General features: G+C 35.4%; 3 protein-coding genes across 10 annotated transcripts; 1 reads left to right on the forward strand and 2 right to left on the reverse strand.

The window, feature by feature from the left end:
• The first annotated feature begins 1,285 nt into the window (after window positions 1-1,285).
• Window positions 1,286-99,202, forward strand: LOC128982140 (YLP motif-containing protein 1-like). 7 transcript variants are annotated; one of them, XM_054401189.1, is made up of 26 exons: window positions 1,286-1,500; window positions 3,390-3,524; window positions 4,464-4,493; window positions 5,267-5,364; window positions 5,819-5,843; window positions 6,711-6,806; window positions 7,210-7,320; window positions 7,673-7,780; window positions 9,250-9,534; window positions 10,318-11,763; window positions 16,664-16,697; window positions 19,016-19,049; window positions 20,701-20,772; window positions 26,910-27,076; window positions 29,338-29,463; window positions 30,349-30,564; window positions 31,739-31,928; window positions 32,110-32,187; window positions 32,767-32,917; window positions 37,607-37,726; window positions 38,976-39,152; window positions 39,408-39,575; window positions 40,333-40,425; window positions 45,823-45,883; window positions 46,723-46,844; window positions 47,915-48,674. In XM_054401189.1, the coding sequence occupies exons 1-26, from the start codon at window positions 1,297-1,299 to the stop codon at window positions 48,053-48,055; spliced, it is 4,488 nt and encodes a 1,495-aa protein (XP_054257164.1). In that variant the 5' UTR covers window positions 1,286-1,296; the 3' UTR covers window positions 48,056-48,674. The 7 variants fall into 7 exon arrangements, with proteins under 7 accessions (XP_054257164.1, XP_054257168.1, XP_054257163.1 ...); XM_054401193.1 differs by lacking the exons at window positions 45,823-45,883; window positions 46,723-46,844; window positions 47,915-48,674 and adding an exon at window positions 98,540-99,202; XM_054401188.1 differs by lacking the exons at window positions 45,823-45,883; window positions 46,723-46,844; window positions 47,915-48,674 and adding an exon at window positions 61,559-62,019.
• On the reverse strand, window positions 69,117-97,676 carry LOC128982142 (uncharacterized). Of its 2 annotated transcripts, XM_054401195.1 has the most exons (8): window positions 97,640-97,676; window positions 75,638-75,911; window positions 74,801-74,914; window positions 74,081-74,209; window positions 72,245-72,328; window positions 71,429-71,560; window positions 70,782-70,903; window positions 69,117-69,790 (listed from the first exon to the last, which is right to left on the reverse strand). In XM_054401195.1, exons 2-8 carry the CDS (start codon window positions 75,908-75,910, stop codon window positions 69,664-69,666), a joined length of 981 nt encoding a protein of 326 aa, XP_054257170.1. In that variant the 5' UTR covers window position 75,911; window positions 97,640-97,676; the 3' UTR covers window positions 69,117-69,663. The 2 variants fall into 2 exon arrangements, with proteins under 2 accessions (XP_054257170.1, XP_054257171.1); XM_054401196.1 differs by lacking the exon at window positions 72,245-72,328.
• A 5,180-nt stretch (window positions 99,203-104,382) lies between the features above and the next one.
• LOC128982143 (uncharacterized) lies at window positions 104,383-117,648 on the reverse strand. The gene is made up of 8 exons (XM_054401198.1): window positions 117,501-117,648; window positions 115,116-115,333; window positions 114,385-114,564; window positions 112,615-112,699; window positions 111,880-111,969; window positions 110,457-110,704; window positions 109,853-109,978; window positions 104,383-104,982 (listed from the first exon to the last, which is right to left on the reverse strand). Exons 1-8 carry the CDS (start codon window positions 117,646-117,648, stop codon window positions 104,689-104,691), a joined length of 1,389 nt encoding a protein of 462 aa, XP_054257173.1. The 3' UTR covers window positions 104,383-104,688.
• Window positions 117,649-132,793: the final 15,145 nt, after the last annotated feature.

The following is a 132,793-nucleotide window of genomic DNA, read 5'->3' on the forward strand; positions in this document are numbered from 1 at the left end:
TTCTATAATCATTGCCCTATCAATCTAGGCTCTTATTCTGAGTTTTATGAGGTTTATTGTGATAGTTTTTTGTTTACAGTGCAAACCATGAAATACATTCTTTTATTATACCTTAAAATCTATCTTTGGTTTTGTATGGTAGGTAGCATAAATAAGTAATCACAGTAAGATTTAACAAAAACGTACTATTATCAAGTTAAGTAGTACAGTTAAATTTTGTTTCTAAATTTGGCATTTGGAAAACCATTTGGCATGTTTCTAAGAACCAACATTGTCTCTTTTGCATACTGACCCCGATGCAAGGCCCGGGTATAGCTGCTAGCAAATAGAATAGTAGCGCTGATTTGCAGTAGCTGTTCAAATGGCGCTACTAATTGCACCAACGATAACATTAGGTTTAACGAGTACCTAGGTTTGTGCTGCCTACAGGGAGGGCAACGAAGTGTGATTTTAAGGAACATATCATTAGCTTACTATGAAATAAATACATTTGCCAAGTTTGATAAAAATTGATCCATAAACAAGCAATATTACAACAGTTTACTTATCCTACTAATATTATAAGTAAGAAAGTTTGGATGTATGGATGGATGGATGGATGTTTGTGACAAGTAAACGCGAAAAATACTAACGCTAATTTTAACCAACTAGCAACAAAAAGTTGTGGTACACAATGAGAACTTAACTTTTTTTCATGGTTTAGGTGCAGTGGTAGAAAATTAGGGCTATATGGTAGATACTGTAGGACACTATAGGATACCGTATAAATTAAAAGACAAAATTTTCTTAAACCGTGTCCTCTCCCATAACTACAATAAGCATTTATACTTATATGCCAACCCCGTACGAAGGACGGGTACTCTGCTAGTAATATTATAAAGATATAATTATATGGGTGTAAGATTGTTTTTTTCCATTTTTTGGATCCGCGAAAAAATAAAGTTTTGTAATTTCTTTCAGGATTATTTTTTACACAAAAAACAAATAATTTAGTATACCCTATAACTTCTAGTAGCCTTAAGCGTTGTTGGATGCTTAACGGTTGGGTAAAAAATAACTACATTTTTAATCCCTATAGGCCTTTATTATATTATTTTTATGGAGAATAAATAAACAGGAGGTTAATCATTTACCTTGATTTTATCTAGTGACTCTTAACTTATACCTTCCTTAAAGGGTGGATGAAGATTTTTAGCAAATCTGTCGCCTACCTACTTCACAGATCCTTGTCAAGGATATCATTCTAGAATTAAACTTCAGTTTTTTACTTCTTTTGTGCAGAGTTTATAAATCACTATGAACAACTGGGGTCAGTGGGGGGCTGCTGCTGCGGCCACCAATGCTGCCACCTATCCAGCATCAACATTTCCCACTCCACCAGTGCCGCCTGTTCCTCCAGCTGCTGGTGCATCTACACCAGCTGCAACTTTGCCAGGGTTCCCCATGGGTCAAACACCAATGGGTTATCCCTACTATGGAGCTGCCGGAGCTATGCCTGGGGTAACTGTTTTTATTTTTTGTTTAGAGCTTTAAAATCATGTAGTTATAGTCTTGCAGAATTGTTTACAAACTACAGCATAAATGATTCCATTAATAATTATAAAAGGGGTGTGCAAAGGATCAAAAAACTATAGAAATTCCAATTTGATTCTACTTGATGCATCAAATCAAGATTCAATTATATGGTGATTAAAATATTATTCGATTCATAGGGGAAGGGGCTGATAATTGGGAAAGGCATACTCTGAGACATTGTGTACTAGTTAGCCATATAAGTTATTTATATTAAAGTATGCGGAACTATTAGACAGTTTGTTGTAAAATTGCCTTCATACATGCAAATGGCTGTTTATTATGACAATGCAGCACCCCTAGTTCTAGGAACCAGGAACTGAGTTTAACCGTTTTTGGCCAAGAACCCAACAGTTATAAAATGGAACCGACACATCATTAGTAATAAGATTCAAAATCATCACTAGTCATTAACACCTGGGAATACATTATTAATGTAATTGTTCTTTACCTTACTGAAACAAGTTACTACTTGGGAAATACCTCCTCTTATTACTTTTTCGATGAGCATAAATTGCTCATAATCTACAAGTAAATCTAAATTGATAGATGTCATCTTTAAACACGGCAAATACTTTAATCTGAAATGGTGAGGCAACCATACAAATGTTGGTATTTTAAGCAAAGTATGAATGGAGAAGAGTGTAGTATGAGTGGGGCGTGATCTTTTAGTCTTGTTAGTGACTTAACTAAGAAGTCTTTCCTGTACAAAACAATTTAGAAACAGCTCTTTAAGCTGTCTATAATTGTTTAAGTTAATTTAGTCAATAAAATAGTTAAATAGTCTTAGAGCCGGTAGCTGAGCTCGGGATTAGCTAAGTTCTAGATTTAAACCGGCTTTAGATTCTGAAGTCTAAAAAATGGCTTGCTGAGTCAGGGCGTTAGCGAAGTCCAGAACTTTAGACTCTGGAACTTATTTGGCTGGTTAGACTCTGGATTTTAAAATTTGACTTGCCGAGTCAAGGATCTATAAGTCCAGGCCAGGACTTAACTTAAGATTCTTGTTTCTTGCTGAGTCAAGGATTTATAGTTTGTAGGTCTCTGATTCTATCCTCTTATTCTCTCGATGTGAACCAATTGAAAGTTTTGTCCACACCAAATTATATCTTAAGGCCTAGTTGTAAGCAGGGTGGCTAGTGAACATGGATACCGAATAAACTAAGAATCGTACATAGATTTTGAAACAAAAATTGTTGATTCAGCCTATATATGAATCTTTTTGGGACTTTTAAATTTCATATCTTAAATAATCTCCATAAAATATGCCATTAATCGTCGTTTGTTCTCATTTTGCTTTGTTGGGTCGAGAAAGTTAAAGGCTAACAATTGCAGGGAATGATCAGTGATATTGCCTTAGACACGGATGTCACAGCAATTGTGAGATATTGCCAGATTTTCCATGATAAGGAGCTCACCGTTGCCGTTGTTGACTTGTACCATTACCGTTGTTTTTTTAACCAATGGTTCATAAAACAGCTGCTAAGAAACAAAAATTATGATTAGGCCTACTAACCTAATCAACTAATTTATTTCTATAGCCCCAAGATAGTTTTAAATGACAAACCCATTTTTTGTTGTTGACGAAAATCAAACACAGTTGTACGTTTATCAAACAATGTAGGTGCCATTGTTTGATGTTCAAAAGGGATTTATTTACCATTTTGTTCACACTACAGAGTTAGAGTTTAGCCTTACCCAACAGCTCTATTAAAAGCCATTTAATAACTTTCTAACTCTCTTTACATTGCTGGATTAGTTTGCTCGAAGGCTATGTTAGAAAAAAATTTTAATTTCTCTCAAACTGTATTTTTTTGTAGGCAGTGCCAGGAGGATCTTACCCACCAGCACAATGGCCAATGACAGCGACCACTGCAGCGCAGCAACAGCAATGGCAGCAGTGGGAGCAATGGCAGCAGCAGTATGCCCAATGGCAAGCACAGTATGGTGACAAGGTGAGTTTAACTACACTGTGGTAGTCGATTTATTGGTGTTATGTCCTTTGGGAGTTATAAGCAGTCAAGGATCAAGTGTAAAATGCTTGAAAGACATTAACACCTGAGAAATCCCCACAATAATTGCCTAGAATTTAGCCCATTAAAATTAAAATAACCGTTGACAAGAATTTTTGTGTACTTAATCATCACTAGGCTATTGTTTATTTATCATTAGGCTGATTTTAAATCGATGCTTTCTCATTGTGGTTAAAATAATGCCACTATAAGGAATATCATTACTGAAATCATCACCTAATGTTATCAGATCACCTAATCTTGAGGATTTCCAATCGTAGGCCTAACTATTACATCCGTTCTCTTGCATCTTCCTTTCTTCTTACACACATGACCGTGACATCACATTCCTTTAGGTCTACTTATCACAATCATAATACTATGGTATTCAGTACAAGTTCCTGAGACCTTTATATTTCAGTATTTTCCATTCCCGGTTTTTATATGTCCTTTTCAGTAGGTCTACATTTGTACTAAATGTTATTAACTGAGAGTCTTCAGTTTGTGTACCTTGTTATGCACCAGAGCGTCGGTTGTGTTCTGACTTTCTCAATTATTATATTTCCTGAACAATTTTTTACCCTTAAATTAGTTTACAAATTAAAGTAACTTACTCAAAATAACACATTTTTTCAAGTTTACCACCTCCTGAAAGGAAGACAAATACATAACTTAATATCAGAAACGTTAAAATGATATATTATGGAAAAATTGGAACCTCATTTTCAAGTTATCTGGGTATATTTTCAATAAGCTAGAATTACCTCGACTGATCAGATCTTTTGTTACTGTATTGTGTTGATTGTCTGTGTGAGTGATGTTGTGTTGCATGTGTTTTGTGGTGTTTTGAGTTGTGTGTTTTGTGTTGTGCATCCACACCAGTGGACTCCTGAGATGGTTAAAAAGTTTAAGGTGGGTTGCAGCTGATTTTATAACTAGTTTACATTCTGTAGACAACCCTAGGTAACATTTTATACTGGAGTTTCAATAGTAAAACTACAACCAGAAATTATCACTATATATACTTACATTTTGTCAAGTGTTCCTTTTAAGCTTAGAGATTGTTTAGGCTTGTAAAAATCAAGCAATGATGTTGTCAACAAAGTCAAACGAATCTTTTGATTTGTGCTAAAAGAATTGCTAGAAAGAAGGGTAACCCGTAAATTTAATGGATTCTTAAATGTTTCCAATAAAATTGTTTAATCAAAATTGCAACTTCTTCCATCGTCAAATCCTTAAATACTTTAAACCCAATGCAGTTTTTTAGTGGTCTAAAACCTTTGATTTGAACTGATCAATGACATTAGTGGACTGATCCCATGATTTTAAAACCTTCCAATATCAATTGCATTATTTTAAAGTTATTATTCTGGAACGCTATAAAAGCCTTACAATATAAAACATTGGCAAAAAAACTTCAAGAAAATTTGCTTGCAGCTAACCTGTACTTGTATTTTGTTTAAAGATACAATTCTTACTAACTGTAAATATACGGAGATCTGAGAGAGTTAAATGGAAACAGAACAGTTAAATTAGAGAGAGGGAGAAAGAGGTATTGATTGAAAAACAAGTATTGATTAAAGACAAACATGGTCTGAAAATATTAAAAATTAAATATATCTGAAATGCCATTTATTGTGAAAATATATATTACCTCCTTCTAATGGCATTTATTTTGTTGGCAGTACCAGTCCATGATGGCGATGGGAGGTATTCCTACAGCTGCCGGAGTGGCACCCTTGACTGCAACTGGAGCCCCTCCCCTCCCAGGCACAGATAAGGGGTAAGTGATGCTTTTACAATATCAACTTCTGTACACACATAGGCTAATTTGTTTCCAAGATTATTCAGTTAGCCTACATAATTGAGTTTTATGAACTGAAATCTGAAATTTATATAATTCATGAAAGTACAGTAGTAAAACATGACATTGTTTAGTTCTCATGTTCCATTTTATAAACATGTATCATCTTACTCTCATTGTAAAGCATAGGCCTACTATTTAGATGAATATCAAACTTACTCTTTTATTTAAAGAATTATCATTCTGTATTACATTACTAGATAAAAAAAAAAAAAAAAAAAAAAAAAAAAAAAAAACTGTTTTAGTGTTAAGGCCTATTAATAACTATAGGCCTAAACAAATTCATAACTGTACAGAGATTATCTCATTTTAGTTATTTGATAAATTTGTTTATTAAAACAAATAAATGTTAAAATTATTTTTGTTTTTACAGAGCGGCTGGAGATTCTTCATCCCAGGTAATTTTTAAATTTACCATTCAAAAGTGTAATTTTTAATCATTTTTCTTGCAACTAAAACTAAAAGAAGTTATTAAAATCTGATGAAAGCTCAGTAAATATAAGTGCATTTTATTTTAAAATCCACAGTATATTCTTTCCTTTCATATATTTGTGCTCTTGTCTTAGTTTATAATAAGAAAATTAAAAGTTAAAGCCTTGATATAAAATTAATTGATAAAAACAAGGTAAGAATCTATGATAAAATTGTTTGTCTAAACACTCTCTAAAGCCGAAATTAATAGTTTGACAACATCTTAACAAACCATTTGAATACGTAAATGTGTGGTCGTCTGTAACTGAATTGTATTAGAAACTCTGTAGGCCTACCTATTGTAAAACTTGACAATTCCTTTAACTCACCTAACCTAACATAAACTAACCTAACCAACCTAACCTAACCTTACCTAAGTTAAGTTAAAGGATTGGTCAAGTATTACATTCTGGTTTACATTATCTGGTTTACATTTGGTTTACATTTTCTGGTGGTACATTATTTGGTTTTACTCCTTAATAGCCAAACAACATTACGGTTTTCCTATTTTAAACCTCATCCACATGTTGCTGCATCAGTGGTTTTATACTATGGCTTTAATCAACATTATATTCTAATCACTTTCTACACTGTGGCCACTTGATCTACAGTTTTGTTATACGGTACTGCAATAAACTGACACAAGATTACCCTAGAATACAAGACCATTGAGAATAATGCTACAAGATTATTTGCTAAAAGTCCTTAAAATAAAACATTCTGTTAGAGCTTAAGTTGTAAAAGGCATACTAAAATATTATTTGCAAATATTAAATGTCTGTTGTAATGTTTAGGACAAAAGTAATAAGAGAGGATATGAAGGAGGCAAACCTGATACTGACACAGCCAGTCCTCAACAAGCCAGCAAAAAAGCCAAAAAAGATACAAAGGTAAATCCTTTCTCTACTGTGACATTTAAATTATGTCTACTTATTTTTTGAAAAGTATAATGTATTGTTCAAATAAACATGATCTGTATCTTAGATTTCACGAGGTAATCAGATCTGAATTATAGAAACTCAAACTAGAATAATGAAAAGGAGACAGAGTTTAGCTAGCTTACCTGAGCAAGTTAGTCCAGCCTGGGGCTAACAGATACAAAATACAAATCAAATTATTTTTTTAGTTCCAACTCACAAAATTTTTATGTATCATAATATTTTATAGGTATGTAAGCGCTTTATACTGATATATAGTTTTCAATTTCTAATATACCTTTTTTAGTTTGATAAATAAAAAATGTAAGGATCAGTCTTAAACTAAATATTACATTTGATTAATATTCTTCTTTAGGAGACTTTGGAAGAAATGGCTGAGCAAGAAAAAGCTTTTGACGAACAGTTCAAAAACTGGGAAGCGCAGTTTATGAAGTGGAAAGAACAAAATATAAATCACCCTGATAAGGTTAGTATTAGGTAGTGTTAAGAGGCAATAGTGATAATTATTATAACAACTGCAAAAAGCTAGCTCTAGGCAGGCCAGTAAAGATGATTTAGTTGAAGATACTTGAGCAATCTCAAGTCTATTGGTACACAAAGAGGTAACAATGCAAGAGAAGGGTGATTGTTGTACAATGGTAGTGGATCTTTTAACTAAGGATCGGCTTTTACCTTTTCTTTGCCACTATTTACCATTCTAATATAAATCTTTTGGGAGGTTTTTAAAAATGTTGAACATATTACAACATACAACAGTTGTCATCAAGCCACAAGTGTTAAAGGATTTGAGTTGTAATCTGTTACTGTATGTTTGACAGGAGCAGTACAAAGAGTACGAAGCTAAGTGGGAGAGTTGGAGGGAACAGCTTGTACAGCGAAGGGAGCAGATGAAGAGGAAGAGGGAGCAAAAACTAGCAGAGGAGAGGGTAAGATACAACTACCTGTAGACATCCTGCACAATCAATTATGTAACATAGACACAAGAACCTAGGTTAGCCATTAACTGGTATGGTCTGGTTGTGATTGAGTTATTTTAATATCCTTGAGAGTGCAGGTCAGTAGCATTTTAGGTACTCTTCCGCCTTACTTGCACCCAGTGTCAGTTGAGAATTGACCTTGACTGTTGTATGTTGTTATTGTGTATTTGGGTCCTAAGAGCCATACTTTGCAGCCATACTACTAATGTAATTTTTCGTTGTTTATTTGTGACCTATCTATACTCCGCTACATACTGTGATTATTTAATAGTGGGAAAATAGTTTTTGAGTTAAGAGTTTAGAGGGCTGATATGATTGTTTCATTAGTGCAAAAAAAAATGAACGATGAACAAAGTTATAATTTTTTTTAAGATGATGTCCATTTGTTCTGACGCTCCATTATATCACTCGGACTATGACACAACCAGTGAGGAAAGTGCTACATCGTCCCCTTATTGGACATGATGATATAGATGAAGTACATTGTATATTGTACATGGTCGAGGACATGATCATGAACGAGGAAGTGGGAAAGGGAGAAGTAGAGGACAAGGTGTAGGAAGAGAAAATGGCAGAGGACAAGCTGATGAGACCTTTGTTGATGATGATGATTTGACAATTTGACTATGGAAAAAATAGATTTTAGTAGGCTAAGGCAGCTCCTGCATTGAGCCGAACCCAAGCTTCAAACATTATGACACAATTTTGAGGAATCATAGGCAACGCAAAAGAACAAAAAAACTATCAACCCCCATTGATACTTGGAGAATTCTTATAACTGATGGATGATTTGTTGGACAAAATCGTATAACATATTAATCAGAAGATAACACAGATGGCTTCTTGCTAAAGAGAAAATGCCTTCGATTGCCAGTTTACGAATCATACAGATAGAGTTGAAATGAAGGCACTCATTATGCTACTTATCAGGTGTATTAAAATAAAGCCACGAGGATGTGCAATCCTTATTTGCTACTGATAGGACTGAACGAGACATTCAGTTTTCGTAGTACTATGACTTTAAATGATTTTTGTTTCTCTTTTGTGCCATACGATTTGATGATGCTGAAACTAAAGTGTAGAAAGGTTTACTGATGGACTGATGGCCTTGCACATTTTTTATTTGTGTTCAAAGTGTTCATTTACAGATGTGAGTAATAATATACAATTGACAAAATGCTTGTAGGCCTACGTGGAAGATGCAAATTCTGTATGCGTATGAAGTTTAAGCCTGCAAATAAGGAATAAAGCTATTCCGCTTATGTAATGCTAAAACACACTGTCTTTCGATTGCATCTGTAAGGGACAGGGTGTATACCAAATCCAGATAATTTGTTAATCCTCACACTAGTATAGTATGCAATAGATATATCATATGGCAATTTCACTATTTAAATGTGCACGGCTGTTGATTTCAGGCTGCTCAGTTGGCAGAAGCTACTAACACCGCAGCAGCAGAAGCTTCCAAGAGTGCCGCGAGTGTGACCACCACTCCTGCAACTGCGGCTAGTCAGATGTTCCCCACCATGGGCTACCCTCCACCCTCTATCATGCCTCCTGCAGGCTTCCCAGCACCCTTCCCAGGCCCAGGCTACCAGGGCTACGGCTTCCCAGGGATGATGGGAGTGCCTCCTGTGGGAGGGATGGTGGGAGCGAACCCTGACCTGGTCAACCATCCACCAGTCATGCCACCAGACTTATCTGTGAGTGAAATAAGCTCTTCAAACCATTTGTATACATAGCATTTGTAAATAATTGTGGCTTTAGCCGCCTACCTGCTTGTGGAGATTGGAACCTTGATACTTGGAAAAAGATTTTTATTATAATGATGATAATGATGATTTATTTGCACATAACATACAAATTTGTGAAAATCACACGTACAGGTGCTTCGTCTTGATTTATTGTCTGTCCTTAATTATTCTAAAACATAAATTAGTTCCCAAGATGTTGATCACAGTCTTAAATTTAGTGCTACAATACAGCATATTCAAACATAACAAGGTATAGAATTTGTAAATCTACCGGTAACAAAATGGCAACAACAAAATTAACAGAGAATAAATATATGAACTATATACAATAATATACGATTTTGACACAAACAAATAATTCCCGTAAAGTGTTTGAATGTGATAAACATATGACAGTAGATAATATAAAACAAAAAAAATTATGTTTGGTTTATGTTTAAAAGTGAATAAAAAAAACTAAGGAGCTGTGTAATAGACTTAAAGAAGTAGTTTTTATTTACAGTAAGAACAGGTTTAGTAAAAAGAGACAAGACTAGTTTGTTTTTATAACAGGCATCAAAAAAAAAAAAAAAAAAAAAAAAAAAAGTAACAGGTTTATAACCACTATGTTTTGAAATATAATATAACTCAAATATTTAACTGTTCTACCAATGTGAATCTGTATAATGTATTGCAATAATATTACCGTATTAGTTCTCTACTGTTTAGTTCATTGAGTAATTTTAATTACAGGTCCCAGACCAGAATGCACCCCTTAAAATGAATGAACCTCCGCCAAGTTTCCAAAGAGCTCCTCCTAAAGGTATTCCCGGCCTAGATCTTCTTGCTGGAGGAGGTGGAAGGTCAGCTGAATCACGAGACAACCAAGAGAGGGGCAAAAAACCTCCCCAGGTGCCTGTGACTGAGCCGTTGATGCACTCTTCTGACGACAAGAACCCGTTTAACTTTCCTCCACCCAGTCAAGATAATAGCCAACAAGGAACAAGGAATTACCAGTCAGGCCCTCCAGGATATCAAGGGAATTTTCAAGGCCCGCCGAACAATTTTCCATCAGGGCCCCCCAACTTTCAAGGTGGACCGAACAACTTTATGCCCCCAAATATGCAAGGACAGAACAACTTTGGACCACCAGGGTTTGGACCGAGGGGTGGTCCTCCCTTCATGGGTCAAGGACCTCCAAACATGCAAGGACCTCCAAACATGCAGGGACCCCCTCCTGGTCCTGGGAGCAACCAATTCAATAATCGTCCACCATTTAATCAGAACCAAGGAAACTTCCCGCCAAAACCAAATTTTTCTGAAAACAGAAATGAGCCAAGGAAAAATTTTGGTCCTAATAACCAAAAGAACTTGCCAAGTTTAATGGACGGTTTTGATCCAGATCAAGCCCCGCCAAACTTAAACCTAGAAAGAAAAACTCAAGATAAGCTTAAAGAGTGGGAAAAATACTACAGTGAAGAAAATGAATATGAAAATGATCCGTTTGCAGAGAACAACGACGAAGAAAAGTACAATGACTCGGAGGATAGATACGGAGGTCCTCCTAATTTCAAAGGGGGTCCCCCTGATAGATTCAAAGGAGGTCCATTTGGATCTGGTCCTCCAGGCAGAGGATACAACAACATGGGGCCTGAAATCGATGACAGAGGGGGTCCGAGGGGAATGGATCGCTTTGACAAAAATGCAGGAGATAGAGGCAAGTTTAGGGGCCCACCTGGAAAATTTGATGGACCTCATAACAGGTTTGACGGCCCACCCAGTCGTGAGTTTGGCGGTCCTCCTGGAAGAAAACCAGATGGACCACCCGGGAGATACGATGGCCCGGGGCATTACCCTGGTGATCGAGAAAACGATGATCCGTTCTCAAACTATGACAGGTTTGGTCCTGATGGTGAGCGAGGACCAAGGTTCGGTCGTGATGGCAGAGGGGGCGGAACTGACCGAGGACGAGGAAGCTTTGGTGACTTTGATGAACCTGAAAATCCTGACTTTAGAGGACCTGACAACTTGGGAGGTAGAGGAAGCAATAGAGATGATAGGTTCGGTCCTGGTCCACCATTTGGTGATGACTTTGCAGGTCCCGGAGGAAGACCTCCAATGGACTACGGTGGCAGACCTCCACCAGACCATGAAAATAGGAGAGGACCACCAGGCAAAGGCCCAGGGATGTTCCCACCGGTGAGTAATACAAGTAGTATCAAGTGTATGTAACTAACGGTTAGTAAATTAGTAGGTAAGGATAGCATTCTTACCTAAATTAGGAAAGGCGTTGGCGTTAGGAAGAAAATGCTTATGTAGTAATTGTTAAAATATTTTACTGTCATTGATAGTACCTTTAGTTAAGCATGCTATCCTGAACTGTTAAATACCTAGACTTAAAAGCACATATCTAAATCACTTAATACTCTCCTCAACACTATACATTTATTAAATATGCGGTGTTTACTTTATAAATCTGTTGTAATTTTTGTAATATTCACCAACAAAATTGCATACCCCATACATTTATTAAACTTATAGAGGTAAGCTAGTGAGCAGCTCAATTTTTGAACGTAGTTGAGCCTAGCCTACATACAAGCTTGAGAGATCAAGCACAAAGATGGAAAATTGAGCTCAAGCCCAGCTTTTACGATTGCAAAACGCGTCTGCGTTGTGACAGGAGATAGGCTATCTATGATTTTGCCGTGATGGCGGATGACAATGATAACATTTCCATGACTGCAGAAGACAATGATAATGACCACACGACCACGTGAGATATTCAGGAATTTGCCATGATTTCGGAAGATTGACGTTTCCGTGACCACGGGAGACAACAATAATGTCTTCAAACGGCAGGAGATATTCAGGATTTTGCCGCTATTGCAGGAGACAGTGATGGATGACGTTTCTGTTACTGTGGGAAATACATTATATTTACCGTGATCGCGATAGACTTACTATTTGTAATTACTAGGGGTGTGCGATTACTACTTTTTCTTTTCGAATCGAATAGAGAGAATTTCAAATTGAATACTTTCCCTCGAATAGTATTAGAATAGTGAACATTTTTTATCCGAATACTAACCCTCAAATAATGAAAACTTGAAATCAATATCAAGTCAACTCTCAATAACTTAATTACTAAAACTGTTGGTATATTTTTTTCAGAATAAGTGTAGGTTGTAAATGTATCTTTTAGGGATGGACGGGATTGAATTTTTAGTTCGGGACGGGACGGGATTTTTATTTCCTTCCCGATTTTCGGGACGGGACGGGATATTTTTCTGTGCATAAAAAGAATGTCTTGAGTATTGCAGTTACCAAAAAAGACATACAAAATCAATTTTTACCGTTTGTGGCACTGATTTATTAAAAACCAAAAAATGGTTAACAATTTACAGGTACCTATAGAAACTTGTGACTCGCGGTCGAAATGACTGGCGGTCACGGTGCGATCGTCAAAATGACCGGTGGTCACGGTGCGGTCGTCAAAATGACCGCGGTCACAGGGTGATCGTCGGAATGACTCGCGGTAACGGGGTGATCGTCGGTATGACTCGCGGTCACGCCATGATCGTCGGTATGACTCACGGTCATGGCGCGATAGTCGGTATGACTCCGCGGTCACGGCGTGATTGTCGGTATGACTCCGCGGTCACGGGGTGATCGTTGGTATGACTCGCGGTCACGGGGTGATCGTCGGTATGACTCGCGGTCACGGCATGATCGTCGGTATGACTCACGATCACAGCACGATCGTCGGCAACTCCACGGTCACGTCGTGATCGTTGGTATGACTCGCGGTCACGTCGTGATCGTCGGTATGACTCGCGGTCACGGTGCGATCGTCGGTCCAATAGTCGCGGTCACGGCGCGATCGTCTGCAGGACTCCACGGTCACGTCGTGATCGTTGGTATGACTCGCGGTCACGGCATGATCGTCGGTATGACTTGCGGTCACGGCGCGATCGTCGGTATGACTCGCCATCACGGCATGATCGTCGTTATGACTCCGCGGCCACGGCACAATCGTCGAAATGACTTCGTCTCCTGCGTTCGCAGACCTATCGCTCGCAATAGCGGCGTCATCGGCACTCGCGAAGCGGCAAAATCGCCGACGATCGGACCAAATCCCGTCCCGAAAAATTCCCGAATCAAAGGTAATCCCGTCCCGATAATCAGGAATATTTTTTTCCCGAAAAATTCCCGAAATTTCGGGATCCGTCCATCCCTAGTATCTTTTGTTTATTTAATTTAGGCCTAGTTTAATTCAATAGGTAACTGAACTTAGATTTATAATAAGTAAAGGTACAAACCTGAACCAAGTTTTATTAGTCAAAATTATAAAGCACTACCAATAACAAATTTTGTAAAACACATTCAACCAATTGGGCAGTGATAATCATTATAACCAAATAAAAACGCACATTGTTTTCTTTTACTAAGTAGGGATTTAGGCCTACAACTTACTGTCAGCCCTAAGTTTATGTTTTAGAACATAAACTTTAAAAAGGTATGCCTAAAATAAAACTTGTTGTCATAACTTAACATAGCCTAATCTCATGACTTGGTCTTAGGCTACGGGACAACTAGGTTTGAAGGTACAAGAACCTAGGCCTTATATTTAACCATTTACAGTACCTAGTTTAAATCTTCGATTGAAATAATTAAGCCCCTTTTAGCCTAAATGTACCGTAGGCTAACTTAAACTTAAACTTAAACTGAGTTCATTAAGTTACATAGGAAATGTATAATTATTAACTTTTAACCTACTTTTAAGGACTTTTTACACGTGTTGCATTCTGCAACAGAGCCCTTTTTGCAAAAAAAATTCCAAATTATTATTATTATTATTCAGGGTGGCTAGTGACCTGGAATACCTGGAAAACCTGGAAATGTCAGGGAATATTAAATATCTGGAAAAGTCATGGAAAAGTCAGGGAATTTTGTCATAAGTCAGGGAAAATTGTAAAAGCTTTAAAATAACTTTAATAATTGTTAGGAAAGGTCGATCTGGTGAGAGTACGTGTGCCATGTGGGTGGAAACTAAGAAATATGTCTGTACAAATCAATTTTGTGTTTTTGTACAAATTAAATTTTGTTATAAACTGCGTATCATCTTATCAAACCAAGTTTAATTTTATTAAGGTAAGTTGCAAAGTTTGAATATAAGCTAGCCTGTATCTATAGATTTTATGTATGTTTTTGTTTTTCATATAAACAAACATAAGATATTCTTCAGATAAAGATTAGTCCTTTTGAAGAATTAGTTAGTATTAAAATTGTAATGTTGAATTTGTCGATCAGGGAAAGTTTAAATAAATCATGGAATTGTCAGGGAAAAGTCAGGGAATTTTTCAATGTGATTTCACTAGCCACCCTGTTATTATTTTACCTTCCAACGGTCAAGAACAAATTTACAATATGTTGTATACATGACTTAATCTAACTTAAACATATACATACAAAAATAATTTTTGACAAAGACATGCAGTAAGTAAATACAATTTGAGCAGTAGGCTATCAAAATAGACGTACACAAAGCAGAACTTTAAATAATAACCAATGAACAAGAACAACAAACAAGAATAGTAAGTGAAAAAATAAATGAACGACAAACAATAAATATATGAGTTTCAACAATAACAATAAATATAGGAGTTTTACAATAACAATAATATATGAATTTCAACAATAACAAAGAAAACAAGATTTGTAAAAAGAGAGAAACATTCATTGGTTTGAAACAAATATAATACAGTAATTTTGGGTGGTAACTATGATGAGCGGTGGAAGTCAGCCAGTACCCTCTTCCGGATTGTTTTTTGGCTGTCTGTGAATTAAACTCCTTTACTTATTTTTAAAATTCTTGTGATGATGTTGAAGGCACATTTAGGCCTAAATCGGCTTCTTCATCTGAATCCGTCTGGTTTCATTCAACCAAACTTAAATGAAGCCTAGGCCTACAACTTTTAGGCAATATCTATCTGTATAAAAGCAACTGTTGTCAAAATATACACCAATTTTTACTAAGTTTAGCTGAAATACTTAGCGCAGACGTGCTAAACAAACTGTCTCTAAACTCCAACCTCAAAACTTCTTGTCTTGTAACACAGCTTGCGCTAATGCAATAGAAAAAAGAAAGAACAGAAATTGTTGTCTGCTAGAGAAGCAGAAGAATAGAAGCAGACTTCCATAGCAAGTGTGAATTACGTTTTACTCTGGGATCACGGCAAATCTATCAAGCAGACAACATTTGTTTATATCATATTTCAAGTTTATAAAGGTGACGGTGCGTGTTTTGGTACCATGTATAATAGAACTCAGTATAATTTGTTCCGGTATCTTATTCGCCATCACTTTTTCAGTTTTACTTCCCTTGAAATAGTCACATCAGTGTCGTATGCTAGATTTATGGAGGTCTACCGTGATCCCAGAACAAAACGTAACTTGAACCCGATTGCCATCGCCAAGAACAATGAAGGCGGATGAATGCTAATGTAGTGTTTTGCAGCTCATAATGAGTTTAATAATGTTGAAAAATAATAAAATAATATATAAGTGAGTTTTAATTAAATATTGTATTGCATTTTTATTTAATCTGAAGCAGCTTAACAGTTTTTATTTATTTTCAAACCAAGTTAGAACGGAACTATTTTACCGACTTGTTTATTTGGCTAATGGCGGAGGACATTATTTCATCGGAAACTCACGACACGATTACACAATTGTTGAAAATGAAACGTTGTCACTCGATAGTCGATAGAAACTGATTACTATTCGTATTTTAGCCCGATGGTAATTTTTATTAATTACTTGAAACACCTTTTTGGCCAAATTGATTTGTTTTATGTTTTCCAAAGCTCCAACTAATTATGTGACCAGATGCGAAGTATTCGAAAAGGTCCGAACTATTCGACCACCGTCAAACTATTCAAAAAATCGAATACTCGCAGATAGAACGAATAGAATTGAATAGATTTTATTGAAAATCAAATCAGGCAAATGGAAATTTGCTTAGTCTGTAGGCTTGCTTATGTGGGGGTATTTTAAATTTATTGTGCTTATCTTAAAATTATTGGTCTATTTTTTTCAGAGAATGGATGGGATGGCTGATCCAATGTCAAAAGGTAAGAAAGAAATAAGAATGTAAATAAATAAATAAACATATAGCGTTCACATAACGTTTTTTTTAATCATAGCATAGCTAAAAAACAGATGTCATAGTCACGATTAAAAACTAACCTAAAATATACAATAATATGTCTTATGCACTAAAATACATTGAAACAAGTTGGAAAAATGTTCTTAACAGTAAAAGTAAAAAATTATTTTCTATGGGTAGTAAGATTAAGAGAAATAAGAACTTTGTACAAAATAAAAGTCAGATTTTTTTTCATAGTTTCGATAAGGTACTGTATTAATCTACACTGTACAGTAGAACCTCGGTTAACCGAGCCTCGCTTAACCGAGACTCCGGGTTAACCGAGGCCGTCCTCGAACGATTTTTTTTATTTAAAAAGCAAAAGAAACACGCACAAACTACGTACAGTAATGAGCGTTTGGGTGCTCCTTTTATCGCAATACGCACGCTAGCCTGCAATGCGTTAAAACTACTGTACAGTAAAATGTTGGCAACTGTTGTGTTTCCTCGGCCAAATATTTGCGTAGCTTAGCGCTTATCTTTGCCGAATGCATACGGCACTGTCACCCGACACCGCTCGCCAGAGCAGCTGCAGGTGTTGTAACCCGACACCGCTCGCCGCCGGACCAATGCGAACTGTTTCAATGCCGAGACGCGACTGAGCCACTCGCTCTCCCCACCACCCCGATTCGACAAAAGTTTTTTTTACAGCGATGAATCTGATGGGGCGACTGAGAAAATATCACATACAGAAGGTCTAAGAATGATCGAGGGAGCACTGGCATCACTGAGCTATAATTCTAACTGGAGGTAGCACTGAATGTCAAAGATGCGTGTCGCCAGCCGCCATGTTTGCGTGAGGTGTGAGTTAAAATGAAGCCATGTTATTGGATGAAAAAACTCACTGCTATGCAAACCTAGTTATAGAAGCCATGTTATTGGATGAAAAAACCTGCTGCTATACCAACCTAACAAAATCAGCGACACGCTTTTGACAGACTTCTGCAATGGCAGTGCTACCTCCAGTTATAATTTTAGCTCAGTGACTGGCATACATTGAACAACAAGAAACCGCAACAACAAACGATTTAGTTTGGCTGCGACGCTGGCGCAACAGGGCGGCTAGCCTAAGATCCTCTAATCTAAGTCAAAAAACAATAACTGATTTCTTTGGGAAAAAAGATTAGCTTACTTTGTTTATTTTTGTACAATGTACAGTAAATTAATTTTCATTTCTTTGATTTAATTTTGTAAACAGGAATACTGTACTGTAACTAAACTTCTGTACATTGTGTAGCCTATATCATACGTATTCAGTTGTGCAATAAATTGAGTGTTATATTAAAACAGTGTTTAGTATTGTGAGTGTTACCGTTTCCTCTCACGTTTTATTGCGTACTAATAACATTTCTTTTACTAATAAACTAAACAACAGTTCAGTTAATAACTTTTGTTCATGTTTTAGTATATCTTGAGCTATTTTTAGCCCCGGTAACGATTTTTAGGTTACGTTCCGTGTTATCCGAGGTTCGCCGTATCCGAGGTACCCTCGGTCCCAATTACCTCGGTTAACCGAGGTTCTACTGTAATATTTTTTACTAGTCTGAAAATCAGCAAGGCTGCTTTTAAAAGATTTATTATGAATTAATAGTTTTTAGAGTTGTGGTTAGTTTATTAAAAAGCTTTTACCCCATATATTTAGGAGTTTTTTCTACAAGCTTCAGTCTTTTCTACATCGGTGTCTCGGGTATTGGAAAGTATACTTAAATCTAGTGTTATAAATGTGGTCAAAGTTTTCACTAATATAGTCATCAAAATTTGACTGCACTGCTAACAAATGTTTTGTAAATTATTAAATTCGGAATAGTCATAATATTCAATTTTCTAAAAATTGTTTTGTATGAAGACCTCCATGGTAAAAAGGTCATAATTCTTATAATTTTTTTTTTCAATTTTAAACTCTTCAAAAATTTCAGAGGAAAATCCCCAAGAATAAGAATACGTTTAATGGAGATGTTTGAATTGTCAGTATTGTGAGTGATTACAAGATTTAAACAATTAAAATGTATTATGATTGATACAAAGTTAAATCCATTGATATTACAATGTTTACTTTTTAATTATTAATGCCCACTTCTTCTGATGCAAACATATTTTTTTCTGTTCATACAATTCTTCTTTGAAATTGTAGTTTAAAATTTAATTTTTGTTAACATTTGTAAATAATTTGATTTTTTATATCTTGAACTTTTAAAACCTAAATAATTGTTAATCAAATTTACAATATTTATTTCATATTTTCAGAATTCCCACGTCATGGACCACCTACAAATGATGGGTGAGTGATTAAATATTGCTTAAGAATTGTTTTGATTTTATGGTTATTTCTATTTCAAAATTGTGGTTTTGGTATGATTAATATTTACTTGTGGTCAGTTTGTAGTCAAATGCTGAATAATTGCTTCATATAAAACAAATCATTAGTAAATAATTAGGGATGGACAAGATTGTATCTACGATTCCGTTCAGGACGGGAGGGGAGGGATTTTTATTTCCTTAACAATTTTTAGGACAGGATCGGATTTCCCCCCCCCCCCCATGAAAGTGTGTTAGATTTAAAATCTTGAGTAAACATTTTGCAAATAACAATTATGAATCACAATCGAAATCAGTTTGCAGTTTTGGTGGCGGTTTTCTGTAGAAAACCTATAATGAGTAAAAATATACAGGGTAAGAAAAACTGTTACCTAAAATAATTTAATATTTGGTTCAATTTAACTGTGAAATGTTGGACTAATTGGAATCTTACATTATAATTCTAATTAGATGTAAAACACTGCTAGCTAACCATAAACAGGTATTCAACAGACTATCACTGCATGTTTAAAACTGTGTAGGGTTTAAGGCCTGATATGGTTACCAATAGAAACACAGTATTAGTTTTAGTAATCATAAATTTTCTAATGTACCGTCAACATGCCCCGCGGTCACGACGCCATCATCAACACATCTCATGGTCCAGGCGCCATCTTCAACATACCTTACGAGTTGTATTGCAGCGCGCAGTCGTGAATATATCACTTCATTGTAGAGACTCTTCACTCGCAAAATTGCTGACAATCAGAACAAATCCCCTTCTGAGAAAATCAGGAATCAAATGAAATTCCGTCCCGATAGTCTAAAGTTTATGTTCCCTATAGTTCGGGACTTGTCCATCTCTATATATAATAGGCAAGCATGTATCTTTAAAACCCTTTTTCTCAGCTTGTGTGCATCACATAGAAAATCTACGCATACTGTTAGAAAGATATTTGCCTGTAGATGTGCAGAATTGTTTTATAAATTAAAATAGATTCAAAAACAAGCAAAAAATTTATTAAAATAAAAATAAAATTAACATGGACCTTATGGGTTGCTGGTGACGAAATATAAACAGAAAATCAAAACAAATGGAAGAAACTCCAATTACATGTTTTATTTATTGGGTGGGGTGAAAATAGAGAAGTTTTCATTCAAGAGTTGACCTCAAGTCCCTAAATAAATAATTGAACTAGTCAGTGATTTTTAACTACAACTTGTCCCAATTTTATATTCTTATAGCTTCAGAGTCATACTAACACTTCCTTCTAGCTTGAGATCCCTTTTTGACAACATTTAAAGTTGTTACAGTATTGCATGTTTTAATGAAGATGGCATTTTCCCCTTTTAATAGATTTTGACCAAATGTTTCATAAGCTTTTCACCACAGCCACAGCTTTGCAGCTTATACCACTCAATAAAACACAAATTTAACATCAATAGTATGGCCTTTCAGTAAGAAACTTTGCAAAATGTAATATTATAAACTATAATCAAGTAAAATATTAACAGATTTTTGGCTTGTATTTTAAAATTAGATTTTTAGAAAGTGGACCTATCTCATTTCAATTTTATCACCCATAATTACGTTTTTTATGAATCATTTTTGACATTTAATTACTCCATTCCAGGAATTCCTGTGTTGAATCACAAATAGAAACTAACACTAGAAGAAATGACAAAGGCCCTGAACCTAACCCAGAGTAAGCTTTTTCATAGTTGAGCTGTTCAGTCTTGTGTATATATATTTTCATTCTACAGTCCCTCTTAAACAGGGTTTCCTTAGTTCCTATTAACCCTGTATTGTTTATGGCGCAAGACTCATATTGTCTGTGAAAGTAAAAAGGGTCAATCCATTTCAAGAGGTCCAAAGGTGGTTGCTTCATGATTTTTGTTTTTTTTTTCATATTTTTATCCTTGAAAGTACATATCATAAGAAGTACAAAAATACAATTATTTTATTTTTATTATTTTTTCCAACCGTATGGCGGCCATTTTCTCTTTGCTCGAATGCCCGTTTTCAGCGATTTCAGAGTTCTGCGTCAAATTAAATATCTCCGCTTCTACAAATCCTAGAACATTGAAATAAAAACCAATCTCTTCAGAAAGATCTAAACTTTAATATGGTAATATAATTATGCACTTTCAACTAAATATGTAGGTCTAATTACCTGTTTGAAGTTTGATGAGACGGCGTTACGAAAATTGATTTTTAACATTTTTTTTTACATAAAGGCAACTGACTATGTGTTTGTTATTTTTTTATTTGATAGTTGTATATGTGTACTCCAAATTCTCAAAGTTTCAAGTTGTGGACTTGCATAGGGTCTTAAATAAAAAATTTCAAAATCTTAAAATTTTTGAAAATTTCAAATTTTGATGTTTAATATCTCTGTTGGGCATGAAAATAAAAATTTCAAATTTGGCTCAGATTTAGTACTAAGTAAGAGCATTATCCTGTAAAAATTTTATTTTGTGGACTCAACTGGTTTCAAAGTTGTGAAACGTTGAAAGTAGTACTAAAATAAGCATTAGACCTGTAATAGCGTAGGAAGCATATAACACACTATCGAAGTATTTTTAATAATCTTATATTTAAATAAATATTATATTGCCCTGTTGTATAGTTTTCCATGAAAAATAAACTCAACCTTAGTAAGTAATATTAAAAAAAAAGTTCCCTAATTTGTTATGTAAAACCAGACAATTTGTTTTTAGCATAAACCCATTGCTTTGCGTCTTGAAGGCTATAGAACATCATTAAACTTTTTTTATCCAAACAAGTCAGTCACAAGTACTAATAGCTGTGTCAGGACATAAAAGTTGTATGCAGGGACATGAAACTATCATGCAGGGACATGAAACTTTCCTGTCTGGACATGCAACTTTCGTGTCTGGACAAGTGTAGTCTGAGCTGTGCTATGATAAATAGTCAGTCTCATTTAATCTGCCAATTCATTAGGATGTGTAGTGCCATTTAGCTTGAAACAGATTTTTTATGTCTTGGTTAATTCTTAAGTATGGAGTGTTGTGTTGGAAAATATATTAAAGAAGAGTGTCATAAGAGTGTCTATGGAGATGTACCTAAAGAAATCAAAGCAATTAGTGACTATAAAAGTTCAGAACAAGTAATAGCCTAGAAAATATATGTAAGTACCATGAAATCAAATTTTTAGACAAATACTTTCATCTTTATGGCAGAACATGTTGTGATCCCGTAAGACATCATAAAAAACCTGTAAAAAAGTGCTTAACGGAAATAACTTTATCACACTTATATAGACCAAAAAGTACTGAAGTGAACCTCATACCAGGGAAAGCATTATGCTCAACCTGTAATAAGAAACTTTTTAAGATCACTGACAATGGAGATGAAGACCCTTTAGACAGTTTAAACGATCCAAATTTTGAAAATCCAGAAACGATTCATGTTCTTGATCAGACTTGTTCTGCTTTAGGTATATCACCAGCCTCTAAGATTAGAAAATTAAGTTCAGACAAAAGGCCAAGTGCCATTGAAGCCAAAGTAGGTAAAATTTCCGAAACTTTAAAAAGGAAATTGTATGCTAATCTAGATGAAGACCTTGAGTGTTTAGCTGACCCTTTACAAATTCAAAATGAAAACCAATTTGACTGTAATGAGTGTGAGGAACTTATACTTAAGTTGAAAGAAAAATGTCAGGTTTCCAACAAAGAAGAAAAAATTAAAATAATAAGTTTATTACCACCTTCATGGTCAAGGAACAAAATTAGCGAAGAATTTAAAGTTTCGGAACGTCTGGTCAAACTTGCTAGAGACCTAACTAAAAAGCAAGGTATTATGCCTGACTTATCTAAAAGAAAAAGTAGTAAGACTCTTTCTTCAGAAACAATCAGAAAAGCTACAGAATTCTATTTGTGTGAAGAAAATAGTAGAATTTGTCCAGGTAAAAAAGATTGCGTGGCTGTTCGTATTGATGGAAAATTGGAGCATAAACAAAAACAGCTCCTTTTGTGTAATTTGAATGAGCTATTCGTTAAGTTTAAGGAAACTTATCCAGATATTAAAATTGGTCGCTCCAAATTTTGTGAGCTGCGACCCAAGTGGTGTATAATAGCAGGAGCTTCAGGAACACACAGTGTCTGTGTTTGTTCCTATCACCAAAACATTAAGCTTATGATAGACGGAGCAAAACTTAATGTTAATTACAAAGATTTGATGGAAGCATTAGCGTGTGATGTAAATAAGTATGAATGTATGATGGGTGAATGTGAGGAATGTGGAGATGAAAACGCACTTGTAAATACATTTTTAGAGTCAGATGAAATAAATGAAATGCCTGATGATATAGTTTACAAACAATGGGTCACTGTTGACCGTGCAGAGATGGTCACAGTGACAAAGCCTCGAGAAGAGTTTTTTGAATCACTCGTAAGGAAAGTGAATGAGTTAAAAGCCCACCACTATGTTTCCAAAATTCAGTCAGCCTCATTTAAAGACACAAAGGGTTCTCTGACCAAGGAAGAGTGTGTCGTTGTAGCCGACTTCTCTGAAAATTTTAGTTTCGTGGTACAAGATGAGATCCAGAGTTTTCACTGGATTAACAAACAGGCTACCGTACACCCCTTTGTCTATTACTATATTGATGAAGACTCTGGACTGGTAAAAAACCGTAGCCTTTGCGTCATAAGCAACCATCTGCAGCACAACACGGCAGTAGTCCATACGTTTCAAAAATATCTTATTGAAGACATAAAGAATAATGTGCCTGCCATCAAAAAGATTATATATTTCACTGATGGATCAAGTAGCCAGTACAAAAACAAAAAAAACTTTCTAAATCTATGCTACCATGAAAATGATTTTGGAGTTCCAGCTGAGTGGCATTTCTTCGCTACTGCACACGGAAAGAATGCTTGCAATGGTGTAGGCGGCACTACAAAGAGGGAAGTGACAAAAAAGAGTCTACAATGTACTACTGACAACCAAATTTTGAATGCAAAGGATATGTTTGACTTTTGTTCAAAAAGCCTTAAAGGTATTCAATACGTTTATGTAGACAGTGAAGAAGTGGTAAAAAATGAATTAGAGCTACAAGTTCGATTCAAAGGATGTTTACCAATTCCTGGAACACGATCCTTTCATAGATTTGTACCTGTAGCGGAAAACAAGGTAGGCCTAGAGTGTTTTAAAACATCAAAATGCTTAAAATCTTTTGAGATGCTGACATCAAAGAGTGTTTCATTTCATTTGGAGGAAGACGATATTGTTGCCTGCATATATGATAAACAATGGTGGATTGGAAAGATACAATCTGTAAGCCTGGAACACAATGATTATTTTGTTCACTTTTTTGAACCTTCTGGACCACGAACTTCATTCAAATTAAGCATGAGAGATGAAGCATGGGTCCCCTTAAGTAATGTATTGAGAAAGCTCACACCATTAGAGCTAACCACAGCAACAGGGCGGACCTACAATATTACACAAGCATTGTGTGATGAAATTTCACAGCTCCTCAATGCCATGTAGATATAAAAATGAAAGTAAGTTAATTATCATGTAATACTACACTTATTTTCGTATTATAAGAGAAGACATACTGAAAATATGTGTATATATAATATTACAGCGTTAGGTTTGTTATAATTGTTTTAGGACTTTTCAATGTTTCATAACTTTGGAACCAGTTGAGTCCACAAAATAAAATTTTTACAGGATAATACTCTTACTTAGTACTAAATCTGAGCCAAATTTGAAATTTTTATTTTCATGCCCAACAGAGATATTAAACATCAAAATTTGAAATTTTCAAAAATTTTAAGATTTTGAAATTTTTTATTTAAGACCCTATGCAAGTCCACAACTTGAAACTTTGAGAATTTGGAGTACACATATACAACTATCAGATAAAAAAATAACAAACACATAGCCAGTTGCCTTTATTTAAAAAAAAAAAAAATGTTAAAAACCAATTTTCGTAACGCCGTCTCATCAAACTTCAAACAGGTAGCCTAATTAGACCTACATATTTAGTTTAAAGTGCATAATTATATTACCATATTAAAGTTTAGATCTTTCTGAAGAGATTGGTTTTTATTTTAATGTTCTAGGATTTGTAGAAGCGGAGATATTTAATTTGACGCAGAACTCTGAAATCGCTGAAAACGGGCATTCGAGCAACAAGAAAATGGCCGCCATACAGTTGGAAAAAATAATAAAAATAAAATAATTGTATTTTTGTACTTCTTATGATTTGTATTTTCAAGGATAAAAATATGAAAAAAATAAAAATCATGGAGCAACCAATTAATTTATTTCTGGACCACTTGATATGGATTGACCCAAAAGCCAGTAAGGGCTTTAATGTCCAAAACAAATATTTAAGCTGTTACATAATGTTCACAACTCAATATTTGGCTGCTGAATTTTGCATAACGCACATCATTGGACACTGTGTTATTAGGACCCTTTGCCTCAGTCAAACATTCAACTTTTTTACTTTATGAGCAGCTTACATTTTGGTTGCAGACATTGTGACTCGTGCACATGCAATACTTCCTCATTAAGGAAAGCTTTTTCATTCTGTGATTTAGCAAGTACTGTAGTGATTGAAGCAAGTTTATATTCCCAGCTTGGAGATTTTATGATGGTTAGTGTTTTCTCTGCTTAATGCACAATGTGCTATTGTACTGTTAATAATTGTGTATTTGTCTACAAGTTTTCTTTTATTAAATTTTGATAGCGTAATTATTGCTAGGGCCAATATACAGTATACGATGATATTAGTTTTTGTCGTCTGCTCTAAAAAATAATATTCAATCATACACACCAGAGCCCCATTTGTACTAGACCCTGTTTAAAAATTATAAAATTTGTTGGATTAGCTAAAAATACGGAAAAATTACATAAAAAGTAAAAGAATACATTTTATTGACTGTAGATAGCCATATTGCTTCTGCTAGCAGCTTTACTTGCTATTAAGCTTTCTAACTTGTAGCTTAGCTGGAGTGGAGGGCCCTTCTTAAATCAACGGTGGAAGTTGACAGAGTTAGTGAGGTTGCACACAACACCTGTTTTGCTTCTTTTATCTTTTCTTGCATTGAATTGGGATTAAATATAGACATGTTGTATTGAAATATTTGTATTGTAAAACACTTAAAACCATATAGCCTATCCTAAAAAATTAAAATGGCCAGATAAAATAATATTCCTTTATGCCGTAGAACTCCAATTATCCAAACTCCAACTATCCGAATCACCGATTATCCGAATTGCTTACAGCTTACAGAAATAAGTTAAAAAAAAAAAAAAAAAACCTTGCGATTGTGTTGACGCCATCATCGTCTCCCGCTGTCACGGTAACATCGTCATCATTTTTCGCGATCATGGTAAAATGTTTAATATACCCCACGGTCGAGTTGACACTATCATTATCTCCCTCGGTCACGTAATATCAATCGTACTCCGTGATCGCGGCGTTAGTTTTCCGATCGCAAAATCGTTGCAGACGCAATAGTAAAAGCTCAGCATGTTTTCTCTAAAAGACTCAGAATTTCGGTAAAAATCCAATTATCCACATTTTTTTATTATGTGAATGGGGCCCCGTCCCAATTGATTAGGAATATTCAGATAATTGGAGTTCTACTGTAACTGGTTTTGCTGTTATAATTTATTTTGGTATTTAATTTTTAATTTCAACTTTATTGCCAAATTAAAGGGAAATAAATCCAAGAAACAATTTGCTTATAATAATAATAAAGTACAAATATTAGCCCCCTATAAACAATATTCAGCATTACAAAATAAATGCATGTTAGTCAGTATTTGTGAACAATCAGGTAAATAATTTGTTTACAGGTTGAATAAAGGGGGTCCTCCGCCGTTTCCTCATGAACTGAAGCCTACCCTGATACCTGGTGGTGGTGGGCCGCCTGCTGGTCCCAAGTTGATCTCTGACGCCCCAGGAGATGTCACTGTGATAGACTACTCTCACAGACCAGCTCCGCTCAAAGCTAATGCTACAGGTGAATCAACATGCTCATACTAGCCTCATGATATCAAAATAGGCAAGGAAGGACAAAATTCAAAATTTCCGAGAGGCGAAAATTGTACATTAGTTATAGGCCTAAGATGGTGGAAGTTAAATAAAACTTTAGAATATTCCAGTACATACTTTCAATAATTAGTCTGTACATTCAAATTAAAAGGTGATAGTAAGTGTTTCATTCTAATTCTTATCCAATCAAAATCCCTGAACCAATTAGGAGACTAATTAGTGTTACCTTGGTGGTTTTTAACCATAATAGCTGTAAGTTAGTTTAACGTCGTGCTAGGGCAGACCGAACACACTTGTACTGGTAGCGTTCACCCATCTGCCGCCTGTCTAGTTATTTACATTTCACACAACCTTAAGGCCGAGCCACGCAGCAACTGCTGATGTTCTTGGCCCTACCCGCTGAAGAAATAGTCAAATAATGTAATTAGAAAGATAATCATTTGTTGTGTTCATAAATACAATAATTTTAATTGTAAAGAACCAATTTATCAATCTGTAAGAATCAATTTATATTTTGCTCTGTAAACCATATTTTTGTTACAGAGAAAACGTGAAATGAGAGAAACTTCAGAAAGGAGCAATAATACTTTTGAAATATTGAAAGAATATGAGAGAGATAATGCACACACTTTTACAATATTAACAAGACAACAACGAACTGTTTAATTTTTAACACAACATGTGATTTTAACAATAATATAAAACAGTGACCATTTACATTTTTTTTAAATATGTGTCTATGTAGAGTACATTTTATAAGCCAATTAAACCAAAGATCATGAAACAAACACTTTTAATTTAGTGAATACTCTGTTTCTGTTAAAGAAATAAACTACAGTTCTGAACTTGTGTGTATTCCGTGTAACTAGTTAGATTATGATGAAACAAGAGTTGGGTCTGTGTCAGGTTTCAAACGTTAAATTCCCTTAATAATTACACTAAGTCTGCTTCGTGGCCCACCTTTTTTCCTATTTTGGGCTTTTGTTTTAGTTTTTGCAGGGCCTCAATTGTGGTGGATAGATTCTTTATCCTCATGTTTCAAATGAGGAAACCGTCAACTATTTCTGGCAATACACATTCTTTAATGTAGAGTGTAGAGCTTTACTAGATTTGGTCGTACTTTCGCTCAGAAGTCCTCATCAATAAGGGCCTTTTCTACCGAAAACAACAAAATATTACCACAACCATTTGGACATGTTTAATAATTGACCTTGAACTTGATGGAAGAAGTCATGACTTAAGTTAGTCAGTCTAAGTTTTCTGCTGACGAGTTCCAAACATGTGGTTTTGTGAGTTGCTGAGTGGTCTTTGATAAACGTATCCTTTATTGTATGTAAGTAAACATTTGACTTCTAACATTCCATCAGTTCAACTAATCCATCTGGGCCAGCCCTTATGAATTGATCAGTTTCGTCCAGTAGTTGTAAAGTTTTCAGTGTGAGAACACTCATCATTTTCATAGTAAAAATATGGATCGCCTATCAATTTATAGGTTATTAGGTTCTTTAGAAAAAGCAGAGTGTGAACACCGCCGATAGCGGTAAATCATCACAGATGTTGCCACTATTGCTGGAAATCACAACGAATGTTGCTGCGATAGCGAGAAATCATCACAGATGCTGCTGTGATTGCTGGAAATGACAACGGATGTTTCTGCGATTGTGAGAAATGACCAGGAATGTTGTTGCTATCACATGAAATCACTACGGATATTGCCGCAACTGTGGGAAATCATCACGGATGTTGCCATCATCGAAAGATATGATCATTGAGGGGCTGCTAACGCAAAACATTATCACAGAATTCGCCAAAGAGTTTTTAATATAATTGGAGGTATGAATAAGAATCACAAAAAAATTTGGCTTGTTGCAGCAAACCTAAGTAATCGTTAAACTAATGTTATTTAAATATAGAATAAGTATGACATTTTAAAGGAGATTTTTCAGTGAAAATATAATCAGGCAAATGGAAATTCAATTAGTCTGTAGGTTTTACACGGTAGGGTTATTTTTTTCTTGACACAATTTCATGTTAGGAGTAAATGGTTAATGTGTGGTAATTGATGATAGGGAACCATGAATGTTGGATATTATCCATCTTCATGTTAATATTAATATATCAAAATAGCAAAACTTTAGTAGTTTGTACCAACATTGTTCCTTTAGGTAACAAATTATTGAGGCCTTTTTTAATCTAAGTTTGAGCACTAAATAGTTGAATATTTTGCAGACTTGGACATTCCAGTGATGATTCAGCCGATGCACATGTTTGACTACCAACACGGGGCTAACCCTGGTCCTCCACCGTTCATCAAGTCCTCCTTCCTGCCTAGAGGCCGAGACTTTAATGACATTGGTAAGCGATCATGTCAGATTCAAGACTTTTGAATTGTGCTTGTTTTAAATATAATTTTAAATTATCTACATTAAAACAAAGTTTAGACATTAATATTCTATCTTACTCATTACTCCTTTGGCTATTCATACCAAAGAAAGTGTTAGTAGTGGGGTTTACTGACATAGTGGAGTGGCAAGGCTAGAGCTATGCTGAGTGGGTTTAAAATAACACATGTACGAGGAAGGTAAAAGTATGTCGAGCCTCAGCAGTAACATTAATAAAATTATAATAAAAAGATGTATTAATTTAATTGTTTAGTTGTTGTAATAACATAAATTTAACAAACATTTCTGTTTTTGTCCCATCGGTGGCGAAGACAATATTTTCTCCCCTATCATTTCCAAATGGCCCAACTCTTGCTTTAGTTTGGGCTTCCGACATAACATTATATATATTATATCATAGATAAAACATACTCCCTTAGTAGATTTCTCATCCTTATGTAACAGTTTAAGACAATTTTATTGTTAGCTCTATATGGTTTATGTAGAGGTCATGTTTTGTTTACAATTTGTTTCCCGTTATTACAGTCATTTAAAACATTGTTTAACCAAATAATACGATCTAATCAAAAAACAATAACTTGTCCCCTAGTTATATAACCAAACACTAAAGCACAAATCAAGAAATTAGCCCTAAAATAATAGAAACAAAATTTCTTTGACACTAGCGCCCAGTGTCACCGAACATGAACTAGACATGACAAAATGTGCTTCAAAATTTACAATGGGATGAGAAGTCTACTTGTGTTGGTTAGTCTATGATTGATTATATATAGTAGTTGTACAATTCCAACAACTATTGTCTCTCTTTAACTATGATTTGTTTTGATTATTTTGGCAGAACGTGACCTGGATAGGGAGAGAGAGAGGAGTGACAGTAGAGGCAGAGGTCACAGCAGGGAGGACAGGTTTCCTGGCAGACAGGACAGACGGGACAGGGATAGGGACCATGACAGAGGCAAGGAGGACAGGTTCAGGGACAGGAGGGATGACAGAGACAGACGAGACGACAGAGACAGACGAGATGACAGGGACAGGCACGACCGAGATAGAGATAGTAAGTAACCTACCTTTTGTCTACATGCATACAATAGAACCTATTACCTTAGACTGTTCGTAGAAGTAGACATCCCATCCTCATTTTAAAGTAGTTGCCAGTTTTAGAACAATAATAAGGGCAATTGAATTGAGCCAAAGACTGAGTGTGTTTATCTTAGGTTACTCATTTCTGTTGCATAGCATATTCAAACTTTAAACCAGGGTATGGGCTGGGATGAAATTTCCTTCAGCAAAATGCTACAAACTCTCACACAACTGTAGCAAAAATATTATTCTTTAAGCATTTAAAAAAAAAATTTCTAGCAATATTATATGTTTGAACATTACATCTTAAATTTTATTCGTAGCAAATTTGCCATAGCCTGCAAAAACAATGTAGCATTTTTAGGTTGTGTATAGCAAAATGCTAAAGATACTATCGCAGCTTAAACCCTGCTTTTAACAAAGCCAAACTTAAAGGCGAGTGTTGCTGTTCTGAATCTCGGAAGGTCTAATCAGACCTTCGGCACACATTTTGCGTTTAGTACTTGTTGCTGAGGGTCTAAACGGGCAGTATGCAGAAGGTCTAACTCCCGGAAGGTCTAAAAGTACAGTCAATGCAGAAAACTTATCCACTGATACTGTTTTACTTTACTGTGATTACTGTTTTTAGACCTTGCGGGATTTAGAACTTGGGCACACAACCTATATTTTGTAAATAAATGTTTATAAAATGAGACTTGCTGAAGGTCTAACCCGGAAGGTCTAAAAATGTGGGCATTCTGTCACCAGAGTTGAAGGCTATACACACAGTCAATAACGCAACAACTCGTAGAGCTGTAATTATTCTCAGTGATAGTTTTAGTAACTCTCACATCTATTGTTTTGCTAGCTCGTTATTACGAGTACAATGGAGGTAGTAAAATAAAAATAATCTCCATTTATATTATATACAAATCGTTCAATGAAACCCCACACTTGCACATAAGAAATAATTGATCGTATGACTGTGTTGAAACACAACTGCTTCTCACTGAGTGGGAATTGATTGCCATTAATGTCATGTAATGTTTGACAAATCTCTTTTGTTTCTACATTTCTTTAGTTTATAAATTAAATTAATGATGGGTGTGAAAAAATAGAGTTTGGTTACTGCCCATTTTTGGATTATAGAATACAATTTTCTTTTACAGATGACAGAAAAGATGACAGAGACAGCAGGGGTCGTAATGACCGTGAACGTAACGATCGGGAACGCAACGATCGAGAACGTAACGACCGTGATCGTAATGACAGAGAACGTAACAACAGAGACAGAGAACGAGAAAGAGAGAGGGAAAAGGACAGAGATAGAAGGAATGATGACAAGTCTAACGACAGCAGGTATGACAAAACCACTAAAGCCTCTACTGTTAATCTATATTAGTACTTAAGATATGTTTTATTAAATGTTAATGCTTGTCTAAACAATAACTTACAGGTGCCTTTGGTAAAATGACCCAATTAAGTTGATAGTTGATTTCCTTTGTTGAATTGGAGTACTTATTGATTTTATGTTCAACAGGAGTAAAGACCAAGGGGACAGGCGAGGGGTCAGGGATAGGTTTGATAACCTAAAGCCTAAAGACGACAGACCATCAAGGTACTGGTAATTTTTAGAGTAATTAAACTAGTCTAAATTATTTACTGTGAAGTTTGGATAGTGGTTGGATTATTTTAGTGGTGTAGTGTAGTTTGGTGTTCTTATTGTTGTGTCAAATTGTTGTGTTCAGTGACAGTTTACAAACTTTCTTCCTAAACTATAAATTTTTGTTTATCATAAAATTTAATCTGAATGGGTCAAGAACGCTAGTTCAATATCTAGTACTATGCATAGGAAAAAACATCAATAACCGATTCGGTAATGAAGTTGGTGATTAAAATTCAGTTGTTTTGACTCTGATATAAATCAGGTCACATTCATGAAGTAAAATTACTCTTTGTTGTAGGAAATGCCATTCTTAGGGTTGGTTGAAATAATTGTTTGTGGTTTTATTATTCAGACCTAATGACAGGAAAGAATGCCTATGATGTTTCAGAATTCAAATTTTGTTTTAATCTTGTCTTAAACGTTTAAACAATTTCTCAAGAGACCTGTCTTTAGCAACTTTATTAGCCATGATTTAAATGTGGATGTATAGATGTAGCTTGGCAAAATTCTCAAATGTGTGATGTCTGGTAGGGAGGAGCCGCCTCCAGCCAGACAACACCCAGCTGTTCTAATAGAAGATATCCTCAACACCCCGGGGAGAGACAAGAGACCCAACAAGATACTAGTCATTCTACGAGGACCACCAGGCTCTGGCAAGAGCTTTGTGGCTAAACTAATCAAGGTTTGTTCACACCTGACTACATTCAACTATTACTTACCAATACAGTCTAACCTTGATATAACGAACCTCGATATAACAAATTCCTTGATATAACAAATTTTTTGTAATCCCCTAGAACTCTCCATAAGACACAATGTATATTTTACCTCTACATAACGAACAAACCATAACAACGACCTTGATTTAACAAATTTTTTGTGATTTCGGCTAAAATATCAATCAATCAATCAATCAAAACATTCTTTATTCATTATAGTTTCACATTACATGAACTTGAATAGAGTCATAAGCTAAATTCAAAATTGCTTACTGCTAATTAAATACATAAAAAGAGTACAAAAATTACTTTACTTGAACTTTTAACAAAACCATGACTTTAAGGATAACAGTATTTGGCATTCAAATTAAGTTAGGCCTAACTGTTTTTTACTAATACTAAAGAATTCTGTTACTGAGTAGCAGGGAGTTCTTAAAAAATATTCCTTTAAGAGCTTCTTGAATTTATTAAATTTTGTTTCTTTTCGGATGTGAGCTGGTATAGACTGGAGAAATTTTAGCCCTATGTAAGATGTCTTTTTAGTGTAAAATTCGAGATTATGCCGAGGTAGGTTAATTTTTAATCTGGTGTTATATACTAATTGTTCTGTTGAGCTGGATGATAGTTGGATCTGTTTTGCATAAATTATTGTTTCATAAATATAAAGACTATAAACTGTTAATATTTGTAATTCACGAAAGATGCTCTTGACTGGCTCTTTCTTTTTAAGATTTTTCATCACCCTGATAGCTTTTTTCTGTTTAATTAGTACTTTATCTAAATTAGTTTTTGTTGTTGCCCCGTATAGAACAATTCCATATGAAATATGTGAATGTATTAATGAGAAATAAACAACTCTTAAAGTGTCTAAACTGCATACTCTGAACATCTGTCGCAGCGCATGGATACCAGAAGATACCTTTTTAACCACATAGTTCACATGGCCCTCCCAAGATAGATGTTTATCGATAATTAGACCAAGAAATTTTGTTTGCTTTACTTGGTTTATTCTTTCTGATTTTATGCAAATGTTTGGTTCAAAATTTTGTCTATGTTGTTTAGTGGAAAATGATATAAAATTGGATTTTTCTGTGTTAATAAGCAGATTTTTTCGGTCAAGGAATTCTTTTATGGATAAAAGACTCTCCTGAGAAAACGTTTCAATCTGTTCAAAATAAGACACCTCAATACAAAAAATTTATCATTGTCAGAACCTCTACATTGCAAATTTAACCTCTGCATAACGAATTGTCTACGTCTTTCCCTCGATATAACAAATCCCCCACCCAATTATTGTTTTGGGAAAATCTGTTTCTTTATCAAATGAAATGGAAAGGTCACGTCATCGCTTGTGCTAACATTCGTCTGCTCCGTTTTACATCTTTGTCTGCTGTCGCTGCGCGCGCTATGTTGCAACTGAGAACTGAACTGATTTCATTCACTGAGGACTGATGACGACGTAATGTTTAGTTTAGTAAGCTGTGATTGGGCGATATGGGATAACTATGGTGAATTGTACAATTTTTGGATAAAGAGAAACCTAAGAAAGAATATAAAAACAAAACCAAAGAGAAAGAATAGCAACATCGTTATTTTAACATTCCTTTTCCGAGTGTTTTTATTATCCTATGATTATACACTTTTATAATGACTTATCTAATAAGTTATTGTTTTCAATACGATTTGTTTCGTTTCAACTAGCAACACCAATGCTATAGTTAATGATTATTATTGACATTCCTCTGTTCTGTTGTGATAAATAAGTACTGTACTGTAAAGTAGCCTACCGGCCTATCGCGAGCAGTAGCTTACTAAACTTTTTACGTTCTTTGTTTTGTTCTTTACACGGTTTATGACTACACAATACACAATAGTGTTTGGCTAGGTTTTAGGAGGGTTAGAACAAGCTGTGATTTTAAACTTACAGTTTTTAACCTGTACCAAGGTCAATGCCATTGTCATGATTGCGCAATATTCAGATCCCTCCCCTTTATTATGCCGGATAATTTAGGTTCTACTGTGCAATGTAAACACTGTACTGTAAAGAATTGTAGCCTTTGCTACTTTAATTGTATTTTAATGAGGTCAAATCCCGACCTATATTGACCGACGCTGGTTCTGAACCTCGACTTAGCGAAATTCCTGCAAACCTAACCTCTATATAACGAACCTCGTTTTAACAAAATCCTTGATATAACGAATATTCAATTCGGTCCCTTCAGATTCGTTATACTGAGGTTGGACTGTATATTTCAACTGATCTGAAATAAGTCAATTGCAATTTAAAATATTAAGGTTTTAGGTTACTTCACCGAGCGGAGGTTTACAAAATAACTCTTAACTACTACTGTATAGTTTAAGATATTTTAATTAATAAAAAACCAAAATAAAGCTCATTTTCTGCTCTTTGAGACTTAATAATTGTTCATTCAATGAAATAGTGGAATTATAAGGTTTTTATTTTCTTTAGAATTTATAATAAAGCTGGGTTTTCCGTTTTCCCTTGCGGAGGTTAACAGAAAAGTGTAACTCCTGAACCGTTTGAGATATTTTGATAAATAAAAAATCAAAAGAAAGTAAAGAAAGCTAATTTTTCTCTCTACATTCCACTTACCGCAACATCAAGTAATATGCAGAGGAAAACTACAATAAAGGTGGTGGGGGGTATATACTTGTACAGTACTTGTAAGTGTACACCCCAAACATCATATTACAAAAAAAATTCTCAAAAACGCAAAATTCATATTTATGACAAAAAAAACACATATACAAAACATTTCAAAGAATAAGCTCAGATAGTTTGATTTGTATAGCACCTACAAACGTTTTTAATCTGTAGTCAAAGTTGTACTATGTGATTTGGGGCGTACACTTACCCCACCTGACCTTATCTATAAGTGTAAAAGAGGATGTTTGTATATATATTTGTTTGTTTGTTTGTTTGGCAGTGATAAACTCAGACACCGCTGAACCGATTGCCACGAAACTTGGTACATACGTGTAGAATGTCATGGAATAGGTTTTATTGTTGATCATTTCATGTTAAGTATTTAATTATTTTAGGGTTAATTGTTATGAAATCAGTTTTGTTTTAAGCGTGATTGATACTCACTTGGTGCATTCTCACTGTTATTTTAGCAAAAAATTAATTGTTTGTTACACGTAAGAAAACATTGACGATGTCTATTGTACTGACCTGCAAAACCAGGAGTTATGCGGGATTTTTTTGAATCGAGAAAAATTGGGAAGTATGCGTGAATTTCATATTTTATAGGGAATTTTCAATTTGCCGTGATAGCGCATGAAGATGACGTTTCCGTGACCGCGGGAGACGATGATGATGCCCAAACTCCTAGTTTAATTTTTATATTAAAATTACTCTTTATTTGTACAATAGTTTAACAGCCGTGATTCTTTAGTGATTTTGTCGTGATTGCCCAGGCCGATGATGGCATTTCCGTGACCGCGGGAGACGACGATGACATTCCCATGACTGCGGGAGATGACGATGACGTTTCCGTGACCGCGGGAGACGATGATGATGTCTAAACGGCTGCGTGATTTGTTAGTGATTTATCCGCAATCGCCAATGACGTCGATGGCGTTTCCGTGACCGTGGGTGACAACGATGACGATTCCGTAACCGCAGGAGACGACAATGGCGTTTCCGTCTGATGATGTCCTTAAAATTATTGCTCGACGTTGATGACCGCGGGAAATTATTAGAATTAAGCTACCATTGCGGAATATGATGATAACTTTTCTGTGATCGCGGGAGATCATTATTATGTTTCTGTTACCGCTGAACAATGTCAGGATTTCGTCACGACAACAGAAGACAGTAGTGATGTTTCCGTTACTGAGGGAGATATTAAGGATTTTTCAGTTATCGCGGAAAACGATGATAGTGCTTCTACGACAGTGGTAGATGATCACGATATAACCTCGAGGTTGGAAAGTTTAGTACAAAAAGTACGACATGAACTACCTGGAATTACTCATGAATTTTTCTGGTTAGCCTGGTGGACACCCTGTTGTAATACTTGACACTTGAAATATATTGAATCTTGAATACTAGTGAAGTAACACACCAACTTTAAACTGCAAGTGCTTTAAATAGCTCAAGAATAGAATTTTTAAGCACTACAGATTTGAATTTTTCGAAGTCGTCCGGTTGAAGAAGGATTTGCCATGTCAGCGTTGCCAGGGGTGCGCCCGATTGTGATGTCGTTCATAGCGTGTAATGGTCACAATCTTCGGGACTGTGCATCCCACGTCTAGACCAGCCTTGCACATTAGATGATCTTTTACATGCGAATGACAAAGCCATATCGGTAGCTAATTTTTGGAAAAGCAAAGTCTGATTTCCGGACATGGAAAGTAAGTATTTGAATTTTGATAACAAATTGTCAGTAAAAAGACCGGTGCTCTCTGCGCTGAGTGACTTGCCCTTTCACTTCTCCTTATATGCACACATGTCTAGGCTAGTAAACTGTGTCAATAGTTTTTAAATTGTCACATATATATATGTTTTTATGTATAAACAATTAAATGGTACTTTATACCCTCCACTTGAGGTACCAGTTATTGAAAGTATTCTTGCCACAGGACATTCTTCTGTGCAATGTTGAGCCAATAACACTTGTTTGCAGGACAAGGAAGTAGAGAATGGAGGCAACGCGCCCAGGATAGTCTCTCTGGATGATTACTTCATGTGTGAAGTAGAGAGAGAAGAGGTGGATCCCGAAACAAAGCGCAAGTTTACAACCAAGGTGAGTTACTCATGTGTTAGATCTTACTAGTTATGTGTCAACTTCAATTTTTATTGATTCTGTCTCAATTTGGGGAATGTTGTTTCTGAGTTTGTTTCTTGGTTTGAAATAGATAAAATTACCATCCACTTATATTTTTGTCTGAGGCACGCTAATCATTTTTCTTTGATTGAATTTTACTGTTAGTGATGGTTTAAATGTTTGATGAATTTTTGCAAGTGGAACTTGAGTTTCAGTAATTGATGGAAAATGTAAGCAATAACAACAATTAAAACTACTCATAATACATTATTATTTTATCCTAAACACTCTGAAAAGCTTTGATGTTTTTTAATGCAAGTCTGTATGGTTGACAGTATAAAAAGTTCTAGCTTAATACTAATCATGAATTTGTTGTGTTGTTCATTTATCGTCATCATAACTTGAATTTGTGATCATCTTCCACGATAGTATAACGAACCATGATGTTCCACAATCCTAGCGAAATTGAGAGCATCTCCCTCCTTGTCTCCCGCAATCAGAGCAAAATTATTTCATGACATTCCGATATTTCCACTAACTCTTGGGTTTTTCTGCTAAAAACCAGCAGTCTACAACACACAACGGACTCAAAAAATCAACCCCACCCTATATCTTACCTATTTGAATCATATAACAAAATTTGCTTAAAGATAAAAGAAATTGGTGACATATCTGTCTAGAAAACGATGGATGGATTTAATCAACCTGTAAAGGAAAAATGTTACTCCTCCAGCCTACCCTCGTTATTGATTGACTTTCTATGGAAGGAGGTATCCATTTTATAATTGACAAAACCAGTTTCTTCATTCATAGAAAGTTAAATAAAAATTATACTCTTATCTTATAGATTGTGCAACTCTCAAAATACTTTTTTATCCTTTAGTTTTTACACACTACAGGGTATGGTTAGTTGATGGAGATATAATAGATTCAATTAACAACCCCTTTAATAGCAGACAAAACTGAGCAAAACACTTAAATTGTAGGCCTAATCAAGAACTGTATATACATTTTACTTAAGCATAATATTTTTTTAATAAAGAAATACACTAATTAAATTGGGTGTACAATGTATTTTTATTTTTTACAATGTTGGAAATCCAATAGAGCTCAGTTTTAACAAATTCTCAACGTAATACAACTTTCGCACAAAGATTGGGAAATCTATTCTATCTATTCTAAAAAAATCCTGAATTTTTAAGTCCTGATCAACTTTACTGTTCATCAGGTAATGGAGTATGAGTATGAACCAGAGATGGAGTCGCACTATCGTCAGTCTCTTATCAAAGCTGTCCGCAAGAACCTGGCCGACGGCTACTTCCCTTTCATAATCCTCGACTGTATCAACAACAAACTGGAGCATTATGAAGAAATCAACACGTTCGCCAAGCAGAAGGGCTTTCAGGTATATGCTAACTGAGGATTAAAAACTCTTGGGTTTTTGTCTTTTTATATAGCTAACTAGCTTTTTATATAACTCACCTGTAAATATGACGCTGTACTACTCTCAACAAATATGTTGATAAAGAATATAGTCTATTGTCTAGTACATATAGTAGAACCTTACTTTACTGAGATCTGAATTAACTGGAAAGGTTAAGAAAGAACAACAATTCTTTTATCTTTCTTGTTGACTCAATTGCATTCTTGTTGTTTACAGGTATTTATCTGTGAGATGGACTCTGATGTAAATGTGTGTAGCAAGAGAAACATACACAAAAGAACAGAAAAGGAGATAGCGGAAATGGTGAAGAATTGGGAGCCAACCCCCACATCTCAGACACTACTGGATGTCAGGAGCTTACTGCAGTCTGCTGCCATTACTGAGGTAACGTTTAGTATTAAGAAGCTAACTCGGTGATAGTCATTGGCGTAGTGTAGTGGTTTTTGCTGAATCTCAAATCTCACATTGAGTTACACTTGCTGTTTACTGTTGGCCCACACTACCATCCCTTCTGTGTTTGTTTCGGATAACATTTTTCTTCATGTCTCATTTTCACATTTAAGGACGCTATTCTCTAGTCCAGAACATTTTCACACATTACTTCAGGCTAGGAAATAATTCATGGTCCTAGGAATCTAATCAATAAGTTGCTTAGATCGTGGGAAATAATCACGAATGCTACTGGGAGATTATCTTAATATTACTCTCAGATTCTGGCATAGAACACAGTAAATAGTAATGAGACTCAATTTCTAAGTAAATCCATATTACAGATTCTTTATTTTGATTCTAGAACAGGATTAAACAGTTGCTTTGGGATTTTGGTTTAATTCAAATTTGAAGATTCCTGGATTTTGTCATCACCTAAACAAAAAAATCATTTATCCAACTGAATTAGAATTTCTTTTTATTTTGTTTCACTGAAGAAATCTTGTCATTAGTATTAGAACATTATCTTTTTTTTATTTGAAAACTTATTAGGTACTTATTTATTTAACTACGCTAGTGCTTTATGTCCTAGTTTTTTTTGTACAAGTATCCCTTTAAAACCTGTTTTATTTTTTTAGTAGGATTCCATATTTTTCCCCAAATAATTTGTTCACTTTCAATAAGTTGTGAAACAAAATCTTTGTGTTCACAGGTTGAGATGGAAGATGCTCCGGCAGAAGAGGAGAAGAATGAGAATACAGACAGTGGAGACAAAGAAGAGTCCAAGGTGGAAGATGTAGAAGAGGTAAGTGGGCCTTTGATTGTCCGAGTGATAGGTTAAGCTCCAGTGTCGGTCGCCGACCGTATTTCCTCAAGTCTAAGACGGAATGCTTTCAGCCCCAAACTACCACAGGTAAGCGACAATAATCAGACAGGTTTAAGTTTTTATTTTTTCCCTACAAATACTTTAAAATAATATATATATCCTATATGATTTTATAAACACATAAAACTAGTTTTGGATTAAATATAATCATCGAAAGTATAATTTTAGTACATTAAAATAAATTGGTTTTTATTAGTTAAATACATTTTTACCTTATGTAAATCCCACAATAACACTTAAGAATACAGTTTCCTTAACTAAAGTTCATGTGTTCATGTGTTAACTAAGATCATGTGTGGATCATGTGTTTGTAGCCTTGACTAAATCCTAAACCCACATAAAATATACATAAAGTTTTAGTGTTCTGAGTACTTTTCCATCAAATCTTTATTTTACTAATCTTATTGGACAGTTCTAGAGAATTATAGGCATACAAATGAGTGTAGCAATGTCATACTCAAGTACAGTATTAGAATAGATTTGTATGCAATATTCTGCATTTATAACGTGTCTTTATTCTTTAAATAATTATGTGAGTACAGTAAATAAACAGACGTCAATTTTTTTCTTGATAATTCACATATTAATTACCTCAGTTAGCCTTTAAAACCCATGCGGAACCTTTTTCTGTATCACATAACAAAATAAATTTTTCATTTTCATTTGATTTTGTTATATGATTTTGCAGTAAAATTTTGACTAAAACTATAAGGAACCAATTTATTTTAACCCTTCATGGTTGTCTTTGATTTTAAAACAATATCGGTGACACACAGAGTTTTTTTGGGGGGGTGTTGAAACATAAGACAAACAATGATTTTTAATCTTATATTAATACAAAAACGTATTTAAACCATGTATAATTAATAAAACTGTACATAAATAACTATTTTTCTAGAAATATTTCAAAAACTCTAAAGATTTATTAATAGTTTAATGGTTTTTAAGGTCAGTGTTATGAAAGAGGGATTTGTGAGCGGGGATTTACAATCATCTAACAGGATGGATGTATTTGAAGAAATTTGCAAAGTAAACTGTAAAAAACTAATTATACAATTTATAAATTCTATGTGATATGTGCAAACAAATTCATCATAAGATAAAAACGAAAAACTGTGACTGGACTTAACCACACTTACAAACCCATACCTGAGTTGCTGAACTTAGGAGAAGGGTGGTTGTAAAAATTGTTTTGATGAAATCCAGGAATGCTGCTTAAGACACACGGAGCCGGACGCAACTGGCGCGCCAACTAAGTAGTTTTCTTTTTGGAAAAATCTTTACACTCTGAGCTTAACTTCACAACTGCCCCCCCCCCCCTCAAATTGGCGTGAATAATTTGTTGTGATTTGACATTGAATATAATTTTTTCAACTGTTTCTACAGAATTAAGGTTCGAACGTGGTTTTATGCGGGTCAGCCAAACACCGTTAGGAAAACTTGTTACATTAAAGCCAGTTTGAGGTTTTGCACCGGTAATTAAACTAATTCCCACACTTGTAATACCCAAATGCTGGAATCTTCTTCAACAAAATTAATTTTGAATCCTCCAATGCCACTAGAAAAATTAAATGTTGTAAGATAAGGAATACTTTGTCAGCCGCACGTTAATTAAAAATCGTCTTTTAGTATCTGAGTAGATAGCGACTTAAAATTATTGTATATGTGGTGATTTTCTTATGGTTAAATTGTTAATGCTGTATATAGTATGTAGAAACTAAAATAAAGATCCTAGTTTTCTAAATGTTTCTGCGTCTTTTGACCTGAAAATTAAAATATTACTCACTATCTATCAAATAAGTGACCCCTATTAATTACCTCCTAAGTTAATTTGTTTCTTTATCCATCGGTCAGTGATTATTTTCTCTACTGACGATTATTTCCTTGCCCATGTTAAATGGTTAGTTACTTGGATTAGCATAATTAGTAGCCCCATCGTTGATCTGTTGAGAAAATTGCTATGTATTGAACATATATTTCAGTGGTTGTGTGACTGTAAGTTACATTTATTTATACATATAATAGGGAAGGTTTTAGCAAATTGTTATATAGCACATAAGCTATTTAATAACAGACTGATTGTGTTGACTGATCATTCGCTGCATGATCTGACATATTTTTGTAACTGCATTGCTGAAATATAAATTTTTAGTGTGAAGTTTTATCGATAATTCTTTAATACTTTTCAATGATATGGCGACCATACAAAGTAGGTATTTTAAGCCAAGTATGAATGGAGATGAGTGTAGGATGAGTGGCGCGATCTTGTAGTCTTGTTAGTGACTAAGGCCGACATTCCTTAGACACAGCTGTTAATTAATAACAGATGACTGCTATTATGGACTCGGCTGCTCTGGTATTGATGTGGTTTTGTTTCATTGTAATATGATTGGGGGTCTTCACTTGCTAATTTTTTCAATAGCTTTGCAGAAGCACCTAACCTATCCTTTCTCCCTGTTCACCCCCGAACCCACTGAAGTTTTTTTATTTCACTGCTAATTTCTCGCAAAGTACCTTGACAGAACTACGCTATGACATTTTCACAGTATGGATATTAACACAAAAACAAATCATCAAACTGCACTAGCCATTAAAACTCGCTATGTGTGAATATAGATTAAATTTTGCTGGCAAGTAGGAGCTGCGACTAATAATAACGGCGACTAAGTCACGGCGAGTTGGATGCCATGTGTGAACTAGCCTTTTAGTTAATTAGGTTTAGGAGTTTTTTTTCATAAATAAGTCAATCAGCTTGCTGAGATTAGTCATTTGTTAATTTTTGAAACTCTTAGCTGTGGCTCTGAATTACCTGATTTACAATCATTGAATCAGCATAGGCTATTGTGACCTGTTTCAGTTCCCTTGATTTTATTCAGCGTCAACTGTGTCGCCAGATAAAATTCAATGTCAGATGTTTTTCCCTAACTGTGAAATGGCATCCTCATCGGCTAAACCCGGAATGTATGTCCAGTGTTAATGTAAAGGAGAAGGTCATCAGCAATTTAAAATGCAGGAATGCCTTCTGCTCAATGAGCTTCTAGTTCTTTCTACTAATAGTTTGGGCTAACTGGAGATGCCATTTCACTGTATGGTCAAATCATCCGGCAGTGATTTTGATTTGACGATGGTTGACACCAGTAAATTTTTATTTCACTAAATAGAGTGGTGTCTATACATCAGTTTTGTATGGTTCTGTATGAGTTGTATTAAGTTAAACATAATGATGTATAAGATCTAGAATTTACTTATCCGTCCGTCAACCTTTTAAATGATTTCATCGAGTGCAATCACCTTAGTTTATAGTTAATATGTTTTGTAACTCAGATACAAAACCTCGGTAACCACCGAACTTGGTGTTATGAATATATTCTTATATATTATGGCGATTTTAAGCAGTTGGATTGTTGAGTTTTCAATGTTGTTTTTGAAGAAGTGGAGCATTTGGGAGCTTGATGAAGCACAAGTCTTAGACCTGGGTAAATACGGTTTGTATCTTACTGTCTTATTTGTAGTCAATGTTGAATGAAAGTTAATATTTGTTTTATAATAAGTGTTTGTAGTATTATAGTTGTTTACGTTAAAGTGATTTTATATTTGTGACAACTGTTTCAGCTGAAGTGGTCGCTGCACTGCATTTTTTGTTTGTTTGTTTTTTTCTGTGAAGGGACAAGTAATCAAAAGTTTCTGTGATATCTTATAAATGTTTATCCCTAACTAACAGTCAAGTAATTTAAAAAATATAATTTCAAAAAAACAGTTTTGCATCAAGGGTTTGAAATTATAACAACATAACATACAGTTCAGCAAAACATTTTTACAAAATTAAATTTCCACAATTTCATAAAGTGTTTTCCTGGGTGCAGTAAAACCCCGCTGATCCAACCTCGGCTAGCATTATACTACCCTCTAAATCCACTACTCTCTTAATCCGACCGTGCCATCCCCTATTGGAGATAATGTTATTGCGATAACATTTATGACTAGTCTCCTACAATAGCGGCAAACATTTTGTTTAAATTCCCGGCCATGACGGAAACATCATTGTCGTTTTCTGTGATCACAGAAACGTTTACCTTCGTTCGTCATCCTCTGTGGTCTCAGGGACATTATCATTGTCTTCAACGATTGTGTGTGATCAATAAATATCAGTTAAACAATTCATTTGGCCATTTAATATGCTCCTCGGATAATCAGACTTTTTCACTTTTCCGACCATGGTTCCCGTTCCTTAGGTGACGGATTAGCGGGGTTGTATTGGATAACATTTTTTGTATTATTTCTGATAAAAGGTGTTTTTGAGTTTTATGTAGTCAATATCAATTTCAGTCCCAGGAAATTACCCAAACAAAATTAAGTAAAAAAATTCAAGCTTGTTAAGCTACTTAAAAAAAAATTATTATTTTCTGATAAGCTTTTGTTTTAACTTCATTGAAAGTAAACATACTTTACTTTTTTAACTGTAACAATAAAACTATTTTTGAAATCCTTATTAGGGCCTACCTACAGGATTAAAAAACCTAAGTGATAACTGATAATACTAATTTCTGTATATGTATTACTGTTGTATTGTTTTGAGAGTGTAACATTTGAAAAGTGTTGGCACTATCGCCACTTCTTTGTTTAGCCCTGACTAACTGTTGTTTCACATCTCAAGGACCGAGAACACATGCTCTATTTCCAGCAAATATATTACCCAGTTACATATTATAAACGGATCTGTTTAACATTGTACTCATTCACTGCTGGTGATTTATTTCTGTTTGTAATCATCTGGTCGCAAACACATTCGGTATGCTAATTTTAACATCTGTAATTTAGTCTTTTGTGCTGATTTGTCTGTTAGCTCTGTTTCTCATTTGAATTCCCAAGAAAATTTCACAATTCCTCACTCATGTTTTCTATTTGTTAAGCATTTGAACTGGTTTACTATTGCGCGTGTGTCGTCATAATCAGTTTCAGGTTTTCGACACTCTTGTTAGTAAATTTTGTTTATGAATTCATGAATAAGTATAATATTTGTTAGATGCAGTATAACCTTAAAAGTATAGCTCAAAATGGGTGTGAAAAAAAATAAGAACATGTGACACAAAATTAAGACCGGGCACCCTACAACTTGGATTCCATTTTCAATTCAAGTAAATTCCCTTCCCTCTAATTTTACTAAACTTAATTTATTTTTTCTCTTATGCTACTCTTTGTTTGCCCTTTTAAAGTTCATCATTGTAATAATTGTTTCGCAAGTCGTCCATTGTGAGTACAATTTAGGCCCCATTAGGTTCAATTTTTACCATAAACATGCCAGTGTGTTCACAACAGGTTATTGCCGAATACCTTAAGAGCAAATGGGACAACGTAGAATCATCTGGGGAAAAGCTAGGTGAGTAAATTTTGTTTATTTTAATTTAGTTACTTGTTTAGTATACATAGTGAGTACCTTGGTTATTAACTCATATTGTTATTTCAGGTGATTAAAGAATTCTAAAACAACCTGGTATAATGCTTGTAAAATAAATGTTACACTTTATTTTTTAATTGTTGATAACAATTTTAAAGTTATTTGCAGTGTTGTGGTTTTTGTTTCTAAATTGCCATGGTTTGAATCTTAATGGTTTTGCGTTAACAAAACGAGTAACAATTTATAATAAAAATATCACAAAAAAAGGTTAAGTAATTTTATTCTTATTTTAAAATGACCCTAATATGAGACATTATTTACATAATAAAATCTATAAATCCCAAATTAAATCTCAACAATTAAGTCCAAGGACGACCAATACTTTTAGAGAAATCAAAACTCATCTCCCTCCTGTAACAACACATAAAACATGAAAACCAACAACTCATAAACTTGATATTTTGATGGTCTTGGGAACAACAATAGTATACTACTTTAACTACTTGCTATCATAAAAGTATTCAATTTTTTTAATGGTTTTACTCATTAGCTTGCTATATTATGCTTACCTTTCTTTTAAGTTTGATTTTTTATCACTCAACATTATACCATTCAATTTCTCAAAGCTTTGTAGCAGGTTGTATTTGGAAATAGCAATTACATCTGGTTGTGTTTGAATTTGGTGAAGGCCTTTACGAAACATTTGCGATGGAGATCGCAAAGTTTATCATTAGTGTTTGCCTTACTCAATGCTACCAGATGTAAAGTAACTGTACAGCATGTGATGATCAGTTTTTAAGGAATGGCCACTTATGTTGCAGATCGGCTAGACGGGCTTGTGAAGGCAAGGAAAGGCAACACAATCAAGGAGTGGTTGGAGCTCTCTGAAGATGATCTCTCGGAATATCGCCTCTCTAGGCCTAATGTGTCAGGGAAGAAGAGAGTAAGTTTTTTTTTCATACGTCACTTTGAGCGAAAAATTGAATCTATGTTTCAAGTTTCTTATTCTTATTCTGTGTACAAAATTGAGCAACCGTGGAGCTTTACTAGTTTTATAATGTACAAATTTAATGTTTCAGCCACATTTCAGTGGAAGTAAAATAAGCATTAGTTTCATTATTGCTAGATTATTTCTTCACAAGTTTTACACATGATAATTGTCTGTGTGGTTATAGTGCTCACCTTCAAATCTGAAGGTTGTTGGTTTGATTCCAAACAAGATCATTTCTGGACGCACATACCATTTTTTCATTGGGCTATTAATTAATGATGCTATCAAACAAAAGGTCGACATTATATAGTAACAAAACCGGGATTTGGACCTTCCCATTAAAAATGCTGAAAAAAATGCCATCATAAAAACACAATTCACAAATAATCAATTATTTAATTTGTTTTTTTAATACAACGACAAAAATTTATTATTGTTTGGGCTTAGGATTTCTGTTTCATACCTAAAGTAGTTTAAATATGTGTATAAAGTTACCGGTTTTATATATAAATTTGTTTAAATACTCGTACAAAGTTATCCTCGGTTGCTGTGATGGCTACTAGTTTTTCTTCATAATGAAAGGCCTACAAGTAGTAAACAATAATTCATCTCATTTGAAGGTAGTTAGTGAAGTTGAATAAACAAGGACACACATATCATACACAGACACACTTATGAAGAATAAATATATTATGACATACAATTTTGAACATTGGCTCAAGTGATAACGAAATTTAATACGATGTGACACTTTTTCCTAGTCACATAACTCTAACTTGTGTCAAAGTTGTGTGAGTCTAAAATATATAAAATTATATGCAATCAATATTGGATTTACTTTCTAATTGTATTGCAATAGTATAAAAAATGCAGTCTGATAAAAAAAAGTTTGGAAATTCATTTTGACATTTTGATTTTTGGATAGGTAAATTATTATTATGAAATCATGTAAACAAATTATGATGTGAAGATTCATCTTCTGATTTGAAGCTCAGAGTTAAACGAATAAATTTGTTTGATAGGTTCGTTGGGCAGATTTGGAAGAAAGGCAAGAGCAAGAGAAGATGAGAGCGATTGGTTTCGTTGTTGGTCAAACTGACTGGTCGCGTATGATGGACCCCTCGTATGGAGACAGCAAACTGACCCAGACAAAATACATCTGATAATCCTGACAGTGATGAACCAACAGACATACATTATTTAATGTGATTTTATACTTTTTTGTTTGCAAATACCTAGTTTTAATGGTGTTGCGTATTTATAAAATTGTTTAAAGGCATCTCAGGATATTAAGGTTATTTGAAAAGTGATATTGTTAGCAGTCACTTGTTAAAGAAATAAATGTAATAAAAGCAAATTATGGAAAGAAGGATTCCATATTTTAAATGATTAAACTCAAACTGTTTCATAAAAGATGGCATATGTTTTCTTTAACAAAAGTTTTAAGCCAATAATTATCATATCATATTTTTATAAGTAATAGTGTTTGATTTCAATTTTTATGAAATTTGAAAATATTGTGGATGAAATGTACCTATAAAATATTGAATCAGGAGAATGGTAATTTTTTTTAAATTTTGTTACAAAACTATATATGTCTGCTATATTTGATCTGCAAGTACAGTTTGAAATATAACTTTAGAATTATTATTTGTTTATGACTTGATTGTAATTTAAAAATGTATGGTGGAGATATTTATTGGTTGTAAATAGAATTTTTTCATTATAATCTATAACTTCTCTTCCTTGTGTGTATGCATAGGGCCCTTAAAAATGCTTTGTGCTTATTTTATTTTAATAAATGTCCTAATGGTTTTATTTATGGTTCCTATTATTTCCCCTACACCAAACTTCAAAGGAATAAATTAACCTAAGAGTGGGTTTTACCCATGATTTAAAACATCAAAATACACTAATAAAATGTGTATTTAATGTATATATGGGTGGGATCCTCCTATAGTTTTGTGCAATTTGTAATTGCTTGGTTTATAACAATTATTGATATGTTTGTTTTATATTTGATAGATAATCAATTTATGAAAACAGAGTAATTTCAAATACGAACAAATTATTAACTTATTTTTGGTTGTGTTAAGTTAATAAAGCCCTAAATTTTTATGCATGCAGCGTAGCGATCTATAAATAACTTGTAACCAACTTAAGCAATAATAGCAAACATTTTTCATAGGCTATACATACGTATGGATGCTTAATACACTTTTAAACATGAGATCAAATGTTCATGCAGCGATTTAAAGGTGTACGAGGTAATGAATGTGTTTTAATTGATGAAGATGAACACTACCTGTACTACCACATTTATCAGGTTCTTTAAAACCTGCCGAGCTTGCGTAGGGGTGATTGCACTCGTTTTTAATCTTCTAACAAATTAAGAAAAGTGGTATGTGTTTAAATCTAAACATCAATGAATTTTGTTGGGTTATTTGTAAGTTACCCTTTTACTTGGTCTTCAGAGTCATAGTTAAGGGCATGGAAAAAATTAACACAAAACTGTCTAACATTCATACAATAATATTCATTCAACCCTAGCTTTAATATTGTTGACATTCACTGACTATTATTAAGTCTCTTAAATGGTTTGACAAAATGTAGTTGTAGTATGCAGTTAAATTTGGAAGACATAATAAAAATTTATGATCCTGCTAATAGTGTCATCATATACTCGCACCGTTTTAATTTAAATTAGGTTTTGTTATTTCTTACTCCTATTACTTGATCATGTGTTTTTGTTTTCTCAATGGACGATATTGGTACTATCCAATTTTGAGGCTTTGGTTGGCATTTTAAAATTGGTTTGTAGGACCTGTCAGATAATTTTTTAGTTTTATTTTTGGACTTTTTGAAGTTAGCAAATCTTAATGAATCTTTTCTGTATGGGTCGTCATAGCAAGTCGTCAAGTTTTGTATTCGTATTGTCTTTTATTAAAGTGGTATTATTGTTGACAAAACCAGGAGGCTACATTGTATTTTCTAATAATTGTTTAAAAAAATAGAACATCTTGAAGGAGAAAAATAGGATCACTAGGGGGTTCATCCAGGGTTGGATTTTAACGCAAGAACTAAATCGTCAAACTAGGCCTACCTAGCGGCATGATAAGCGTTAACTCCCATGTCCGTTTTGTTTTTTATTTTTTGATATATTAATAATATTCTTAACACAGTCGTATTACAATAAAATTACCAGTATTTCTATACACTCAATGTATAATAACATAAATTCAAATAATTTATTAACAGATTGGGATTTTAACAGCTAAAATTTGAAATACAGTACGAGTATGTTGATAACAGCAAAATATTTGGCAAAGCAATCTATGAGTTTCTATCTAGCTCAAGACATTCATATAGTGAATTATAACTATTTTTATTAATACGAATCCACAAGCATTGGAGGGACTGATTCTAGACGTCAAAAGTACTTTGTTGGGCAACTATGACCAGGAATGTCATATGCTTAATAAAATTTTTTTTTTTTTTTTAGGGAGAGGTGGGAAAATGCATTTATGCACACAGGTGGCTAGCCTGTAGTGTGGGACTCCAACGGGCTTAAGGCCCAGAGACTACCCACTAAAAACCTCCTCTACTCTTCGGACACTAGCCTGGGAACACTTGTCGCACTTCATCAGAACTAGGCCGAGTTTGCCTACGCCCGAGGGGCTTACGCCGTGTCTAGCCGTTTATTTCTTGTAAAATCTAGACTGTGATCCGATCTAGATCGTTCTTTTTAGCTTGAAGGACATTCCGGACAAAGTGCGACCAACAGTCCCAGTTGTCCTCACCCTTCAGCAAGGTCTCACAAATCGATTCAATCGACAGCACCCCAAGATGTTGAATGGCCTCCTGGCGAAGCATATCCCATCGTGGACAGCGGAAAAAAGTGTGTTCCGCGTCGTCGGGAATGCATGGGCAGTAAATGCAATCAGGTGAATTCGTTTTGGCCATCAAGTGCAGGTACGACTGAAAATAGCCGTGACCTGACAAGAACTGCGTGAGGTAATAGTCAACCTCACTGTGCCGCCGTTCCACCCACGGTTGGACCTGTCTGATGAGTCTAGCAGTCCAACGTCCTCGAGTCTCCCTTTCCCAGCTTTCTTGCCACATCTGAAAAGTGCGGGAGCGCTCTTCCGTTCTTGCAGCGTCCTTTCCGATGTAGCCTTGTCTCTGGTAGATTGCCTTCCTCTCTGCTGCCAAGAGTTTGACAGGGATAACTCCAGCAATCACCAAAACGGCCGGTTCGGACACCGTACGGTACGCGGAAGCGACCCTGAGTGCCGCCTGACGCTGCACTCGTGCGAGCCTCAACCTGTACGCCTCCTTGTTAAGCGCGTCTGCCCACACCTCAGAGCCGTAGAGAAGCACAGACTGGACTGCAGACAGCAATAGTCTTCTACGGCTGGACCGGGGACCACCGACATTGGCCATAAGCCTACTAAGAGCAGCGACACATTCCTAGCAGCCTTGTCCGCCGTACGGAAGATCTGGTCCCTCCAGCTCAACTTGTTGTCCACCATGACACCGAGGTACTTGGCGGCTCGCGTGGTTTGGACAACTACGTTCCCAACGCGTAGCGGAACGACGGTTTCAATCCGTTTTTTCGTGAGGATGACGATCTCTGTCTTGCTCAGAGCGAGTGTCAGACCATGATCAGTCATCCAGGCATTTACAACGCGCATGACTTGGTTCAGTTTCAGTTGGGCTAGCTCAACGTTGCGTGCAGCAATGAGGGCCGCAACGTCATCGGCGTACCCAACTAAAACGGTCTCCTCTGGCATCTCAGATCTCAGAAGGCTGTCGTAGGCAGCGTTCCACAAATCTGGGCCAAGTATCGAACCTTGCGCGGCACCGGAAGTAACATCCATCGTCCGCGAACCATCTTTAGTTTCGTAATTAAGAGTTCTGCAGCGCAGGTAGTCCTCGATCAGCCTCAACAGATATGCTGGTACGCGGAAGCTGTTCCTCAACGCGCTCAACATATCGACCCATCTCGCCGAGTTAAAAGCATTCTTGACATCTAGCGTAACAAGAAGCACGACACGGCGAGAGTAATGATTGAAGCTCTCGGCACGCTCTACCGCTCTGTGTACCTCGGATATCGCGTCGATTGTTGACCGACCCTTTCTGAAGCCGTACTGACGAGGAGACAAATCTCCTGCAGCTTCCACGGCAGACGTCAGTCGGCAGCGGATCAGTTTCTCGAAAAGTTTTCCGGCCACATCCAACATACAGAGGGGTCTGTAAGACGACGGCATATTCGGGTCACCTTTCCCCTTGCTGATTAGCACAAGCCTAGCCCTTTTCCAAAGAGTTGGGAAAACCCCTTCGCACAGGCATGTGTTGTACATTCTCAGCAGTAAGAGGGGGTTAACCGAGAATACCTTCTTGAGAGCCTCACTGGGAATACCATCTGGACCAGGTGCCCTTCTATTTTTTAGGGAGAGGACAGATGATTCCAGCTCTTTAATGCTAAAGAGTGGAATGTCCCCTACCTCGCCATAATCGAAAAAAGGCCGCCGAGGATGAGACGGAAAAAGGGCGGTGACGATCCTGTCCATGGTGGTGCCCTCCATGCTTAATACAATGTCTAATATTAATATAATAATGATAATATTAATTAGTATAGTTAATGCAGTTTGAATTTCATTCTTTCAGTAACAAATACGTAATGGAAAATAACGGGAAAATGAAATACAAATCCATCTAGTGATTGCTTCAAGATCGCCTTTGGTATTTAATCTAGTATCATCATGCGACTTTCATCTTACTTTAGCAAAATAAACTTCTGAAGTAAGCGTTTTCCAACTACAATTTTTTAGTGGTTTGTATTTAAAAATAACTTGCCGTTCAAAAAAGATTCGTCTAGTTTAACCTATAGCTTATTATATTAAAATACAAACACAATAGGTCAGTGAGTGTTTTCCTGCTCTAATTGATGCAGTCTTGGTCACCATTGGGTTGTCCTTGTCTGTGATTCACAGCCACATATACTTGGTAATCGCCAATCGGTCTACTACGGTATTGATTCTATTTGTTCTAAGAAAACCAGCATATGTATTTCAATATTTTAAGCTATTAACAAAATAGATTGCCACATTGTCTATTTAAAAAAATGTTCTTACATAGTTTAAGATTTAACTGACGTCGTAAGTGGAACCGGCTTTAGTGTCATAATGTGTATCCGTAGAAGTAATTGACGGTGATTAAACAGCCAATTAAGCGTTAACTAATTGAGTTTCTGGCTACTTCAATAAACTGGAGGTGATCGTTGCGATGTTCCTGGAAGGGTAATGATGTTGTAGTGTTGAAGTATAAACACCAGTGGGAGGGGGGGGGGGGAGCAGATGGGCACAAGTGTTAGCCTAGATGGTTTGTTGTTTCCAAACCACCCCACTTGTTGATGTATTTTATCCATCAATTAGCCCAAACCACATGTCAACCCTTAAGTGAAATATAGCCTTTGGCGCCTCGTCAGTTTTTATTTCTAGTCATAACAGTTCGGAAAATAAGTGTTGCATTTTTTGGGATGAACACAGTATGGTTTGTGGAGTGAAGGAAATTTAGATTATTTTCCAGATTTTACTAGGTATTAGTTTACAGCCTTCTAAAGCTTAAAATTTTAAACTGTTCTATATTCTTCCTGTTCAGTGATTTAAAAATGCAAGAAGAATATTTTGACCTATTTAAATTTATTTATTTTGTTTGATGAAGACTATCTCTTGTTTGGGGTAAACAAGTTTACCGGTATAATTTTGTGCGCATTTTAACCAATTTGACCTGATTTAACTCTATGCAACTATTAAGTGTTAGTTTAAAGAAATTCAATTGTTCAGCATAAAATAATTAATCTACAATAATAATCATAGAATTAGCATAGTGGTGTAGTATTAGAATATACTATGAACTGCGTAGTATCTTAGTGTCACATTTCTACACCAATTAGTCTAGATTCTTTGGATGCTCGTCCAATTGTATATTTATGAAAAAAATCAACTTGATTTCTTTTCTAATTGCAACATAAGAACATCACCTTTGGACAATCATTTGCAACATGGACAAACTCAATTTTGAACGACTCCAATTCAAGCCGGATTTTAAATCAGCTGCTGTGTGTTATTAAACTCTTTAATTGTAAGCTGCTCTGACTCAAACAAATCACTGGCTAATGAATTGTGAAATTCTAATACAATTTTTGTTCCAATCGGTTCCCTTACCCTTTTATAAATACTTTGCATATCCCTATTCAAGGGTTAGTGGGAAAAAGAGTTTTTCTTCAATTTCCCCCTACAAATACCGGCAACGGCTACAATATTTATTTTGTATATTCACTGCAAGCAGCAAGTACATTGGATTGTGGGTGGGTGGGTTGGTGTGTTATTAGTGTGTCACAGTATGGGAGTCATCACCGTCTAGTTGTTTACAAGCCGCTGCAGCCACCCGCAGTCTTGCGTTGTGTTTACTGCCGCCGACTCCCAACATTATAATCACTTCCACAACTCTCTCGGTGGCAATGACAAAGTAAAGAATATTTTAAATATCCTTAAGCTTTTGATCTGGGGAAAGTTGAATATTAATTATAATGTCTACGTTATAAGTGATTGAGAACCTCAGCTGGACTTTCATTTTGAGTTTTTGTGGTCAAAACACCTTTTATGTACAGTAAATGCAAAATGTTGCGACTTAATTTGTGAGTGATGTGAATGATGTTCCTCTAAGAATTGTTTTAAAATATGATAAAGAGTTATTTTATTGCAGAAAGGTTTTAAAATCAGGGAACCATGCAGAATGGTTTTAACATTTTAATTTAAAGATATCTTTACACTCATACAAATTTATATTACAGTACTACTTATTTTGTTGGTGGTCTAAAGTACATACAGTATCATGATTAACTGTCAAAATGCAATTGATTTGACCCAATTTTTTGTACCACTATGAAACACAATGAGCCAAATTTCTTTTTGCACTGAATTAACTATTAAATTGACTTTGACTAATATTTACCATTATTAAAACCCTCTAGGGATCTAATTTTGGTTGTTGAATTATATCTCAGTTAAAGAGGTGCGATATACATAGTTATGCTCATTTTTAAGATACAAATAAATTGAGATAAAACTATTTATATAATATTTTTATTTGAGTTAACAAAACTTATTAACATGGCTAAAATGCTTTGAAGTACAAATAGATTATTACGTTCAAATGGCCTTTCTATAAAAAAAATCCAATGAAAAAATCACAATTCACACATTTAAATTTGTTAAAAAAAATACATTAGTTGGATGAAAGTCTTTAGAGCTATGCATCTAGTTTTAGTATGGTAAAATTTTTCTTTCCTGTGTTTTTGTGGATTCAACTCTGCAGTAATTTTCTTACAAATGGGTTCATACAATTCTTCAATCTAGTTAGATCCTGAGCACAAGGTTCTTGATTTTGTCCGTTGCAAAACCATAGTAGAATTTTCCTGCAATTAAAATAGAGATAATAAAAAAGGATGGATGTAATGACGAAATAATGACGGCCTCTTTTTACCTTGCATTTGCCTGTCCACATAGACTAAGCGCCCGTGCGTGGAACGTTAACAGCAAAGCAAGGAGTGAGCCGGTACAGTACAAAGGTGAACTGTGACTGTACTGATAAATTTTAGTGGCAGTGGCCAGGTTCCGAACCCACAACACTACTGCCTTGGGCCCAAAGTCCGCGACGCTACCGACTGAGCCACCGACTTACTTAAAATATTGTAATAACAAAAAGAAAACTTGTAATTGCAGCTGAAATACCACTGAATATTTGTATCTTAAGTATTCCTCTTAAGAACCTACCAGAAAGGTGTTGTAGTTTCCACTTTAAGTGGTGTTTTCTTCCATAATTCAATTAAAATATTAAGCTTACTTACCGAATCGCTGTATTGGTTGGTGCCAATAGGTTGTCTTGTTCAGATCGCAAACTCGTACAAACAATTACATCACAGCAAAGCATTTTGCTTATTATTGGTTGGGACATCATAATTGTTTTCTTCACCATATTAATCCAGTTAGATTTATTTGCTGGATCCTTCTTAGTCATTGCATTGTCTACAATTGAAGTTTTAGGGGTAGCATTTAATGATTTATTGTTTTCAAAGTGTTGGCTGGTGTCATTTTTAGTTTTTGTCGTGAACAAGTCAAGTTTAGTTGAAATCCTGTTTTGAAATTTGTTTCTTAACCCTTTTGCATTGGTAATTGTAGGTTTGTACTTTTTATTTTGTTTTAAATTTCTCTTATCTGCTCCCTTGGTTGCCCAGTATGATTCAACATGGTTGTGAACTATTTCTGATATCTGGAAACATAATGAAACATATTTATATCTATTGCTGTAAATATCATTGTTTATGGGCATGTTTAATATCAGAGAGTTTTTTTTTCTTCTAATTTTCACTTCATATTATAAGCTCTTTACTTATTTTTTTGTTACAAAAGATCTATTAATTTATCATATTGCTAATATCGTATTTAGTTTATTGTCTTACCAAACTTTTTTGACTGTGTAAAGAGCTCTTACATATATGTTTATTTCTAGATATTCTTTAAATAATTTGGTCTTATAAACCCCAGAGATTGTTTATTGATTTAATTTTTCCTGTTTTACAAATATCTTGCCCTCTCATAAAAACCAAATTATTTTAAAAAAAGGTTTCGGTGGACACATTTAGCAAGAATGATTAAACATTATAAGAATGCCTGATGAGAGAGGTGTGACTCATAAAGAATCGACAGATCTAAACTTCCACTCAACTGTCCATCAAACTCTGTCTCAGATATCTTGAGGAGCCCGGCCATTGATCAGACTTTATGTCAATCAGACCCAACCTAACAAAACTGGTAAATCCAATGGTTTAGAGTAGTAGTAGTAGGCTTGTCAGGCACAGTTTTCAGCTGTTTTGTCATGTTGTTTGTACAAATATGTCCATTATATTGGCATTTGAAGATGGATATTCTGTGGAAGGTATCTTACTAACCCTAGTGTCGTCCCATTCCCCTCTTGCTCCCTCCACTTCCCTCCTATTCCTAGCAGCCTCAGCAGCAGGGGTAGGCATCATCATTACCACTACTCCGGGAGTCTGGTTCACAGAGTCCTTCAAGCAGCTCTGAGTGACAAATTGTAAATCATACGTAAAACAAAATACAAATGTAATATACTACTGTAGTAATTTTATCCTGCTCATATGGTTATGTTCATAGACTTTTGCAAGCAGAGTTAATTGATTTTTTATCAATTGTATCCTCATAAAGAATTTGGAAGGAATTACAGCATGGTTGAGACTTGATGCTTTAAGGTAGTCCAGTTAGGACAGTTTTGAAAAATCTTTATCGAATCTATAAAAGATACCAAAACTACTATTCCACTTAAATAAATACAGTCTTTGAAATAGGCAAAATATTACCTAAATTGACAATTGAACTTAAATCCACTGTTAGTAGGCATTCCTCCTGTTTTTTTTCTTCTGCATGCCTACAATATCACTAAACTGCCTTCCAGTGATGCTTATTTTGGGACTGGTTATTGTCACCATTTTATCTCTTCAGCTATTTTTATTCTTTCAATTCATCCATGGTTCTAAAATGTAAAAGAATTGACATTTTAACACTCAACCCCTCTAAAGTAGACATTATTTTGTTGATCTTGTGAACATTCAATATAAACTGACATAATTTAGTAATTAGCTGTCATTACCTAATTCACTTGTGACCGCTCACCCTGTCTATCGTCAGATACTTATTGTTGTTTTTCAGATATTACCATCATTCTAAGCCACTTATTTTAGTACAAATACAATTTTCTTTTACCTGTAGAACGTTCAGAAAGAATAGAAAAGCCAGCAGAGTTAGAGCTGATAGAGCTGCATTGGTGTTTCCCTTTCCACCTCTCCACCTAGAATAAGTCAATACATGTACTAATTGAATCATTCCTAAACAAGACAAGAAATTTTTAGACCAAGTTTTAACCTGATAACAAATCTAGGAGGGGTTTCTTCCTCCTGTTGTAGAAATCAAACCATGCTAATTGTCAAGGTTTACAACAGGAAATTAATCCGTAAAATGAGCTCTTTCCACTTTTTTGTCCGTTTTCTTTTTTGAGCTTGCATTATTCAGCACTATAGTCACAAGCTACTCTTATATCGCTTAGGATTGTATTTATCTATTTTCTCCATTTTAAATGGAGCTTATACAGAATTTGTTAGTATGGGCCACCATCCATGTGGTAGATCTCTTTATAAAAATTCAGATGGTTTTATTTAAATTAAGGCAATTTGCTTCTTCTTCCATTTCCTTACTGAATTGAGACAAAATTTTACTCTTGGGTTTGATCGATATCTTACCTATAGTTTTTTTTTTTTTCAAAAAAGTCAATGCTTTTAAAAAGTTTATTATCAATATACTCACCCCCCTCCACCATGGCTGTTCCAACCCGATCTTGTTGGATCTAAGTTTGGAGCTGGAATCTGATCTGGACTTGAAGGTGCTTCAACATGCCCGCTGAGAAAAGTTGATAGTGTCATCCTCTATTGAAACAATACAAGTTACCTCTCTGTGGAAATAGAAGTTGTAGATAATAATATACAGTGTAATCCATTAATTATCCAACCAGTGTTTTTGCTGATAATTTACAACATTCATCTATCCAGGGTCCAGGTTATCTTGGGAATTTGTAATAACAAAACTGAAATACTGGAAGTAACATCAATTAAACAGTCTGCTTTGCATCTACCATCTTGAAGTATCCAGACAATGTCCAGTTTCCATCCTATGCTCTGCAAAAGAGAAATCTTTGTTTCTTGTTTATTTAATGTGACGAATCTCGTTATTGATGGTTTTTCTTGACCACCTTATGTCATTAATTATAGCAGGGCTTTGTTGATTCGAATGGTTATGTTGGTTTTTAATTTCTATTCCAGTTTAAATTGCTACATATTTATGAAATTTTTATTTAATGGTTTAATCTAAAATTGATAAAAATAGGAAAATTGTTTAAGACTTACTGTTCCCACTTACTCATATTCATAATATTTTGAACGTTCAGCTTTAAGAGCTTCTTACAGTAGAACTCCGATTATCCGAATCAATTGGGACCAGACCCCATTCGGATAATCAAAAATTCGGATAGCCGGAGTTTTACAGGAATTCCGGGAATTTCCAAGAAAACTCCTCATTTCCGGTACTAAATGAATTTTTAATTAATAATAAATGAAATCAGAACATGTTTACAGTATACAATGCTCTTAGCACAAGTGTTCTAAACTTGTTCTTAATAAAAATTCTTTGATATTTTCCAAACCTTATTATTACTGTAGCTTTACATTATTAAAATTGTTGAAATAAGCGATTCGGATAATCGGCAATTCGGTTAATTGGAGTTCGGATAATTGGAGTTCTACTGTAACTAAATAAGCATCGGTCCTTGACCTAGGCTGTACCATGGGTGCTTCAGTAATCGCTACTTCTCTGTCCATTAAAAGAAACCCAGAGTAATACATTTTATGTAACCCGATAAGATCTTTGAAAATAATATGTACCAGCTAGAATTTTTACCTACACAATTAATTGTTATCAAGAATTAATACACAGACGCTCCTTAACATTAAATGACAACTAAGATCATGTTATGTCCAGATCTACATGTACTTACTAGTATTTTCCCTCCAGGAAATAATAATTTTATCAAATGAATTGAGTTTATTCCGTATAAATTAAACACATCTCGGCATTAACACATCGTACTCACCGTACTGGCTGATCTTCAGGTCACATCTGAACTCCAGGAACACGTCTGCTGGAACTGAGTGGTGTTGCGGTTGTTAGTTGTCACCCTGCGTAACACTTCGTTGATCTTTGCGCGACCCAGTTGTTTTCAATTAATGAGTCGCAGAACCATAATCAGCTGATCTCAACAATTATCATTAGTTTTTTTAAAGACTTTAGTCCTTCGAGTTTGAGTTTGCTCTTCAGTAAGTTAGTATGTGTGTATTGGTACAACAGATAAAGCTATAGAATGGAACAAACGGAACTGGTTTTAATTTACTAGTATTTAAACTTTAAATATCGCTGTATAATCCGTAATGCTGGGATTATTATTCTTCTTATTATCACTCTCTCTTATTAATTATTATTCTTACAGCTATGTACTTGTTTAAACACACCGTCAATGATATTTGCGTTTGTTAAATAAAAGATGTAGTTTTTTATTGATTTTTTGTTACAAGGTTTATATACTTTTTTTAACTGGTTAGTTTTTACTCATAGTACATTACTGCTTTTGAAAAATCACACTATGTGATTCAAGATCAAAAATTATTGGTGGTTGATTATTTTTTCAACGGAAACCACAGACTCAAATCATATCTACTCTCTTAAGGATACAACTAATTTTACAATAACTAGTTTTAGTGTCTTTATAATCATCACTCATAGTGTTGCAATATTGGTGAGCAAAACCACGGCACCATTGTTTCAAGTTTTGGGGGGAGGGGAAGGGTGTGTTTATTTCATGTGTCTTCCACGGTACTTAAAAATTAAAAGCATTATACATAAAACTAATTTCTGTTACCACATATCTCATCATTATAACCGGCACTGTGTTTTCTTCTCTGAAGCAATATCATACTCTAATGTTTATTTATTACGTATTATTAATATTTCAAACTCAACATTAAATGTTAAGAGATATTTATTTTAACTCATGACAAATAGTCTCTGGCTAGAAAACCATTTTTTGAACAAAGAGACAATTATCACAAACCGGTGACTGTCTTGCACATCCGGGACCTACGGCAGTCTTAATCTCACTCTACACCAAGTAAAACACTATAACTGAGCATTATATAGATCCGCATAGCAATAAAAAAGTATCATAAAGAACAATCCGTTGCTGATATCCTTTAATTAATATTATTCTTCTGATACTTTAGGCCTAACTTGAGTTTTTATTGATTTTTAAAATCCAAACTATTCAAAACAGTCACCTTTTCATTGCCTTTGCCAACTTTTAGAGTAAAAAAATGCAAATTTCATGAAGTTTGGCATTGAAAAGGTGAGCAACTTATTTCACGAGAGGATCACTGGAAATGTCGACACCAAGGTGGGTTGTAATATTTTTTTAGTATGTCATTTCAAATTACAAATTTAAAGTTTAGCACTTAAAATCCAAACAAAACCACTTGCGAGATTTCAGTGTAATTTGTGTACTTATTGCAAATATCTGTGTTAAAATGTTTTATTGTCGACGTATGGCAATTCTAACAAATAATAAGGAATGAGTAAATTCATTGGTTAGTAATAGTTTTCTTCTATCATGAAAAATTAAACTTCTTGCTATTGATCAGAAATGAAAAAGTTAAAGATTCTACATTGAATGTGTTTTATCATAAAGCCAAGTCTCAATAAATTATATAACTGATTAAGTTAGGAATTGTTTGTTTTGATGTTTAAACGGTTTGTACTTTTTCATACCTTTAGTAAAAATTTTAAACCATAGTTGAAATCTCAAAAGTAAATTTGGAATATTGGCCTAAGTTTTGCTAAATACAAAATGTTGAATTTCTTGTTTAAGTTTTGGAATTGACCATTGACTGTTTGATAAATCTACAGTGAAAACTAACTGTATTGTTATAGGCGAAAAACCCTGGAGAGAAAATGGAAGAAGAGAAGAAAGAAGGTGTGAAACCTGAAGCAAACCCGCCTGCTGCGGACGATAAAAAGACGGAGGAAAACACTAATAAACCGGAACCGGAAAAACCTAAACCTCAACAGACACCTCCTCAAAATCAAAACCAGTTTCAAAATAGGGGTCGTGGTGGGTTCCAGGGAGGGCGTGGAGGTCCAAGGGGTGGCCGAGGTGGTTTTGGGGGTAACTACGGGAGAGGCTATGGGGATTACCAAAACTACCAAAACCAAAACCCATATAACCGGTTCCAAATGCAAGGCAGAGGTGGAGGACGCGGATATTATTAATCCTTAGTTAAGGATACCGACTATATAAAGTTATTAGTGTTCAGAGTCATCATTTTACTTTGGCTTTCCTCATAGCATACTGAGGTTAGCATGCTTCATAATTAGATAACACTGGTATTTTATCTATCCTTGTTTTAATTAATGACTGTTGAAAGAACAGTACGTCATGTCTTTATTACTTTAAATTACAGTATGTAGTTAGTATAGAAAATAAGTATTTCTCAACATTTTAATGTTTCTTAGACTAAGATCTCGTACTTTATGTTTTATTTTATGCACAGTGGTCGAGTAATGAATTTAAACGCAGTTTTAACCCTTCCCGGACGGGTGACGGATATATCCGCATAAGTCATTAGCGATTAAGGACGGGTGACGGATATATCAGCCTATGGTTTTTTATGTTCCGGACGGGAAGCGGTTATATCCGCCTTCTTTTCAGACAGACTGGCAGGTCTGTTTGTAAGGTTACAAACAGTAACCAGATGTTTCGCGGTACCAAGGCGCCACTTTCCTGCTCTATCCATGGCTGCGCTCTCTCTCGCACTCCCCCTCTCTCAGGCGCTGCCCCTCTCTCCCGCGCTGACCCTCTCTCCCGCGCTGCCCCTCTCTCCCGCGCCGCCCCTTTCTCCCTCACGCCAACCACCTCTCCTACACCCCCCACGACGTTTCGCGCTCAAAACCACGTTGTCTGTGTGTTGGCGCCAAACGTTACAGTTGTCTGTCTAGCAGAATGAGATAGTGATGCACGATGGCTTATAACGTAAATAGTACTAGTTTTTCTGGTGATATTATTGAGTTATTGAACAAGAGTTTTTCGGAGGGTGATGTTGCTGTTGATGGGATGGAATTGGACGAAGATGACAACATATCTGTGCGTAGTTGTGATGTAAATAATGCAAATATCGATGGAAATGATATTGATATAGTAAATGGTTTTGTATCCGAAAATGACAAAGACGCTGATGTTCCTCAAGATGAATGTAATGTGGTTCAAGTGGAAAGTATTAGTGATGAACAAGTTAGTGAGGACGATATTGGGAATGCCTCAAGTTTTATTGACTCGGAAAAAGAAAGCCTTCATAGTTCAACCAATGAATCTACAATGGCGTCCAAAAAGTCATTTGCAAAGAACTCTAAAAAGCCATCTAAAAAGAGGTCTACAGAGGCACAACAACCAAATCTAACTAAAGCTAAACTCCTTCGTATGAAGTGGGATAAGGAGTATGCTTTTGTGACCGACAGTGACAGTGGACCTGTAAGTACTATTCCTATTTATAACTGCAATTACGGTCGTAATCTGCCTACAGAATTTGATCTGACTTCAAAACCAATTGATTTCTTTTCACTTTACTTTCATAGTAATCTGATACAATTGATTTGTGATGAAACCAACCTATATGCTCAAAGTTTGCCTATTCAAAACCAAAGGAAACAAAAGGTTTGGGCTGATACAACAACCACAGAGATCCGAGCTCTTCTCGGGGTTGTACTGAATATGGGACTTCACCCGTTGCCTGATATAAAGGACTACTTTTCATTGTCCTGGGTAAACAAGATGCCCTTTTTTTCCGATGTTTTTACTCGAGATAGGTTTTTGATGCTGTTTTGGAGATTACACTTTAGTCATGAACAGGGAAGCGCACGTGACCTCAAAATAAGAAATATTGTGAACACAATTCAAGAGCAATGTAAACTATTCTATACGCCAAGCTCGTATGTGTCAGTGGATGAGAGCACTATTTCATTCAAGGGCAAGATTTCATTCAGAGTTTACAACCCCGACAAGCCTGTAAAATTTGGGCTAAAAGTGTTTGTTCTTTCTGATGCTCTGAATGGGTATATTTACAGTTTCAGCCCATATTACGGTAAAAGTGATGGTAACGAGGATGAGCTTTTGAAAACAACAAATACTGTTCTACAACTCTGCGATTCTTTAGTAAAAGATCCCCTGGACCCTCCATCTGGTCACCATGTATACGTCGACCGTTACTACAATAGCCCTGAACTGGCTAAAGAGTTGCTGAAGAAAAATATGTTTGTTACGGGAACGGTTATGAATAATAGAAAGGAAATGCCAACACTAAGCAAACCGCTCAATTGTGGTGATGTAGAAGCACGAAGAAACAAAGACTTGGGTGTTATTTATTGGAAGGACAAAAGAGTGGTAACTATGCTTACAACCAAACACAAAATAAGCCGGAATGAGATGACAGAGAAGCCCAGCAAGTGGCCAAATAAACCTCCTGTACTAAAGCCTGATGTTGTCTTAGATTACACTAAACACATGGGTGGAGTTGATCGTGCTGACCACGTGATATCTAGTTATCAGTTTATGAGGCGTACTAAAAAATGGTATCGCAAACTTTTCTTTTGGCTCCTTGAAGTGTCTACTATAAACTCTTATATTCTATATAAATCCTTGCAAGAAGACAACAACAGAGTAGCAATGTCTCACAAACAGTTTAGACTTAGCCTTGTGGAAGATTTAGTAAGAGACTACGTTCAGGAGACCTGCAATTTTACAAGAAGACGACCAGGACGACCGAAAAATGATATTCAACGGCTGAACGGAAAACTCCATGTTATGGGCAAATCACCGAAGGGGTCCTTCAGATGTCATGTTTGTGCAAAGAACAAAGTTCGTAAGGAAACTGTGTACTTTTGTAAAACATGTGACGAAAAACCGTACTTACATCCAGACACATGTTTTGAGGTGTACCACACTCAAAAAGACTATTTTTAGAAGAATGGGCTATTTACAGGCACCTTGTAAACTCTGTAAAATGATTTTGTAACCTTTTGAAAACTGAAATTATTGTTATTTTTTCTTGTTTTATAAGAATGGGCTATTTACAGGCACCTTGTAAACTCTGTAAAATGATTTTGTAACCTTTTGAAAACTGAAATTATTGTTATTTTTTCTTGTTTTATAAGAATGGGCTATTTACAGGCACCTTGTAAACTCTGTAAAATGATTTTGTAACCTTTTGAAAACTGAAATTATTGTTGTTTTTTATTGTTTTATAAGAATGGACTATTTACAGGCACCTTGTAAACCCCGTAAAATGATTTTGTAACTTTTTGAAAACTGAAATTGTAGTTCAACTTTTTCTTGAAGTGTTATTTTCTTGAAACAGTTTTATATAATAAACAACGCAACAACATATTGTTCTTTATTTATTACCTAACGTTGTCATAGTCATATCTTCAAAGACGGGTGGCGGATATATCCGCAGCTTTTCTACTCATCTGCGGACGGGGAGCGGATATATCCGCATAATTTTTTTTCAAATAAAAACGAGTAAAAAATTATTTGGACAGTATGAAGTGTTCCATTGTGTTTATTTTATGTATATTCGTATAATAAAACACAAAAAAGGAAAATTAATTTTTATTTTTTCCTATGATTTTTGCCCGTCCTATGTCACGATTTCGCCCGTCCGGGAAGGGTTAACAATTTTTATTCGTGTATTTTTTTTATAGTGATTTGGAATATATACTGATACTAAAAACGGTTTTACTCTGAGTTATGGTTAAAAATTATCGCCAAATTTTGCTTTTAGTCTTGTTACTCCTAAGATTGTCTAATACACCTGGGTAAAATTACAGTTTTACTGTACTTTGACACATATTTCACTTATTGTTTCCTCGTGATGCATTTCGATATTTTTTTATCTTATGCGATCTGGTACAGTTTTGATGATTCTTGTTGAAGATGCTTCAATAATCTTACTTCATGCAGGATAGCGAGCTTTATCAGGCAACCAAAAATATAAGTTGATAATACTTTAAAACATGGGATGGTACAGCAAAACTTAATCTATGCCACATTACATTTAGCTTAAAATGTTTGATGTATAAGTGTACATAATTATTCACGTTAAAAATTCATCGCATAACGTTCTGCGTATTCTACAATAAAATTGTTTTAAAGGTTTTTCAAAGTTTGCTATAAGTATTTGTGTTATTTTACTATGTGGGTGGCATGATATGGTGTTTTCATTGAAATTAAATCCTTTGTCAAAATGTTTGCAAAAGATAGCATAGTCAATCAACGGTGTTGTCATTATTTAAAACAGAGTTTAACATTGCCTATGTTTATTATGTATTCACAATGTTTGGTTTATTATGAGTTTGAATTTCATCATCATTATAATGTTTTACTTTGAAGTCATTGCCTTTGTCGTTTCATCTCCTTTGGTGTTTTATGAAATTTATCTCAAAATGTAGCGAAAGTGTTAGTATTTACCAATGTGCAATAAAAATATTTTAAAATTAGATTTTCTTTGCGTACTAACTCTTTTATTTTACAATCTAAAAGAGTCTATCTCATTTGTTTATGTGGGTATTTATTTATTCTCCAATTACTATACTGCAAGTAGAATCTTGAAGACTGTGAAAAAGTGGCGTCACTTATAAAATATATATATTTGTGAAAACACTAATCTTGCCAGTTCGTCTTCTTAGAGATGAATTGTACTGTCTTATTCATTATAAGTTGTCCTAATAAGAGTGATTAAAACGCGTTTTTTATTTTCAAGCAATTTTTTTACTTTTATTTATCTATTTTTTTGTTTTTTGAGCTGCAAGGGTGAAATAATATGAAAAGTTAATAAGAGAAACCCAATTTGGCTTTTTATGTTTTTAATGGTTGTTCATCAGAAGATTAAAACTCTGTTTTATCTCAGTACTTGAAACTGGTAATCATTTTATGGCATTTATACTATCTTGAACAGGATAATTTTGAGTTATCTTGGAGGCCCATCATTAATTAATCTACTTTGAATTATCGTTCCAGAATGGTAAAAAACACAAGTTATTTTTACCCATATAAACTGGTTGAAATTTGAAAATCATTAATTTGACATAATTTACCGTCACTTTGAAGTTAACAACAGTCTACTAATTGTGTAAAATTATGGTATTTTGAGTTGCAATATTTTTGTCGTTTTATTATTGTCATCTTATGCGTGCTTGAATATTGTGAAATGCCTTCAGTGCACTAAAGCATCACTCCACAGTTTAAGAACTGCATTACAGCTCAAATTATCTGGTAAGAGTAATTTAAATGTGTTTTTTTGTTTTTTTTAGCATTTATTGTTCTGTATTCCAAAAGAAATATTATCAAATGATAGGTACCGGTACAAAATCACCATAAGGAAGAAGAGTGAATTTTTTTATTGTGTTAATTTTTGTAAAAGGTCAAATTTTTAATAGGCCTGCAGACATGGCTGTCGCCTAGAATACATTTATTATCCGAAATGTTGATCCAATGTGGACTTTCAGTATTATCACATTGCACATTTTTATCGGAGATTGGTGAGAAGTGAACTTATGGCTCGGAAAGGTTCCGTGATCTAATCTCCAGACAAGCTGCTTCCCACTGTCCCTTTCCTGTTATTATTGTATTAATCATGTAATATTTATAATTTGAGATCTTCAAACTCCCAAAACACTTTGCGCAAGCGTTTATATGAAGAGGACTCACTTGATGATCCATTCATGTTTAAGTCTTATAAGTTTACACCAGTGGTGCTAAGAGTTGACGACACTACCTGTTAAGAAAGGAATATCACTTCAGTGGTGTAGTAATAAAAGCTGCAGCGCCTCACATTTCTAAGACCCTCTACGGTACCGGTTTTAATGTTCACTAGTAAACACTTTGCTCGAAATCGAGCAATTGCAAAGAAGTAAAGTAGTTATTTAAAACAAATAAAAGTCCTCATAATTTCCGATGAGTTTAAAAGACTCTACTCATAGATTACATACCTAACAATTCCATAAAGATATAATCAACATTTCATGTAAATATTTGATCATTTTTCAAAAAGCTCATCTAGTTTTATCAAATGTTTCCCACTTAGCCGTATTAGGTTGTCCGTGTTGATCTTTGATAATATAGTCTGCATGGTACCACCCATTGTCGCCAGTACGTTTACAAATTTCAGTCAATTTTTTTATAGCGATAACATTTTTTTTGACTAAGAACTACCTGATTTTCTGCATAACCTCTCTAACACAATTTTATTTGCATCAATTGGCATTCATTTGGCTAGTTACTGTTATATGGTAAATTATATTTACCTGAAAAATGCAGAATTGAAAAGCCTAATATCGTTCAGATGGTTTTTTTGTTTCCTTTAAATGGGAATAATGTGAATCCTTCAATGATAACGATAGTAAACTTTTTTTTAATTAATGTTTCTTCTACTTGGTGGCGTTCTATGACTTTGCTATGTTTCCACGGTTAACAAATCGGTTCTTTCAATGATTTATCAAGAAATACAGTACTATGTCAATTCAATTTTCTTATTTGATAAAATATATATAAAATTGTTCAGGTTTTCTCGATTTTTTACATTGTAATATGTATGAATGTAAATTAAAATAGTAAATATTTAATTTCATCAAAATCAGTAAATGTACCGGTACCCAATGCGTTTCATTGAATTGAAAAATAAATAACAGCAATTAAATTATACAGCTGATCAAAATGTAAACAATGATGTTCTTTGTAAGGATAACATGGGAAATTTAATAGCCACTGGGGCAGAGCCCAAGGGACTTTTTCAAAAATGAAAGGTCAGTTTGCAAATCTACGCGACACGCTCTTTCCAATGAGACGTCAATGGGAAAAATCGGTTAAGAAATGGTGGAGGAGTTCAACCGAGAAAGTTTCATGTAGCGTATTAATTATATAGATACATTAGATAATGTTGTTATTCAAAACCTTTTCCCCCTTTAAACCCTTCACCAGCATGGACAAACTACGCAATAATGTCACATTTCTTAACTTATTTTACCGTGTAAGTTCATGAAGAACATTCTTCTACTAAAATATAAACTGAGTGATTTAAATTGTAATCAAAGTGCTTTGGAATAGACATTCTGTTATTCCTAATATCTCATAATACACAAACCTAAGAGCTTAGGCTTAGTTGGGTGGTATGTATAAACTCATCATATCACTGTTGTTTACAGTCCTTTCAACTTACATTCTTCCCTAATGGATGGGGTATGATTGGGTTATTTGCATTAGTGTTCTAAACAATATATATTTATTTATGAACAACCCAGCTCCAATCATTTCAAAAATATCTTCTACAAGGTCTTAGTAATATGATTGATTCCTAGCTGTGTTAAAACTAGGTGACTCAATAAAATGTAGTATCTCTAAAACAGTATTGTATAAACTCAGGTAGGGGAAATAAAAACAAAATTTCACTATAAATAAATAATCTATATTTATTTATGACCACACACACATTCATACAGAAGACACAAACTATATTAACTTAACATTTATCAAATTATCGTTTCTAATAGAAAACATCAAACTTATTGCGCAGAGTAACAGTGAACAACAAATTCAAATCAATAAATATTTTCTTTCAATAAATAAGTATAAAAAACTGTAAAAATAAATAACAACGCAAATAAATAATAATCTAAATAAATAATGAAATCAATCTATCGGGATATTTATATACTTATTCTTAGTATATGGATTGGAAATTATTTGATGACCTAGCACCTATGTGAATGGAAATGTTTTCTGCTTTGGTAGATAGCTATAAACTAACCACGGCTGGTGAGCGGAACTCACATCTTTCCAACATTCAGGAGCCTTATTCTGTTTCTCTATCCGTTTAACCTAGTGAAGAAGATGTTTCTCGATACATTCAGTCGACAATCACACATCACTTAATAAATAACAAGGGTGACTGATGGGATGAAGGGGAGGGTGAGAGATCGGAGGGTGAGCACTAGACTTCGTTACAAGTTAAGTAGAGCTGTCGACAATCGTCACCACTTCGCCCTCGTCTGCCGGCCTCGTAGAACTTGTCGAACGGCGCTTCGCCAGTCCTCTGCAGCAGGAAACTGGCTGCGTAACTGTTGAAAACAAACAAACTTATGTTAACTATGTGGCAAAGTGGGTGTGGGTATTATTATATACCTTGCCTAACCTGAATAATCTATTGTCATCTGAAGACGATTAATGAACGAATGCTGTTTTATATCATCAATCATGGTTGTGGTTCGGTTATGGTTTTGTGCCTCAAGATCTTATAAAGAACAGATCTGTGACGTGTTGATTTTTTGGGTTTTAAAGAGATTGGCAGCAAGTTTTAGTTTTACATTTGCCCGTCCACATAGGCCTCAGACCGGTGCCTGAAACGTATCCAGCAAAGGAAAGGGTGAGCCAGTACTGGACAAGGGTGAAGTGTACTGATAATTTTGAGACGCGGGTCACCAGGATCCAAACCCATGACATCAATGTATTTGCATCAACTCAATTGCGCTTGCGCCACCAACTAAGCCACTGACTTGCCATATGCTAATAATTTATTCTTGGTTATTTTAAGTAATCTTAACAGTAGTTGAAAAGTAAAAATAAAAATTATAGAATTTTTGTTTCTAAATAACTGATGTTTCTTACACCAAGTTGAAGTTTATCTCATAAAATAAAACTTTGTAACCAAACAAATTGTTATCACCAAAGAAGCAGTTAATGCGAACAAAATATACTCAAACTTGTGGAATATGTGACAGTTTTTTTTTACTGGATTAACGCTCATTGATTGTTGAAGACCCTGATAATTTAGTCCTTCAAAATCAACATTTTTTGTTTCAATTTTACAAGGATATAATTAATTAATAGTAAATTTTGGATTTCCAATTGTCCGTGAATAAATGCACAAAGAATTAATACACATTGGACATTGTCAGTTAAACTTATCAATTTATATTTACTCGATAATTTTCATTCATCTTTTAGAGTTTTGATATAAAGTCTAATGCTCTCTGCAAATTATGTTCCCTCCAACAAAGCTAGAATTAGTGTTGATTTTTTATTGAGATTTGAGTGAAGTAGAAGACTTACGTGGACAGTTGGCAGTAGATGGTGCTTGAACCATTCATGGAGTTTGCACATTCGTTGTTGGCCTCACAGATGTACTTCTCATGGCAATTGTCATCTGTTGTCTTCATCGTCCTAACGTATCCCTGTGATAGATAATAATTAGCTCACCTATAAAATGTTTACTGATGTAGTAGATCCTATTATGTCATTTTTTTGGGCGAACACACTACGGTTGAGGTGTGTAATACAATAGTCATAAGCAATAGACTTAGTTACCGCTGTGTAAATATTATATTTATGGTAAAAACACACTTGAAAGGTTAATCTGAATTTCAGCCAAGAGGAAAAACACCAAACAATTTCTGTTATTGTTTCTTTATTTTTTGGGGTTATTTTTATGAAGTTTACATAACAAAAAACTACCTTTACCTCAGACTTCCAATATAAACACTGACCAAGGGTTTGAAGCTCTGGATATAAAGCGAGATTTTCAACTGGTCGATTACAAATTATAACTGTACAGTGTTATTTATTTACAATACATAGTGACATATAAACTGGTTTCTGTGATAGCTTGAAGACCAATGGATCGCATTCATGTTGTTGCTTAATTTTTTTTGGATGTGTTTTACCAGTGTTTTCTTATATTTACACTTTATCATTCCTACCTTGAGCAGACTCAAACTTGCGACGGCTGCCTCTGAGACAGAATCCTTCCTGCCGATGGATCTCGCAGCGATGGATCTATGGCTGAAGGATGTCTTGAGGGCATCCAGAAGGTTAACTACGATGTTGATAAACTGCAACACCAACATCTCTTTGTTTATTGGTTGTTACACTATGTGCATTTCACTTTTTGTCTCCAAACGATCTACAAAACTTCTAAACTTAATTATGTCTGCAATTAAGTAAACACAAATTAAAAAACAATTTTTGGTACTAAAAACTGGGTATAATCTCTAATTAGAGTTTTAGAGAGTAGCCAGCCCAAATGTAGACAAGATTTAACATAAATTTTATAGCATTGAATAAATTCTCATCAGCTCAATAATGGCAATTAATGTGGCAGTTCAATAGCAGTTTTGTCAATTAATTTTTCATAAAATCGGTATGTGTTAAGTAAAACTTAGCATTTTAATACTAAACTATAAAAAATATAACTTAACATTGCTACTGTAGAGCTCCAACCATCCGGTTCAAGGGGACTGACCTCATCTACATAATCAACCACTCAAATAAAAAACATCATAAAAAGACAGTGGTAGTAGGCAGATGACTTATCCTTGCCGGTCGATATGACACCCCAAAAGACTCGCTGCGAGATGGACACTTATAAATATGTAATGGATAACGCAAACTGTAATAAACCTGCTGAGTTTGTTTATTTCTTTTTCTCCTTTAGATGATTTGGATAGTTGGAGTTCTGTAAGTAATTCCGCCTAATATAGTATTTTGTAAAGGTTTTGTGTATGTACAAGACTCACCTCCCCAGCTTGCTTGGCCATGGTCGCTACTTGGTCCGGGTCCTTGGAGCCCACCACTGCTGACAGTACTGCCGCCAGGATACCCTAGCACCCACAACCACCTTTACATCCACCTCTACCCCTAAACACTACACGCTACCTGCCAGCCACATCCTCTGTACCCCTCATCGCAAACAATACAATACAACTGATTATCGATCATCTCAGGTGGCTCATGTTTCTTCTGATTTATTCAGACACCCCGTTTTTTTATTTGTAGAGTCTAATTTGCGACTAAAACTGTTTGAATGTAACCGACATGGGCCTTAACAATGTGATAGAGATTAATTTATTTTCATTTTAGAAAAAAATTACCGTTATTTTTTAGTGTCTCGTGTAAGTATGATATTGTAAGACAGAATCCGAAATGTTAGGAAAGCGGTCAAATTTTTGTGGATGAGCTGTAAATTGAACCGATCTATCCCCCAACAAAGTACGAAAAAGTAACTACAAGCTGGCAACTTCCCCTTTTAGCATGTTGTTGCCATATTGGCTGGTGCACTAATCAGTGACTACATCCCTTTTAATACGTTTGGAAAGATACAACAAACAAATTACTAGGCTACCGGTACTATTGCTATTACTATGTAAAATTATGTGCACAGTTCAGATGAGGCGTGGCAGTAGCATTTTCAGTGTGTAAGATGATTTTCTACAAGCATATTTCACAGCAAAAAAAGCTAAACAGAATTTCAAGAATTGGTCCTTCACATTAAAAAGTCATAAGGTTGACTGTGAGTAGAAACCTTAATTTTTCAATTATTTTCAAAAGGATAAATATTTACTTTTGCTTGATCGATTGAAACAAGATCAGAGTTAATGAGCTAATTTTGGTTTATAATAAAACTAAAAGTTTTTAATTGGTTTTGATAAAGAAACTGAGGAAATAAAATTATCTGTCTAGAGTGCCATGTAGTTGGCTCAATACTTTCATGCATTTTCAATACACCTACTTTATATACAGCTAATGTAAGTCGATTTAGTCTATAGCTAAGTTTCTTTATTGACTAGAAACTAAACAAGGTTATGTTTATAACAAAGATTGCTTGTGTCAAGATTATTATGGTTGCTTTAATATAGACTAGCTTCTCTATTTAACTTAAACAGCACATTCCTCCAACAATTTTGATTCGGTTGGGACTAAATATTGGAAGTAAACCGAGTTATTTATTTGGGTGGCTAACATATTATATGTATAAAGTTTGTAGTCAGTGGTGCAAGTAGAATGGTAAGGGAAATCACTCCTGGGACTAAATATAAAAAAAACGACACAAAATCGTGTATCTATTTGATTACCAAGAAAATTTAGATTTACCATGTAAATTGAAATGCATAGTTGAATCATGTTGTTCTTTGATTTTTTTTCTTAAAAATGAAAAGCTCTTAGGCTTGGGAATAGACCCCATTATTGTAGAAGTGAACATTGAAATGAATTATTTGAGAACCTCTAAAATTGAACTAGAAAAATCCATTTATAATATTGAGGTTTAATTTAAATCATTTGAGTTTTTTTTTTATCTCTAAAGGAAAGCTTTTAATACATTTTTATGTCAGAATCAATATTTTGTTGTGCATCAACTGTGTTGTCAGAAGATTTTACTCCTAGTCTGAGCCTAACCTAGTATGCACAAAATATCCCTCTGTGAATACAATCTGGAATCTCGGTCTAGCCAACTAATGAATGGATTTTTTCAAAGATATGAGGTTGTATAACCTTGTTTATTTTCTAGTCAACACTCCCCTAGTTGTAGTTGTAATTGCAGTATGTACACTGTGAGCTATCAGTGTGTAAGTTACCTGCATGGGGGATGAGTTGTCCACCTTGTCAATGCCATCGCCCTGGGGAGCACCACCTCCTCCTAGGATGGCTGTGAGGATCTTAAGTCCCATGGTCAGCAGGTTTGCCCAAGGGGAGGGAGAGATGCCCTGGAAATGGAAGAAGAAGTTTAGTTGGGTTGTGAATTGAGGTTAAAAATAACCTACTGTACTATAAGTAGTAAGATTTTTAACCCCACACCGCAGCCCCAGATTTTGAAGTCTCAAACAATTTTAACAAGATTTTTTTTTATTTTAATCGTGGGAGGAAAGTTGGAGAAATGGTGGACATTGGAGAAAAGTAGTTTTCCCCAAGTTTCTAGCCCTGAATTTATTGTTTTCCACAATGCTTCAGACTAGGCTTAGAGGTGGTCGCAGTATTATCATTTTACTACTAGACCAGCCCCCCTTTCCCCACAGAAGAGTGGTAACTTACCGTACTAGCTTCCAGTATGTATTAGTCCCCGTACCTCAAACTTTGGGTCTTTTACGCTAATGGGAATTTTTTTGTTTTAATAAGTTATATTCTATTCCTATTGTAAATAGAGCATGTAACAGTAACGTCTAGTTAATACAATTACAAACTAAAAAGAGAGGTGGCTTTTTTTGCAACCTCTGGAGTTATACTACCGGATTGCTCTTGCTGAAAAAATGCTCTTTTATCATTTACAAAATATTCAAGTGTTGTAACAGTTGGTTTACCTGATCAGTGTCAATGCTGTCGGACTTGTTAGGTCCTACTTGTTGGCTGCCGATGGGGTTGAACAACATCTGCATAACCATGGCCAGCATGTTGCTCCATGAGAACCCTGCGTCCTGAAACATATCTGACGTTTAGCGCTTAACACACAATAGACTTTCACAGGGGTTAATGGCGCATCAATGAAGAGTCTTGGCAAATCAGTCATAACTTAAAAATCATATTTACAGCTCCCCAATTTTAATTACAACAGTTTTATCTCGTAATTTCTCACTGTCATTTAAATTTAATAGACAAACAACTTCAGCATTGCCTTGAAGGTTTACACAGCATAAAAATTATTTAATTCTCATACGAAATTACAGTTAAATTAAATTATGAAAAATAATACTAGTTTTCATATTTACTAATTCCGGTTTACAGGAATCTTAAAGGGTCGGTTTATGGCAGGAATTCAAATCTTTAGGAGTCGGTTTACAACAGGAATACTTTTGTCTTGAACTAATTAGCCTATGGTACAAAGAATTTGCCTTAGATATAGGCTAATCTTTATCAATCTACATTGAGAACAAAGTACATTTAATTTGTCTTTGGGCTTGATTTTATTTTTTATTTTTATTTTTACATAGCAAACGGTTTAATTTATGATTGACTACTCTTGAATCTGTAATCCAAGCCAAGAAAGAACATTTTATAGAAATTTTCTCCAAATCTAAGGCACTCAAAGCTCATCCCATCTGGGGCTCTTAAAACAGCCTAAGTAGACTCACCAGCGACTGAAATTACACTATCATGTCTTTACAATTCACTTTTGTAACATTTATAAACTCTATACTCACAGATATCTGGTTTGTCTGGATATCGTCAATGTCGTTCCTATCCTCCAAGGCGATCACCTTCTTGCTGGCGTTGGGTTTCTCAGCAAACTTGCGCGCCTCGGGGGCTGCGTCAGGCGCAGGGGCGGGTACTGGGGCAGGCGCGTAGGGCTTCCAATCACTGTTGTCTGGCAGATGGGCGGCTGTTACCACACTTGGGTAACCCAGCACGGGGTTGACCATTGAACACCCCAGCACTGCCAGCATACACCATCCTGTTATCTGTTGTTTCCTCATTCTGTAACAAAACGGGGGTTGAAACTAAACTGTTGGGTAAAGGGATGAAATAGAATGACTATCGTACAGTGAAATCTCGATTATAGGTTTCCTAACTGAAGATACCTGTGTTTCTTTTCGTGGTGAGTGAACCTACAGTTCTCGGATGAACTATCTCGATCACGGTAGTAAGCCTCCCACGTAGCTGGAAACCACTGGTGATTTTTATCCGTCTTCAAGACACTCTTCTGCTCTATCCACTAGACAATAGACCATCCGTACCCCTACTATCAAAATATTGTGTACTAATAATAAGGAAAAGTTCACTAGGGCTTATTTTTTCGCTATATTATGCTTATTATATTTCATGGATTTAAAAAGTATTTCCCCTGATTTGATGTTTTATCAAGAAATGTAACGAAAAATTCACAAAACCTATTAGATTTACACTTACTTAGAGTATTTTCGACCTATTGACAGTGTCTCTCACAAAACCGAAACTATGATTAAACTCCACGTGCCTCAATATTTAAGTCGGCGGGGTTTTAAATACAACCTTGCTCTGTGAAGTATATGTTCAAGCGAATTCCAGTGCATGTTTACCTCATAAATATGCAACATGCTATTGGGTTGGGAAATACAAACGTCTTGAGAATATTCTGTAAGTGAACGTGGCAACTAACTAAACAAAAATATCTCGTAGACATTAAATATATATATATCATTGTGTCGTTTGATATCCGGTTAGGGATTTACTGTGTTTCTTACTTTACGGGTTTACAGTATGCACGTTTCAGCTAATAACAGGAACGCAATAAAGCAATGATGGATATTTGAGCCTCAAAACGCTCTCTACGTATTGTAGTAGGCTATACCGGACGCCTTGAAATACGCTTTATCCATATTTATCATCTGATAAGTGTGTAAAGTTAAGATAAGTTTGTGTGCGAGTTTTTTAATGTACTTTCCGTTTTCGGTTCCTACAAATGTTACATTATCTAACATAACCCAATTTTGCATACCGTTTTGGATTTTTCTATCGTATGAATATATATTCTCAGTTTTAAACCTAGCGCTATAAAAGACAAACCGATTCCCTCAGATCACGTGTTTCATGTTCCGTTCCGCGAGTTAACCACATCACCAATTATCAGGAAAATTTGTGGAAATCGCGTCCGCCGCACGACAACATGGTCGCTGATTTGCTCTTTATCCGTCCCTCGATTATCCGGAGTGGAACGGCAAACGGCGGACGTCCGGAATGGAACTGTGATTGAAAGTTAATTGAAGAAAGTGAATGAATTTAATAGTCGTTTAATTAATATGTTCGATGTGTAATATCCATTTTATGATTATCCGGTGACAGCGAATTACGGGTGTGCCGTTTGTGTTTCCATTGTGCTTATAATTGAAATGGATAATTTACGTTTTTATCAAGGTTTTAAAGGTGTTGCATCTTTGATTTGTGCGTTTTATGCGGATTTTCAACTAATTATGCATTTTGATTGTTTGAAGATTTTTTTCCGTCAGTTTTATTCGAATATTGGGTATTTTGTCTGTATATTCTGTCAGTATCAAACACACCATTCTGAGGGTACGGGATCATTCATAACTATATTATGAGGCAAAATCGGCCAAAATAAAACAATGACCAGTGAATGGAATTTTCAAACGCTTCGAGGTTATCTAAATATGTAAAGAAGATGTCCAATTGTGTGTACTTACAACCTACGATTGGACAGTTCAACCACAGACTAGGGAGACAAAAACCTAATCTGTAGTACAAATTATGCGCTAAATCAAACTAGGAATAAGCAGAATCTTCTTACAAACATAATTGTAGGTCTAACATAAATGAAATTGTCGAGTTCAATGCTGGAGCAAACAAAGAATTTATGGTTCCTCCAATTATTCCACTTTTCAAATTTTATCGTGTCCTCCTTTATTCAAGTCGTATTTACTTAATGCTAAGGATTTCCCTTTGTTGTATTTCATCAGAATTATCGTACATACGATAATTCCCGCACGTCTTGCATCACTGCACAATGCTGGAGCACCTCATCACCCAGTGACCGGGTCCGTGGACTAACGGTGGTCCCAGCTCGACCTTGGAATGTAGGTCCCCAGATTCCTGCCGCGGTCACTGGAGCGACGCCCGGGCCTCCCGAGAGAATTAGCGGGAATTTGGTATTATGATTCCCACCTCTAGACAGATATTCACCTCGCGCTCTCATTCCCAACCTCCACGCTGTGGTTTGCCCGACTATTTTTATATGTTTGGCTGCGTATTAATGTCAACCACGCCAGTGAAAGGTCTTCAACATATCCCCAAATGAAGGGGATCGCGGCTGGTTTGTTTAGAACTTGGGACTACCGATAAGATATTTAAACTTCTCCAATAATTAGAGCGTGTAGCCATGGGATAATGTCACCAATGATTCATAGGCCACCTGGAGCTACAGCAACAGTACAACACAAACTTCCAAAAATGATATGTTACTCAGTCGAGTGAAAACTTGTCTACATTGGGGAACGTAAAACGTTCTAAATAGTTTAGTCCAGCCTTAGTAAATAAATAATAAATTACAAGAATAACTACAACCTATAAAGGCTTTGAAGTGTTCACAAGGTCGATACACAACATTTTGCAATTTACTGATAGCATATCCATCGAAGATAGAAATGTGTGAAGGAACATGCATTTACATTGAGTGAAATTCGAATATAGTCTACGTGTATCCCCCAAAAGAGTTTTTTCAACGGCTGCTGTTCATTTACCAAAACATGATTTGCCAATTTATGTTATTTGTTTGACAAAAAAAACATAAAGTTAGTCTTTCTATCAGAACCGTTAACAATGGACTTAAAAATTGGTAGGGTGTAATTGAAATTATCGAAGAAAGGCAAGTTATGTTGTAGTTGCATCAGATATTACGTTCTCGACTCTTTCCATTGACATAAAGTCTTACTGATCCCTTCATAAGTGAACTCTGAGGTAATAGTAGGGTATGGGTAACGCGGGTTTTTACCCTGACACACCCTCAGGGCTCGTCACTTTCCCTCCAGAAGCGGATCTGCCATCGACTTCCACCGCGCTTTCTCGCCGCCGCGTCTGCCGTCCCTTCAGCTTGTGTAAGAGTTGAGTCACCGAGTCCGTGGGTTGGGGTGGGTGAGGTCGTCATCCTTTACGGATCCTGGAGAGTCCCGAGTCAGGTTTTGGTATTTCAGTCAATAAGATTCATCCGGATACCCAATTTTGGATATTTTCTCGCAATTGTCTCTTGTTGCTAATTCTTCGACACTCATTTCATATCGTATATCTTCTCACGTTCTCAACGTATTTGAGTTTAGATGTTCGCTAGAAACCCATCTAAAAGATGTTGCCACTGGGTGAATAACTAAGTTTTCTTTGACTAGATGAATTCAGATATTCCAGTATGATCGTTTTTTTAGTGATAAACGCAGAATAGTTACACAAAAATTATTAAATAATTTTAAAGATACTCAGATCCAGCCATCAAACTAAATGAATGTCACTCAAGTCCATGCGGAGAAGAAGAAGAAAAGTAATGAGACCACCACATGAAAATGGAAATGGATGGCGTGAAAATAATGGGGCCACTTGTTGATGTTTGATGTATTTTGCCAGCAGACCTAAGTCAAATTGCGGTTGCAATAATTATCTGTGATTTGTTACGTGATTGATCCAAAACTTAACATTGACTGAATAGTAATGCGCGCCTACTGCTTTAATTGAGCAGAGCTCTTTGGGATCGACTTCAATGCTAACTCTCTAACACATTAACTCAATAACATTTTCAACCAAACTTACCAAGGTCGGGTTGTCAAATGTTTAGAAGGTTTAGACGAAACCGATTTCAATTTTGGATAATGTCTATATACTGTACCGGTAAGTTAAAAGTAACTCGAAGTTTTTAAATTTTAATATTGACCTTATAGGTTGCCATAATGGATACAAAATAACGACGTAAATGTTAACAAAACAAAGAATCATAGCATATGTTAAAAACAAGCCACGACCTAAACACAGTACGTAGGAAAAATTAGGATGATGACCACTGATCAAATAATACAGAGAAAGTCCTAAAGTTTTCATTCGCATTTTGTAAACGACCACTGATCGAATAGGTGCAGTATTTTACAGATTTGATTTACGTTGCTAAAAAAGCATGATCGCTTTGTCCAACTGGCTTTCACTGCTATGAAAGCAATCCTAGTTATAACTATAGCAAACTCGAGTTCTTTAGACTTAAAAACAATTTAGTTTGTGTTTTCATCTTTGGATTTCAACATTTTATAACTTTTAAGAACGATACAATGAGACAAATTCTATCCTTGTTATTTCTGATTTAATTATTACCACATGTAGTACCTGCTGAGTACACCATAAATGTGGTGTTGAGTACCTTCGGTTTGATGTTAACTTTCGAGGTTGAAAACCCTGGAAGTATTAGTATATGAATTGGAAAGAAAATTGTCTTCAGGTTTCCCTAAAACGCTAGCTTATGAAGGCTTACAAACCGTTTGCACTTAGTTTGTGCATCAGTCTAAAATCGCAGTAGCTTGAAAGTACACATGAGTAATGTTATTTTTAGTTGAATACCTTCAGCTCATTAAGTGTTATAGCCTTTAATGAACACCTTCTGACTGGAAGGCACGATATATGCTCAATTATTGCGGTGTTTTGTTTAATGGCCGAATCGAATTATGACATCACCACAATTGCAGTAAAAGTGAAAACGATACTCCTTTTAAGTTAACTCTCTCACAATCCTACTCCCTAGAAGTAAAGTACAATTGGTGAAATGTTGTAGAAAGGTGTCATTTGTCTCTTTAGTTTTTTTTTACGATACTAAACACTCTGAAAAGAAACGCTTTTTATATTTACTCTGTCGCTCAATAAACAGAATTTAAAACCATAACGAAATCCAGCTTCTAATCGTCAGCATTCAGCAATTTTATCGTAGCTGAAAGTGTACGATAGAAAGATGCTACAATTTATGTCATGTTATAGGGGCGTTACAAGATTAACTTACTGTTTTTTTTTTAATTAACTCTGGACAAAGCAGTATTAAGTGAAATGCGGGTTTACAAACTGATAAGTGAATTGAATTACGCTTCACCGATAATTAATAATTTTGCTTGGATGAACTTAACTTTGACCGTACAAAATTCGTTGTTAAGTATTTGATTTATTTCCATAATCTCCAAATAACTTCACAAATAGTTTACTTTCGAAAAGTTTACTTAGAAAATCAGAAATCTTAACTAACCCAACTTAACTTGCGTTTTTGGATTTTGGAAGCTAACGGATTTTGACAGTTTGATCCTACATTACCCTCAAAAACCCTATAATGAGCACTAAATCAATATATCATCAGATTTCCTCAAGGTTCTTCAACGGTCAAGTTGACTATTTTTAAAAAGCGTTAGGAACATGGATCAATGGTTAGGATCAATGAGTTCTTAATGTCTATTTTAGCGAATTTCCCATATAGGGAATAAGCTATTACCGTAGGTCTCATGGTAAGACCTAGACCCGGGACCGATTTACTTTTTCGTTTTGAGGTCCCCAGAGACCAAAAACACCATCCGTTCAAATTCATATATATATTTATATATGTGTCCGTTAGCGCGATAACTCGAGCAAAAATGATTCGATTTTGATGAAATTTATTACAAACGTGTACACCTACATTTATTCGAACGAGTTCGCGAACCAGCATAATCAGACCATGGGAACAGGGGTTTATGGGGGTTTTATGGGGTAAAAATGGGGTTTTCCCATTTTTTACCCTAAAAACAAAAAAAAATTGCAATTTCTTTCTCAACCATTTTGTAGAGCTTAAAAAAAGAAATAATTTATATTTATAGTATATTGAAGCGCTGTTGTATGCCTAACAGTCACGGAGAAAATTTTAAAAAAGTGTAATTTAAAATTCCCATGTTATTCTTATGGAGAAAATGAAAACTGTTGTAGTTTACTTGTTTAGGGATATATTGATAAAATTTGGCAAATTTATTTATTTCATCCTATACTATTGACATATGGTCAAAAACACTTTTTACCTTCCCCGTAGCAGCAAACCTAAGCACTTGTAAAATCTAATTTTATTTAAATTGGGAATAAATATGTCTTATTTATAGAAATGTTTTAGTAAAAATGTAATCAGACAAGTTGAAATTCGCTTAGTCTACAGGTTGGCTGCGGCGGGGGTATTTTTACTTTGAAGACAGGAGAGTCTTTGAGGATTTTACATTTGTAACGGACTTGAACTGAAGTGTGGTAGCCAATATGATATTTTCAGGTCACAACTCATTCAACGTGGACTACAATCTGCGGCATTGTATGCATGCGCAAGTGTTAAAGATTTTAAATTTCTAACAGGGTTTGAACGGGCAGTCGCTCAACGTCGGGCTGACTTTCTCCGCAAGCATTCTCGGGAAAGTTCAAAGATGCATCGGCACGAAAACCATAATAAACAGCGGGAGAGCCGGGTCGTCCAGTGCTATAGCAGGTTGCGGAGGTTGTGAATTTACGTTTTCGTCCCTGAAATATCTTCGGGGAGATTTTCTTTTCTACAAAGATTGTGTGGCAACTGAAGAGCCACCTGAAATGTGGTTCATAATAAACGTGATCAATAGAAATACCTTCATCTCAATATCTACTAATACAGCACAGCCCATTATATCTAACATAGAATGCCTTGAGCTGTGAAGCTTCAGAAAATATACCTACTAAGATGATTGAGCCCATGCCTATCAAAATCCAAAGTTGGTTGTCAATATTTACGTTCTCAAGCTCACTCTTCTTACACCCATGTTTAGTACTCGTTTGGATTTGATTGTTTCCACACAATTTTGTATTAAGAAATTCCCATTGAAATAAGTACATTGTTAACAGTCTTTGCCTAATTTTAACTATTAGTCATAATTTGTTCTTAAACTTTGGGACCACCAAATCTATAAATGACTTGCATACATCGTGTTTTCATGATTAAAAAATGGATTGCTTTCTCTATACGAAAAATCACCGAAGCGCCTTGAACGTCCACGGAGGCCAAGGGCAGAGGAGAGTGAGGGAGACAGAAGATGGTCGCGATTTCTCCGAGGTCATCGACCCGACCTACAGACCGTTACAGGTGGCGCACCACTCGGCAGACGTTTGAACTAACTGCACCAGACAAGACAAGACCTGTCTGACTTGATGCGATCCGGTATCTCCAAGAGGAGGGTTTCGTGGTTTCAAACTCACATCTTTCTGCAGGGCGATGAGTGTTTGACAGATCACTTTTGAATTTCATCGTTTTCTGCTGATGATGGCCTTTTGGTCTATGATTGGCATGGAAATGGATGATATTCTACGGATCAGTCGAGTGTCTTTTGGTAGGTTCTGTGTTTGAGATCAAATTTACTGTCAGAAGGAAAAGATTACAACACAGTTTTGCAATAATGAAATCCCAGTAGGCTACTGAATTTTACACGTTGGAATGGGAATGTCCAAAAATACATAAACAAATTCATTCGATCAAGCTGGTTCTGATTTTAAACTCGTCTGTCAAACTACGGAACCCCTAACATTGTTCAAGCCTAGGCTGTGCTGGGTTATCAAAAGTCATTACTGGAAAAACAACTATAAAATGGTAAACAGGCCGCAATATCTTTAAACGAATTCAGAGTAAACGTGAGGTGCGTTTCGTGACTTGAAATGACGGGTGGGGAAGATTGCACAGGTGGCTGGGTGGTCGACTCGGATGAATGAAAGTGGTCCTGTAACTGGTGGATGCCAGATGCAGTGGTAACATACGGGGCAGGGGTCAGAGGGGAAAGTGTGAGAATGGGCGGTGACACGTGCCGCAAAACAGCTGTACAGCTCGTAGTATAGAATCTTATAGCACCGAAGTGCCTGAGCACCAATTCAAAAGTCGGATGGTCAGAAGTTTTGAAAGTGGCAATGGTTCGTTGCCTTACCGCCCCTTAGTGTAAAATCTTGAGCACTGAAGCTTTTCCACAACGATCCAGAAAGAATAATCAGCTTGTTTTGAGGACGGTGGCGTGTGGTTCCATTTCCAAAACCCTGCCCTTCTCAAACGCATACAACCTGATGCAGAGCTCGTCGTTGTACATCACATGAGGATTCACACCTAAAATATCTTCGATATAACTCCAAGTGGTCGACCTTTTATCCAATACAACTTACAAAACTAGAAATTTGAATCTCAAATATGTCTACACTGTATTGTCGGTGTCGTAGAGAATGTGATGAAGTGTCCCGGTTGCTCCGCGGCACGGCCAAGGGAGAGTATCGCTTTCTTTTCCCAGGCCGCCGTGAGCTACTTGCGGTCTGGTCTCGGTCGCATTATCGAATTGTTTTCTCTCTGTAAGCCGCCGCCGCCATTGCATCACCCGCCAGACGAGAGAGTCAACAGGCTGCGTGCGATTGATGGCCGTTAATACATCGGTCAATGATCTGTCTGCTGCGATAATTGTCCACCTTGGGCCGTGGGTGTAAGTGTTCTCGGGTCGTTTCAAGAGTTGGTAATATGTTCTTTTGTAAAGCAAAACTGAATAGATTTACGAGTATCAACATAGAACTTCCTTTTTTGATGCGAAGGAAAGTTATGAGGATTTTGAGTCTCGCCTCGGCACTGCTTTAAGATTTATTGTGAATTGCAAAGCAAACGAGTTGGTTGGAGATGTTTTTGAAACGGCGTCAAGCGTTGTTCTTTGATTACATAGAATAGTTAGACTATGTTGAGTTTCATCATGAAACCTCTTCATGAATAGTTCTATGACTGCAATGACAGACGAGTTGGAGATACTGAGTTTCTTGAGGTTGTTTTGGACGGGTGCGTAAAGTTAATATGTGATCATTTTTTAAGTGTCACTTTTATTCTTAGAGGTATGAAGTAACGATTCTATATTGAATAATGCATAACATGTTTAAAGCATCGTCTTTAATCTATATATATAAAAGGCAAAGCCCTCACTGACTGACTCACTCATCACTAATTCTCCCACTTCCCACTTACCTAGGAGGCTGAATTTGGTACACTGATTCTTTAGGCATTAAATAGGAAAACTGAGTGGTTTTTATTCTGATCGGACTCTCGGGCTCCGCCCCAGTGGCTCTGGAGTTTCCCATGTTAACCTAATGAGTACTCATATTTAAATGGAATTAATGAATCATAACAGCTGTTTCAATTAAACAAGTTGGTTCTGTTCTGTGATGTTCAATAGCATTAAAGTTACTAGGATTACCAACAGAGTGCAGCACTATTATTTTTTTAAATTTATTACAACAGCTAATTTGCAACCAAAAGGTGAGTGAGCGCAGCGAACGAACTTCAACCCGGAGGCGAGTTAGCGTAGCGAACGAGCTAACCTGAAGGCAAGTGAGCGCAGCGAACGAGCTCCAACCGTAAAGGTGAGTGAGCGTAGCGAATGAACTTCAACCAGGACGTGTGAGCGCAGCGAACGAACTCCAACTTAAAGGTGAGTGAGCGTAGCGAACGAACTTCAACCAGGACGTGATTGAGCGCAGCGAACGAGCTCACATATGAAGTTAAACGGGGCAAAGCCCGCGGGTACAGCTAGTAGTCTATAAACCAACACACGATAACGATAGAACACGAGATAAGAGGAAGACTAATAGGAGGCCAAATAGTGACTGCACACTATTTTCTGTTTGCTATAACTTGAAGTTTCCTTTGATCGATTTTGAAGTCTTATGTTAGAGGAAGGAGGTGCATTTTTTTCTATTTTAATAATGAATGGGAACAGAGCTGGTCGAAATCGAAGATATAAATGGTTACAGGCCTAGTCAAGATTACCGACACCTTGACTTATGAACTTGTTAATTCATAGCATCATATCACTCAAGTTCTTTGATCAAGACTGATTAGTCTCCAAAGAAACACGCTTATCCGGCTTACCTTATCGCAGGTGAATGTAATCGGAAGCCTTTTCTGGGTGTCTTGATGAAATGACTTCAAAACTCGACTTAATTGAATCAAAGTTCGGTTATCATCCCTCCTCTATTTTTCTCTCGTCGACTGGGTATACATTCCTTCATAACCTGCTTGAATTAACAGTTAACTAACTGGGATGCCAAATTTAGGTGGAAAATGTTGTACTGTACAAGCAATGGAGATTTGCAAGACTTTGCAGGCGTTGACCATGGTGTCCGTGTCCGGTGTATCCCGGGCCTCTTCACCGTTAGCCGGTAGTTTACCGTTGCAACCGAATGAAAGTGAACTGTTAGACACGTCGTTGTGACCTGAATGCTGTTTTGTCACTTTCTAGCTGTTGAGACAATGGATATTCAGCCTATTGTCAACATTGCGACGCTACTATCACGGGAGGCTGCAGAGAGCGTTACTGCATTGTTGTACAAACTTGTCTCTTCCCCATCCGCATCACACAATAATAAGTACACTTCCGTATTTGGCCTCGGGGTTCTCTATTTAATTTTGGTTATGGAAGTTGGTACGTAGTTATGTGACCATCGTAGAGGAATTGCGATTACGATCTTGTTAAAAATCCTGTTTTATGCACATCAATTATGTACAATATTTTCGTAAATGAAGCTTCAGTTAATTAGTTGTCAAGTGTTTAGGGTGTTTAATGTTCATCGTACTAAGTAAATTTCGTGTTCTACAATTTAAAAGTAGTATGGGAAAGAGCTGCAAGGTTTGACTGTTTCTTTTCCAGCTTTAATTAAACACGACGTTAAAATTGTTATTAAAAAGATGCTCTCTAACCTCTGTGCTAATCTAAAGGATAATCGATTGTTTGTTTACACTCGATTATCCTTTTCGTGAAGGCATATTCTTCAAACCTTCCCTTTGAGCGTTCTCAAAGATTTTTGATTTATTTTGTAGTTGATTAATTCTCTTCTACCGGATCAACCACAAGATTATACATAAACATATCGTGAATATTTTTTACCCAACTCATTGTAATCTTCAAGAAATGTTCACGTTCCCACAAAATCTTATGTTTGAAAGCGATATATTTTTACCTTCGCAGAATGAAGGGTACGACGTGTATACCATGATTTAGCCGAAAGGTTTTGAAGTGAGCCTTATCTCGACATGTGATGGGCCTTGAGTTAAAAGTAACATTAATCGTCATTCTCATCACCCGTTGTAAAAACCACAGGAAAATGAAAAACATCTGTATCCTAAGTTCTAAATCCGCATCACATTAACCATTCACATTTGGTTACTAAATGTAGCTGTACCGGGAATCGACAAGTTTTTTTGGGGAGCAAAATAGTATTTACCATAGCAAAAATCGCACAAATAAAGAGACAAAACGAAAGGGAAGGTTATTGGTGCGATATCGTGTCTTGTAGCACTTAACCCAAAAAGCGAAGGAGTGGAGACCTGTCTACTAGCTACTGATAGGTTGTAAGTGGCAGAAGAACGGCACTTTGACGGGAGGAGCGCCACTTGCATAGTTTCCTCAAAGAACTAGAGAAAGTTTTTAAGATTTACATCTCTAAAGAAGATAAGGTTGGAACGTAAGAATGGCTAATGGTTGAAAAGTAGTATGGATGAGAGTTGTGTTTTACACGAACTGAGTCACTGTTAGTAGATGGTTCTACCGAATGGGTTTGGTAAACATTGTGTTTAGTTAACCAGTTCAAACAATCGTTTACAGGTCCATCCCGTTTAGTAAAAACCTGTTATCATGCAATAGTGGCAACTCAACTCTTTTTCAATTAGTTTCCTTGGTCAAACAACGCTTAAGTAGCTATGATATGAACGGAATAAATACTAAACCGCATTCTGTAACAGTTACTGGTGATTAAAAGATCACAAAGTCGCGACAACAGTGCGTTTAAACGTAACTTGGCACCAAACACATAAATACTTCAAATGTTACGTTTAGGTGAGATATCCACTTGCAGTAAGGTTATTTCATATAGCTTTTATTGCAGGGAGTTATCATAATAATACATAGACATTGGGTCACTGAAATGTCAAATATAGTCTAAAATAGTCATGCGATTGAGCTCATCTTGAAAATGAACGAGCATTTGACATAAAACCACATTAGGACAGGACGACGTCTGTTGGGCCAGCTAATATCTTATTCAGGTGTTAAAGAGTTGTGATTACTGGACGATCGGTGGAATTTGAACATGGGACTCGAGGGCTTATGTTCTACGCTCTTAACACCTTTACTTTTCCTATCATTAAATTACTGATTTACATGATATTATAGTCTTGTACGATTCTAAATTTTCTGTCAGTTTGACTGTAGCCTGTAGATGTCTAGATGCGGTGTATAGACCTACTTGAGCTGTAGGCACCCTGGAGACAGCATGTAATGTCACGGTCCGTTACACGTGAGGTCGAGGTTGTAGGTCAGTGGAGGCACCTTCTCTGGTACAAACACTAGGCCATTGACTTTGGCCCCATCTCATCTTACTGTAAACCTGATTTGTGTTCAAGTTCGGTTACGTTTCAGTGCGCGAATATCGACAGTTTTATGTTCTTGTATGGATAATATTACAGTGAAAATGGATAACATGTTATATGAATGAATATGGGATATTTCATCGATGCGTATTACAGTTGTATGCCAAATGTTATTTAACCTTTTGAGTTCGCCGTAAAATTCATGAGAACATTCGCTTGCACAAAAGTAACATAGACTTATTTATCTAAGTAAATATTCAATGTACCGAGTTTAGAATATCTAATAGACTGTCTAAACTGACACAGTTAGTCAGGCTAACTAGGGTCCGTTACCCAGCTAATTATCTTCCACACGCTAACATGCCTATTTGCCCGGTCAACATTACTGCACCTAACTACCACTACGATATTTGAGTGACGTTACTTAATGATACGGTAAAAAAAAAACTCGAGAATAAAGTATTAATTTGGTCTGTTAGATAAGTATATTTATCTTGATTTGGAAACAAATCAGACGGGGTTTTTCAATATAAGGACTCATAATTGCCTATACTCCAAGAATTTCAGGAATATAAGATCATGTACCAGTTATTAATGTTATTAAAAATCACTCATTGATTAGAATATTGGAATTTTCTAATAAAATACCACCTGTGGTAGTTGATTTCATACAGTACTTCAGAGACAGAAGTGGATTGGGGCTCTTAAGGAAAATGTTGCTATCTAAATTGAATTTTCTATATTATCTACATTTTCGTCGTAATTGATGAGATTTAATTGTATCAATATTTATAAGTTGTCATTTTAGTGGGCATGACAAATGAGTTTGGTAAAAAAAAAAAATTGTTCTAGTCTAGATACTCCCTTATCAACTTATCCTTGTGGTCTGTGGACCAGTCGAAGGTGATATTTATGTTTGTGTCTGTATGATGGGTGTTGAGTGCGTGTTGATTTTTACTATTCATTTTTCTTTTACAACTTAAAAGAATTAAAAACTGTATTTAGCAAAATACAACTATTTAAAAGCTCTTGATTTTAGTCATGTATAAAAGATAATTGCACGTTGGAAAATGTATACTAAAATAAGAGACTAACAGTCGTTAGACTTAGCGATGGTACGATGTCTACTTGCAGTGTACAAAGTCAAATTTTATATTCAATATCTACGTATTTTCTTTTTAATCTTGATTATGACAAAAATTTAAGTTTGATGCATAATTTACTGAAGTTTTATACACTGGGACACTTTACAAATTGACATCCTCTCGCGAACCAGAGCTAACTAACCTGTTTATTTCTTTGTTCCGCGGACAAATGATAATTTATTTTTGTAAATCGGCCTAGTTTACTTTTCACGGTTTTTGCCGGCCAATGTAAACAATGTAAGCGGTAAAGCGCACGTGCACCTGGGCTAACGGACGGCCGCATACCGCCAACTTTCTCCATCACCTCTCGGGACTATTAGAATATAGCTTTCTCTATAAGGAAAAACTGTAATATAAATCAGAGTATGCATTCTTTTGGCCAATCAATTCCCTGATAGCCTGCCATTAGACCACTGCTGGTTTTAGTGGGGGCGTTCCCGAATTTTACATCTCTCTTAGGAGCGAAAGAGACAGGAATTGTAGGATATGTCTAGTAACACCATTGTTATATAGTTTACAATGCTTGAATTCAATTGAAATATGAATATAACCTTAGAAGGCCTTGATTTTTGTGACTTGGGGACTTGAACGATCGGTTATTACTGAAGGCATCTGGACTTTAATAAACTAATTGTTGTTTACTGGTATTTTAATAATTTTCCCATTATAAACATATTATATTCTCTGCGCGCTTATCCTTAGTTCACTATATCCTTTTTTCTTGGATTCGACAAATTAATTTATAAAGCGTATTTTTTACTTGTTTGGTGACTTTAATGGGTGGATATAAATGAATGGTTGGGTATATCTGGATTACTAATTCACATGTTGTAATTAGTTTGAGATGTTGTTGGTGGTGTTCGGAATGCAATCACATGTAAAATATAATCAAGCACTTTTCATGACGCTAACTGAGGAGGGTATTTATATCCTCGTTTGTAACGATATTATACATTTGGATAGCTTTCCCTTAATGTGATGAAAGTTGAAACCCTGTTCTATTTGTGGATATATCCGGCATTACAAGACTAGCCCTGGCGATTGACTTAAAATTTGAAGCTTTGTTTTGTGTCCAGATACGTTCCTGAAGACTGATGACCACAAATCAGTATTTTTTATCTTATTGTAGGGTAAATCAAACATCGAGTTACTCTTTGTTACTAATACCGGGGAACAACCAATCAAGTTTATAACCGAATCGTTTTATTTAGTAAAAATGTTTTCAAATTTGGTTAAATGTGAAAAAAAAACTATAAAAATAGTTAAGATCACAATGCAGTTTACTCATACAGGACATTAACATGAAAGTCTTCAGTTAATTTGAAACTATTATTAAGTATTTTTAATCCACGTAATGGAAATGTAACATACACGTAACACTTTGTAAGCAATAACTTTTTATCAAATTGTTTCATGGGTCAGTGTGAAGCTTAAGGAAATATTAAAATTGAAATTGAATAATAATAGCGTGAACAGCAAGTGTGACAGTTTGCGTTTAACAAATATTTCTTTGTTGTCATGTTGGTAATTGAATTGTAACCTGCATGTGAATGTTTAGAGTATTTGTATTTTTGTTTGAAGATTGTCATAACTCTATTTTTCTTCAGAAATCTGAGTTTTGTCATAATTTGTTATTGAAATATTAAACAGTGTCGGTTTCTAACATTACGTCGACTGTAAACAGCAATAACCCAGAGTTTATGATGAGGACCGCGCGTTCCATTAAAAAATAAAAGAACATTACTCTGTTGAAACAATTGCAGTATAAATAGAGAACACCCAGACCCAGTGTCCCACAAAGGAGGCGGCATTTCGTGACAGTGTTATTACCTCTCTCAGGTGCGAGTGAGAGAGAAACAGGCGGATCCGTGGGTAAGGAGACGGAGTCAATGAGTCACTTACGGATACCGTGAGGAAAGTTCTCCGGTACTTCCGCCACCAGTGGTTGTGGTATGTGGGAGTGAAACAGAGGTTTGGTAATCTGTGGGACCAGAGTGTGTCCGGGATCTGGCTGGTTTATGAAAACCCGTTGATTATCACAGACCTGTTGGTGGTATTGCTGGACTTCATCAATGGTTTTATGAGGGGGAGGACTCATGGCCATGACACGTCAACCGAAGCTTGTCAACCGATTTTACTTTAATATAGTAAATAAATAGTTTAGATCTATTTTATGATACCGTCAAGTCATTAAGTCAAGTCAAGTTAAGCATTCGTAAGTTGGAGGTTTATTAGCTATTAAGTAAACAATATTGTTCTCTTATTCGTATTCTGACTTCAATTCTCTAAGAAAAGCTATACTGTACAACATTACATCTTGCCATGATAGAATTTAAAAAATCAACTGAATTCACAATACCATTTTAACTACTCGGACCCTCTAGATTCTTCTTATGAGGCTAATTGTGCTTCAAAAGCCGCTCCGTTCCCCGCATCGGCAGTTAGGTAATGTTTCTGCACGTAGTGTTTGATGTGGGATGGATACCACCTTTCATTACTTGTGATGTTGTCATTACGAATTAAATTGGCATTTTGCCCTGGCCCTTGTGACCTAATCACTTTTCTACTTCTAAAAATTACGTTTTTAGGAAAAACGATACTGAAATTTTGAGACCCTCAATTTTTTAACATCTTCTCTTTGACCCAACACGACCCAAATCATTTGCTCATCAATGTTTACTGATAGTTTTATTTTCCATTACGCTTGTTTGTCAAATAATATTTTGCATGTGGGATTTTTAATGTTTTAACACCCTCTATAAACCTTTTTGAAAAAATATCATTTTTCACTCTAGAGAACCTCTGCGTTATTTCCTCATTTTGCAATACCCCTGGATACCCCAGTTCTGGAAGATGAACGATCTTATTTTGCAAGGCTTAGAAGCCTGACCAATTTCTGGACAGAGTTGGAACAATAGCTACTTGTTAGAACAGTACAGGTGATGCTGCGGGGTTATGTAAAGCAGAAAGTAGGCCTGACAAGTGGATTACGTGCCGGAAGCGACCGTGCCAGAAGCGACCCAGCAAAAATCGTGCCAGAAGCGACCCTGGTAGTAGCGTGAGTGCCACTAGCGACCCATTGTTTGATAAAGGATTTTACAATGTTTTGTTCAAATCGGTGTTAATGGCTTATAAACAAATCCTATTCTTGTTATAGTAATATGTACCACCTGGAAGAGCCCAATATTCGCCTAAAGAGCTGTTTTAGCATCTCTATTTACCAGCTGCTAGCATAGTCTCGAGTTATGTGTGGTAACTTAATCAAACAATTTTTCTTAAATTTTTGTCATTTTATAAGAGCCAAATATAATCTATTAACTTATCTTTTCTTTATTTTTCAATTTATTAAATAAATATGTAAATTTGAGATGGTGGATGTGTGTTTGTATAGGTCTACTACTTAATCGCACGGGAACCACTCAAAAGATCTAAATAAAATTTCACATGGAGGTAGTTTATCAAATATAATCAAAATAATGTTTATTTCAGTAAGTAAAATACTATGTTACAATACTTTGTCAGTACATATTTTATAATTATGCCATAGTTATGTAATAATATACTGACATAGTCATTAAATATGAAATTCCTCTCACATAGGCTACTGCCCGTGCGTGAGAAATTTCCTCTATCAGTAAATAAATATTCTAAATTGAAAAAAATAGATATATATATAAAACAATAGCTGGCCCGACAGACGTCGTCCTGTCCTAATGTGGTTTTATGTCAAATGCTTGTTCATTTTCAAAATTCAAAAAGCAGAAACCATTCGAATCGTCAAACTTTGGATTTTTGCTACTAGCCTGTTTGGAGATAGTGGCTTCTTGGAGTTTAATGAAGTTGACGTGTTAACAATTGTTAACATATTATGTTTGGATTAGGATTTGAAATAGATAGTTGGACTCTTTCTTCAACGTCCTACCCGTTGTAAAGCGTAGGCCTAATTACAACAGCTTGTTATTATTATTGTTATTGTTATTTTATTGTATTTCATTACGTTTAAAATGGCCCTCCGATGTTTATAAATGATTCCTTCCCTTCCCCCTAATTTACTGCATAATAGAAGTAATTGTATTTCCAAAACATATTTCGAAATATAGGTCTCATTGAAAGACCTAGACCCGGGACCTATTTTATTTTTCGTTTTGATGCCCCGAGAGAGCAAAAACACCATTCGTAAAAAATATATGTAATTTGTAATTTAAGTAATTTGGTTATAATTCATTTCCATTCTAGCTCCTGAGCTGCAATATTCAATGTGATAAATAGGTTTACATACGTTATAATCCGACAAACAGCTCAAATAGTAGGTTGTTTACATGTTTCGGCTTGTATCCGCCATTGTCAAAACATTGCAGTTGGAAAAAAATACTTATCATTGTTTACTAATGTCTATAAACTTTCACACCCACATACACGAACGAATAAAAAAATAAATAGGCCTATTACCATAAATGCACCTGGAGTCTACAAACTGTTATAGTTTGCTCATTTTATTTATGGATATGTGTTGGTAAATGTATACTCGTATGAATTATATGATACAATTTACATAAAAACTATTATTTCTTCCCCAAGAGGGAATAAATTTAGTCTGCAGGACTGCTGCGCGGGAGTACTTTGTTATGTATTTAATGTGACAGCAAATCGTTTTAATGGTTTTATAGTGAAATTCTGTTTAGTTTTTGTTAAGAATATAAGTTGAATCGGCGTTAATGTATACTCGCCTCCCGCTCCAAATTCTTGGGTCGCTAGCGGCACGGTAGAAAATTGGTGGGTCGCTAGCGGCACGGGTCGCTTCTGGCACGGTCGCTTCTGGCACGACACCGACAAGTGGGTTAGGCCGTGCGACGAGCCGGAACTTCGTACTTTCATCCGGCTATCCTCTGAATTGGGAATATCTTTGTCGAAGACCAAGTAAAACCAAACAGTTAGCTTGTACTGAAGTGTGTTATCGCCCTCAATATTTATGTTTCAAGATGGAGCCCTCGGATCAGTTTATCTGAATACGTGTGAAGGAAATTCCCATTGTAACTTCAGAACCCTTACATTTTACTTGCCAAACTATAGCTAGCATCTGATCTGACTGGAATAGCAAGATGAAAATGAAACAAATGTTGGTTAGAACTATATAAATACAAACCCACCTCCCCTTGAGATTTCAAAACAGCTAAAGTCTCTGAATCGACATAACAATGTAGATGTTCAGAATAACTGACCGTTTCAGTCTTGGTGCAAGATGGGATGGGTGGGAATTAATTGCGCCAACTGACCTAAGTCTGTAGTCAGGTATTTTTGAATTGCGCGAACTACTCCCGGGAGCCACCATGCGCTTGATCGGAGCCACCAAATACGTCCATTAACAGCACCAAGTAGTTGTCTTCTTTGACTGTATAATTGAGTAGGTTAGGTTAAGTTAGGTTAAGTTTGGTTAGGTTAAGTAAGATCAGATTAGGTTAGGATGATATGTAAACAAGGACATTCCTTCTGTCGGCAACTCACCGCAACCTAGCTTGGACTTGGCGCAACTAAGGAACATTTTTTGGGACCCTTAGAGGGCTTGGCGCAATTAAGGTACTCTTTGGCTCAATTAATGCACGACCGATGGAATCACCTGTCCATTGCATCTGGCTATGTCCTGAAGATAACAATCTTTTCACTGCACAGCCTGAATATGGCTCAAATATAGGAACTAAACATAGCTCCCACAACTTTGGATTACCTTAATGTTTATGTTAATATTGTGTTTATATTACCTTAATGTTGGCAATTCTAAGACTAACTACCAACATAAACACTATCACGGTGTTAAGGGTAACACCTTGTCTAAACACTATAACAAGGCGTGCTTTTTCAACCTCCCAGATGACTATCATCAGAGCAGTTACGAACCACTAATAAAGTTGAAGAATAGCTTCATTTTTTACAAGTTAGAGGCTACTTTCTGAAAGCTTTGTCTACTTATCCACAAGAAAGGCTAACAGCCAATATTATTTCTTTCGGGAGAATATAACGGAAACCGTGAGCTATTCAGGAGTAGAAGCAGACTGTATGATTAACAGCTGTCAATGTTCTTCAGACGATTTGTTTTCTAGTATTAGTCGCGGGTTTCTAATAACTGTTTTCGCGGGAAAGAAAAGCGCAAGTGGCGAACAACGGCGGTTTGAATGCGGTTCTTGACCGGGAAAGGCTTTATGAGTTTTTGCCTAATGCGGCTCTGACAGAGGACGTTTCTATCGAGTCTAGGCAAGAACTTTCTTCGATTTTCAAGATGGCGGCTTCAATGCGTTCATCACAGGAACGGTCGGAGATCACTATCATCATTGAGTATTGGATACTGAAGTTGTATTGATGGTCAAAGCTATAATTTAATCTCTTTTTTGAACAAATGGAAAATCATTTTTAAATGTCACAAGGCTAACAGACTGTTAACTTGCATGTCAAATTTATTTATGAACAGACAACGTGGAATGTGGTTGGTAATGTTGTAGACTGCTGTTAATCAATGAATTTCGCATTGAAAAAAGATAAGTAAACATCCCATGCATTGGTGAATTTAACTTTTAGTAAGATTTCCTCAGTAACTTTCAATAAGGCAGACATAATTCAGAGAAGCGTCATTGCTCTGTATATAATTAAAAGTATTTAACTGATTAGATGCATTTGACACCATTGAATGGCATAAAGTATTCAATACTTCGTTAGCGACGCATATCATTAATATAACCATACGTTTTTTGAGTTAACTGTCTGTAACCTCGTTTATAGATGAGCATTGAGTTCCACTCTTGAGGTTATCTGTAAATTTTTCAGACTTATATTGACTAATAACATGCACTGACAGTAGTAAGTTATTGCCCTACTTTGAATTAATGATGTTCATAAAGTATATTGATTTGATAAAATTACAAGTTAGGATCTAAACAGATTTTAAACTATACTATTCTCAGTATCAATTTTCAATGTCTATACGATATGCACGTAAACAAAACGTTAAGTTACAGTGTTGTGTACTATGGATATGATCTATATTTACAGTATTTGATATTTAATAAAGTGTTATGGAAGATGTGAATTTAGTTAAGATTACAAATTAAACTGTAAACTGAATGCTGACCAGTTTGCAATTAAAGAGTGTAAGCCTAATCAACCAAAGCCAAAGTATAACCCCAAACGTATAAGTATTTAAGTATAACTTATATCGTCTTACCACCCGTATTTAATGTAAATGTTAACTGTGTAAGTTAGATTGTACACAGTCTTTATTAACTACAACTCATGCATTTCAACGTTTAAAACATTTATAAATTGTTAAAGTTTACAAATTATATATTTTTTTTAAACTCTTTTTATATTTAAAAAAGTGTTACTATTAAATACTGTGTAAACATATACAGAAATCTAAAAAGTATATTATGCAATCTAAGAACAACCAGGAATATAAAATCAGGGTGGACCTTACACTAATCATAATTTGATTTAAACTATGCCATTATTTAATTATACAACTTTATAAAATAACAGTGATGTTTGTTTAGACATTTATTCGTATCTAAAAGACGGTATACTATTTGTCCAAATCAGAACTACGCGAATGAAGCGAAAGTCAACATCATCACAATTTTACTGTATTCTTTATAGGGAATACCAGTGTTTATTAAATCTTCATTCATATAACTATTTTCGTTTTAGTTGCTATTTCGGAATATACTAAAGTTATTCCAACCATTATTGTAAATGGAAAATAATTAATTATTGTTCAACAGTTATTTGATAATATAAAATACATTTTCGCTAAAATATTTAATATTTTTTTTACTTATAATACTAACATAATATTAACATATTAATGCTAAAATAACAAAAAACTGTAGTAATAAGAAGAAATTTATTCTCGTTTTTTGTATTTTTATAGTGCAATTATTATTTAATTACGTAACCTTTTAAAATAACATTGTTTGTTAAAATATAAATAAATCCATACAAACTGTATACCATTTTGACCGTTCAGGACTATGAAAAATAAGACGGAAGTTTAACTAATATTCAATTCATTTTTTTTTTTAATTACGTAACCTTATTTAATATTATTTTATAAGGCCAGTTAAGATAAAAACTATTTAAAATATAGCATTAACAGTTAGGTGACGTACCTGAGTGCGGAGTAGTCCTATAGCAGTCGCGACGCTCTGTCGTTTGGTCGACTGCTGGCCCTGAACCTGACTTTTATACATTGACCTACTTCTGGTCATCCTTCTCTCTCTAATCCTTCCTACCTCTTCTCTCTCTTCCTCTCTTCCCCGGCGGAATGTCCGTCAGCCTCTTTCACATAACCCTTCCTTTATCAATGGCGAATCACCGGGTGGGAAGTACTTCCTGGTGGTGTAGTGGAGTGGAGTGTTTGTGGGGGTTACTGTTTAAAATAGGGGTCTTTTTAGTTTTTGGTTGTGAAAACGAAGGGAAAAAGAATTGGGTATGGATGTTGAAAAATCGGAAATGTACTTAAAATAAAACTGACTGCAAAATATTATTTTTTATTAGTGTTTTATATGGTATTGTTATTGGCCCTGGATGCTGAAAAAAAGCGTAAAATCTGAAGCCTATTTTGATGTCTTTGGTGGAAGAATAGGGATAAGTTTATCTGTCTTGTGTGAGAATAAATTATTCATTAAAAACTATAGTTATGATTTTTTTTTAAGTTGGGAGATTGTAAAATAACAAGTTATAATGTGTAAACATAAGAACCTACTTTACATTTTATCGAATAGAATGATGCCTTAAAATTTTCGTTAACCATACATGGGTGACAAATCTGATAGAAGGTATTTTTTTTTTATCCAAGCTATATTTATTATTTGCTATATTTGTGTCTATAACGCTGATTAAGATGATTTTTTAATCGTAGCGTAACGTGCATTGCTTTTACTATCTTACGTTTAAACCTGCTACAACTAACATTCGACTTTCAAAATCGTTTATTGGTTATTGTTTTTAAATTGTTATAAAAATTATATTGCCCTTTTAATTAGTAAAACATAAACATTTTGTTTCAGGTTCCTCCCGGTTGAAATGTTGGATTCTAATTAGGTGAGTACATTGACATTAACGAATTGCAATCATTCAAACTAGGTGGCAGGATAATGTTCATGTTGGTGAAATAATCAGACCCCTAACAATGCTAAACTAATTGACGAAATGGATATTTACATGGCCTATTTGACAAAATGTTATACAATTGATCCCCTCTTCCAAATTCAAATACTTGTCCTGAATGAATGTATTTTATTTTATTTAAACTCTTAAGCTTTTATTTTATTTTTACAAAATACAATTTGTTCTTGTAATCTCACCCACACAAAAGATTGATACGTCCACAACCTGACGGCTGTCTGCGATGATGCAGTTCCTGGGAAGAAAGTGGATACGCTTTCCTTTCGTTCATAGATCTACTCTACACAGACTGTCAGAGTTGTATTGCCTTGATGATCTCTGTAACACTCACGCAATATACGGAAAATCAGTTGATTTATTATATTTTATGAAAGTTAAACTTCGGGGCCATTCCTGCTTTTTCGTTTAAAGATGTACAAACCCCTCTTTTAAGTGAGTTTATTTTTAACTGTGTCAGTAAATTTCAAAAAATTCAATTATTATAATTCAATTGTTTGGTTAAAACTTTTCTCTGTGTACTTGCAGAGTATTTACGATGTATACATAAAAAACAATAATAATTTGGTAATACAAATTATGAACAATAAGAGTTAAGAGACTTAAGAGTTAAGAGTAACAGTAACCTTCTCACGAGCTCCCCCTATTTTTGTGGATTATGAATTAGATTTCGCTATAGATGTAATGTTTATTTTCTAAATATCTGTTAATTGAAACACCTTTGCATGTTTTAAGGTAAGTTCTTTGATTATAATTGTACTGTGTGGAGAATATTTAATAAATATATCTTTTCCATTATATCTGCGTTTGATTGTATTCATACCTTTTTTCCATTGATAACAACGAGTATAGTTTGTTAGGCCTTAAAATGTATTGAGCATTAAAAACTTTACATTATGTTTAGTTGTTATTTTCTTCAGGTTTAACTTGCTGAAGTTTTGAAACTTAACTGAAAACAAATTTGAAGTAAATTTGAAATATAAGAATAAACAAAATATAAGCTTTATTTAAGTGGTTTTGATTTTGATTTTATGAAAATCATGCTTCGTACCATTCCTAATTTGCAGTTTAATGATATATTGACCACCCTTTTCACTGAACATCGAGATCTGTAATCGTATTCTGAAGACAGGTTTTATGAAACCAGAAAGATGTCAAAATTAGCACGAAAAACGGACAACTTAACTCAAGCTTGGAACAGTCAAATTGTAGATAACAAACCAATAGAAACAAGTGAAAACTTACAAAATTACTAAACGTCAATCAACACTGTCCACTTTACGTAGGCCTGGGCCTACTTAACAACGTCACTGGTCAAAAATCTTAAAACTAGTTTTTAACGAGTCCGTGATTTCAATGACAATAACTACAACAACTCAAATTTAATATTTGCCAAAAAATAGTTTTACACATAGGCCATCTTAACCTAGGTAGTGTGCAAAAATACCTAAAGAGTACAAAGTATATTTTTCAATTCAAAACGCAAATAGTTGGATAGTACAGCCAAATAGTACAGCCTTTATTACTACAGCTTATCTATCAGCTTATCATATTGTGGTTTACTATTTGGTGTCATCAAACGTTGCCTTATTATTTTCTAAATTCGAAGTGTGGGATATAAAAGACATTTAGCTCAGTGTGGGCAAACGTTCACATGATCATGCTAATGTCAATGGCTAAATCACATAGAATCTGTATACAACATAGACCCAGTGCCATCAACTCAATCATAGTCAGTTAGTGGTTTAGTTACCATGTAACAGTAATCCACATATTTTGCCGAATAAATTTACAGTCTTCGGTAGGTAAAATCTTTAGTTAATTCAATAGATTCAATGAATTTCATTGATGAACATTATTTTACTTCGTCATCGTCAGTGTATGGATTTTAAGGTATGTTTGTAGATGATGAATGTTGGAAGATTTTACGTGGACGTTTTCTATCTTTATATCACGAATTTAAAACTATAACATTCCAATTTAACCCTCTATTTGAAAATTATATATAGAGTCATAAAAAAAATTAACCAATTAAATATGTATCCTCAATTAAGAAAGATATATTTCCTGATCAACGCCCTATAAATTTCCGGACCTTAAAACACATATAATGTTTTAAATATATTACAATAGGACGAAAAAATACTTGAAGTAAACAAGTTTAACATTTTAAAATGTTAATTTTAAACTAAACCAAGTGGTTTAATTGAGTTTTCCGCAAAACAGTAGTTTCTATAGTTGGTCTTCAATGTTTTAAACTAAAATCTTTGTTACATTTTCTGACTTTATATCTGTAATACACCGTCGAATCGTACACAGGCTATGGTTGTAATAAAAATGGACATACTACAATATTTCGAAGGAATGTTGTGTAGGGCGCGCGGGTGACAACGCCTCCAAGCTGCTAGGATCGCGATTGTACAGATTTTTACGCACAACATGCCACTTTCAAGGATCGCTGCAGTGAGGTAGTGACTAGTGATACAGTAATTAAACGGATTCACTTTCTCTACTTCGTCGTCAGATACCGCTTCAGTGCTCACGTGTACAGCTGGTGTGTTTGTGTGTATGTGTGTAGCCTACACACCATTACATAGTATCTTTGACTATTGGTAATAGAATATTATCAATAGTCAATGATACTATGTAATTAACAATTACTAATAGTCAAAGATAGTATACTTGTCTTCTTTTTTTCTAACAATTAGTAAAATCTTTTTTCTATGTTAATCTTCAAGCCACAGATCTGATAAGACCATGGAAGAAAAGAGTGTGAACTTAAGCCAATCAAAATTTAGTATATTAGTATATTACATTGGGAAGCATACTCCTCACTCTTATATGCGAATCTTAGTAGATATCAAGATTTTTCCTCGGTACAATTATTGCAGTACAGGGTGCTGGTACTATCCCACTAGAGACGCAGTTGCAGTCAGAGCTCAAGTTGAAGGCTGCTGAAGGTCGAAATGTCGGATGTAGGCTGATCTAACGGGACACTCACCTCGGCCTGCTCGTAGACACAGCAGGCAACACAAGCAACATCAGGCGACAACAGGCAACAGAACTACGAACTGCATTTGGCACAGACAATTATAAATATATTTTCAGCAACCCCGCCCCCTCATGATTAAATAATAAACTCACAAAAACTATCCAAACCCCAACAACCCACCCGGCCAACCATGAACCACACTCTACGACTACAGTGTTAGCAAAACGGGAGTGCCGATGGAGACCTGTGGGGGTGCGTGCGTTTGAAGGGACTTGACCTAGTCTCCATCGGAACTCCCGTTTTGCTAACACTGTAACCAACCTTACCCTAACCAGCTGCTATGGAAGGATTTCAATTCGTAACTACACCATTCTCGTAACATACACGTATGCAGCTACAATCCCTTCCCTATAATCCCTGCAACCCCTCTTATAGCTGAAGAGGACATGGTCCTCCTAGAACATTACCAGTAGGTGTTAAGCTCTCTGTAACTTCACGATTACGTCACGGCTTGCTGCTTTCGGGGACTTAAACTAAGTAAGCCATATGATCACATTCTACAAAAGGAAACATCAAATGAAAAACAATCAACACCAGACAACGACAATCCGCTTCAGTCCACTTCTAGTCAGCAAGCAACTCCAGGCGACAAAATACCAATCCATATGACAACAAACTTGGTCAAATGTCAAAGGTAATGAAAAAAAATATTTCAGATAACAAAGCCCACAAAATCACAACAAAACATCAAACAACAAAAACCTCTTTACATAAAAACAGGCAATAATAAAATATGTCAGGGCATTTTTTATTGAATGAAGGTGTACCGACTGCTCCAATTGGGAACCGTAATACTGGATAACGGCATTACCACATAACAGTCATCGATAATTGGCGGAATTTAATCCAAGGCCTACTGGACCCAAACCCCAGGCTCTAACCATCTAGACGATTTGGAACCTCTTCAAAATCATCTCAAGGGTTGGTCGCATTAAAATGAGATAACTGTTTAGATAGATATAGATTTACTTAAATAGATTCACTGTTTGCAAGATAATATATAGTATATCTTTTATAAATAAAAATTAAAATAATACAAAAATTAACATGGGTCTTATGTGTTGCAATGCTGGTGACGAAATACCAATAAAATATAACCAGAGAATAAACAAATGTAAGAAATTCCAATCACATGTTTTATTTACAGCGTGGGGTGAAAATGAGAAGTATGCACAATACATACTTTAGGTCTATTTATCGACCATTGGGCGAGCCCTAGTTGCTAAAAATAAACTAAGTGAGATGTTCAAGCATTGTTACTGACTAAGAACAGCTGTTTCTAAGGCCTCGGCTATATACTAAAAGTCGAATATAAGTACAGCTGGGTCTAGTTTCGAACCGCCAATAAGCTACGGGCTATTCTCAGGATCAATCCTGCGACCTTTTGCTTTTCAGGAGAGCACTGACAGCACCTTAATTTGATTAGGTTTAGCCTCTATAAAATTATATTCTTTTCGCCTGAGTGTTGAGCATGGTTTTATACAATCACAGTGCAGTACCGTGCAGTGTATGGAAAGACTACCTGTAGCTTGTGACAGTCCCGTTCACCAGATGCCTTCACGTAGGTCAGTATAGTATATATGGACAACGTAGACCGTCCAATCATTACCTAGAGATGTCAACTTCATTGATGAACAAAGCTACGTTTATATAAACACTTGTTATAGTTATACTTGAAAGAGAAAATGGTAGAAAACACAACACATGTCATTAAATTGAGTCAGGAAAACTATGCTGCATATTTTTAACTGAAAATTAGTACAAGATTAGTGCATGATGGAGTCAGCTGATTTTTGTATTTCTGGCTGAGACCACCTGGTAGCCAGAACAGCTGATTTCAACTTCCAAAATGAAAGAAAATTATATCGGTCCCGGGTCTTCCCGTGCCACCTATGGTAATGTCTAATTCTTTATAAGAAATTCGCTAAAAAGCAGAAAAATGCAAAAACATTAATAAAACATACTCCTTTAAAAGATTTCTCATCTTTATTTTTTTTTTAGTTCTGTCCGGTGTGCGTTGCATTGTTGAGGTGTTTTATTCACAATTCGTTTCTTGTTATTTCATTTCAGTAATTTAAAAACTTGTTTAACCAAATAAAATATTGTAATCATAAACACTAACTCTTCCCCTAGTTAAATAACTAAATAATAAAGCACAAATACAAATAGCGACAATCGAGTGTCACCGGACATGAACTAAACACGACATACGGCTTCAAAATATTTAATTGGATGAGAAGTCTATTTGTGTTGGTTAGTATATGGCGAAAGTAAACACTGTAATTTTTTCACTAAACTAATTAATAAAATAGAAATTTAATATCCAAGCTGTCATCGACTGCTTTTTTATAATAACCCTCAAAAATAATATGCCTTTAATAATAGTTTTTGGGTGTATAGGTTTAGTTAAAAGTTTGTTGATAAAATATTTTCGTTTATTTATTGCAACACTCTACTATAATTAATGTCAATAGAAAAGTAGAACAGACAATTTTAATACACCTTTCGTTGCAAATGCAATGGAACACGCATTCTAAAAAAACACGTTAATCGTAAAAGGATTTTTAACACAATTGTTCTTAATTCAAGTTATCTTTAGAATACAGTCTTTGTAGGTGAATAAAACATTAAAAACCCAAAGACCGTGTAGGTATAACCTTGTACTGTAGTACAGTAACATTAATAGACACGTTGATACAATATTTAGTGGGGGATGAAAACTTGTGTGTAGTTGTTGTAAAAGAACTACAACCATCATGTAGTTAGTGCCATTATACGATTATGATCAAATATTTCATGAGATCGTCTACCGAGAGTTTCCGTTTAGGCATTGTAACATCTTTCACACAAATGTACGTAGTATATGTTGACAACATGACAATATATGTATCGGAAAGTGTTGGAAGACATACTTCATTATCTTCATAGTCTTTATCAGCACTCGGTGTTCTTTTAAACAAATCTACCACTTCTTCACTGACGTCACTCGAACAGCTGACTGCAGCTGGGTAGTCTCCGGCGGCACGTGACAGCCGCCTCTGCCAGCTGATGCCTGGTAGGTAGGTAATACAGCATCTTCTGTAGCGGTGACAGACCCGCGGGGACAGACTCTCCGTCCAGCAGTGCCCGGAGGGAGCGACGCATGGTGTCCAGGAGGGGCGAAGCCCTACACACCAGAAGCTGCACACAGTCTGTCTCCCCCGGGATGTCCTGGAGGGCGGAGATCAGCTGATCACCCAGGTCCTCGGACTGCGCCCTCGATAGAATACCTCGAGCCTGGGGCAAAGTCATGGGTAGATAAGTTAATAATTGGGTTACTGAGGCGTTATAGTGCTAGACTAGTAATCTATTTTGCCGATCTTGAGAGAAGTCAGAGGTTTACTGATGCTTCGTAATTGGATCCAGTTTGGATGGGTCCAGCTGGGGTCTTGTCTGTTAATTCACCTTCATTATACAAGTCGTACCATTGACTACTAATAGTCAAAGATCGTACGTAACAAATACAATCTGAAGTTTAGGATACACCTCGTTCTTAACTCAACATACCCTAACCCAACTCAAACAGGATTTTTAGATTTATAACATTTCAACCTTATGAGAAGTAGTGAATCAACGGGAAATATCTCTTAGCTGTGCTTGATAAAATGGTATTGGCTAAAGAACCAGGCGATCATAGTAAGAAAGCTGTCATGTCATCCATTCAACCATTGACTATACACAGGTTCAACACAAATCCTTTATTTATCTTCACTTTAAAATACGCACCCTGGTTGTTGGCGTCATAGGAAATTAAAATAATGTTAGGGCCTATTTTATACCAAAAAGTTCTTTAACATTTCGGTAAAATTTTCTCTCAACAACGGACGTTAAAACAAATCTGTCTTGTAAATTACTTCTTTGTGTTAACAATTTATACAAAATATGGAATTTAGAAATATTGTATTTAGTAATCAAAATATGAATATTGAGAACAATGTTTACTATACAATGCATTTTTATTTCCTGTACATTTAATTGTTGTCAAAAACTTATCGAACTATAGTCCAGTGCAATTAGGTTATGACCCGGACAAAATTGATAACAGGCTGAAAATTGGTGGAAATGTTCAAAACAATGTCCTGAGTGGCCCACACAAAGTCCCAAGAAATCCCAGTTGGGGAACGGCCGCCATTTTGAAAAAACTGCCGCCATTTTGGAAATTTAGATTTTTTGCTGTATCTTTTGAAGTAATTGTCCTAAAGACCTTATTTATGTCTCAAATTAAACGTTTTGGGCTCATGTATGAGGGTAATATACAATTAAAGAGTTTATTATGTTCTAAGCATAAATTTTATTTATATTAACCTAAAAAATATCTATAATAATGATATAGAAACGGTTATGTCCCCCCTTTTATACGAATTGTGGATATTTATAGGCATGCAAGGTGGATGCGATGCTCCCTGGTGTGGATTAACGTCCGCACTAGTGAGTACTATGACTATCCGCAGTACTATCCTGATAATTAGACCAATTCGTTAATTACAAGGAAAAAATGTGGTTCGGATTCCACTTTAAACTGTAGGTCCCTTAGTTGCCATTAGCTATATGGGCTATTAATTAACATCTGTGTCTAAGGAACATGTCGGCCTTAGTCACTAACAAGACTACAAGATTGCGCCACTCATCCTACACTCATCCTTCACTCATATTTGGTTAAAATACGCACATAGTGGCGTCCCCATCTAAAATAATTGATATAAATATACAAAATATATACAAGATAAGTTTTTTTCTCTTTCTTGCACCCCACAATGCTTAGTCTTTGGAATTGGTTAGATATAAATATAATATCCATTTAACTATGACAAAGCTTTAAAGAGGAGACAACTAATACAGCTCATGCAATTATTGCTGCAGCTTTGACCACGATCTTTCATATCGCCCCTGCTGCTCGACCTTCTATCGACATTCTATCGTAGCTCGGAGTTTGCTCGACATACAAGAAGGTCAATTATGAGACTTCGATAGCTGATAATGTCTCACCTTCAATAGATGACGGAGCTTACGTTCATTATGTTTTCGACAACGCGGATTACAACGTTAAAACACTTGATGGACATGGTACTCTTCACGCCATGGGTGGCATTGAGTGCACAACACCAGCCGAAATGTGTCAATGCAAGTGTTCCTATACCACGATCTACAATCCCAAAAGCAAAAAGTGTCCTTCTATCTCATGGCTTTCAGCCAGTGACACCTTACCATTGTCCGCTTAAGCCTAGGACATCTTTAGTAGTGTTGGGAGATGTCAGTACAGCCCTTTCCGAACCAAAAATAGTTGTAGATGCTTGTCTTTCTGACACCCTATGGCTCATCACCACCAACTGAGTGACAAACCAAGTCCACGTTGAAATTGATTCATGGATACAGTACAACGACCCTTATGGTCTTAATTGTACCACGATGCATGGCTACTGCACTGGACACGGATGTGCCAACCGCGCTAGTTACAACGAAGATTACATCACCGACAATATTATTTATACTCCGTTCAAACAGCCGTGGCACCTGACGGATTAGGAGACCCCATGGAAACCCTTGGGGCCTCCTAATCCGTCAGGTGCCACGGCTGTTTGAACGGAGTATAACAGCGAGTAGTTACATTATAGTTTATATGCAATATTAAAATATAATGGTAATCAATTATAGCAACTATATCTAAATGATTCTATTTTTCATATCGGAACAAACAAAATTATTAATTGCTTTTTCAAAATTTATTTTTTACTTCATTATTAAATTGTTGCTTTCCTAGTCAAGATTATATTTCCTGTTACCGATGTTGCTCTGCTCCTGCCATAGATTTAACCAACTCCTGTTCTGAATATAAGGTTTCAACTTACTACAAGATTCCCGTACGTAGAACGGGCAAACAGCTAGTAAATAAATAAATAAATAACAAATTACAGCATTTAAGTGAATAAAAAGTCAATACCCCCCTTCTATAATATTTTCTAAGTGAATATACAGAGATGTCCTTTTTGGCGGTCGTACAATCTTAGCAGGGAGTTTCATTTTATGATTTTGAAATTTTAAAATGTTCCCCAAAAAGGGGGGATTTTGGGGGCAACTCAAAAATTTTAAACGTAAACCCCCTTCAAGTGACATTTCATTTTAATGTGTTTACAAAAACTTTATGAATGGTGAAAACCAGAGTTTGCTATTTCATCTTTATCAAAAAGGGTAGCCTGTCAAACGTTATGGAAAATCAATGGTAATATTGGTTCGTAATAGTAATATTGGCTACCATTTTGGACAGAGGAGAATACTCAAAGATTTTAAAATCATAAAATGAAACTTCCTGCTAAGGTTGCATCACCACCAAAAGGATTACTCTGTAATATTTACTTAGGAACAAATTAGAGGGGGGGGGAGTTACTTTTTACTACACAAGAAAATTAATGTAACAATATCGTCATTAAACTTTTGATGGGCTACCATTTTGGATAGAGAAGATATAGCGAACACTGGTTTTCACCATTCTTTAACACATTGCGTGCGGGTCAGTCGCCGGCGACTGATTCCTTATCATTGAGATAAGTGGAATTTTCAAGAGTAAACATGACGGACGCATTGAAAGAGTTAAGTTTTTTTAAACACTTCAAGATAATGTGTCACTTGAATAGGATTTACTTTAAAATATTTGAGTTGCCTTTAAAATTCCCTCTTTTTGGGGGACACTCAAAATCATCAAATGAAACTTCCTACTAAGATTGCAACACCACCAAAAGGATATTTCTGTATATTTACTTAGAAAAATATTAGAGGAGGGGGGGGGGTCTTGACTTTTTATTCATCCCTTATTTAACCAATTCCATAGTGAATTGCAAGAAATTTCAAAAGGGTTAATGGCTTTAACAAGTCAATTAAGAACAACAGAAAAAAAGCTTCATTTTGTAAATATTTTGTAAATTTGTATCATTTTTATAGATATATTTTTAGGTTAATATAAATAATTTTTATGCTTAAAACGTATTAAACTCTTTAATTATATACTACCCTCATACATGAGTTGAAAACGCTTAATTTGAGACATAAATAATGCCTTTCGGACTATTACTTCAAAAGATACAGCAACAAATCTAAATTTCCAAGATGGCGGCAGTTTTTTCAAGATGGCGGCCGTTCCCCAACTGGGATTTCTCGGGACTTTGTGTGGGCCACTCAGGACATTGTTCTGAACGTTTCCACCAATTTTCAGCCTGTTATCAATTTTGTCCGGGTCAAGGTCATTTTTTGTCTAATTGCACTGGACTACTATACTAAAGGAGAAATTGTTGAGTAGGTAGTTGTGTTGAAAAAAAAAACGAAAATATTTACAAACATTTTAGGAGAGAAACGAGGATATGTTGGCAGAAGAATTGTAAATTAGGTGTTAAAAGTAATCATTATTCACCACAGTCTAGTAATAAATTATTTTCCAACGTTAGTGTAGAAAGAACTTTGTACGACATTGTGCACAGGTAATCTGCTCCTGCAGGAAACAGATGCAACATCGTTGCAAGAAAGCATCTATCTCTGCTTTGTTGGAGGAACGGCGCACACAATCACGCTTAAACAAACATAGCTAATTCTCGTCCTCATTACATTTGGGATAACATATTTTTGCTTGCCTACATGCTTGGTTTATATAGGTTTTTGACTCTACGTTATGCATACCTACATTCCAGGCAAACTAATTAATTGGTTTAAATGAATACGCTTAATAGTACGTGAACGAATAAAATAAACCATTGATATCCAAAAATCTTCTTGATCCTAGCTTAAGACAGAAGCTTTTACAAAAAATCAAGCCGTTTTACTTTCATAAGATATATATTTAAAATTACTTGGTATGGTGCTGCAAAAAACAAATTTGCTTCTTATACTCTTGTCCTTTATTATGCCAAACTAATGAGGGAATTTATTGTATACTATAAGATGTAAAACTTCTATCAAACATCATAGTACTCAGAGTAGTAGTGTCTGGTGTAGAAAAATTAAAGAGGAAATAGAACCGGACAGTAGAAATTTTTTAAACAGTAGTAAGTAACTACCATTATCACTAAACAGAAAAAAATTCACTAGCACAAGGTTTGTGCAGGCCACACTTTCCATACTGTACCTTGTCTTTCACACTGTCTATGACCCAGGACAACGACTCCTCTACATCCTCGTCCCCTAGGGCTCTGCCCCCAACATTTCCACCTCCAGCACCGCTCGTCCAGTTCCTGATCAGTGAAGATCCTATCTGGAACATCCGGGGTTGCTTACACCATCTCACACTACTTTTATCTATTAAGGTATCAAATACGTTTTAGTTGCGTATCCATTAATAACTAAATCTACAATTTATCCATCCCTGCTTTAAACACTGTAGCTTAACCATCAGGAATTTATTACTTAGGCTCACTGTAAATTTCTTTGTATTCTTGAACTCTCAACACTATGAAGGTGTTTGCTTGAAATCTTTACTAATATTTTTACATCATTAAACACATTGGTTCAGGCTAGGTCCAGAGGGCTGCGGTATTATCACAGATTAAAGTCATGGGTAATTGGAGGAATTTTAACACCGGACTTCAGGGATTGAAAATACATGAATTATCACACTAAACTAGCTCGCTCATTAAATTACTACTAATATCTCATTCTAAAACTTAGCTTGAGAAAATTTAAAATACAGTATACCAAATTTGGGAATGCCTGTAAGCTTCAATTGAGGTTACCATTTTAGCGATGAAAACGACGGCGTTGACTGCAATTGCATTTAGGCGGGTTGAGTCAAAACCTAGGAGGCGAAAGAATCCGTGGAAGATTGACGGATGTGCTGCTGCAGCGTCTAGAGGGACATCGTGCTTCTCAGTGGCCGCGGGTGCCCAGGAAGAGCTAACCAGGGCGCCTAGACCCTGGGAGGTGTCGAACCCTACCAGACGTCCCGCCGCTTCCCATCCCTCCCGAAACTCGGACAGTAGTTCTACAACACAGCATATTGGACATTGGTTAACCTAGTGAATCGTTTCGTACGTAACCTTTCTTCAGAATTCCCGCTTGGTCACACACTGCTACTTAGAAGTAGTCCTCAGTACTTAGCCTAGCCGTTGTGAATACTACTTCATAGTAAGAACGAAAGGGTTTTCAGCAAATTCGATCTACCAATGGTGATTATATCGAAAAGTTTATCGTTAATTGCAAAAGCCTAAATCATTGTCTACATGCTGTCACAGACAATGGGGTAAAAGACTCCCACCACTCCTGGATCTTTTACAGAAGCTTAAAAGCTCGGAAGTTTAACGTAGTGAAATTAATATTCCAGTCAAATTGTCTACGTTAACTGTGGTTGATAAAACTCACTGCCAGACCTTTCGTGTTTTTTTTTCTTTTACTGATGCGGAGTACAATCCTCAGTACTCATACTAGCTATTGTGGATGCAACGTCACAACAAAAGCGAAACGTTTGACAGTAAATAGGACAACGCACAGTGGCATATCGTAAACTAACCAAATAATGACTTTTTTATGTGTCAATCGCGTCGTCAGATTAAATCTACCAGCAGGTTCAGCCTTACTATGAAATACACATAATAGAAAATTATTGATGCAAGTTCACAATAAGAGCGAGACCTTTTACAGAAATTTTATTTCACCACGCAGCTGCAGATGCTACCGAAAACCCAAAGAATCCTTCACAGAACCTTGGTTGTAGCTCTAAAACACAGTAAAATATCATCCCAACATAACATGTCATGTGTCTGGGTGTGTGTTAACCAAAGGGTTGTTCTTGTTAACCCAGGTGTAGGATCATATTCACTTATAGATATTTCACCTTTAATTTGTAGTGACACAGTACTACTACTCATCCTAGCCACTGAGGATTGCCACTTAGGGGTGAAACCTCTTACAGTAAATGCAATATGACGTTTTCGTTTACGTGAACAATCTGCATCCTAACTAATGCTTGTCCTCTGTTACTGTAAGCAGAGTTCAATGACTATAGTAAAATTTACCATAAAATAAAAGAGAAATATTTTAATTGATGGAAATACATGAAAAAGATCTTCATATTTTACAACAGATGTATAATCTACTTGCAGTAACCAAAAGTCAATCGTTTGACTATGACTATGACAATGTGTTGATGGCTCGACTTACCTTCCTTGGTGAAGAAGCGAGGCTCTGCGCCATCCTGGGCCGCCAAAGCTGGTGTCACTAGCAGTACAATAATCACGTGACCTAGATGACCTAGAGCCCAATAATAGTTTAATTGAAAGTTTCTGTGACGTTCTGTGTTTTTAAGTTTAGTTTTTAGTTCATATATACAGTTTGCAATGATAATTGTTGATGGTTCCTACAAAACCATAGTACTAGCTGATAATGCTATTTTCTCGGTGTTATGTCTGTCTACGGACGAGGCTCTTTGAGCAGTTTAAACCCATATTAAATTCAGACCTTTTTAAATTGAGGACTACTTTTCACAATACTTAAGAAATAGCTAACTAAGAATACGTTAATTATTTTACTAAAAATATTAACTTTTAAATCAGGTTGACAGAATTTTTGAGTCTTCATAAAAGCATGGAGGCGTAAACATGTGTTGCTACTTAACTCAACAAACATATATTTTGCTCAGTTATATTTTTACTTTTAAAAATCAGTTCAATTATAAATGCAGAGTCTTTTACGAAGCACCAGGTTATCAATTCATCAAATAATCATAACCTTACTCTTTAAGGGTTAAGAGTAACCCATTCGAGACTCCTTTTATTTAGACATAAAATAGGACTATTTGGATCCTTAGGTACGATGTATATTTTATACCTTCAGGCACGTTTACAAGGGGGTTTGTCCCTAAGGAGCAGTAAAAGCTTGCTATGTTATTGTACTCACCTGTGGTCCCCATGATGTCTACAAGGAGTCTGCCATGCTCCAGCTGCTCCACCGTCCTCACCGTTAGTCGCACATTGTCTTCGCTCTGAGAACACTCTACACTCTACAACGCTCTAATTGATCACCTAAACGTCCTCCCTCGATAGCGAGTGGTTAGTTAGCAAATGTGAGGAAGTATCATAAGGCCGTGGTAATCGGCACACAGGATATTAATGTTGTTGAGCATAACATGCATGCATTTCAAACAAAAATTGAAAATCTATTATTTGGAAAAGAAGATATTTAGCGATGCAAGCCTATGATTGTGATCATACCGAGTGGAAATTCCCGTAGACATTGTGGACAACACACTGTAGTTTAACAACTAGGCATTTAACATAGATCTGTATGCATAAGTGTTCGTGGCTGGATACAAAATCAAATGAATCATTGCCAGACGTATTTTGCCTTGCTTTGAAGAAGCTTTATCAGTGGATGAGATGAGTTTCATGCTGAACCAGTGAGAATGCGTGTGCAACGCCAAAAAATCTGATGATTTATTCATTAGACTATGTACAAACTTATTTGCTTGCTATTGACTACAGCAAAAAGAGAATGACAAAGGAATTTTAGAATAATATGAATTTGAAAGCCTATTTATGAGTTGGCATTAATCCCAATTGCACCAATTTTGCATTCTTACAAGAGCACATACAGTTATGCATTTTGATAAATGATATTGAACATATTGTACCGGTTACCATGTAAATTTCAAAATACCTGTGGCTACAAGTGTTATTTTTTTCAAAATCCTATAAAACATATGTATGACCAAATAGTTAAGAAATGTCGGACCTGTTTTTAAAACCAATAGATCTTTTACTCAAGTTGACTCTGCTTCATCTAGACGTTAAGTCGAGTAGGCCTAACTAATTTAGCAGTCCATGTAAAGGATAATCCAACACTATAAGGTACGGATTACTCATTGTCAAAGGTTTTGGCCCAGAAGTCACATGGCTGAGCAGGGCCCCTTTCCTACCTTAACTTCCAGAGTTGCATTCACCCAAATTGATGCGAAATCGGTTTAACAAAGCCTACCCTTACAGGTTAGTTATCCCAAGATGCATCTCATCAAATTGGTCATGAATTTAATGACAATTAGCTAAAAGACAGTTTTAAATGAAGCTAAAAAACAGTTTGAAATGGTAGTTGCTGACACAACCCCAATTCTTTACACCAGAAAGGTTTTGAAAGATACGGTTACGTCGAAAGCAGTGAAGAACTGCCCCGTCACAATTGTCAATTTTGCATTTTAAGAAAATGCCATCATTGTGGCCATCAAAGAAACACAACACCCGAAGAAAGATGGAGGTCTGAGGAGAACAGGCTATTTGTTTGTATAAACAATGCTATACTGTATAAATCTCCCAAACGTTTTAATATGGGTCCCCGAACATCCTAAAGAGGTCTTAAAAGCTGCAATAAAGTAAAAACCACAAAGACTATTTTTTCATGAACAACTAATTAAAGGCTGAAATCGCGAAACCACAAAGAACATTGCATAGTATGCATTATTTCATTTCGGGTTGAAACCCTTAATTCTAAACTATCTTAAGGAATGGTAAATTTCTATGTTATCAAATACAGTGTTCAATTTACATTTATTAAATCTGGCAGTGTACGTATTTCTGTTCACATATAAGGTAGATCGTTCATCACAGTTCAACATCCTCAGTCATGCAGACACCTCTGGTTGTACTTGACGTATGCCTCAGACAAGGTCTGAAGGACCGTAAACATGCGATCTCCAGAGGCTTCACGTAGCTCTAGGGTCCGCCGCCGCCGTGTCGCCGGTTCCACCGTTGTCAGCAGTGTCATCTCCAGAGCGGCTGTCTTCTGTTTCAGGGCGTTCAGTATCAGACATATGAGGTAGCCACCAAAAGCGAGGAAGGCTAGGACTGTCACTGTGCCCTGAAAGTATAAAGATATAAACATTGGGGCATTTGTTACGTATATGAGATTGTTTCTTAGCACAAAAGTGCCTTACAGAACAACTAACATTAAGCATTGGCTTCTGTTATCAGTGTTTGTATAAAAATTATCTTTTAGTATGAGAAAAAGGTACAATCAAGCTTAGGATTGGAGGTAGGTTTAAACTATTTTTTCATTAACAACTAATTAAAGGCTCAAATCGCGAAACCACAAAGAACATTGCATAGTATGCATTATTTCATTTCGGGTTGAAACTTTTGAAAACCTTTCTTTTCAATATTTAATGTACCTAGAAAAAGGTAACGAGTATCTGCTTAGCGATGGGTTAAGGTTCTCTCCTATACTCGTCTCGAGTCTCAAGCCCAAGTATTTCAATTCATATTGGGTTCAACAACAAATTGTTAGAAAAACTAACCTTTTATCAAGCGTTACCTGCGGCACCCGAATACAATAAACAGAACTATGAAACACTCCACTACCTACCTAGCAAAATAACTATTCGATTCTTCAATTTAAAATGCAATGTTTACCTGGAATATCCCTTGTAGTAGAGCACCTTTCCCTTTTCCTCCGCCACCGCCGTGACCGCCACCTTTATGGTAGACGTCCACTTCCTCCACCCAGATTGGAGGTCCTCCTCGCCGAGGTGGCGGAGTCCCTCTACTGCCAGGGTCACCTCTCAGGGCTTGAGCTTGGCTTTTTGGAGTTGAGGAAGTGTTGGCTACGGTTCCCGCGGAGTCTATGTCTTCTAATCACGAAAAGGTGTTTGTAAAACGTAAGAATAGTGGTAGAAGCATAGATAAAACATACTCCCATAGTTGGTACTCTAACATACTCCTTGTGTTGGTTAGTCTATGGTAGAAGGTTGAACTTTGTTGATGGTTATTCAATCTAAAAACTTTTTCACATAATTTAATATTCACAATAACAGTAGGAAAGTATTTTTCTACCTGTGTGTCTGAGCTGGTTTCACATATCGACGTATTTTAAAATCTTAAGGTTCCTAAAAATATGGCACTGGATATAAAAACTGCGAAAATTGAGAAAATCCTGTAACTTTCTATGAAACGAAAAAGTACCCAGTTGCTCATGACTAATCTAGTTGTAATGGATTTATTCAGCTAAAATAAACACTAATCATACCAGTAACGCCAGTAACGCTTTTTCTTCTCATACTTTAGACAATAATTTTTTACACATCTTCGCCATTTAGTGTAAATATATCTTAAAATATTAAATTTAAGAAAAAATCATTCACATAGACTGTTTAATTCTCTAATAGCTTTGGTCCAGAAGAATGTCATGTCGTCCGTGGCTTTAGGAGATCCTCTTTTGATACTCACATCACTCTAAAATCTTTTGATTTTAATTTTTCGGACTATTCCCAAACATCAATTCAAAATTGATTCTGACCACATTTTCTACAAATGTTGGCTTACCATATTGATATTGTAATATAACATATTACTATTTAACCCACCCTTATAGATTTACCATCAAATATAAATTTTATAGGTCTTAGATTATAAATTTTATGGATCAGCTAAAGGCTATTTTGATTTAACGGTTTAGAAGTGCATGTTCTATAAAAAATACTGTTTTAAGGTAAATGCCACGCCACGATGTAGTGAAATTTTACTTGACTGCTAAAGAAAAGGGGTCAAAAGAGATCGGTGAAATAGTCTACAGATAGGCAATCTTCACTGAATATCTGAATCTTCTTAATATTCTGCAACCATAGTCGATAGGTCCCAGTCATAGTAGGATTTACGCCTAAATCATGACTTCCCATCTGAGTTTTATGCCATTGTTTATTTATTACCAATGGGTTTCGTTATTTACTACGGTGTTTATAACCCCACTAATGGGTTCCTGTATTATGACTTGTATAACTGTTTGCCTGCTTCAATATTCCAGATTTATGGCTACTTAGCGTATTGACACACTTTATTGGTCATTTGTTTGGGCTTAGACAAGTTTTGGTGATTACATTTAATCAGCGTTTCGTATTTGTTGGAATTTAACTGCACACTGCATAGAATAGCTGCGGAGGGGAACTTGCATCTGAATTAAAGAAAGGGTCAAATTAGGATTCAACCATGTCCCAGCTACGTTTATGTGTGTTTTTTATCTTTACATGTATCTCTATCCATTTACCAGTTATGTAGCTCAAGCAAACCAGGTGTGAAATTCATGCAATGCATATCTTCCGCAACAAGTAGTCTGTAATTTGTTTGAATGAATAAAAACATTGAATTGAAAATATAATAATATAATAGCCTCTGGATCGACAAAATAAGCAGATGTAGTGATTATTTTACTTGTGCCTCAGTCAAAAAGCGTATTCGCAGGAAAGACAAAAACAATTCATTATATTATTGTGTGTTAGGTCCAGTAACACAGAATCGTTTGTTTGGCTGTAGCATTGGTAAAAGATTATAAAAATTACCCTGAACCCCTTCCACCCCTCCTTAGTGCTGTTCGCATTAGCACCCTTATCCAGGCACAGTACTTTATTTCTTTATTAAGGTATTAAGTAGTTTTGACTCGCTTTCTGTCTGTATCGCATCACGCGCCAATTATACATTGTACTTAACATAGCTATTGGATATTATTCGTAGTAATTGTATTTTGTTTTATCTCCGCGTGTTCGATATGTTTTGCAAGCCTATATCGTGTACTGACAACTATCACTTCGAGGACTGAACTCTTTGACGTTTTTCTACAATATGACGTAAGATGAGTGCGAATAGATGTAATTACTGCTAGGCACAGAATCGTTTGACTAAATCATTGCGAAATCAAACTTAAAAATTACCTATTGTGAAATCATGACGATATAGAGGCTATCTATTATGCAATATTTTATGATCAATTAATCCACGATTCTATCCATAGTTAAAGGCAAGACTTACTGTATGTGAGCGCTCTCTTGACGGCCAGTAGCTTGTCCAGGGGCAGAAGACTGAGGTCTCGCAGGTCGCCGTCCAGAAGACTGGGAGGAAGTTCTGCGAAGACGAGGGTGACCATCACCAACACGAGGTTCAGGATCATGATGAGCATTGTGGCACTGTTGACTAGTGGAGACAGGATACTAATTTTCCGGGTCTAGATTCCGAGTATATACTTTATTATATCCATAACACGTCCCTACAAAAGGATTAGTTGGCGGCGCGGTGAGCTTTTTCATTATCGAGGGTAATGGAAAACACATAACCATTTAAATGTATCTATATACAGTAGTTATCATTTCTATCAGTGGTTCTAAGTTAATAACACAGTGAAGATTTACGCTAACCGAAATATGGTTCGCCTTTTCGGTCAGGAATTGTAAATTTAAAATCTACATGTCAATGCTGATTTTATTGCACTTCAATACGTTTAATAAGTTTAATTTCTCACCCGTTTAAATGAAATATTTTGTGGTTTGTGAAAAAACATAACCCAGTTTTTAGCTAATCTTATACTTCATGTATATTTTTCAATGTTGTTTGCGGTAAACAAAATTAAGACAATTCATAAGCCTCAAAATAGGCAAGGACCCCCACTCTCCAGGGGGGTTTCCGCCGATTAACCTTATGTTTCAAGGGTTTTTACACGTCTCCATAACATTTTTATTAAAATATGTAGCAGTGTATGGAATTGTTCTAGGATTACATGACAAAGAATGTGTAATATAATCAAATGCGTAATGATTAATCTAATGTTTATGAATGTGTTTCTGGTTTCGAACACATATTTACTAGTTAAGTAATTATTCATGGATTTATATATGAATTTGTTATACGATTGACTTTGGATAGAAATACCATCTACAAGAAGTCAAGACCGCGTTCATTCATCCTTCCTGTCAAAGAGAACCAACGATATAAAAAAAACTCATCGTACCGTCATACCCTGTATCGTATTAGTAGACGACGTAAAAACCACGTGACGTATTAGTTTACTACATCATTGAAGAGAAAATAACCTCTCAACTTCTCATTAGAGTGTACTCATTAGTAGTGTTAATTAAAGTTCTACTATTGTAGATTTGAATGATAATTAATTGATAGGGTCAAACGGGGCATATAAAAAGCTGACCCTTGAGTTTAGCAACATACAAATCCATTTATGAGACAGACAACTGAGAAATTTTACAGCAGAACAATCAATCCGCGACTCAATCGAACCAAGTAGTTTTATATCTGTTAACAATTTAAACAACAGAACGGGATGTATAATTTTCAAAAGTGTAATTAATTATATTCAAAAGCTAGAAATGCAATGGTTTTAATGATATTACAATTACACCCACCTGCAGACCCAGTGTGTAGCACAGTAGAAGGTCCCGACCGCGTGTCGTGTTGTGAGGTTTCTACACATTGTTACACTCCCTACATCACGGTCTCTGCTTCAGTCACCAGGCTCGGTTTTTGTATAATTAAAATAGCAGTACACAATATCCTGTACACAATCTCCCGGGAGAACTACGGTCTACAGCTCTACATAATTTATATTGAATAATTGCAAATGATAAACATTTCTTTTTACAAATAATATCTCCCAAAATTCGGTATCTTGTTAATACTAAACGGCGAGAGTCAAAGTAGCTGTTTTGTTTACAAAGTTGTGTATTTAGCACTTCGAAGCAAAATTATTCATGTTAATGCAATTTCGTATAGAAGTTGGTAATTTGGAGGGGTTAAAATTACGCTAATTACCTTTGTATTTTAGCTGTATGATAATGCTCAGATCCGGTGGTTCATCAAAGCTCACTTTAAGCTGTAGGTTTCTAGAATGCCAAAAAGGTCTCGAAGGCAATGAGAAATGTCTCGGTATTGGAGAACAACTACCTCTTCTGAAGTTTATTAGATAACTTATTAAGAAACACGTAGTTTTAGTTTTAAGCTATGTTTTAATGCAGTATTTTTTTCACCTCTCATATTCATCTCATGATCGATACCTTTCAGAATACTAAACCAACAAACAGTGACCACTAAGAAACCCAGCTACTTCATTACACTCTCTTATAAAAACACTTGAAGGATGTCACAGTAGAAAATTAATTCCCAAGGTGTGAAAGAAGCAAGTAAACCCGATATTGGAAGCCGCGACACCTCACAATAAAACAACCGCGCTTGGAAATCATACAGCGACAAACGCGCTGGGAGGCGCTTAAATCGCGCTCTAACTGGTTCTAATATTCGCAACACAAACCCAGGAGGGTAATAGTTTGTAGGCAGACATATCTGCAGGTAGGGGCGTAAGTCAGCGTTACCCGCCGTTGGAAATTTGTCCGCATAATCGGTTCACAATACTAATAAAGAGCGGCCAGCGGGAAGCCTAATCCGGCGAGGTTTATGTGTCGTGAGAAATGTTTGTTTAGCTCGTTGGAATTACGTTTAATGGAATGCTATAAAGCAGTCGTGAGTGTGAGATATTCGTGCAGTAGCGGGGTTCCACCTATCCACCTCGTTCATCTGCTGGATGTCTACTGTCTACTGTCTACTGGTAGCACGGACGGTGCACTATCTACTGGTAGTAGCAGTATTTTGTCACCAGGACTGTGCACAGGTCCTGAGTATCATACAGTATGAGTATGTGAGATATTCGTGCAGTAGCGGAGTTCCACCTATCCACCTCGTACATCTGCTAGATGTTTACTGTCTACTTGTAGCACTGACGGTACACTATCTACTGGTAGTAGCAGTATTTTGTCACCAGGACTGTGTACAGGTCCTGAGTATCATACAGTATGAGTATGTTAGATATTCGTGCAGTAGCGGAGTTCCACCTATCCACCTCTTACATCTGCTAGATGTTTACTGTCTACTTGTAGCACTGACGGTGCACTGGTAGCACGGACGGTGCACTATCTACTGGTAGTAGCATTATTTTGTCACCAGGACTGTGCACAGGTCCTGAGTATCATACAGTATGAGTATGTGAGATATTCGTGCAGTAGCGGAGTTCCACCTATCCACCTCGTACATCTGCTAGATGTTTACTGTCTACTTGTAGCACTGACGGTGCACTATCTACTGGTAGTAGCAGTATTTTGTCACCAGGACTGTGTACAGGTCCTGAGTATCATACAGCATGAGTATGTTAGATATTCGTGCAGTAGCGGAGTTCCACCTATCCACCTCTTACATCTGCTAGATGTTTACTGTCTACTTGTAGCACTGACGGTGCACTGGTAGCACGGACGGTGCACTATCTACTGGTAGTAGCATTATTTTGTCACCAGGACTGTGCACAGGTCCTGAGTATCATACAGTATGAGTATGTGAGATATTCGTGCAGTAGCGGATTGTTACACTTGTTGTCGTATTGTTGTTGTTGCACTATCTACTGGTAGTAGCAGTATGTTGTCTCCCGGACTGTACACAGGTCCTGTGTTTATTTTATATATTTTGTCAAATAGTCGTGCAGTAATGTGATGGCGTGGATCCATCCCATCCATTTATCCACATTCTACAACTGGGGCTATTTTTTACCGGGTGGTTTGGCCTTAAATGTAATTTTATCATGTGAGATATCTTGCAGTAATAACTGCAGTAATCAAGGCTTCCTAGGACATTGGGTACTGGCAACCCATCAACTTCCAGTTATTGACTGGGATTGTGCATGTTTATCCTTATGTTATTAACCGTAGTAGTCTGTAAATTTACCATTATTGACATTACAGATTTTACTGAATTCCCTAGTCTTGGCTAAGTCTTGTTTTATCTGTTCGAAGTTACTGCCATTAGAAATTTTGCTATGCCCTGTTCTCAAGGGGTTTTACATGTTTATGTTTGTATTTTAAGTCGATTGTGTATTTTTGGGAGGAACATTTGTCTAAATATGATTCCACAAAACTCCATTCTCTTTCTATCAATAACATTCAGACCAAATGAAATAACTTTCACCAAACGTTCTTTTTTGGATTTCTGAATTGTTTTTTTACAACACAGAGGCAATCAGATGGCAACAGCGACTAGTCCACAATATTGTTAAGCCATAAACTCTCTGAACTTGGACCACTAGTTTGTTCGTTCCCTAGAAGAGGTCCTCCATGCTTGGTACTTGTTGTTAGTCTTGGAGGCTAGATGGATGAATCCTGTTATTCTTCAAGAGCACAATAAATTTGTCTTTACTATTTATTCTATCCCAATGAACTGCATGATTAAACAATATTTCGGTAATGTTATCACTCTCTGGCATTTTGAACACATCATAAACTAGTGCTGTTGAAAGTTAATCCTATGAGATGGAAGAAACTTCTCTCATCATTAGTGTTTGGCCAAGAAAGACTTTGGATTGATATTAAACACAGCAAGTCATAGCGTTGATAAACATGCAGAGCTATAAACAGCATAAACTTTATTGGTCACTCATGATTAGTCATTAGTAAATGAACACTATGGGTGTGTGGTAAAATAATACTAAAGCAAGAAATGTAACTATCTGTTCATGTGTGGTTTTAGTGTACTTTCATAGCTAACAAAAATAGTGAACAAATATATAAAAACAACTTGTAAATAACATATTCCCAACCTCCAATGTTTTTATCTAATATATAAAATTCTCGTGTCACAGTGTTTGTCTGCAAACTCCTCCGGAACGACTTCACCGATCGTTATGAAATTTGGTGTGTAAATTCTGTAGGTATGCGAATAGGAAGTAAACTATTTCCCGTTTCGAAATTCTTAAAAGGGCTCCGCCCCAGTGGCTCTGGAGTTTCCCATGTTAACCTTATGAGAAATGGAATTAATGAATCTTAACAGCTGTTTCAATTAAACAAGTTGGTTCTGTTCTATGATGTTCAATGGCATTAAAGTTACAAGGATTACCAACAGGGTGCAGCACTATTATTTCTTTTACATTTATGACAACAGCTAATTTGCAACCAAAAGGTGAGTGAGCGTAGCGAACGAACTTCAACCTGGAGGCGAGTGAGCGTAGCGAACGAGCTAACCTAAAGGCAAGTGAGCGCAGCGAACGAGCTCCAACCTAAAGGTGAGTGAGCGTAGCGAACGAGCTCCAACCCAAAGGTGAGTGAGCGTAGCGAACGAACTTCAACCAGGACGTGATTGAGCGATGCGAACGAGATCATCTTGAAAATTAAACGTAACGGTACTTTCTTTCCATCGGTCTGTCTTAGGGGAAACCTATAACTTAGGCGATACGAAGTTCGCGGGGTCAGCTAGTTTTCATATAAAAAGCTTCAATATCTTTACAAAATACAAGAAGTCACCCCACCTATCGTCGGGAAACACAGAACCTCATCCAAATTCAAATCCTACTCGAGCATGTCGATAGTCACCTGGTGGTCCGGCGATGAATTTAGTTTCAATTTGGCTTGTTGTAACCAATTCTGTTTTAAGGAGCCAATTAATAAATCAATAACATAAGAGGAGACATAAATTAACACCAGTGGGCGCATTAAAATGCGATAGAGGTCCGAGCAGCGGGGACCCACGGACCCCCCGTGGTACGGGATTGACTAACGCCCCAGACATGCCGCATGGGCGTTAATACCCCGGTACTTACGGGGCTGTAATGGCGTAATATTTTGGCCAGGGATCGTAAAGCACTCGGCTCGTAGAATATGGGATTAGCGGACGACGAAAACACAAAACTACGAGGATTATACCGAGAGGTCCCAACCGGGAGAAAATGCCTGGTGTTGGGTTGCGACTGATAAAATCGAAATAGATGAAATTTGATTATCGTCATGATTTTGGGGGTTTTAGGCATCTTTAAAACTTGATATGGCTTCTCATTTAACAAACCTAAAGTTATTCATTAAATAAAAGACATTAGCTGCAAAAACTGCCAATCATAGTTGATAAGGTGCCGTGATTAGCCCCGATAAAACGTGTACGAGGTGTTAAAGGAAGATAAATGCTGCGAGATGGTGACGAACTCTCATTAGGCCATTGTGTTCTGGGAAGTATCAGTTTAATACGCAAAGACGGAGTGTAAATCTTCCAAGATAAAGATTTACACCTTCTGGCAATGATCATGAGTGACCAATGAAGTTGATGCTGTTTATAGCTCTGCATGTAGCCCATCAATGCTACGCCTTGCAGTGTTTAACATTTCTTGAGGTGAAACCCCCAATTATGTTTAGTGCTTAAAACACGTCCTGTCACTAGTGGTAACTATTGCTGATAACGTTAATAACCTTGTTACTATAGTATGGCTTTTAAAGGAGGGGATCTATTTTATACAGATAAAGCTCTCACATACGAAGTATATATATTTGATTTTCTCGTTAGACACAGACCTATAACTTTAGGTGGGCTTGGAAAAACCCGATCACGGCTTTATTACAAATGGTGATTGGTGATATTTAAACTCAACCCCGCAGAACAGAAGTATCACACTCTACTACATCATACACAACCCTCCCCCCCCCCTATATCTCCTTGGGAAACTGGCATGTTCGTTCGCTTAATCAATGCAGCTATTCCTTAAATAATGTTTAAACCCACATACTACATCTTATTTCTATGACGTCGAAGAAGTGGGTCTGGTCGGCGGCCACTAATTTTACAACTTTTCCATATCTTTCACATTCTTGAAGCAGGTGAAAACTACGTTCTAGAGAACTTTTGGATTATTTGAAAACCTCAGTACAAAATTTTGGCTAATTTGGTTAACTCGCTGACCACCCAAGTTGTTCCGACATCGCTCTTTCTTTCTGAACACATTGTCCATTACATGCACGGCAATAAGGACATTATTCATACTTTTCCTAAAACTCAAAATGTGTCCACTTCATTCCCCAGTGTGACGTATTCGCGTGACACGTAACAGGTACACGGGAGCCGTTGGCGTGGATTATATTAACGGAACTGTTACTTACAACGGCAGCTCCACATAAACAGCGGCTACACATCGCGCCACCGTGATAAATATCAGCTGATATTAATTTAAAGTGCGTCGCGTCGAGTGCGGTAGCCGCGTCATATTAACGACCGCGACGCGACCATCGTCATGTTTATGTAGCCATTACCTGCAGTCAGCAACAGCTACGCTCCAAAGCTCCCCTGTGGTCGCTGGCAATAGTCCCGATGGTTATTGCAATTCTGTCGCTTTGTTGCGGATTCAGCCATTCTGGATAGTTTTATTGTGATTTGATGTATGCATTTGGATTCTTTCCCCTTACCGTGTAGTGGTGTAGTTATGGAACTGGCTTATCTTAGAAATCAATTTTTCATTGGTCTTAAGTATTCGCCAAATTGTCCTCAACCCCTATAACTGAACGACCTTATCACCACCAATAACTGCGATCACTCGCTAACTTGTAATTCACATTATTCCTAACACGGTACCACATTCAGCGCTTGTCAATGCTCTAAAGATTCATCTTGACCAAACCAAAGGTTGAAAAGGACAAAGCCCTAGCAGACCTCACGATTAGAAAATTATTTAAATAGTGTTAAAATATTCATTAGGAAGGATTTGTATTTTTTGTAGGGTAGGTACCCAAACTTCCCACAGACAAGTGGAAATCCTTTCCCCTCTATGGTCTTGGGTCGGGAAATGTCTGATTTGCTAAAGATGGAACGGTTGGGAATTTTGTATTAGAAAATTCCAGTATACTATATGATCTTCACTAAGAAATTTATAAGAAATTTTCCAAAAAAATAATAAGAAATTGATTTAGGCTACTATATTTTTTTATTGATTCATGCTCTTACTCTTGAACCATACTGATTGCACACACACGTTTGAAGGCAATATAACATGGATCTGTGCAATTTAGACTTGTCATGCTTACTCTCCACATTCTAAACTAACTCAGTTCTTGTTAGTGTTTACTACTTTATGAAAGTTTGTTAAAGTCCTCTCTTTATAGGCGATCAAAATCCAACTAGCTCGTTTATGTGAATGCGTGTAAACAGTATAATATAATCAGGAATCAACAGAGTACCCTCAACAGGGTGGTAAAGTACACATAAAATGGCCTCAAATGTGGATAAACAACCCGAGCTACCTCATAAAATGTTGAATTGCCTCTGAATGTTTGCTGTATGGCTGTATACGTTGAGCTTTTATAGTCAGTAAATGACGCTAAGCGCAACCGGTCTCCGTAGCGTTCAAGTCTCCAACTAAAATGCCGAACTTGGGTGTCTAAACTTCTACAAACTTAGTGTTACTTTATTTCTTATACGACCAACAAGAAAAGCAAATGTTAAAGAGTTTAGACCATCGTTCACTATCGAAAAGGAAATAATCATCTAGTCTACAACAATGAGTCCTCCTTAATTTGGCAGTGTACCAAGCAGCAAACATACATCAACATAAGCCTCAGAGTTCTACAGAGTGGCCCAAAGAATTTTACTCATCTAGACTGCTCCTTATCATTTTATTTTGGACATCACTGCGCAACAATATTCTGGGATGGTTGAAAACGTGCAAAGACGAATGGAATATGTACTAAAACAATGGTGGGAAATATAGAGCACTTACTTTTAAGATAGAGTAAGTTTGTACAGTAAATAATACTGTAATTAATTGCCGTTTGCCCTAAAATGATAAGTAGCGGCACCTCTTTTTGGCCACCCTGTACTTACAGTTACAGAATCCGAAGTTGATAAGAACTAATAAGTTTATCCTTCCCTATTTTTCATCATGTGGTTAGACATGATAAAAAAAGTGTTTTAAAGTGTTGTGTTATTATAAAGAAATACTTTTGTTCCGTTAAAGCGCTAGACATTCAGGTAGCATTGTATGAGTGGATATGAATTCATGATTGAGAGATAAGAATAAGTCACTGAGCACCTTATTTTGTAGTTTTATAAAAAAACCCCGAGCAAAGTGTGTTTATAGCATATTGTGTATAGGACATATTTACGCACTTTAAATGTCTCAAAATAGCATGCGTTGGGTAAAATAAATAAGATTTATTATTTAAGTTCCTCGAATGAAATTTAAAACCACAACAAAAACTTTCAAACCATAGTTGGTATTTAAAATTTAAAAAATATTAATAACTAAAATAACTCAATAGGTAATAACTGTTTTAACCTACCAAAATAACAAATAAAAATTTGCATTAGTTCTGAGTTCTGTCAATATATTTTCATCTAAATTTAAAATAAAACAATGGTACATCTAAACTTAATTAATGAAAACCATTCAAACTAACTAAACCCACCAGTGACACAATCATGAACACTGTAGTAACTCATGTAGAGGGAAATTAAATTATACAATTCGATATGAAGCGATATTGTATTGTCAGCAAGATGTTATTCTATAAAAACCAGTGCTTACATTGGGACAGCATATCACTTTAGTTTAAAACTGTCAAACTCATGATCAGTGAGATTGTGTTTGGACACAAACAATATCGTCTGATTCGTGTGCGAAGAATAGCTCAAATGAAGCAATTTTAGAAGCAAGGCCACGATTATTTTGATGAATCCATTGTTTATGACTCAAGAGAGCCCGGTTTTGGCAGGCTCTGCAGCCGTCCACGGTTTAAGGCGCTGTTTATGAGCTGATCCTAAACAGATTTGGTAATACCGTAATGTGGGCGATATTTTTAAATTTCTTAAACAACCTTAAGTCTATAAACTGTTTATGCAATCATCAAAAAAAGTTAAATTGTATACAATTGCTTGTAAATACCGGTAACACTTATATTTATTGCTATACTCCTGTTCAAATGAGTAGAGACATTTTGTTTTTACTTGTTACTGCACATAACTTCTTACGGTTTGGGATGGTAGTATAAAATCTATCTAAATATAATATTTCCATGTTAGTGTTTTAAAACTAAAACCGTTGAAGCTTTGCTACCTACAGTGTGTTATTATACAACTTTTTGGTGTAGATGATGAAAATTTAAAATGTATTATTGTAAAGGTTAATTAATGATAATATTGATAGTATTGAAAAAAGTGCAACTTTCATTTTTGTGAATCTACGTTTCACAAAGAACAAATTATTTCCGTGAACAAATTAATTTGTGTTACTATGTAATATTACCAGTCACTGTCAAATACAAAACGCGTAGCTAATTTGAGGGTCTGTAAAATTTGTCTACCGCTGAAACGATTTGTTTCCTGGCTAAGGTCTAATTTGACTTGTAGATACAGGAGATGCGCCCCGTCGCTCCATCGCTCAGAAATATCCGTCGGTTTATCTCTTTTATGATATCGATGCTCCTAAATTGTTAAATAGAAGCTACTGTGCTGCATCATTAAAGGTGACTTTCTGCCTTCGCTAAAGAAATCAAATTCTCATTCTGGCACAAAATAAAGCTCGAGTACGTTTAGTTAGTGACGTATGGTAAACGTACAAAAATCGACAGCAGACTCATTTTGGTTGTTTGCTTTACTACTTTAGACACGCAGCGCATGTTCAAAAACCGCCGTTTTTACTGCAGTATGTGTCAGAGTGTCTTCATTTTCGTATAGCACGCTGTTTTGTGTTGTTTGGTTGGAATACTGGTGTGTTGCAAAAATAAACTGTGCTGAAAAAGTAAGTATTTAGATGCAGCAGCAATTAGAAGTTTTCTGTGCTATAATCAGTGCAAGGAAGGCCCCTTTGTCAGGTGACTGTCGGAAAATTATGTTAGCACTTCTCAACAACATTTAAAAACATGCTTCAGATTTTCACAATAGGGTATATGCAACATCACAAGTAAAAACTATTCCAATGCAAAACAGTTTTGTGGGATCAATAAACAAAGTGAATAATTGAAATTTAGTTTATATTAAATTATTCCGGGATCATTGACTGATACAGCTACAATAGTTAGTTATTGATAGTAAATCTGTAAATATATTAATTTGTTCAGTACCACATCTATCTATCCTTTAAAAATGTCTGCCTATAGTTTCTTTAAAGCAAATATCACTATACTCTTTGGGCTCTATATTAGTTAAATTTTACGCTGAAGAATTACGTGACTAAAAATTAACAAAAACGACAGAGAGATAACAACCCCTTAAACAAATAAATCCCTCCGCGGTAGCAAACCTGCAGACTAAGCGAATTTCCTTTTGCCTGATTGGATTTACATAAAAATGTCTCCTTAAAATATCTCATTCATTCCCTATTTAAATAGCATAAGTAACTAGTACTTAGGTTTGCTGCAGGGTGGATTAAAAGTGTTTTGTATGTTAATAGTTTAGTATGAAATAAATGAATTTTCCAAATTTGATCAAAAGATGTTCATAAGCAAGCAAACTACAACAGTCTACTTATTCTTCAAAAGAATAGCATGGGAGTTATAAATTTACGATTCATTGGCATTTTCTTCGTAATTATTAGAAGCGTAGAAAATTTTCATTATACTAAATATTTTTTTTAAGCTCTACATAATTGTTTGGATAGAAATTGCTAGATTTTATGTTTTTAAGGAAACAAAATGGGAAAACCAAAAATTTTTACCCTATACAACCCACTATTCCCCCACCTTTCCCATAGTTCGATCATGATGGTTCGTGAACTCGTTCAAATAAATGTAGGTTTACACTTTTATACTAAATTTCATCAAATGTGTAAATTTTTGGTCGAGTTGTCGTGCTAACGGACACGTATATAAATATATATATATATAAAAGAGGGAAACGCACAAAAAGAAAATCGGAAACCTAATTGAAACACAAAAACATAAAATTTTAAGGAACAATGGCATAGAGAAACAATTCAGTCAACCAGTACAAAATTTAACAAACATTGAATTTACCAATTAAGAAAATGAACTGTTAGGTAAGTCTTTAAAAACAAATCTAAATTTAGATTACAAGATTAAAACAATTAATTGAAAGAGATCTAATTTATATGGAAATAGCAATAAAAAACAAAACGATGATGTTCAAGATCCAATGAGATTTAATTTCATATATGAATTTGATAATTTAGGTAACAACACTATTAACAAAACAACAAAATCAGAACAAGATAAAATATAACACTAATTGAATCCATAACAGACAAATTGAAAGAAAATAATTCAATCATAACTAAAGCTGATAAAAGCAATTCAGTTGCTATAATATCTAAAAATGAATACAACAACAAAACTTAAAACTTTCATAGAAAACAATGAATATAAAATTTTAACGAAAGACCCAACTGACGAATTTTCAAAAACAATAAATGATACTCAAACGAAATGCAAAAGTATCAATAAGAAAGATAAAATCCTGTTAAAAGCAACAAATTCAAAAGCACCAAATTTAAGAGGACAGCCCAAAACCCACAATAAAGACATACCAATTTGACCCGTAGTAAACTTCATAAATTCACCTTCATACTTCATCAAAATGCTTAAACAACAAAATCAAAAATAATATAAATTAAGAATCTAATTCTTCTTTGAAAAACACCTGAGATCTTATCAACAAAATTAAAGATATAGATATTCCTAGCGATGTTTTACTCTTTATCATTCGATGTAAGCAATATGTATACGAATATTCCAGCCAAAGAAACATGATCTATATTGAAAAGAAACCTAATAAACCACAACAAGTTGAAAACGAATGAAATAAATGACATTATCAAACTTACAGAGGTAACAGTTAAGTAAAATTACTTTAGTTATGATTCGTCTTTCTATCTACAAGAAGATGGTCTACCAATGGGATCTCCCCTTTCAGGACTTTTATCAGAAAAATGTATGACAGAAATGGAAAAATCCAAAATTATTAATGAAACAAATTCATTCATAAACAACATCGTATATTGGTACAGATATGTAGATGATATTGTATGCTTATTTAAAGGAAATGACAATGAATCTGAACAATTAGTAACATATCTCAACAATATTAATAAGATAATCAAATTCACCAAAGAAACCCAACAAAAAGAAATCAATTTCCTAGATCTAACAATTTCCATCCAAAACAACAAACATTCTTTTAACATATTCAGAAAACCCACAACTACAGACATAACAATTCCAAAAAATTCTAATCATCCATGGACACACAAAATTGCAACTTTTCATTCACTAATACACAGATTAGTCAACGTTCCTTTAAATAAAGAAAATTACAAGAAAGAAGTCGACACTATAAAATATCTAGCTGAAAAAAATGAATATAGAAGCAAAATGATTGATAATATGATCAAGAAGAAAATTAAGAAAAGAAATTAATAAAAATCAAACTTAGAAAATAATTCGAAACAAAAAGAAGAAAAGAAATTCATGTGCGTCCCATACAACACAAATTTTAACAAAGCAATCAGGAAAACATTCAAACATACTCCAATCAAACTAAGTTATAGAACAAAAAATAAAATTTTTAAAACTATACACAATAAAACCAACAATCAATCCTACAACAAACAATACAGCAAACATATACAACGCATCTGGTATCTACAAAATTTAATGCTCTGACTGTAACAACTACTACATTGGACAAACCTATCGAAATTTTAAAGTTAGATTCAACGAACATATACAGGCATATAAATCGAAGAACAAAACCTCAATGAAAACATATTTTGCAGATCATTTACTAAAATCCAAACATAAGTTTACTAATATTGAAGAAAACTTAACAATTTTAGAAAATGAAAAAGACAGAGAAAAATTTAATGTAAAAGAAGAAATTAATATTTATATGAATTACAAGAATAACAAATTATTTTAAATACAATGATTCCAAAATTAAATAATCCAATATATGAAACAATAGCTAAATTGAGAAAATATAAATGAAAATAAGCACAGTACATCATATATAAATTAATCAATGAAGACAAAATTATGTTACAAGTTAGAAAAGTGTTATAATATCATATGTTATTTATTTATTTCCATATTTTATTTTGATTTTTGTTTACTTTGAAAATGGCCTTAGAGCCGAAACTATAGTCAGTAAATATTTTAATAAATAATTTTTACTTGGGTACTAAGTTTATTAATGTGTAATCTTTATTTATACAGGGTGTCCATAAAAAACGTTTCAGGACTTTGGGAAATGAATCCCCATACTAAAAGGAAGAAAAAAGTGTATGGGAAGGTATGTCCGAAAATGCATATTAACCCAGATATCCGCCATTTTGTTTTTAAACAAAAATATTTTTAACTGTGAAGTTTTTTATCCGATGATTATGAAATTTAGTAAACATGTTAACATAAACAATACCTATAATAGAAAAAATAACAAAGTTGATCCGATTGTAAATTTCAAAATGGCGGCCGTTTAATTTTTTCTAACTTAAATAACTCAAAAACGGCTAATTCTATGAAAAAAAGTCAAGAATACTTTTTTTGCATTTTTAATTTTCTATTAAACAATACCAAGATTAAGGATTCCCCGACTAACTTTGCCTTATTTTTACACAAAAAACCTTATATTTCAGTTATCTTTTGTCTGATCTTTTTGATCTTGGTATCGTATGATAGGAAATTAAAAATTCTAAAAAAAAGTATTCTTGACATTTTTTCGTAGAATTAGCCGTTTTTGAGTTATTTAAGTTATAAAAATTCAAACGGCCGCCATTTTGAAATTTACAATCGGAACAACTTTAAAATTTTTTCTATTATAGGTCTTGTGTATGTTAACATGTTTACCAAATTTCATAATCATCGGATAAAAAACTTCACAGATAAAAATATGTTTGTATAAAAAACAAAATGGCGGATATCTGGGTTAATATGCATTTTCGGACATACCTTCCCATAAACATTTTTCTTCCTTTTAGTATAGGGATTCATTTCCCAAAGTCCTGAAACGTTTTTTATGGACACCCTGTATATAATAGCCCTATTATTCTATTTTTCATATATATATGTATATATATATATATATATATATATATATATATATGAATTTGAACGGATGATGTTTTTGGCCTCTAGGGACCTAAAAACGAAAAGGTAAATGGGTCCCGGGTCCTGTGTCATGAGAACTACAGTAATAGTTTATTCCCTGTATGGGCCAAATTTTGTAGCCAATTGCTTTGTGGCAATCCAAAAATCTGTTTTTTTTGTTTTTTTTAAGAACGAGTTTCAGTAGGCGGTGGCGGGTGGCACGGTGGCAGCCCACCTTGTATGTTTACCACAGTGTGTATACAAACATTGACGACGAGACGCAGCCACCACGGTGTGTGGGGTGTAGAGGCAGGCTTACATTGTAGCATGCAACCCTCCCAGATCATCACTGTAGGGCTGTTATAATTCAAGAAATATATAATTACGAGCAGCTATACCAGTGTTTCGCAACTGGGAAATTACACGAAAGAGAAGTAA

The sequence above is a fragment of the Macrosteles quadrilineatus genome, unplaced genomic scaffold (assembly GCF_028750875.1).
Source record: "Macrosteles quadrilineatus isolate MER2022 unplaced genomic scaffold, UCM_ALF_1.0 Scaffold_128__1_contigs__length_305072, whole genome shotgun sequence".
Classification (NCBI taxonomy): domain Eukaryota; kingdom Metazoa; phylum Arthropoda; class Insecta; order Hemiptera; family Cicadellidae; genus Macrosteles; species Macrosteles quadrilineatus.

What these genes read in the sequence shown, in the direction of transcription:
- LOC128982142 (XM_054401195.1), bottom strand. Translation starts at nt 75,910, where the DNA reads ATGAGGAAACAACAGATAACAGGATGGTGTATGCTGGCAGTGCTGGGG. An exon ending in TCCAGACAAACCAGATATCT is followed by an intron (nt 74,915 to 75,637) that starts GTGAGTATAGAG and finishes GATATGTTTCAG; the next exon opens with GACGCAGGGTTCTCATGGAG. An exon ending in ACAACTCATCCCCCATGCAG is followed by an intron (nt 72,329 to 74,080) that starts GTAACTTACACA and finishes TGTGGGTGCTAG; the next exon opens with GGTATCCTGGCGGCAGTACT.
- LOC128982140 (XM_054401188.1), top strand. Translation starts at nt 1,297, where the DNA reads ATGAACAACTGGGGTCAGTGGGGGGCTGCTGCTGCGGCCACCAATGCT. An exon ending in GGCTGATCCAATGTCAAAAG is followed by an intron (nt 16,698 to 19,015) that starts GTAAGAAAGAAA and finishes TCATATTTTCAG; the next exon opens with AATTCCCACGTCATGGACCA. An exon ending in CCGAGACTTTAATGACATTG is followed by an intron (nt 29,464 to 30,348) that starts GTAAGCGATCAT and finishes TTATTTTGGCAG; the next exon opens with AACGTGACCTGGATAGGGAG.
- LOC128982143 (XM_054401198.1), bottom strand. Translation starts at nt 117,648, where the DNA reads ATGCTCATCATGATCCTGAACCTCGTGTTGGTGATGGTCACCCTCGTC. An exon ending in TACTACAAGGGATATTCCAG is followed by an intron (nt 114,565 to 115,115) that starts GTAAACATTGCA and finishes TTATACTTTCAG; the next exon opens with GGCACAGTGACAGTCCTAGC. An exon ending in CTGGAGATCGCATGTTTACG is followed by an intron (nt 112,700 to 114,384) that starts GTCCTTCAGACC and finishes GAGTGTTCTCAG; the next exon opens with AGCGAAGACAATGTGCGACT.